This window comes from Balaenoptera physalus (assembly GCF_965194825.1).
Source record: "Balaenoptera physalus genome assembly, chromosome: 21".
In the NCBI taxonomy this organism is placed as follows: Eukaryota; Metazoa; Chordata; class Mammalia; order Artiodactyla; family Balaenopteridae; genus Balaenoptera; species Balaenoptera physalus.
This window is the reverse complement of record NC_138902.1, coordinates 12,054,924-12,199,102: the sequence shown is the minus strand read 5'-3', so window position 1 is coordinate 12,199,102 and position 144,179 is coordinate 12,054,924. Positions and strand designations below refer to the sequence as shown.

General features: G+C 43.4%; 2 protein-coding genes and 2 long non-coding RNA genes across 10 annotated transcripts; 2 read left to right on the top strand and 2 right to left on the bottom strand.

The window, feature by feature from the left end:
• Nucleotides 1-77,132: 77,132 nt before the first annotated feature.
• Nucleotides 77,133-94,291, bottom strand: LOC309651536. The gene is made up of 3 exons (XR_014258214.1): nucleotides 85,476-94,291; nucleotides 79,143-85,437; nucleotides 77,133-79,096 (listed from the first exon to the last, which is right to left on the bottom strand). It is a non-coding gene; the product is annotated as an uncharacterized lncRNA (long non-coding RNA).
• A 145-nt stretch (nucleotides 94,292-94,436) lies between these two features.
• Nucleotides 94,437-111,319, top strand: GOLGA7 (golgin A7). Of its 6 annotated transcripts, none has more exons than XM_082444382.1 (6): nucleotides 94,437-94,543; nucleotides 94,808-94,940; nucleotides 99,627-99,779; nucleotides 106,342-106,443; nucleotides 107,585-107,647; nucleotides 109,941-111,319. In XM_082444382.1, the coding sequence occupies exons 2-5, from the start codon at nucleotides 94,830-94,832 to the stop codon at nucleotides 107,630-107,632; spliced, it is 414 nt and encodes a 137-aa protein (XP_082300508.1). In that variant the 5' UTR covers nucleotides 94,437-94,543; nucleotides 94,808-94,829; the 3' UTR covers nucleotides 107,633-107,647; nucleotides 109,941-111,319. The 6 variants fall into 6 exon arrangements, with proteins under 6 accessions (XP_082300508.1, XP_082300509.1, XP_082300505.1 ...); XM_082444383.1 differs by having other exon boundaries at nucleotides 94,519-94,594; XM_082444379.1 differs by having other exon boundaries at nucleotides 94,540-94,650.
• LOC309651538 lies at nucleotides 110,990-125,125 on the bottom strand. Its single transcript, XR_014258217.1, has 2 exons — nucleotides 123,184-125,125; nucleotides 110,990-115,405 (listed from the first exon to the last, which is right to left on the bottom strand). It is a non-coding gene; the product is annotated as an uncharacterized lncRNA (long non-coding RNA).
• A 70-nt stretch (nucleotides 125,126-125,195) lies between these two features.
• On the top strand, nucleotides 125,196-139,140 carry GINS4 (GINS complex subunit 4). 2 transcript variants are annotated; one of them, XM_082444370.1, is made up of 8 exons: nucleotides 125,196-125,388; nucleotides 126,054-126,168; nucleotides 131,133-131,219; nucleotides 132,047-132,160; nucleotides 135,131-135,228; nucleotides 135,393-135,481; nucleotides 137,862-137,952; nucleotides 138,043-139,140. In XM_082444370.1, exons 2-8 carry the CDS (start codon nucleotides 126,073-126,075, stop codon nucleotides 138,137-138,139), a joined length of 672 nt encoding a protein of 223 aa, XP_082300496.1. In that variant the 5' UTR covers nucleotides 125,196-125,388; nucleotides 126,054-126,072; the 3' UTR covers nucleotides 138,140-139,140. The 2 variants fall into 2 exon arrangements, with proteins under 2 accessions (XP_082300496.1, XP_082300497.1); XM_082444371.1 differs by lacking the exon at nucleotides 125,196-125,388 and adding an exon at nucleotides 125,499-125,807.
• The last annotated feature ends 5,039 nt before the right edge of the window (nucleotides 139,141-144,179 follow it).

Below are 144,179 nucleotides of genomic sequence, written 5' to 3'. Positions count from 1 at the left end.
GGATACTCCATGTGGTAGTGGATTAGAGCTGGAGACATCAGTACAAAGTCTTTTAGCTTAATAAGGATCACCTGGTTACATACAGAAGTATTTACAGATACATGTATTTAAAGGACTAGTGTACACATGTATATCTCCTTGCTCTGTCAACTGAGAGGGTCTAGAAATAACAATACCACAGTAGTAATGAACACATCTAGTGCCCAGATCGTAGTGTCTAATTCCATTTTCTGATAAAGAAACCAGGACTACTTGGAAAAATGGTTGATTCTAGGACTGAGGCAGGAAATATACAGGATGAGTCTACAGTATCTTTTAGTGCCAAAAAGTCAAGAAGTGCTCAGGAAAACATGCACACACACAGAGACACAGACAAAGACACAGACACACACACACACACACAGACTGACAGGAGTGTGTCAAAGTGACACAGTAGCCAACCGAAAGAGCTCCCAATGGCCACAGTTGGAACAAGCTGAGCAGTAAAATAAATAAAGTGGCATTGAATTATAACCTAAAGCATAAAAGAAATATCCATGAATCCATACAGATCTAAATACATGACTAAATAAGTAAATGAGACAAATTTCCCATGCACAAGAATTCAAAACTAAAAATTATGTAAATACTCCACGTGGCCTCAAGGAGAAAGACTATAACTCCCCACTCCTGAAGGGTGGTCCGTGCATAGTGACTTCTTTCCAAAGAGTACAGTATAGAAAGGGGAAAATAAAAGCTTAACTTCAGAGTGGAGAAATCTGACAAACACCATCTCGAGCTGGGTGATCAAGGTCATCATCAATGGCAACAGATCATTTTGATAATATATACCCACGATCAGATGTGATGACAATAGATTCTACCTCTGTGGTCTCCCTCCCCAAAACCATACCCATGGTCTAATCACAAGAAAAACACTAGACAAAATCTAATAGAAAGGCATCCTACAACATATCTGATCAGTACTCCTCAATTATATTCCAATAAAGCTGAAATAAAATAAAATACCTTTAAAAAAAAAAAAAAAGGAGTCTCCAATGACAGAAAACCAGCAGTGAACAACGTCATGAAACCCAAGAGGAGGGATAAATCATGTTACATGATGAGAGGGCTTGTGAGATGAGACCAAAGAAGTGTCCACATATTTGGCTACAAAGCAGTGGTGGTGACTTTGATGGCAACGGTTTCAGTGCAATAGGGAGGATAGAAACCAAATAGTATACACTCTTTACTTTTGTTGAAACTTTGAAAAATCACAGGGTCTTTCACTGATGGAAGAGAATTCATTCATTTATTTATTCATCCATCCATCCATCTGCCCTTGCCAAGCCCCAGAGTCACAGCTAGCGATTCACAGATGAATATAGCCTCTTTCTGTAGGTGCTCCCAGGCTAACAGTAGCCATCATAGGTATACACATAATTGCAGTGAGATGCAGCGGCAGCAGAAAAGAGGGACTAATCAGTGTAGCTTGGGTCATCAGGCTGGCTCTGAGGCTTGCATTTGAGGTACTTTGGAGACCTCTAGAGGTCTCCAAATGCCAAGAAGGCATTTGAATATATGGGTCTGAAGGTCCAAAGAGATGTCTGGGTTGGGAATATTAATCTGCCTGCAGAAAGTATTTGTGTGGAGGAGATTGTCTAGTGAAGGAGTATACGTCAAGAAGGGGAGAAAGCCTAAAGGAATAGCTTTGAGGATCTGACACTTAAGGACAACGTCGGACTGTAGGCCTGCAGGGAGGAAGGAGTCAATAATTCCCATCGCTGCTAAGAAGTCAAGTCAAAAGGAAATTTGAAAATGTTCAGTGGATTTGGCAAGTGGAGATCATTCTGAAAACGGCAGTCGTCCCTTTCTTTCCACACTACATCCCCCAACCTACCTACATCTTCCTCCACCTTATCATTGAGAGTACATTTTGAGCCTCTATTGAAACCTAAAAATTATAGAAGAATTTCCTGTTAGGCTACGCTTTAAAACAAATTCCTGCAAGACTAAAAACAGAGTTGTTTTAAGTGAGTGAAGGACAAACTAGAATGAAAAAAACTTAGTTATGCTTGAAAATTAAAGAAAATTGCATAAATTTAATTGGGTTCTAGAACTCCTCTGAATCCATAGCCCTTCATACATAGCAGGTGATAAATAAATAAAATATGGATTCAAATAAAATTTCTTCCACATCGCTTGTTAAATGAAGAAAACCAATCTAAACATTTACTTAAATGTTTAAGAGTCTACAATAATCAGGGCATTAGGCAAGCTCTCCACTCACCACAAAGGTGAATAGGAATGGTCCTCAACACTCTGGGACCTTGTGTAATTGATTATCCTCTTACAGAGCCTCAGTCTCTGTCTCTCTCTCTATCTCTCTGTCTCTCTGACTCTGTCTCTCTGTGTGTGTGTGTGTGTGTGTGTGTGTGTGTGTGTGTGTGTGTGTGTGTGTGTCTCCCCTTCTCTCTGCCTTCCAACACACTCAAAGTTTTCTCCATGTTAAGAAGAAATGCTTAGGACTTCCCTGGTGGCGCAGTGATTAAGAATATGCCCGCCAATGCAGGGGACACGGGTTTGAGCCCTGGTCTAGGAAGATCTCACATGCTGCAGAGCAACTAAGCCTGTGCGCCACAACTACTGAGCCTGCGCACCACAACTAATGAAGCCCATGCACCTAGAGCCTGTGCTCTGCAACAAGAGAAGCCACTGCAATGAGCAGCCCGCACACCGCAACGAAGAGTAGCCCCCGCTTGCCCCAACTAGAGAAAGCCCACGCGTAGCAACGAAGACCCAACACAGCCAAAAATAATAAATAGATAGATAAATAAATTAAAAAAAAAAAAAGAAATGCTTGACCTTGCCTTCACCTCATCCCTCGGGCCTCCTTCTCTTTCCTTTGAGAAAGGCTGCAACAGTGAAAGTTCTCAGTCTAATCAATCTCAAATATCCATCACTCTTCTGAGCTTGCAACCCAGTCTCTGCTATCAATTTCTGGACTAAAAGAGCCCCATCTCCCATCCCATCCATAAATGATAACTCTTTTATCTCACTGAGAAAATGAAAGCGATCAGAAGAGACCTTCCACATGTTCCCGCTATCAAATTTACCCTAAGGCTACACCCCCCCTCCCCCAAGCCATACACAGGATCTCACTACCTCTTGTCTAATCATTTTTTTCTACCTATTGGCTAATTCTCATCAATGTGTAAATATTCTGTAATATCTCTTCCTCTTTAAAAATAAATCCTTTCTTGACCCCACATCTCCCCACAGCTACTGATCCATTTCTCTATGTACCTTTACAGCAAAATTCCTTCAAAGAGTGGTCTCCACACCCTGGCTTCCCTTCTCCTCCTTCCATTATCTCTCGAGCCTCCTCTAATAAGGCTTTGCTCCTGCCGCTTCACAAAAACTGCTACTGCCCAGGTGCAAAGGTTAATTTTATGTTCCAACTTAGCTGTGCCAAGGTGCCCAGAGGTTTGGTCAAACATTATTCTGGATATACCATGTTCTTGGATTGGAAGAATCAACATTGTGAAAATGACTATACTACCCAAAGCAATCTACAGATTCAATGCAATCCCTATCAAACTACCAATGGCATTTTTCACAGAACTAGAACAAAATATTTCACTATTTGTATGGAAACACAAAAGATCCTGAATAGCCAAAGCAGTCTTGAGAAAGAAAAATGGAGCTGGAGGAATCAGGCTCCCTGGCTTCAGACTATACTACAAAGCTGCAGTAATCAAGACAGTATGGTTCTGGCACAAAAACAGAAATATAGATCAATGGAACAAGATAGAAAGCCCAGAGATAAACCCACGCACATATGGTCACCTTATTTGTGATAAAGGAGGCAAGAATATACAATGGAGAAAAGACAGCCTCTTCAATAAATGGTGCTGGGAAAACTGGACAGCTACATGTAAAAGAATGAAATTAGAACACTCCCTAACACCATACACAAATATAAACTCAAAATGGATTAAAGACCTAAATGTAAGGCCAGGCACTATAAAACTCTTAGAGGAAAACATAGGCAGAACACTCTATGACATAAATCACAGCAAGATCCTTTTTGACCCACCTCGTAGAGAAATGGAAATAAAAACAAAAATAAACAAATGGGACCTAATGAAACTTAAAAGCTTTTGCACAGCAAAGGAAACCATAAACAAGACAAAAAGACAGCCCTCAGAATGGGAGAAAATATTTGCAAATGAAGCAACTGACAAAGGATTAATCTCCAAAATTTACAAGCATCTCATGCAGCTCAATATCAAAAAAACAAAAAACCCAATCCAAAAATGGGCAGAAGACCTAAATAGACATTTCTCCAAAGAAGATATACAGATTGCCAACAGACATATGAAAGAATGCTCAACATCACTAATCATTAGAGAAATGCAAGTCAAAACTACAATGAGGTATCACCTCACACAGGTCAGAATGGCCATCATCAAAAAATCTACAAACAATAAATGCTGGAGAGGGTGTGGAGAAAAGGGAACCCTCTTGCACTGTTGGTGGGAATGTAAATTGATACAGCCACTATAGAGAACAGTATGGAGGTTCCTTAAAAAACTAAAAATAGAACTACAATACGACCTAGCAATCCCACTACTGGGCATATACCCTGAGAAAACCATAATTCAAAAAGAGTCATGTACCACAATGTCCATTGTAGCTCTATTTACAACAGTTAGGACATGGAAGCAACCTAAGTGTCCATTGACAAATGAATGGATAAAGAAGATGTGGCACATATATACAATGGAATATTACTCAGCCATAAAAAGAAACGAAGTTGAGTTATTTGTAGTAAGGTGGATGAACCTAGAGTCTGTCATACAGAGTGAAGTAAGTCTGAAAGAGAAAAAGAAATACTACATGCTAACACATATACATAGAATCTTAAAAAAAAAAAAAAAGGTCTGAAGAAACTAGGGGCAAGACAGGAATAAAGACGCAGACGTAGAGAATGGACTTGAGGACACGGGGAGGGGGAAGGGTAAGCTGGGACAAAATGAGAGGTGGCATGGACATATATACACTGCCAAGTGTAAAACAGATAGCTAGTGGGAAGCAGCTGCATAGCACAGGGAAATCAGCTCGGTGCTTTTTGACCACCTAGAGGGGTGGGACAGGGAGGATGGAAGGGAGATGCAAGAGGGAAGAGATATGGGAACATATGTATATGTATAGCTGATTCACTTTGTTACAAAGCAGAAACTAACACACCATTGTAAAACAATTATACTCCAATAAAGATGTTAAAAAAAACCAAACATTATTCTGGATGTTTCTGTGAGGGTGTTTTCAGATGAAATTAGCATTTAATACTGTGGACTCTGAGTAAAGCAGATTGCCCTCTATAAGTGCATGGGCCTCATCCAATCAGTTGAAGGCCTGAAGAGAACAAAAGACTGACCTCTCCTGAGCAAGAAGGAATTCTCCAGCAGACGACCACAGAATCAGGTTGGACCACAGAATCATCTCTTCCTGGGTCTCCAGCCCACTGACCCATCTTGCAGATTTGTACTTGCCAGCCTCCATAATCACGTGAGCCAATTCCTTAAAATATATCTCTTTATACATACCCACACGTATCCTATTGCTTCTGCTTCTCTGAAGAACCCTGATTAATACACAAGGTCACCAGTGACTTCACCAAATCGGGAGGTCAATTCTCTTACTTTAACTTTCACCAGCATTTGACACAATTAAATCATAGCCTGTTTCTTTAAACATGTCCTGTGCTTCTGCTATCTGGTATATTTGAAAACTGCTAAGAGAGTAGATCCTAAAAGTTCTCATCACAAGAAAAAAAAATCATTTTTTGGTGTCTATATGAGGTGATGAATGTTAACTAAACTTATGGTGGTAATCATTTCTCAATATATGTAGGTCAAGTCATTACGCTGTATACCTTAAACTTACACAGTGCTGTACATCAGTTATATCTCAATAAAACTAGAAGAGAAAACTGAATGTTCTGTGTTTGTGTCCAGGTATTCATCTCTCCTGGTTTTCCCCTATGTCACCAGCTACTCCTAAGTCTCTTTGTGGGGTCCCCTCACCTGCCCCAGAGCTCAGCTCCCAGACTCTTCTCTACTTTACCTACACTCCATTTCTCTTTGTACCTCCAGGACCTGGTGCTGGTCCTTCTCCCACCGTTGCAATTGGAGAAAAGATCAATAGGGGAAATAAAACACTAAAATAAAACATTTGCGAGGGCAAATGTCATCCAGTGCCTGTAAACTCAATTCTAAGGGGCTTCGAAGGAGTTCGAGGTGAGAGGCCTTCAGAATTCCAAAGGAAGGTTCTAGTGGTGGGATTTAAAGTTCAGCATGGTCACACACTCCAAATCATTTCAGTTAACATCGCATACCATCCCAGGAAAAGAAGGTTTGCTCAGCAATTGGGATATGGAAACAACTCATGGGTTAATATCTAAACAGAAAAACTCATTCTCATTTTTTTTTTCCTTTTAAGTATCATCATTCCTGAGCTTAACGGTCATACAGTGATGCCCAGAGGCATCTTAACTGGGCTAGAAAATCCAGTGTGAGCACAAGTTGTGTTTAAGAGCATCCTTCCTGGCGAGAAGTGAATGCAGGGACCTGTCTCTCCTTCCAGAAAGGATCTTCTGTGGAAGGTGGTGGTCCTTTCTTTCAGCTGTTCTATGAACAGGGTCCAGCACAGTAAGACATGGGAGGAAAGAAAAAGGAGCAGAAGTGTCTGGCTTGTTCCCTGGGAAAGGCCTCCTTGTTCAAAGAAGTGACTTTTAGCCAGTGATGTTTCAATAACAGTCTTTCATGGAGTCTCAAACAGCAAAAAAGAATTCTGCTTATAATAGTTTTCTATGGAGCTCTGGGGACAGGCAGCTGGGATTCCTAGCAGTCTGAGTTTCTAGGATTAGATCCAGCAGAAGAAAATAGAATGTGAACAGGGACATCAAGGCTAGACTCACCATCATTACTGCTGCAAAAAACTTTCCATTAGGTAGAACAGTCACCAAACACTCGGTATAAATCTCCATCCCATGCTTCTATCTGTTTTGTACCAGCGGGCTGCTGGAGCTGGCCCATACTGGCTCATAAGTGTTGACCACTAAATATTTAGGGATTTTGTGATCTCATTGTTAAGGTCAACCATCATTAAAAATTAAGTTATATAAACTTAGTTATATAAATGATACAAATGATATCAAAAGTAAAGGTAATAAATGCTCAAAATCCACTATTTCCTAATTATTTTAAAGCATTTTTTCATATCATGATTTGCATCTATTTGACCTGTATCGCAAAAATGCTACTGAATGGTCTACTACTATGTATCTCTTCCTGACTCCTTGTTCAGTGATTTAGTGACTTCACATTAGAGTCTTGAAATTGACCATGAAATTAGCCATGGTGGGTGTATTTACACCGGGGAAATCGGCCAACACTATAAATTAGATCTTTGGTGGGGTAGGAGGGGAACTAGTTGCTGAATTTTACCAACACCGCTCCCACATTTTCCATGTCCCTTCATTATGAACATTGGGCCCCTCCTTTGGCCCTTAGCTCAACACTGCCTCCTCCAGGAAGGCTTCTCGAATCACCCCCAGCCTACTATGACTCCTTGCGCTGAACTCCCATTGCCTTGGCTGCCTGTAAGCTTCAATGGGCTCTTGGCTAATAGTTCAAGGAAATATAACAAAGATTTTTACATGGCTATATACTTTTCTTCTACCCCTTTGTGTGCTCTTTGAGGGCAGAAACTGAGTACATAGTAGATGTTTAACAAATACTTGCTGAGTGGAAATTTCCGTATAGAACTTCCTAGATAACATGACTGGGTCCCAGTTCACAAGGAACGTCCATCCGAATGAGGAAAAGATGGATACTGACCGACTTAAACACAAAAAGTTCTTTTCATGTGACAATTTAAATATTACCAGTTTGAAATGCAGTTGTTTCTAAACACTCATAAAGTCACTCTGACGCTCCTTCCGATGAGAGTGTGTGTTTTTTTGCTTGTTTTTTTTGTTTGTTTTTTGGCTGCATTGGGTCTTCGTTGCTGCGCACAGGCTTTCTCTAGTTGCGGCGAGCGGGGGCTACTGTTCATTGCGGTGCACGGGCTTCTCATTGCGGTGGCTTCTCTTGTGGAGCACAGGCTCTAGGCGTGCAGGCTTCAGTAGTTGCAGCACGCAGACTCAGTAGTTGTGGCGCACGGGCTTAGTTGCTCCGCGACATGTGGGATCTTCCCGGACCAGGGCTCAAACCCGTGTCCCCTGCATTGGCAGGCGGATTCTTAACCACTGTGCCACAAGGGAAGTGCTGAGAGTGTGTGTGTGTGTGTGTGTGTGTGTGTGTGTGTGTGTGTGTGTGTGTTTTCTTCCCAAAGTGATTCTCGGTTCAGAACTTCATGGAGATAGACGTCAAGTTGATTTCTAAAAGATGGAGGGGAAAGGAAGACTCTGGGGAGGGGCTAGTCTACTCCAGTCTAGTACCCTCACCCCAGCTAAGCAGCTTCCAAGAGGCTCTGTGACTCTGTGGCTGGAGCCTTCTCTCTGGGGCCGGGCTGCCTTGGGGGGTGCCCCGCACGCTGACACCTTGCCGGGGAGCAGCTGGAAGGAAGAGGCACAGGAGGAAAGCTGGCTGCACGAAGGGCGAACAAGTCTCTGGGAAAAAAAGTGGCTCCAACCACAAGGGACATTTGGCATTTGCCAAGGAAGCCGCCATAGACAGGAGATCACAGCTGGTTTGACTTACAGATAACAAATCCAGTCCTGTTTCTTGCAGCTTCTTCTATCTGTAAACACAGACGAAGCTATCCACAGAGGCAGGTTCAAATTACCCTGGCGTTCCAGAGCTCAGCGTGGCGGCCTCGGGGCTGGGCTGCGGAGGAGTTACTGGATGGTCCCTCTCCCAGCCATCCCCCCACCAACTGCGGGTGATGCACTGGGGGGAGGGGACACGGCGATGGAGGAGGGAGACCCAGCTGGGGGACATGGTTGGCGGCATGAGGGCCTGAATCTGATCAAGAGAGTAAGAGAGGCTCGGGAGTTAGAGAGCTTCCCTCTCCCGGGACCTTTTGGGAAAAAGAATTCTGGTGAGTTGCTCCGGCCCCAGCAGCATCCGAGCTGTTCCATAAAGACGCTTGCTTTGACAGCTTCTTGAGATTCTGGTCAGTGCCAAATGCATTCTGTAAATCCACTTACTGCCTTTGTTTGGTTTTTTCTTTTTTCCTCTCTCTTTTCCTCTCTTTTTTTCCCCCCTCGTTTCTTTCTCTCTCTCTCCCCCCTCCCCGCCCCCTCCCTTTTTTTTTTTTTTTTTTTTAGTGGGGTGCAAGGAGGGATGGATATGACTTGACCTTTAGCCATAATGACCCATTCTAGACAGGAGAAGCCAATCAACGGAGTGAGCGTCACAAGTGGCCAGAACTTGTTTCCTAAAATTACAAGCATGGGCTCCCCATGCCTGCTTCTAGAGAGCGGATCCCAATTCTCATCAAGTTCTGCTCCTAAGACAGTGGTGGATTTGGGGGCTGCACCAGTCCAGCTTCAGAGAGAGGAACTCTCTCCATTTCCCCCTTTCCCACTGGCCTCATCGTTCTCCAGGCCACAGACTTTTAGGAAATGGTGTCACTTCGTTGGAAACTCACTTTGGGAACTCCTGCGTTCCTAATGTGGAACCTGGGAATTGTTTCAGGGTCCTGAAGGGGCTCATCAGATTTCCCGCCCAGGTCAGTCCCGGTGGACTCCTGCACTCCCCCCAGGCTGGTACAGACCTTCCTCCTTGTGTGTGTCCCTCCTCCGGGTCTCTACAGGTGGCTTTACCCACTTGCACCCTCTCCGAGGCCACAGGCTGGCCTTGCTAATGCCCTAACAGCCTGGGACGCAGAGGGAGGCTGGGCTGAAGCCCAGGGATCCTCCCCTGTTGTCTGGAGCTCCATCTGGTTGGGAGGTTTATCGCCCGCTGTTATCTCAGCGCTCCTCAAGGCAGCTTAAAGCTATTAATTCCTTATCTTGTCATCACAGGCTAAATGAAAGCATCCTCCGCTAGGCTGCCTCCCTTTGGAATAAAAATCTCTTACCCCCTCTTGCTCACCCCCACGTACTTGGCCTCTGTGTGTTTCCAAGAACTCCTCCTCTAGCTTGGTCTAAAGACCCCCGGGGAATCTGGCTGGGAGAGGAAAACGCCTGGAGAAAACGCAGACGGGCTGGCTCCCTGAATGGGATGTCCCCTGGGCGGAGGCCCCAGCTCCTAAATGAGTCTCCTGGGGCCTTGGAGGCCTGAGCATCGTCCATTCCAGTCTCAATATTGCAGCCAGGAGGACTTTTTCCAACATCAGGAGCTCCCCCCTCACCCCCCCGCCTTTTTTTTTTTTTTGGCCACGCCCAGCGGCATGTGGGATCTTAATTCCCAGACCAGGGATGCGACCCGCGCCCCCTGCAGTGGAAGTGCGGAGTCTTAGCCACTGGACCGCCGGGGAAGTCCCGGAGCTCCCTTTTTAAACTGCAGAAAGATTGCGGGCCCCTCCCCCCACATAGTGGCCGGAAGTGCCAGATGAAGAAGGATGCGAGCGGGGCGGGTACCGGAGCTGGGAGGAGACAGGAGGGCTGAGACACGCATGACTGCGTTGTGATCGGGGTTCCCGCGCAGTGATGCCCCGAACCCGGGAGGCCAGACGGGCAGGCCCGTCATCTCCTTCTCTTGCCTCCTTCCTCAGAGCAGGTTGGAAGGTAAGGGGAGACAGCATGGTCTACCTCTCCGTGCTCAGAAGGAACAGAACCCCTCTGCGGGGCTGCATTGGGCGCCCCTATGCGTCAAGTTCAGAGACCAAAGGAAGAAGAAGAGCTTTCCTCTCCCAGATTCCTTTCTGGGCACGAGGACACGTTTTCTCCGAATCCCCTCAGCCGACTTCCCCTCGGGTCTCACCCCCGAGGCTGCCACTGGCTGGTGGCGTGAAACAGCTGACCGGAGACCACGAAGGACCTACCTTTGGAGTGGGAGGGGGCGGATCCATCACGGCTCTTTTCCACGTGACCCAGAGTTCCTACAGGGCAGTCATTCAGTCATGCTTTTATCCTCACACCCTCTCTCGTCAAGGCCACCAGGGATGTCCACTGTCCTAAGGCCTCGTCCTTTTTGACCTACCAGCCAATCTCCTCACACTTGATCCCTCCCTCCATTCCGAAACCTTCCTCCACCCTCTCTTTCTCTCTCTTCCTCTCTCACCAGCCACTGCATCTCAGTTTCCTTTGCCGGACCCCCCTCATCTTTCCAGCCCCTAAATGATGCAGAGTCCGGGACACGGTCCTCAGACCTCTTTTTCCTTTATCTTCGTTCTAATACTCAGGTGAGCTCATCTGGTAACATGGCTTTAAATACCCTCTAACTGCTGGGACTTCCAAATATTTATCTCTAACGTGTGCCTTTCGCCTTAATTCCAGATTTAGATGTCCGACTGCTTCATCAACATCCCCATTGGGTGTCTAACAGGCATCTCAAACCTTAATGGCCAAAACTCCACTCTACCTTCAAAATTTGCTCAGAATCTGATCACACCCTCCCTTTCCACCACTTCTGACTCCAAGCATCTTTCCCCTAATCTACTACAAAAGCCACATCACTCTCTCTGCTTTTTCCCTCCCCTTCTACAGCCAAGTTTCCTACAGCAACCAGAGTGAGTCCTATAAGACAGAAGTCAGATCATTTGGCTCTTTTGCTCAAAATCCTCCAAGGGCTTCTCATCTCACATAGAATTAAAGCCAAAATTGTTACCAAAATTGTTAGAAAATTGCCTAAATTGTGGGGCTTCTAAGACCCCGCATAAGCAAGAAGGCTTAAAGGAAGTGAGGGTGGTGATGAGTTGAAGGAAGGAAGGAGGCCTGCCTCACAGACGTCTGGGTGGAGACATCTAGGGCAAGAGCTGTGAGGAGAGGATGCACTTGGCACGTTTCAGGAAGAGACAGGACCCTGCTCTTCTCTCTGCCTTCCTTTCCTACCTCTCACCTGCAGTGGGTCGAACAGTGTTCCCCCAAATTCATATCCACCCAGAACCTCAGAACGTGCCCTTATTTGGAAATAGGCAGATGTAATTAGCTAAGGATCAACATGGGATCATACTGGGTTGGAATGATCCTTAAACCCAATGACTGGTGTCCTTCTAAGAGGAGAAGACTCCCAGTGAGACAGAGAAGGTCATGTGAAAACAGAGCAGAGCAGAGGTTGGGTTACGCAGCCACAAGCCAAGGAATGCACGGGCCCACACTTGCTGGAGGAAGAAACAAGGAAGGATCCTTCCTTACAGCCTTCGGAGGAAGCGTGGCCCTGCTGATACTTTGATTTCAGTCTTGTAGCCTCCAGAACTGTAAGAGAACCAATTTCTATTATTTTAAGCCACCAAGTTTCTGGTAATTTGTTATAGCAGCCCTCAGAAACTCACACAACTATTCCTCCTTCATTTGGTTCCAGCCACATGGCTTTCCTCCAACTCTGCATCTGGATACAGAAGACGCCAGCAGGATTATATCAAAATGGCAGGAGTCCTGACCCGAGAGACTGTGACTTTGCCCACATCTCTTGACCTCTTATTTTCCTGGTGTATCAGACAAGACAATCTCTACACTTCGTCCAGTTCTGAGAGCTGGGAATTCTCCTAATCAATGGTCCAGACCCAAATCCACGCAGTGAGAGCAATTCTCCCTAGACAACCTTGGGTTTGTCCAGAGCTGGGGGACCTGCCCCACATGTGTGCAACGGAAAAATTTCACCCTCGTCAAGCACCTGAACACCACAGGGAAGCTGCTGGAGCTGGACCAGCCCCTGGAAAGAAATCTGGTCCACGTTTCCTTAACAAAACTGTTCTGTACAATCCTGGGCACATTCTCACTCTGGTTTCAAGAGCTACTCCTAATCAACATCTCTGAATGCAAATGGCTGGTCATGTTATGAACACTTACACATGGCACCAGAAAATCCAGCAGCAAGCAAATGGACTCAGACACATGCTTGTTATCAACTTTATTTTCCAAGAACGAAGCCTTCTGATTGAGGATGGGTTTTGGACATCCTTTAATTCTATGTACACCTCCTCCAGACATGCCGCTAATGGTCGTCTCGTGTACTCCAACAGCTTGTAGTTAGTTTAGGGCAGGAGGTGGGGGAGGTGATCACAGCATTTTAGAGGTAGCAGAGAGATCCTCAAATCCGCCCCTCTCTTTTCACCAGTGAGATGTCAAGGCTCAGACTGCTGAGGTTATGTGCCCAGGTACATGAAGATGAGACGGAGAGAGCCTGTCTCCATTCCCAGGACCACCGCTCACACCCCATCCTCAAGTGCAAGCTTCCCGCACGTTCTGCCAGCTTCAGAGTTCACGCTGGAAAGGCGTCTTCTGATCTGTGCTTTTTGCTATGGAGCCTTTTCTTCTCCCCACTAATGGGGAAGCTGCCTGATTTTATTCTGCACGGAGCCACCTTATAGCTTTTAAACCACAGAAGTCAAGTTCACAAGATTCCTTTCCCTTTATTTATTTATTTTTTTTTATGGCTCTTCAAAGACAGAAAACAACAACCATTTCCAATCTGATCCAAGACCACAGGATTGTTTTTAATTCCATTCATCAGTATCTCATTCACCCCAAGAGACTATGGGATGTTTCCATATTTACATAATGGGCTCATCATTTTAAACTCCATAGGGCCCTTTCTGACATGGTGGCAATTATGTTTCCCTGCAAGCTTCCAAGTTTACTGTAAAGGCCAAAAGGGTCTCAGACACCCAGAAAACATACTTTTTATGTTTTTATAAACTCTATAAAATTGTAATTGGATCAAACTTTGCATTCAAAAGCACATTCTTCAGGAATATTTTATATGCACATAAAACATTGAGAAAATGTTAACATTATGATCTTAACTGTTTGCACATTGGAACCAGCTAAAAGTTAGGAAAATGCAATCCATCTGTTCTCTCCTTTGAAACTCGATTATTCTGAGAGCACAAAAGAGGGCCTCGGGGGAGTTTGACACGGCCCTCTCCTGTTATCAGGTGACATAGGGGTGGGCGGGGGAAGTGGTCTCACTGAGGGCAGCTGCTCCTTGACCTTCTCTCCAAACTAAGGCTTGGCCAATCTAGGAGCCTTGGCTATAATGCTGCATCCTCCAGCAGGCCGGGCAAAGAAAGGGATGTTCGTGTGGTCCCCATGGCCTTGGATGCCTGAGGAGCTTCTGAGAATCATTTTACCTGTCCTGGCTAGTTCCCCAGGGCCACAGGGGTAGGGAAACCCAGGTTCTGCTCTAGCCCTTAAGGCCTATTTGTTCCAGACTCTCCGTTAGGTGTTTATTAGCCTTCGTTACAAAGCGCTAGCGGCCTAATTAGTTGAACCTGAGTGGGGGGTAGCAGAGGTGAGGGAAGGGGTTGTTGGGGGATGAGGAAACCCTAAGAGCAACAGCTGACGTTTCTTTCCCGGGGAGCCCTGCCCCCCAGCTCCCCTGGCTTATCTGTTAGCCAGAAAACTGGGCCCCTCATTATCATGTTTACAGACTGCCTGACACACAAAGGAGAAATTACATGGGGAGGGAGGGTCAATGTTAGGAGAGAGGCTGGCTTCCACCGGGAGGCCCTCTCCCTGGAAGAACAAAGCCCATTCCTCCAGGGTCACACCCATACGTGATTGGGACTGGTCCACCAGGACAATGCAGGCCAAAGGCAAGAGGATTTCTTCCTGGAGGATGGGGGTCTCAGGTGGGAAGGATCAGGCAGCATGAAGAAACTGCCGTGGAAGGGCCACCAGATCCAATTTGCCCTCGGCTAAAGGGGACCCACAGTCTGAGAGCTTACTGGACAGGGGTTTTGACTGTACTGGTGGAGACGATGTTCCTCCATCACTGATAAAACCTGAGCGGTAGTTCTCAACTTTCCACATGGCTAAGAATCACCTGGAAATCTGTTAAAATGCAGACTCCTGGGCCCCAGTGCAGATCTACCAGGGTCTCTGAGAGTAATGCCCAGGGATCTGCATTATAACAAAGCCTGCAGGTATTTCATGAATGACACATTCCGAGACTGCTAAAGAACTATGTTTAATAAAGATTTCACTCACCAAACCATCTCTGTTGAGTTCCTACCATGTAGAAGGTACAGGAGCCAGCGGGGGACGTACGTGGGAGTGAGTGGCTGAAAGCCGGGGGGCGCTGGGGTGGAGGAGATAAAAAACCAGGAGACCAGAGGGTGGGAGGACCACCGAGCTTGCGGTCAGGGGGGCGAGGTCGGTGAGGGAAACACACCATCGCCACCCCCTACCCCGCCCCGCGCGCGCCCAGGTGCCGGCCCCAAGCAAGGCGGGGCGAGTGGGAACGCGCGGGAAGGGCCCGTGATGCCATCTGCGGGGACAGGGAAGGCCTCCCGGACAATATAGCATCTGAACAGGAGCTGAAGAGAGAGAAGTCAGCCCAGCAAAGGGCGGCGTCTAGGGGAAAGGGCGCCAGGCCAGGAAGGTGACCTGCGCGGAGCTCCGGAAGCAGAGCCGGACCGGGGACCTGAGTCCTGAACACGGCTCGGAATTGTCATCCATAGCATGCGCAGATGGGGGCCGTGAGAAGTGGGGCCGGGCGTGTTTGTAAAGAGCTCTTCTGGCTCGGATATTATGTAAGGGAACGTGGGAAGTCCCTGAAAAGACTAAGATCTCTCTAGCTTTGGTTTGGAGAGCGAGTTGGAGGAGATCAAGCATGGAGACAGAGCCCAGGGGGCTGTCGTAGTCATTTCTCTCCTCAAAGCCCAGTGAGATCCGTGCCCAAGGCCAGGTCACGTTGCTGATCTTCAGGAAAGGAGCCCCGTGTTCATGAGGTACCTCCTCTGGTTCACCAGGCATGTGGCCCACCGGCAAGAGCGCCCCCTACTGGTCTGGAGCTTCACACACGATGCAACTGGAAAGAAGTGGGGAAAGGAGACGCGTTTCCCTGGTGGAGGGATTCTTGGTGAAGGGTAAGGAAAATCCTGTGCAAAATGAGAATAAATATGTCGTTTCCCAGATGCAAGTTGCCTCTGAGAAGTTTCCAGAGGTCCCTAATCCATGGGAAGATCCTCAGACCTGCTACTTGTTGGGTTTCTGTGATTATCTGTGAATCAGAGGTTGACCTGGATCCCGCGTCCCTGCCCCTGCTCCATCCCATGACTGCTCAGACTCCCCTGGAATCATCTCACTAAGTTTCTCCCTCAGGGCTCCCACTCTAGAACTATGGACACCCCACCATTATTAGCGTCCAAAATAGAAAATAAAAGGGCATTGAGGAATATTCCAGAGCTCACCCATCACGCATCACCCCAGATGCACACACTTGGGTCTGCTCGCCCCCATGCAGTAAAGCCAATCTACTGACACCCGGCTGTGGTGAAGGGAAGTGCAGCATGTGTTGTAAGGTCAAAAAAGAGTCCAGGCAGCTAGGGCTCAAAAGATCCAAACTCCCGGATGGCTTTCAGGGAAAAGTTTTTAAAGACAGGGTGAGGGAGAGGGTTGCAGGGTGTGTGATCAGCTCGTGGACACTCTTCTGATTGGTTGGTGGTGAGATAATAGGGAGTTAAAGTCATCAACCTGCTGGTTTCAACCACAAGGTCTGGGGTCTCTGTGCTTGTGGGCAGCTTGCAATTAACTTCTTCCACCTGGTGGGAGTTTCAGTATCTGCAAAACAGCTCAAAGGACACGACTCAGGTATTATCTATAGCCCTTGAGGAGGAACTAAAGGTCCTTAACTTTGTTTAATGACTAAACTGTTATTATTTTGTCTTGCTTGACTGTTTTCCTTTGTTTCTGCATTTTCTCCCTTTTCTGATTAAATTTGTTCACTGGAACTCAGGGAAGGCCTGGGAGGCTGAAGTTTTTCTACAAACAAGAAGCAGGTGGAGGACATGGGGAGGGGGTGTCTGCCCTGGGAAGGCCCCATAGGGTCCTGCTCAGTTACACACCTAAGTAGCCAAGCTGACTGTTTACCCCCTGCCCTTAGAAACCATCTCCAGCTTGAGGCAGTGGACACTGCACACTGCTGCCCCCTGCCCACAGGCTGGCTGAACAGGCAAAGGTGTTTCTTGCTAGGGGTTGGCATGGCCAGGCTGGGTTTCCTACCCCTCCATTCACCACCCATCTTACTGCTCCCCATCCGCCCCAGCTCCCCACAGCCCCAGAACCACACACGCACCTTCTGATCTGTCTGGGAGTCAAAGGGAGCAGGAGTCAGAGCTTACCTCTTCCTGCTCCTCCAGCTGCACTTCCCAAGGCTTCAGCAAACACCAGGCAGATGGTGGAAGACCAGCCCTTGGGCTCTGGAGTCAGATAAACGCGGGTCCAAATCCTCCTCTCCACCTGCAGCTCTGTGACCTCAAGCAAGGTGCTTCATCTCTCTGGCCTCAGTTTCTCCATCTGTAGCATGAGGATAATAGCTGTAACCACCTTTGGCCTGTTATGACAATGAAATTAGATTAAATTAGAAAAAATAATGTGAGTGAGAATTTCCATAAGTCATTAACTCTGTAAACCTATGCTTCCTCATTCAAGAAACAGAGAAATAGGACTTCCCTGGTGGTGCAGTGGTTAAGCATCTGCCTGCCAATGCAGGGGACATGGGTTCGATCCCTGGTCTGGGAAGATCCCACATGCCACGGAGCAACTAAGCCCATGTGCCACGACTACTGAGCCTGAGCTCTAGAGCCCATGCGCCACAACTACTGAGCCCACGTGCAACAACAACTGAAGCCTGCGTGCCCCAGAGCCCACGCACCGCAACTACTGAGTCCATGTGCCACAACTACTGAAGGCTGCACACTCTAGGGCCCATGTGCCACAACTACTGAGCCCGTGTGCTGCAACTACAGAAGATTGCACGCTGCAACTACAGAAGACTGCACGCCTAGAGCCCATGCTCTACGGCAAGAGAAGCCACCGCGATGAGAAGCCCACGTGCCACAAAAAAGAGTAGCCCCCGCTCGCCACAACTAGAGAAAGCCTGTGTGCAGCAACGAAGACCCAATGCAACCAAAAATAAATAAATAAATTATTAAAAAAAAGAAGAAACAGAGAAGTATATTCAGCTATTCTATTTCATTGGTTTGTGGAGAACAAACAGATAATATATGTAGAAGTACACTCTATATGATTATATATATGTAACTGTTATTTATCATATTCCTGTCTGTACATTACAGGTATTGTAATGTACATTACATTGTAATACATCTATATTACAGTGCTGTGTAATACAAAGAAAATGAGTCTCTAAATTATAGGAGTATTTAATCCAAAATAAAACTCACTGAGAGCAAAAACAGGCTTTAAAACGGTAATACTAAATAGCACTTTATAGCTCTCAAAGGAATTTTCCTGTACATTTCATCAATTAAAAGATAGCAGGACACAGTGGCATAAAGTCACAGAGACCTGAATTTAAATTATTGTTTTACTGCGTATTTGTTTTATAACCTTGGGCAAGTTATCTAATCTCCCTGAACTGAAATTTCTTTTTCTATAACATGATTAGGATAATACCTACCTCACAGGGTTATTAGCAGAGCTAAGACCGGAGTGAGGTGAGCAACACACTTGTCTCAGGCACAAAATTTAAAGGGGCACCAAAAAGCTCAATAATCAGATAAATAATATTTTAATGCAATATTTTTAAAAATCAAAATTAATGCAAAGGGATGCACAACGAAAAAATAGGGGCAGGATTACTGATGTTTCCTTTTGCTTTACATTCCAGCACAGTTCAGCACAACCCTGGGTGTAAGTAAATTCACAACAAACTGAATGAGGTACTAAATGTAAACACCTAGAATAAGGCATGTCACCTAGTAAGGACTCCATGAATTTTTGATGCAGGAAGAAATGAATGAACGAATGATTATGTCATGTCTCTGAGCTTCAGAATTGCTACAAGAGCAAGAGCGATGAACATAAAACTCACGTTATAGAGTGAGAGATTTAATAATGTAGAGAGTTTTGTTTTATCTGTGAAACACTTCCACATGCTCCCGTCTTTCCAGCCTCGTAATGAGGTGCCAATGAGGTACCTCGTAATGTACCTCACGTGTACATTTCACACATGAGGAATTGAGTAGGTTAAGTGAAGGCCAGTGATGAGCTAGAACGCACATCCTCTTACTCCTAATGACGTGCTCCTTCCAACACGCCCCACTTTGCCTGTTTAGATCTCACAGCCTCTGTAAAATTGTGGCTCTGGTTGACAAGACTGAGGATGCTGAGTTTGACCTCTGGCCTCCCATTGTCCACTGCTCAGTGTCTGGACAGGCAATTCCACAGGCCTTCTTCCTGTGTCCTCACTTGATTCCAGTTGGGGCATCCTGCCTGGGCTGAAAAAACGTATGGAGAATGTGAGGTGTGGGACAAGGTTGCAGTTACTCTTTCTGGGGAAGGAGTAAGAACTGGTTGTAGATTAAACAAATAGGGGGCTCCTGGGGAGAGGGGCTGTCACCTTGTGAGAAGATGCTGTGACTTGTGGACCCTGGAGGGAAGCTGACACTGACAGGATAACAAGAACACCGACTACTTCAGTGGGATTGCCAAGCTCAGGTTTACTGTGAACCGCCTATGATGAAACAGAGTGAGGACTCTTTTTCTTATCAAAATATGTGCTCATGGGTAACACAGTAAATAGCATGGAAAAGCTTATGACCAGAAGTCACACTGGCTCTTTCCACCCCACGCCACCCATTGTGCCTCTTCCTGGGACAATCACTTTTAAAGTTCCTGGTTTCTTCTGTTTTTTTCTTATAAAGCTAAAGAGAATGCTTCATTAAGACCATGATATCTCACTGTATCAACTGTTAACTATTGAAGACCCATTGGAACCATGTGAATGAGGAGGCTTTAACTCTTGTACTCAATGTGGGATATTTACACTATGATTTTTATTCTTATTGGTTTCCTTTGTGTCTGTAAATAATATAAACATCTGTTTCTTATTCCATCAGCTCTCACAGTGTCCCTTGCCTTGATGCTTGTGCAGCGAGGGCATGGGTACCCACCCTCCCCAGGCTCATCCACGTCTCACCTTCGGTCAGGTAACTCTGTCTCGAATTGGGCAGGGCTGCCCCATCTGCCCAGAAGCCACACCCTCATCTACCATACTTCGTTAACTCTAAAATCTGAAAACCAACAACATTTACATCAATATTGCTAGGTACGTAGTGTACAATCATGGACCAATAAATATGCCACCTGCGGAGGAATATAAAGATGAAAAAGACAAGGTCCCTGTTCTCCAGGTGATCACAATCTGGTGATGAGGACAGAGCCTTTCTGCTACATCATATGGTCCCCAGCTGCAAGAAAAATATGTTGCAGTGTCCACTTAAGACACTCAGGAAGCTGTCTTGATTTTTAGCTAAATTTGTTGCCCCTCCCTAGATGCATGTCAGAATTTGGAATCGTATTCACGTGTGTAACAAATATTAGTTGAGTACATATTATGGGTCAGGCACTCAACCAGGTGCTGGGGCTGCAGAGCCTACAGAAGGAAAACAAAAACAAACATGTCTCTGTTCTTACTTAGTGCAGGAAATGTATATAAACAAATAATCACACAACAAATCTATAAATATAATACATAGTACATCGTACAGAATGATATAGTATAGTATGTGGACATCTTAAATAAAGTTATAAATCGTGATAAAAGGTCATGAAGGAAAGGAACAGACCTTATAAGAAAGTCTTGCTGAATAGGAGTTTCATAAAACTAGTGGATAAATTTTTCTAAGCTCTGGGGACTAAGTATCATGGGAATTTTCTGTTCCTTGAAAGTTTGCAAGAACTCACCCTTCTGAAGCATTAACGGATTTATCCTTCTACCAGCCCGTCTCCATGCACTACCCCAACTCTGAATATTGTGATTTTTAATCATTACCAACTAGGGGGCAAAAATAATGGTAATCACAATTTTATTTTTTATTTTATTTGACAACATTCATTCAACAAATATAGAATGCTACAGAGGCATTATGCTACATTTTGGGGGATAAAATGATCATCAAAATTGGTCTGGTACCTGCTGTTATGGATCATACCATCTGGTGGCCTTTGTATGTTTTTAAAAGTTATAACATTTTCTTCATAAGTTTCTAGGCTATTCATTGCATTTTGTTTCTTGGAGGAGCATTTCCATTTTTTTTTTTACATACATAAACATAGGAAACTCATGCATATAAGAACCGTGTTCTCACTTCGATATGTTGCCATGGAACCTTAGATGATTTTACAAAATTAGGAAAATAATATACACCAGTTTTCCTTGACCTTTCCCTGGCTCCCTCCCCCACCTTCTTAGCATCTTGTGTACCATTCTCTATATGCCCCAGATAAGCCAAGTTCAAAAACTTACAGGTATTCTTCCATATTTTTCTCTATAATCAGATAATCCTACACACACACACACACACCCACAAGCACATACATACATGCATGACTTTTATCTGGTATCATTTGTTTATATGCACTTTTCTCCATCTTGCATTACTCACTCAGAAATTTCCTCAGGGAAATCACTCCAACTCATCTGGTGTGGCTCTCTCTCTCTTTTTTTTTAATGGTTGCACAATATTTCATGGTGTGGGTATATCATTATTTATTCAACCATTTTCCTATTGACAAGGAATTCACATTTTTTTCCAATTCTTGGCCACTACAAACAATGCTGCAATAAACATGTATGTGCTCATAAATTGTGTCCATTTGTTTTCATGCAATAAATTCCTGGAAGCATAATGCTGGTTCTCAAAGGGTATAAGATATTTTAAATTTTAATAGTTGTTCCCAGTTGCTTTCCAAAAAAGATGTAACACTTTGCATTTTATAAGCATGAGTGTCTTTCACACACACCCCTGAGAACAAGAAGTTTGAGTTCGTTTTAATTTTGCTAGTCTAATAGGTGTTAACTGATACTTTATTGCTGCTTTACTTTGCATTTCCCTGATTAGTAATGAATCAAAGCATCTTTTCATACAGGCTTTTACTATTTGTTTTGTAAATTGTCTATTCAAATATACTGCCTGGTTTTCTCTTGTTTGGTATGTCTCTCATCAATTTGTCAGAGTTCTTTGTAGGTTATAGAAACTAACTCTTTGACATCTGCATTACAAATATTATTAACCTATGGACTTTGTATAGGGAAGTGTGTTCTATACAAAAAACTTTAAATTATTATGTAGCCAAATAAGTCTTATTTTATTACTTCTGGGTTTCCAATCTTGGTTGGTAGAATCTCCCTAAATCCTGTAGTCTATGGGTTTTTTGCAAAATTTAAATTTGTTCTTTTACATTTGTCTTACGTTTGTTTTTAATCCATCTGGAATTATTTTTGTGTTTGATACAAGAACGGGGTCCATTTTTTTCTTCCAAATGGATATCCAGTTATGCCAGCACCATCTATTAAAGAGCCCATTATTTTCCCTCTGAATTGAAACAGCACCAAACTTATCTTATGTTAAATTGTCATTTATTCTGACGTCTAATTCTGGATTGTTAATTCTGTTCCAATGACCCACTTGTCTATCCCTACATATACACCATATTGGTTTATTACAGAGGTTTTATTTTGTATGTTGCATATGAAGCAAGTTCTCATTGGTCTCCTTTCTTGTAATATTCTTAGTTATTCTTGAACATTCTACCATGTGAAATTTAAGATCTTTTCATCCAGTTCTAAAAAAAAAAAACCAAAATTGAAATTGAAATTGCAATAATTAACATATCAATTTGGGAGGATTATCATTTTCATTATAGTATCCTCACATCCAAGAACATAATGTGCTTATTCAGATCTAATGTCTTTTAGTAAGAAATTTTTGCATAGACTCTGGGTCTTACTGTTAAATAAATTTGTCACTATTTTAAAGTACATAATCTTTCTACTTTCATTACTTTGTGCTTATTGTTAAGTAATGAAAAATCTAGTTCTTCATAAAGTTATTTTTCACCCATATTTACTTATTAAATCCAGTAGGTTTTTACTCAATATTCCTTGGATTTTCACAGTATAAACTTTTATTAGTAGCAAGAAGAGATGGTTTTATCTCTTCTTTTCTAATACTTGTGTCTGTCATTTAATTTTCTTGCATTATTACATTTGCTAAGATCTCCAAAATAACATTAAATAATAATACTGATTGCAGGCATCCTTCTCTCTAGTTTTTTATTGTTCTTGAAATTGTCTTAGTGTCTTCACTTTAGGGTAATATTTGCTGCTGGATTTTAGTAGTCTTAAGATTTAAGAGTTTCCTCTTAAATAGGAATACTATTTTTATTAATAATGACTGATAAATTTAATCCAATACCTTTTTGGCATTTACTGATATATTCAGATGGTTTTTGTCTTTTAATTTGATATGAGTTAATTTGCTGTTCTGCCTTTTTTGTTGTTAGTTTTCTGTTTTAGTAATTCTCCTTTTCTTTGTTTCTAGATAGTAATTTCTTTTTAAATTTTCTCTTGGATCCTGGTGTTATCTAGGACTGTTTCTTGTTTCCAAATAGTTAACATTTGTTAGTCTCCTTTAACTTGTTTGTTTCTAATTTTATTGGCTTGTGACTAGAAAATAAAAGTGTCCTATAGGGGAGCACCGTTCTACTTGCTAGGTGGGATTCTACCCTACTCATGAATTGTTAGTAAAGCAATTAGATCTTCAAAAAAAAAAATAGTCCTATAAAAGTTCTACTGTTTTTATTTTGGTCAATTTTTATGTAGGTTTTATGACATGTAAAAAGTAATGTATGGGAAACAACATGTGTCCATTGATGGATGAATGGATAAAGAATAAATATATATATATAATAGAATATTATTCAGCCATAAAAATGGAAATCCTGCCATGTGCCACAATATGAATGGACCTTGAAGGCATTATGGTAAGTGGAATAAGCCAGATAGATAAAGATAAATACTGTATGACCTCACTTATAGAATCTAAAAAAGAAAAATCAAACTCATAGATACAAAGAACAGATTGGTGCTTGCCAGGTATGAGTGGTGAGGAATGCGCAAAATGGGTGAAGGAGGTCAAAAGATACAAACATCCAGTTATAAGAGAAATAAGTCCTGGGGATACAATGTACAGCATACTTACTATAGTTAATACTGTATTGTATATTTGAAACTTACTAAGAGAGTAAATCTTAAAGTTCTCATCACAGGAAAAAGAATGTAACTGTGTGTGTTGATGGATACTAACTAGACTTACTGTAGTGATCTTTCACGGTATATATGTATATCAAATCATTACGTGTACACCTGAAACTGTTGTATGTCATTACATCTGAGTAAAAAATATTGCAGCAACATGATGGACCAAGAGATTACTATATTAAGTGAAGTAAGTCATACAGAGAAAGATAAATATCATATAATATACTTATATGTGGAATCTAAAAAAAAATTATTTACAAAATAGAAACAGACTCACAGACATAGAAAACAAACTTAGGTTACCAAAGCGAAAAAGAGGGGGGAGGGTTAAATCAGGAGTTAAGGATTAACGGATACACACTACTATGTATAAAATAGGTAAGCAACAGGACCTACTGTATAGCACAGGGAACTATATTCAATATCTTGTAATAACCTATAATAGAAAAGAATCTGAAAAAGAATATATATATATATATATATATATATATATATATATATATATATACATGAATTACTTTTCTGTACACCTGAAACTAACACAACATTGTAAATCTACTATACTTCAATTTAAAATATATATATATATAATGTATGTTCTTTATTTTAAAAATTCAAGGTTCTGTGTTGATCGTATCAAGGTGATTGATGTTATTATTCAGTTCCTCTATGTTCTTTTAAAATCTGCTACTTAGATTTGAATTCATAAGAGACAAATATGGATGCCCTGGAGGCTCATTTTCTTCTCCCTCAAAAGGGCTGCCTCAGCTGGGCTGAGCCAGTCTGCTGAGAGACAGGTGGCTGTCATCATTCCTGGCAGGAGAGACTGTGCCCAGAGCCCTCCCTGTGTAGACCCCTAACACTGATCTCCGTCCCAGAAGATCGCTAGATGCAGTTCTAGTTACTTGGAGAAACCAGGTTCCCTAGCCTCTCTTCGGCTGACCCATAAATATATAATGTGGCATGAAGGTGTGCCTGTTCTTTCCTGGAGTGCTCTGGGATGGCCCACTGACGATGCTGCACCAGATATCTGCACCCAGCCTATGCTGTGGAATAATGAGAATTCAGGGCAGCCCTCTCTCTGCTACTTTCCAGCTTGTAAGTTTTCTCCCAGTTAACCCTACGTTATCTGCAGCATGCGGCACTGGTGATGTGGGCTCACGTCTTGAGCTGGTCCAGCTGCACTGTTGCAATGGCTCTCTAAAGCATAGACCTGACTATGGTCAAGGGGCCAGAGGTGCTGGGACTGCCTTGGCAGAATATTGAGGATGGAGCCAGAAGGCCCGTGGAGATGGGCATGTTAGGATGGATTTCTTACGTGACACCAAAGAACTTACCTCTTGACTGCACTCCTTGGGAAGACCCAGAGGATACTCTCTTTCTAAGAAAACGTTCAATTAAATAACATTTCTTCAGTTAAAAAAAATAAATAAATCACTGGTGAGGGCTTCCCTGGTGTCGCAGTGGTTAAGAATCCTCCTGCCAATGCAAGGGACACGGGTTCAAGCCCTGGTCCAGGAAAATCCCACATGCCGCGGAGCAACTAAGCCCGTGTGCCACAACTACAGAGAATGTGCTCTAGAGCCCACAAGCCACAACTACTGAGCTCACGCGCCACATCACTGAAGCCCCTGCGCTCTAGAGCCCGTGCCCCGAGGCAAGAGAAGCCACCACGGTGAGAAGCCCACGCACCGCAATGAAGACCCAACACAGCCAAAAATAATAAATAAATAAAAATTAAATTAAATTTAAAAAAAATCACTGGTGAAAGAACAATGGCCTCTTTTGTAGACCTAGATCCACAGTAGATAATGCCACCATGGAACTAGGGTCCCTGGTAAAAATAGAAATGGTGGGATCCTGGAATGACAGAGGTCAGATGGTGGACATGATGGTCAACAAGGCTGGAGTGGCAACCAGGTGGCTTGACCCAAAGGAATCTATGGCAAAAGCAAAGAGACCATGGTATTCCTGGGGTAAGAAATATGAGTAGTCAATGTGAGTGTTACTTGACTTGTATAAGCAAGCAAACAAACAAACAATCAAACAGACAGACAAACAAAAACCCAGGAGTTGACACCAGCTGCCACAGTGTAAAAATTCAATCCCATACCAGTTCTCATATCCAAGCCAGTTAATTGACACAGAGACCATCGAGTCAAGGAAGTACCTGCCGTGGCATCCCAAGCATATATGATATGCATTTCCCCAATCTCTACTCCCAAGGACCTGTGGCCACTTATGAGAGTATCTGGATATTGAGGAAAGGAGGATAACCAAATCTTTAGAGGGCAAGTAAACACAGCATCTGAGCCAACTCGGACACCAGGGACCCAAAATACCGTCACGGCCTCCTGTTTAGAATGTGAGCTTCTGAAGGTCGGATGATAAAGGGAACCCTGCCCCGGGTTCATATCACAGGGACTCATGGTTATTTCCTCAGCCGCTGAGTGCATAAATGGGAAGAGTTTATTCAAAGCTGGCAAGGCCCTCACTCTCCTTATGTCTCCAGTGGTGTAAGAGCCATTTTGGTAAGAAGGGCCAAGGAGAAGTTCTTGAAACTGCTCCCATTCCCACCAAGAATGTAAATCAGAGGCAAAAGTTCATGTCAGGAGGAATTGCAGGGATTGGCATCACCACCAAAGACTTCTGCAGAAAGGTGGTTGTCATCCTGCTCTGTTTCATTTATTCATATGGCTTCTAAGGAAATCAGATGAGGACTTCCCTGGTGGCGCAGTGGTTAAGAATCCACCTACCAATTCAGGGGACACAGGTTCGATCCCTGGTCCAGGAAGATCCCACACGCCGCAGAGCAACTAAGCCCGTGAGCCACAACTACTGAGCCCGTGTGCCACAACTACTGAAGCCCACGCTCCTAGAGCCCGTGCTCTGCAACAATAGAAGCCACCACAATGAGAAGCCCGCACACCGCAACGAAGAGTAGCCCCCGCTCGATGCAACTAGAGAAAGCCCGTGTGCAGCAACAAAGTCACAATGTAGCCAAAAAAAAGGAGAGAGATCAGATGGATTAAGGCAGGTGACATAGCACTGCTGTAAACTTAAGTAATAGACTCAACTAAACCTTCTGGTGTGATATCTTTATTGGAACAGATTAATACAACCTCTGGCACTTGACTTAGCAAATGCAATGTTTTAAACCCTAGCCGTAAAACAGATCAAAAGCGATTTGCTTTCACATCGAGACGATGGCAACATACACGCGCTATCATTGCCCAAAGCATCATTAACTCTGTGGCTTTCTGTCATAGTAATGTTGCAGAGCAAGCCAGAAGGAGCTTCCATAGGAGGCAACATTTTGTCCTAAAGCATCCCTCAGGAAATAGGAGGTTGCCTTACATTCAGCTCCTTACAAATTCCCAAACATTACCTGGTGTGTCTCAGCGACTTTATTTTGAATAACAAAATACTGCTTAGGGACAGCACGTGAGCCAGAAGAGACCCATTAAGGCTGGGTTTGGATGTCTAGAGGTCAACTGATAGCATCAGTTAAAAAGAAACAAACAAACAAAAAATTAGCACCCTTTTAGTAATTATAATTACATTATAATAATTATATACATGTGTGTGTTTGTTCTGTCATTCTTCACTAAAATATAAGCTCCAAGAAGACAGGACATTTGATCACCTGCATATCCCTGCACTTAGAACAGTGCCTGGCACATAGAAAATTAAAAATATTTGTGGAATAAATAAATAAATTCCTGGGACATGAACTCACAGTTGTAAATGTTGGAAGTTGATGGGCTTCTAAAGATCAGCTTTAAAGCGAGAGAAATAGAAACTTTTTTTAGGCAAAAACTGTTCATGGATGTTCACAGGAGATTTATTTATAAAAGCCAAAAATGAGAAACCCACATGTCCTACAACACGTGAATGGCTAAATGAATTGTGATTAATCCATACTACAGAATACAGCTCAACAGTAAAAAGGAATAAACTATGGATACAGACAATAATTTGGATGAATCGCAAAGGAATTATGCTGAGTGACAAAAAAGCCAATCCCAAAAGCTTACCTACTGTATGATTCCATTTGTATAATATTCTTGGAATGACCAAATTATAGAAATAGAGACCAGGTGAATGGTTGCCAAAGTTAGGGACAGGCGATGGTGGGATGGGTGGTGGATGTGGTTCTGAAAGAGCGACAGAAGGGACACGTGTGTGATGCAACTGTTCTGTAGCTTGACTGTGATGGTGGACACACAAACCTACATATGTAATAAAATTGCACAGAGCTAAACACACACATACACGTAAGAGTACATGCAAAACTGTGGAGGTCAGAATAATATCAGTAGATGTATTAGTGTCGATTTTCTGATTGTAATATTGTTGTACTTTTGCAAAATGCTACCCTTGGAGGAAACTGGGTAAAGGGACATAGGATCCCTATCACTTCTTAAAACTTCATGTGACTGTACAATTATCTCAAATTTTAAAAATTTAATACAAAAAAGTATAACGAATAGTTAGGCGGTGGTGATCACAAATATATGTGTCAAGGACATCTGCTATACAACTTTTTTTTAACATCTTTATCGGAGTATAACTGCTTTACAATGGTGTGTTAGTTTCTGCTTTATAACAAAGTGAATCAGCTATACATATACATATATCCCCCTATCTCCTCCCTCTTGCATCTCCCTCCCATCCTCCCTATCTCACCCCTCTAGGTGGTCACAAAGCACCGAGCTGATCTCCCTGTGCTATGTGGCTGCTTCCCACTAGATAGCTATTTTACATTTGGTAGTGTATATATGTCCATGCTACTCTCTCACTTCGTCCCAGCTTACCCTTCCCTCTCCCTGTGTTCCTCAGGTCCATTCTCTACATCTGCATCTTTATTCCCGTCCTGCCCCTAGGTTCTTCAGAACCTTTTCTTTTTTTTTTTTAGATTCCATATATATGTGTTAGCATAAGGTATTTGTTTTTCTCTTTCTGACTTACTTCACTCTGTATGACAGTCTCTAGGTCCATCCACCTCACTACAAATAACTCAATTTCGTTTCTTTTTATGGCTGAGTAATATTCCATTGTATATATGTACCACATCTTCTTTATCCATTCATCTGTCAATGGGCACTTAGGTTGCTTCCATGTCCTAGCTATTGTAAACAGAGCTTCAATGAACATTGTGGTACACATCTGCTATACTATTATGTGAAAGGGAAACTGTAGCCTGGATAAAATTTCCAGGAACAGCTTCAAACAAAGGTACAATATCTCAAACAACATAATGAAAGTAGGGTGATGTGCTCCTAAAAACTGTGTTATATAACACAGAAAATCACTCTGGTTGATGACAATGCCATTAAATATACTTGTAAAACTTTATAAAATTATTTCTTACAATGTGCAAATTGAATAAAGTATTACTTTTGAATAAGTGTGTTATCTAATATGTAAGATTGAAAATGTGTAAAACTAAATAAACTGTTACAGGTAGACATGTGACTATTTCATTTACTTCCTAACATATTCAAGTGTTTTGAGATCTTTTTATTGGTCAAGTGAGAATATTGCCTTCTGTTCCAGATGGCCTATATATTTAAATATATAGAATCCTATTGCTGTGAAAAATTAGGTTCAGAGGAATTGTGTTTAATACCACAAGGGACTGGAACCCAGATCAGCTTGACTCTAGACATGGAAGGATTCTTATGGGCCTTTAAGTTCTAAACCTCCAAAACCTGATCATGACACTCCCTCAATGACATTATCCCTCAGTGACATCATCCCTCAGTGACATCATCCCTCAGACCTCATCCCTCAGTGACAACCCAGACTCGCTCCCTCCTCTTCATTTATTGGCCAACAATACAGTCAGATTTCAATTTTCTTAGTGTATTATGTGGGGTTGTGAGCTGCTTTTCCATAGTGTCAAACATAACTCTTTCATGTTTCCCATGCATACTTCATAGTAGGCTACAGGACCTTTGAATATAGGTAGACGTTTCCAAATATATGTGAATTGTATATATATCAACCACATACAAGAATCTGAACAGAGTCATTAGTGTCTGGCTGGACTCAAAGCCAAACCAAATCCTAACTGAAGGCCCTCCCCAGAGTCTCCCCCTAGAGGCTCAATGAAGAATTTGAAGTTTTGGCGTCTCTGAGCAAAGATAACGCGTGACATAGGAAAAGAGTCCACAACGTCTCTGTACCTGGTCAGATAATAAATATCTTAGGATCTTTGGGCCATACGATCTCTGTCATGATTACTCAGCTGTGCCACAGCAGCACAAAAGCAGCCGTAGACAACACATAAGTGAACAAGTGTAGCTGTGTCCCAATAAGACTTTATTTATGGATGCTGAAATTTAAATTCCATATACTTTTGACTTGTCATGAAATATTATTCTGATTCTGATTTTTTTCTGATCATTTAAAAATGTAAAAACCATTTTTAGCTCACAGGCCATACAAAGACAAGTGGCAAAGCAAATTGGCCTCTAACCATAGTTTATTGACCCTTAATATAGGAAAAAGAACACTGGGTTTAGAGTCAGAGGCCCTGAGTTGGGGAACTGCTGCTTTCACTTGCATGGTGTGAGACATCAGGCAAATCAAATGAGTTCAAATAAACTCTCAGGAGCTTGACTGACTAATCTATAAAATAAAAGCACTGGATTAGATTAAACTCAAGAGTCTTTTCAACTCTAAAAACCCTATAGTGGCTTCTGTTTCTGCTGTATGGTAGACTAGATAAACTAAAAATGCCTCCTAATGCAAAAATACATAAAAATACTGGATAAAATAAAATATTTTTTAAAATTATGGTTCGGCTAGAAAGAGCATAATAGAATTCCTTAGAGGCCAAAAATGACCCAAAAGAGCAAAAATCCAAAGAGTCTTCAAAAAATGCTCAAACTCAATGTTTTCCTAGGGACACCTGTCAATCTCTGCATCGCTAGAAGTTCGAATGCAATAGGCCTTACATGAAGGCAGGAATCAGCGTCTGTACTATATGGCAAGTTAAACATGAGACCTTCATACAAAGCAAGAAACCCAAAGTTCAGCTTTGAGCACCAATGAGCAGGGAAAAGAACCCAACCATTAGAAAACTGGGTGGGAATGGAAGGGAACTTCCTCAAACTTATAAAGGACACACATGGAAAACCTACAGCTAACATTATGCCTAATGAGAGGACATTAGATGTTTTGTCCCTAAGATCAGATATGAGACGAGGACACTCATTCTTGCCACCTTTATTTGACATTGTACCTGAGGTCCTGGCCAGTACAGTAAGCCAAGGAAAAGGAGGTGGTGACATTAGCAAGATGGTGGAGGAATAGGAAGTCCCAGCCCTTGTCCCCCCACAGAAACACTGATATAACAACACATAAAAAATACAAAGACCTTTATAAGAAGTCCAGAATCCAGTTAAGAAGTTGAGGCACCCAGATGTGCAAAAATCGAAATTAGCCATGCTGAAGCTGGTAAGCAGAGCAATTTCACTGCACCTAGGTCAGCCCCTCTCCCAAGCCAGTACAGCTTGGCACCAAGAGAGAGCACATTCCTCCCTGGGAAGGGCTAAGAGAGAGCAGGGTGAACGTCCAAGGACCCCAGCCTTCCAATGTACTCCCTGACTTTCAGCGCACTCCCCAAGAGCCAGTCTCTATCTCACCTCACATGAGAGCTGAAAGAACTGTCATAGTGCAGACACCTGGGGCTGATAGGACCAGATGGCTTCACTGGTGAGTTCTATCAAACACTTAAAGAAGGGTTAATGCTAATATTTCTTCAACTCTTCCAAAATTTGAAGAGGAAACACTTTCAAATTAATTTTACAAGGTCAGCATCACCCTAACATGAAAGTCAGACAGACGCTCCAAGAAAAGAAAACTATAGGCCAATATCTCTGATAAATATAGATGCAAAAATTTTCAACAAAATACTAGCAGACCAAAATCAGCCACATATTAAAAGGATCATAAACCACGACAAAGTTAGATTTATCTCTGGTCTGCAAGAATGGTTGAACATACAAAACTCAGTTACATTTCTATACACTAACAATGAACTATCTAAAAAGGAAATGAAGGAAACAATGCCATTTTCAGTAGTATCAAAAAGAATAAAATATTTAGGAATAAACTTAACCAAGGAAGTGAAAGACTTGTACAATAAAACTACAAGACGTTAATGAAAGGAATTAAAGAGACACAAATGAAAAGACATCTCATGTTTGTGGTTTAGAAGACTTTATATTGAAGGTGATCTACAGATTTAATACTATCCCCATCAAAATCCCAGTGGTATTTTTTACAGAAATAGGAAAAACAATCCTAAAGTTCATATGAACGTACAAATGGTAGAGAATAGCCAAAGTGATCTTGAGAAAAAAGAACAAATCTGGAGACTTCCTGATCTCAAAATATATTACAAAGCTACAGTATTTAAAATAGTATGGTACTCATATAAAGATGGACACATAGACTGATGGAACAGAACAGAGACCCCAGATAAACCCACACATATACAGTCAACTGATCTTCAACAAGGGTGCTAAGAATACTCAATGGGGAAAAGATAGTCCTTTCAACAAATGGTTTTGGGAAAACTGAATATCTACAGGCAAAGAAAATGAAATTGGACCCCTATCTTATAGCATACACAAAAATAAACTTAAAATGGATTAAAGGCTTAAATGTAAAAGCCTATACTGTAAAACTCCTAGAAGAAAACAGGGAAAAATCTTCTTGACATTGTTCTTGGCACTGATGTATTGGATATGACACCAAAAACACAAAAATAGACAAAAGCAAAAATAAACAAGTAGGACTACATCAAATGCAAAGGAAGCACTCAACAGAATGAAAAGGCAAATTATGGAACAGGAGAAAACATTTTCAAACCATATATCTGATAAAGGGTTAAAATCCAAAATATATATGGAACTCCTACAACTCAATAGCAAACAACCAAATAACCTGATTTTAAAATACACAAAGGATTTGAATAGGCATTTCTCCAAAGATGGCGTACAAATGGCCAACCTTATATGAAAAGATGCTCTAAAGCACTAATGATCAGGGAAATTCAAATCAAAACTGGTGCAAGATATCACCTCACACCAGTTAGGAAGGCTACTATCAAAAAACTGAAAGATAACAAATGTTGGCCAGGATGTGGAGAAATTGGAACACTTCTTTTTTTTTTTTTTTTAATGTTGAGTTTCTTTAGGAGTTTTTGTTTAAATTCCTCTACTTTTTAAAAAAAATTTGTTTATTTATTATTTATGGCTGTGTTGGGTCTTCGTTTCTGTGCGAGGGCTTTCTCTAGTTGCGGCAAGTGGGGGCCACTCTTCATCACGGTGCACGGGCCTCTCATTATCGCGGCCTCTCTTGTTGCGGAGCCCAGGCTCCAGACGCGCAGGCTCAGTAATTGTGGCTCACGGACCTAGTTGCTCCGCGGCATGTGGGATCTTCCCAGACCAGGGCTCGAACCTGTGTTCCCTGCATTGGCAGGCAGATTCTCAACCACTGCACCACCAGGGAAGCCCGGAACACTTCTAACTGTTGGTGAGAATGTAAAACTATGCAGCCACTATGGAAAACAGCATGGAGGTTCCTCAAGAAATTAAAAATGGAGTTACCATATAATCCAGCAAGTTCACTTCTGGGTATATACATACACACACATATACACCGGACACAAGGAAACCTTTGTAGGTGATGGAGCTCTGTTACCTTGATTATGGTGATGGGTGTATGCTTATGTCCAAACTCATCAAACTGTATACATTAAATATGTACAGTTTTTTGTACATCAATTCTACCTCAATAAAGCTGTTTAACAAAAACATACAGATTGGAAAGGAAGAAGTAAAATTGTCTTTATTTGCAGATGAAATGATTGTTTATGTAGAAAATCCTAAGGAATCTATAAAAGAAAAACTACTAGAACTAATAAGTGAATTTAATAATATCATAGTGTGCCTATTATCAATTTATTGCCTCTGAGCTCCAAATATATCCTTTTAGCCTGCTCTGCGAAAATAGATCTGGGCCTCTTAAAATATTTTTTTCCTGCAACAATTGGTACTGAAGTTTTGTCAGTAGAGGGCGCTAGAGAGACATTACAAGAGAAGCTTTTGCTTCCTGCTTCCAGCATGCTTGCTCCTTGGGCTCCTGGCTGGAGGGCAGCTTCTCCAGAGTCAGGCTTCTGATGCACTCGCACCTTGTCTGGTGCCTTCCCCCTGCAGTGCACAGCAGCCAGCAGCTTCCTCTGCAACTCCATTCCCACCCCGTTCTGACAGTTTGTAGCAAAATGCCTTTAGCTCCTGCAGTGCTCACAGCTTCTCCAGAGCCCCTGGTGGTTTCTGGTGTTTTGCGTGGTTTCTGGTGTTTCGCGGACAGCTTTCCTGTCTCCCTAGACAGTGGATTTCCAGCAAGTCTTTCCAGCACTACACCTCAGCAACTTCTCTGCCCTCCAATGAGCTGCAGCTGTGCCCTATCCCGCAAGTTCTGTAACTCTGCCTGGAGTGGGAGTGTCTCTTCTATGGGCACTTTGTATCCAACTGAGGATCAGTGACTGCATCTTATAACTTTTTTTTTTAATAAATTTATTTATTTATTTTTGGCTGCATTGGGTCTTCGTTGCTGAATGTGGGCTTTCTCTAGTTGCGGCAAACGGGGCCTACTCTACTCTTCATGGCGGTGCGCGGGCTTCTCATTGCAGTGGCTTCTCTTTTTGTGGAGCACGGGCTCTAGGCGAACGGGCTCAGTAGTTGTGGCTCGTGGGCTCTAGAGCGCAGGCTCAGTAGTTGTGGCGCACGGGCTTAGTTGCTCCGCGGCATGTGGGATCTTCCCGGACCAGGGCTCGAACCCATGTCCCCTGCATTGGCAGGCAGATTCCCAACCACTGCACCACCAGGGAAATTCCATCTTATAACTCTTATTTCTATATTCTTCAGAACTCTTTTCACTTCTTACTAGCCAATCCCTCATCATTCAAACCCCTTGTTAATAATTCTTAATATTAAACTTTTCCTTATTCAAATTAGTGTGTGGTTACTTTCTCCTGTTTGGACCCAGACTTATATACTCTGGATATACTTTTATATTCTGCTGACTAACAATTATATTATTTTACTAGCATCAGTCAGTGGGAAGCTTTTTAAATTTTAAATTCCATTCACAACCACACCAAGAAACATAAAATATTCAGGAATAAATTTAACAAAAGATGGGCAAGACCTCTTCATTGAAAACTATACATTGCTGAGAGAAATTAAAGAAGACTTAAATAAATGAAGAAATATGCTGCATTTATAGATTAGAAAACCCAATACTTTGAGATGTCAATTTTCCCTAAATGTATCCAGATATTTAATGCAAGTCTAATCATAATTCCAGCAGGATTTTTTTAAAGAAATTAACAAGATAATACATAAATTTATATGGAAATACAGATGTCTAGAATAGCCAGAGCAATCTTAAAAAAAAAAAAGATCTTACACAACCTGACTTCAAGACTTTAACTACAGAGTTACAATAATCAAGACAGGGTAGGGACTTCCCTGGTGGCACAGTGGTTAAGAACCCACCTGCCAATGCAGGTTCAGCCTGTTCCACCCCTGCCACGTGCCCGAGAAGCCACCTCTTTCCCCCCTGCCCTGAGGTCTGCCCAGCGAGCTCCTGTCTGTCCAGCCCAGCAAGGTAGCATTCCCTTCCCCGGGAGCACTATTTCCATGAGACCCTGGAAGGACCCAGCAGTCTCTGCAACCCAGGGAATCTCCAGGGACTCTCTCTCCCACCTCCAGGCATCTCTCTGAGTTCTCTCCTCCGTGATGGGAGCCAGCTGGTCCCCACTTTCTCTCCCGCACGGCCCCTGCCACTCACACCATCGCTGGACGCTGCCTCCCCCCCACTGCTTCTGGGTGGGACACAGTCTCTCCCCTTCCTCGCCATCTGTGAATGTGAGCACTTAAGGACCATATGCTGGTCATTCCTGGGGAACAGAGAATAGCAAAAGTAATGATGGGGAGATGGGGTCCTAAACATTTCAGAGCTGTACCGCTGTTCTCACACCTGCAGCCCCTGATCTTCGTTTTTCCATCACAAAGTGAAGACGGATGAACTGTTCCTGGCCTGAAGCTTGATTTGTTTTGTTTCCCTCATCTATAATAAGTTTCTTTAAGTAGTTGCCAGGATCTAGAAAGTGAGAGATTGCACATTAAAAAAATCTGAATTTCAAGCTTCTCTTGAAAAACTGTAAACTCTGGCCAGGCTACGCCCACATTTCCACGCAGCAGTGATTAGCAGGGGAAGCAGCTCTCCCCTTTGGAAATGGAAGTGTCACTCTGAGACAGGTTGGGATCTGGGACCTGGGACCCTTTGCTGCAGGGCTTGCACCTGGACAAACATCTCCTTGAGCAACAAAATACAAAGAAACTATAAGGGACTAAAAATAGCGGTGTACATGGGCAGCTGGGGCAAATTATGGACAACAAGATACAAAAAGACCAAAAACCCAGCTGCTACTTCTGAGGAGCCTGGAGCAAAAGCAGGATGTCGGGAGCAAAAGCAGGATGTCGGAAGCAAAAGCAGGGTACTGCGCATGCCCCCTGCACTCAACCCCACCAAAGGGTGGGCAAAACACCTAAGCCACCCCTCCGGCCCGACCCTTGGACACACACCTACTCTCACCCCATGTAAAGAACAAGCTCTCCCCAGCTAGGGGAGTGAGCAAGGGAAACTGTTATTTGTTCTTGCACCCCTTTGCTGCATCAGGGGCCCCAATAAACCCTTGCCTGAGTTTCTTGTCTGGCCTCTGATCAATTCCTATTGATTAAGGAGGCCAAGCACCCTGGTTGGTGACTGAGTGACAGATTAACTGAGGTTCTCCCGCCGTCAGGGCAGAGCCCAGAGCCTGGGAGCAGGACAGACCTCAACCCAACCTGAGGAAGAGGATTTTGATGATCACGGAGGCCTGCAGGAAAGTGAATTCTTTTCTCAGCAGAGATCTCCAGGCTCAGGGCGGGTGTTACTAAGTCCCTTCTGACTTTGAAGTGTCCATTGCCATCAGACAAATGCTCCAGGAGATAGAGACATCACCAAGGGCTGGAAGACCCCACAGCGTGGGGAGAACCCCTTCTGGGTCTACAATAGCCGGTGATAGTTTCTATTTGATTGTGGAATCGACTAAGGAAGGGTTTGGTTTAACTGAATTTTCACAGCCAGCGTGCTCCCCTAATTCACTCTGCTGATGCCAAGTCAGCGCGGCCCGGGGAGGGGGGACCCAACTCTCTCAGTGCCCCCAACTGCCCCCATCCTCCTCGGAGCAGTAAATCTAGAGTTAACTCCCTTCCTCCCCCCTACTACAACCGAAGAGCTGGAGGTGCCCTTTGCAAACAGCAGAATCAAAGTGGAAAAAATTACAAGGCAACTTTCCTGGTTTCAACTTGTCCCCTACAGAAAGGAAATAGATTTTAATATAAGATCTGAGAGGCAACATGTTTAATAAACGGCAAAAAAATGTACTCTTGGCTGGATGCTAGCATGATGAGCTTTGGGATAAAAGGAGACTTTTTTTCTTTAAAAAACAAAAAAGTTAGACATGGATCCAAAAGGGGGCTGGAATCCACCTCCCACTGTCCCACCAAAATGCTCTCTCAGCAGTTGGGAGCAGTGACCCCAGCCCCATCCCAGATACCACGTAAAAGGCAAGATTAAAGGCTTTTCCTGCTCCCTTTTCACCCAAATGGAAAAGTTTATTGCAAAAACCCTTTGTGCAAGCCAAGCTGTCTCTAGTCTCCTTGTGATGGGCCATCACTGAGACACTGACAAATCCCATTTCCCCATGTTGTGGGACCTCTAGCTGACTGTGAGGTCCCCAGAGGTCAGGAACAGGGATATTTCATCATGCCCACCCCACCCCCAAGTGAAGAAATATTTCATTCTCATTTGCCTCAGCCCAGTTGGAATCTACAGTCTAGACAGTTTTCAGATAACAACCATTAGAGACAGCAGAGGAGAGTGCATATGATAAGGGATTCTGGGCTTCTCCCATAAGTTTTCTGGAAAGCTCTGTCTGATGAGCAAGTGAGGGAAGAGTGTCTGGTAATACATTCTCAGATGCTGGGACACATTTTACTCATCCCTGGAACCCTCACCCGGTTCCCAGAGACATGGCAGAAAGAGGTCATCCTCTCCCCAAAGCTTGTTCAGAAATGACTGCAAAGGCAGGGGAGTGTACACCTGTGTCCACTTCAGTCTCTCTCCAATTCCTTCACGGAGCAAATATTTATCAAGTGTCTGCCGCTTCTCAGGCATTTCACTGGACACAAAAGACATACCTGCGAATAAGCCCAATAAAGATCTTCTTCTCCTGAAATTGAAATTCCTGCTAGAAAGTCTGGCAAACCTTCGTTCAGAGACAGGACCATGTCTAGGATGTGCCAACTTAGAATAAAACTTAGAATATTGTGGATCTCATTTTACTGCTTGTGTTACCGTACACAAGTCATGTGCTCAACACACAGCGAGGCCAAACAAACCAAAACATCAGAGTTGGAGCAGAGAAAGGTTTATTGCAGGGCCATGCAAGGAGATGGGTGGCTTGTGCCCCCAAACCCCAAACTCCCTGAAAGGCTTCAGCAAAGCATTTTTAAAGGCAAAATGAGGGAAGAGCCTGGTTAGTTGTTACAAACTTCTTCGTGTCAGAATCCTTTGTTCTCAGCTGCCCTCCACCTAGGTCAGGTCACAGTGTTCCTGTAAACCTCCAAGAAGACAAATATTATTCTCTGTTCTGCAACTTTTTATCTCTACATGAATGGAAAAGTGTTACACCCTTAAAGATCAGAGCCTTGAGAATGGGCTATTCTGTGTGTTTCAGGCTATAGGCAACATTCTTAACTTGTAGCAAAAGCAATAGAATACAAAGGTTAAAATAAAAGGAACAGATCTACTATGGAGTCAGATTTGTTCTTCCCTTATTACACTGGTACCCTCAAGCAATCAAATCCCCTCCCTTCTTTCCCACATCCACAGTGGTCTGGGGTTCACAGTCTCTGAGTGTCTCCTTCCAGACAGCAGAGACGTTCCATTCCACTAAACCATGGGACCTCTGACAGCAGAGGTCATATCCCGCACCTTTCTCCAGTCTTCCTTAGTACCAAGCATGGTCCCAGGCACAAAACGGGTGCCCAGTAACTGCATGTACAGTTATTGATTAAGCAAAGGGGCTTACACACGATGAAAGGGGTACCCGTGCCTGTCAGCTCCAGAGCTGTTGTAATGCAGACTGTATCTCTCTGCGTTTGGGGAGAGGAGAATTCATGCTGGTCTAGCTCTGTTCCCTTTACCATGGACCGCTTTGGGCTGAGGCACTCACCGTCTTTGTGTCACATCAGCTCCTGGAAAAGTCACAGCAGGGCCCCCAGTCTAGGTCAGACTCCGAGGCAGCTTTTTTTTGGTGTTTTTTTTTTTTTTTTAATTGAAGTGTAGTTGATTTACAATATTGTGTTAGTTTCAGGGGTACAGCAAGTGATTCAATTATACATACATATATATTCTTTTTTTATTCTTTTCCATTATAGTTTATTACAAAATATTGAATATAGTTCTCTGTGCAGTAAGTCCTTGTTAGTTACCTGTTTTGTTTTTTTTTTCTTTTTAAAGCCTGATTTCCTTTTTTTTTTTAAATTAATTTATTTATTTATTTATTTTTGGCTGTGTTGGGTCTTCGTTTCTGCGCGAGGGCTTTCTCTAGTTGCGGCAAGCGGGGGCCACTCCTCATCACGGTGCGCGGACCTCTCACTGTCGCGGCCTCTCTTGTTGCGGAGCACAGGCTCCAGACGCGCAGGCTCAGCAGTTGTGGCTCACGGGCCCAGTTGCTCCGTGGCATGTGGGATCCTCCCAGACCAGGGCTCGAACCCGTGTCCCCTGCATTGGCAGGCAGACTCTCAACCACTGCGCCACCAGGGAAGCCCTGTTACCTGTTTTATGTATGGGAGTGTGCATCTGTTAATCCCATACTCCTAATTTATCCCTCCCCCCCCCTTCCCCTTTGGTAACCATAAATTTGTTTTCTATGTCTGTGAGTCTGTTTCTGTTTTATAAATAAGTTCACTTGTACTGTTTTTTAGATTCCACATATAAGCCGTATCATACGGTATTTGTCTGTCTCTGTCTGACTTCACTTAGTAGGATCATTTCTAGGTCCATCCGTGTTGCTCTCCCACAGCTTTTAAATGGTTGCATCGATGCCACTTTTCTCACAGGAGGAGCTGGAAGCTCTATCAAGCCTCTGATCTGATACCGGAGTCTAGTTCTACAGCTTCCCTGGGTCAGCAGCCAGGGCATACATGAGCCCTGGGAAAAGGAAAGAACAGCTATTATCGCTGCCTCATTCTTCCCCAAAGCTGGAAAGAATTATATGCCTTGACCCCAGGGCTTCTGTGCCTCTGATGAAAAGACTCGACCCCAAATCCCAGAGTGATCGCCTGCAGCACAAGCTCCAGTAGGATTTCACCTCTCCTCATGCCAGGGTGTGGCCTCTAGAGCCTGGGCTGCTGACAAAATGTCAACAATGTTGACATGAAGAGGGGAAGGCTCGCTCCACCCGCCCAGAGCGTGGACATCCTGATACAACATCGGTGGTCACTGGGCAGAGAAAGGACACTCTTCCCTTTCCCGACCTAGAGGTCCGGTGCAGTGACTAAGTGTGCCTGCTCTGAGGGCTGCCTGAGGAGTGGAACCGGAGGCCGGTGTGCCCTCCGCCTCCTACAGGGGTCCGTACAGGGGGCAGCTGGTCTCCATCCCATGTTCCAACAGCTGGTCTCTGTTCCATGTTCCAAGTCTCTCCTGCAGCAACGGACACTTGAGATCCAGGTTTGGAATCTGACCCCCTTCCAAGATCTCCACAAGCACTTGCAAAGTGAACTTAGTTCCAAAGGGCAACAACTGGACCAATCCCAGATGCCAAAGATCCAAATGATGGCAGAATTCACTAGAGGGAGGTTCACGTCCCCGTGGGTCTAGCTCACTCTAAGCCCAAGACTCACACATTAAAATATGAAAGAATGATTTGGAGCTAAAGGACCTGGTTGCCAGGTCTTGATTAAGAATGAGCTCACAAGACTGGGTTACGGAAGGTGATGGAATAGCCGAGGGAGGACGGGACTTGTTTGTCTCAACTAAGGTGTCCACTCGCTTATAAACATTGCTACCAAAGGAGGAAAAAAAAGTGTTAAAAAGTGTCGGTGATGCAATAACTGGCTTTGCGGTGACTCCAAAAAAGGAGCAGACATTTGTTACAGACTTAGCTGTTCTTCTACAGAATTGTAGAATTCTCCAGTTGAGGGGTTTCCAAACCATTGTGAGGAGGAGAAAGAATTCCTGAGAACTCTCCAGCTCCACCTACCAGCCCTGCTTTACTGATGTAGCCCCTCATGAATACCATTCAGTTCTGAGTAAGATTTTGTTTGGCGAAGTGGTTTTGCTGTTTCTATTGATATGACTCTTCTAATTGAAAAGATAGAGACCCTGATTTATAGAAAAATAGGTATAGGCCAGAATAGTGATGCATGTAACCAAAAAGTTAAGGGCTATGGGTTTCAGGCACAGCGATACAGTGGTTTAGACAGTGTCGGCAGGACACTGCATTCTGTTTCTTACCCTGCTTTCTTCTATGTTGGCTTCACTCAGGCAACCCTTCCCATGCAGTGGCAAGTTTCTATCATCTCACAAGTCCAGTGTTCTTTTCCCTGATAGCTCTCTGTCAGTTAGGATCAGGTTAGTCTGCCAAGTAAAAGAAAATTCAAAATGACAATGGTTTGAACAAGAAGTTCATTCTCTCTTTTATAAAGAAAGTCCAGAGCTAAGCAGTCCAGGAATGAAGAGTTACTCCACAATCATCAGGAATCCAGGTTTCTTTTTTGTTGCTTTGCTGTCGCAGGTGGCTTCCAATTCATAGTCCAATATGGCTGCATGGGTTCCGGCCATCTTGTCTGTATTCCAACCAGCATGAAAGAGGAAGGGAAGAAAAAGGGTTTGCCCCCCTTCCTTTAAGGAAACTTTGGAAGAGTAATATATAATACTTCCTCTTATATCCCATCAGCCAAATTTAATCATACGCCCACAACTAACTCTAAGAAAGGCTGGAAATGTCATCTTTATTCCTTGCACTTATAAGCCCAGCTAAAAACTAGGAATTCTACCATTAAAGAAGGTGGAAAAAATGAATATTGGATGAAAACTAACAATATCTGCCTCGGTGGGACTAATAGTTCCAACAAAATGAGTCTTACAGGTTGGGCTTTAGTCCTGTGTCCATACCTGAACCAATCTCTTTGGCAGGATAGAGGGAATACACTGATGGACCAGGACTGATTCTCATGGCCATGGCTGATCCTAGAGACAAAGGAAGCAGGAGAAGATGCTGGGCCGACAGAGATGACAGTACACATCACGCTGCCAAAATAAATGCTGACAACAGCAGAACCCCAGCACTCTAGCACAATCTCTCAATCTTTTTATTCCTCAGGTGCGGAAACTGAGGTCCTGAGTGGTGAGATGACTTGCAATGGTGTATAGGTATTATTACTTAAGTGCAAGTGAAGACTCTCTGCCCAGTGCTCTTCCTACTTCTGTTTGATTGCTCTCTGCTATCAGTCAGATATATTTCAGAGAAATGTGAAGTTTGAAATGAAGGGTCCATATCTGTCTGAACACAATGAGTTTCAATAAATTACCCCTCAATTTTCTCAGCCTTTGTGACCAAGATTGGAGGATTAGTGACCCCATGGACATAATGACATAAATTCAGAAGAACTTTTTTTTGGCTTTCCCCTCTGATGCCTTCTAGGAGCAAATACTTAGTGGTTTTCCACCACCATGAGACAGATTTGTCTTCTAATCATCTGAGAATGCTGTCTCCCTCCTTCATCTGTCTATCCATCCATCCATCCTCTCTTGAAGCTGCTTGCCAAGCACAAGTAAGCAAAGATGCAAAAGGGTCCTTTCCCCCAAGTCTTATGGGGAAAACAAACAGGTAGATGGATAAATGAGATAAAATGGGAGAAATAGGTTTGTATGCTTCGGGTGTCAAGGGAAACAGAAGGAGAAGGGCCTCACTGTCCAACTTCACAGGGAGAAGCCAGCCAGGCAGGAAAGTGCTCAGGTGCACAGAGCAGGGTGTGCAAATAGACATTTGTCTAAGAGGACACGTCACAGATTTCCGCAGGGCTGGAGCCCCATTGTGAAGGGCCTGGAGGAAGACAAGGCAAGACAGGTGACAGTGTCAGATCTCATCTCAAAGGTCCTCCTTTGCCTTGTAAGTAGGCAGCTGGACGGCATTGTCGCTTACCTAGACCCGAGGCCAGAGAATCGTTTAAATCATTCATCAATTCAAAATTATAATTAAACTTGAGGCAGGGACTTCCCTGGTGGCACAATGGTTAAGAATCTGCCTGCAAATGCAGGAGACACGGGTTCAATCCCTGGTGCTGGAAGATCCTACATGCTGCAGAGCAACTAAGCCCGTGCACCACAACTACTGAAGCCAGAGCGCCTAGAGCCCGTGCTCCACAACAAGAGAAGCCACCTCAATGAGAAGCCCACACACCGCAACGAAGAGTAGCCCCCGCTCACCACAACTAGAGAAAGCCCACGCACAGCAACGAAGACCCAACGAAGCCAACAATTAATTAATTAATTAATTAAAAAAAAAAACTTGAGGCAAATAAGTGCTAAGTCACCAACCAAGTTCCAAAGTGAAAGAATCCTATTTTGTGACTATCTTTCATAAAACCTGGGCTCTGCGAGAAGCATTGGGAGGTGTCGAGGAGAGGTAAGGTGGAAGCAGGAAAGTACAGCTGATCCTCATTATTCAGATTCCACGTTTGCAAATTTGCTTACTCACTAAAATTGATTCATAACCCCCAAATCAGTAGCGCTGTGCTTTCATGATCATTAGAGGACACATGCGCAGGGGTGAAAAATCTGAGCACAAGGGCCCAGATGATGTCGAACAAGACGATGCCCTGCCTTCTTGCTACATATTGTAAACAAATGTCCTTTGTGTGGTCTTTCTGGTGCCACGTTTTTGTGCCTTTTGTTGGTGATTTCACCATGGCCCCCAACCGTAGTGCCATCCCATGTTCCTAAGTGCAAGACGGCTGCGATGTGACTTATGCAAGAAAGGATGTGTGTGAGATATGCTTCTTTCAAGTGTGAGTTACAGCTCTGTGGATTGTGAGTTCAGTGCTACTGAATCAACCATGTAGAATAAGTAAGGTGTCTTTGAACAGAAACACACAGAAAAATTTAAAATAGATAGCCATCAAGGACCCACTGTATAGCACAGGGATCTCTGCTCAGTATTCTGTAATAACCTAAATGGGAAAAGAATTTGAAAAAGAATAGACGTATGTATATGTATAATTGAATGACTTTGCTGTACACCTGAAACTAACACAACATTGTAAATCAACTATAGTCCAATATAAAATAAAAATGAAAAAAAAAAAGAAAATTCATTGGATGCACTGAGAAAAGGTTATCTAATCTTTAGTGCAGATAAAAGACAAAAGCTTATTTTAAGAAATCTTTTCTTAAAATAAATCTCCTTTGTTTTGTTTAAAAAAAAAAAAGAAGCACACATAATACAAGATGCTGTAATGATTGGTTGATGAAAATGCGTTTACCAGAGGCTTGAATGAACCTAGCCCTGTATTTCTCCACCACCATCCCATTGACCTCCTCCACCCGACCCCACCCGACCCGGGCAATGTGGATCCCACTCACAAAGAGACACGCTAGTACCTGCCACTTCCCTGTTCTCAGCTGGCGTGACGCCGGCTTGTCTGAAGAGCCCCCCTCCGTGTCCCTACACCATAGGACACTACAGGCATCCCTTCGTTGTGCTTCAGAGCGACACACAGCAGCAGAGATTATGCTGTCACCTGAGCCCACCTGGTCCTCCATCACAGCCTCTGCAACTCCCTCGCCCAGAGGCCCACGTCTGGCCCTGTAGACAAGAGAAACAAGCAGAAATTCTGTCTTGGCAGCCTTGCCAATGGGCACCCCCATTTCGGGAACAGCCGCCAGGCGGCACTGACCTGCAGGAGCAGACAGCAGGCAGGAAGCAGACAGAAGCAGGACGGGAGAACAGCCTTCGCACGATGCCAGGGCCCTCAGTGTGTCAGATGTCACGTAATCCCTACCTGGGGATAATCCCTGCCGTACAGAGCAGGAAATTGAGACGTAGAAGAGTAAACAACTTACCCAAGGTCACGGCTATTCAATCTAGGAGGAAGACTCAAACCCATGTCCGTTTCATGCCAATCCCTGGGCTATTTCCGCCTCTTCGTGTTGCCTCTGCTTTGTTCCCACAGAAAAGTCAAGGGATAAGGACTGAGAAAGTGCTCTGTGAATTAAGTTCTGCACAAACATAAAAGGACATTCCTGTGAGAAACCCCAAGGGATGGTCCATATTTTCTCAGCGTTCTGGCATCTGGTTGTAGCAAATGCTGCTGCCTGCTGGCTTGACCGTGTTCTTGGTGTTCCAAGGATCCAACTCCTAGGTGTAACTTCATTTGGAGGCAGAATGTGTGAAAAGCCCTGGAGACCAGCACCTTCCTTTCCATCTGTGCTTAGTACAGGTTCACAGGACTCGCAAAAAGGAGGCTCAACCCCCAGGCACCAACTGCATTCTAACCAAGACCTCGGTGGGCTCCCAGCCGCCAAGGACCAGGCCTGGTGCCTGGTCCTGGTGTGAGTGCTGGGCACCTGTGCTCCTCTGGAAGAAGGGCCTTTTCCTAACCTCCACTGTGCATCCAGAGACTGCAACAAAGTTTTAGCCTGGCTTTCCTGCTTTGGCTCCCAATTCCCCTCACCCAAACAAAATTCTTGCTTTAATTCCTTCAGTCAGGAAGGTTAGAATTTAGCCCGGTATACAGAACAGATTCACGGATCCACAGATCCCCGCAAGAGCAACTTTCCCAAAGCTAAAAGGAGGAGCCTTGTTTGGAATGAAATGTAATTATCAGAGTGACCAGCAGGCTGTCTGCAAACCAAGACCAGAGTCCTCAAGCTTTAGAAGGCAATCTTGGGTTAGGATTCCGAGCTTCACTGTTCAATAGCTGTGTGACCCTGTAGCACTTTGTCAGTTCCTCATTTCCATCCTTTATCGCGTCCTGGTCTGTATTTGTGTTATCTATATAATTACTTAATAATGAAGTGATCACTCGTTGTACCCCTATATCATATACACATACATTACTTTTTATTTCCTAATATCTAGTTGAAGACACAGATCAGAGAAGTTAAGGGGTAAGTTAAGTTGCCCTAAGACACAAAGCTTGTAAGTAGGCGCTTGACTGAGACTCAAGTATTCTGACTCCAAAGCTTGTGGTTTTTCCATTAGCTGTGCTGTGGTCTCTTTTCCTTGCTTTTATTTATTTATTTATTTATTTATTTATTTATTTATTTATTTATTTATTAATTAATTAAACATCTTTATTGGAGTATAACTGCTTTACAATGGTGTGTTAGTTTCTGCTTTATAACAAAGTGAATCAGTTATACATATACATATGTCCCCATATCTCTTCCCTCTTGCGTCTCCCTCCCTCCCACCCTCCCTATCCCACCCCTCTAGGTGGTCACAAAGCACCGAACTGATCTCCCTGTGCTATGTGGCTGCTTTTAGAACAGGAGTTCCTTAAGGACAGGGTACGTGTTCTTTGTTTTGCACCCAAAGCCAGTGTAAGCTTTTGAGGGAGGAGAGAAAGGAGGGAGGGAAGCCTTCCTAGGAAGACCGCACTTCCTGGGTGCACCGTAGCTCCACTGGCCCTTCTTACTAAGGGCCCCCAAGCAGAAGATGCACCCAGACGAGGTCTGGCAGTTGGGAGACGTGGGAAAGGAACCACAGGTTCCCTCCTTCCGGCAACCTCCACCGGCCTCCTTCTATTCCTCCCCGCATCCTTCCTTCATCCCCCAACGCCTGGTATCTCTGTTGTACATATTTAATGAGCTTGCTGCAAACTTTGATGTTCAGAGCTGTGGCGACAGCTCTAGGGCTAAAGCAGGTTTTCTATAAGAGTTTTGACTGATTTGCCAGGGGGTCTTAGACCCCTTCACTCCCTCTCTGCTGCTGCCTACCTACCCAGCTCTTCCCTTGGAGACTAGCACCCAGTTGACTCTTACCAGGTGGCACTGTGGAAACAGGGCTCCAATTAGTCTGGGTCTTTGCGGGTAAGATGAGATGAATCTCCTCACTCAGATGTCTGGGCTAGGAAAAGCACCCCTGAAGGAGATGGGTGACCCCATCTGGACCAAGGAATATGTCCAGAGCCCTGGATGCAGTCCAGGTACTCGGGGAGACAAGCCATTAGTCCCACCGTCTGATCTTTGTCTCTCTGCCTGGCCCTGGTGTCGGGAGAGATGGATTGAGCCCATGCCCTGAGGATGGGGCAGAGGCATGGGAGCAGGGAGGGAAGGGTGAGTCAGACAGATGGGGCGTCTTGGGACTGGCCGACTTGCCTTCACCGAGAGGGAATATGGAGGGGGAGGGAGCCGAGGAGAAGGAAGTTGCTCTGCTGACTGCTCCCACAGCCATCACCAGAGGGGGCACCATCCCTCTGATCCCCATGCAGTTAAACAGATGCTACTGTGGCCGGCACGCTGGACCACTCTCTTCTGCCAGTGATCTCACGGGCCCTAATTGGATCCCAGCTTTTCAGCTGCCAAAGGGAGGCATCCGCCAGTATCTCAGGCTGTCCCAAGACAGAGAGAGGAGAATGAAAAATGGGGATATTTTGGAGTGATCTCCACGTTTCTGAAGCAAACCAGAAAGAAAAAGGCAAAGTTCATAACCAGAAAGCTATCAAAGAAAGTTTTGGAGGCACACACGCTGCAAAAGAATATAAGCACACAGGCTCAACATGCTGGCAATCAATTAATCAACAGCCCCCCTACTGAGCACTTCCTTTGGGCCCAGAGAAGAACTAGATTAGTAGTTCTCAGCCAGGAGAGGGATTTTTTTTTTTTTTTTAAATTCTGGAAAGTAGGAGGTAGCTTGAAAACACTCCTGCTCATCCTCCCATACTCAACTGCAATTGAAAACTACTGTTAGGGACTTCCCTGGTGGTCCAGTGGTTAAGACTCCCCGCTTCCACTGCAGGTGTCACGGGTTCGATCCCTGGTCCGGGAACTAAGATCCCACAAGCCGCGTGACTCAGCCAAAAAAAAAAAAAAAAAGAAAAGAAAACTACTGTTAGATTTTGTAGAAGGGGAAATTCTTAACAAATAATTTAGTAGCTCTAACCCTGAAGGAGCTCACACGCTTAGAGACCAGACTGTCTCATCCTAAATCACGACCATGGAGGGTAGAAAAAACCCCAGAGGTCTCCACTCCCTTGTTTTAAAGGCAAAAAATTTGAAGTCCAGAGAAGGGAAGAGACTTGCTGGTGAACCAGAGTCCGTCTTTGCTTATGAGAAAAAATACAGGTTTAATATAAAACAGAAGAGAACCTAGCCCCGAACTGGTGGCCTCTACAGGGCGTGCACATGTGTGTGTGTTCCGTGCAGCACAGAGGTTCCAGGGCAGTAGTCGATGACACGGTGGTGTGTGGCCAACTTTCGGGCCATTTTGGATCAACACGGAAACGTATTTTTGCAGCACTGTTCCCCACTGGATGGGACATGGAGCTGAGAATGTGGTGAAACATGGCCTGGAGCCAAGGACAGCCTGCTGTTGAGAAAGAGTCTGCTGACTGAACCTTCCCAGAGCTTCATCTCATCCAAGGGCACAATCCAGGCAGGAAACAGTTCTGTTCAAACAGCAACATGGTACCAAAGGCTGTCCGAAAGGATATGGCAGTAAGAGTGAATGCAATTTAATCCCTCCAAGAGGGCTGCAAAAATTCTAGAATTCACAAGTGAGCCAAAGACATGAAAAACGTACTGACCAACAAGGTATTCTCAAGACAGACTGAGACACTGGACTTCATTCCAAAGGTCATGAGAACTGGCCAGAGCAGAGGCTGAGAGTGGAGATTAGCCTGAGGGCCAACCCTAGCTAAGTTGTGGGGCCTGTCTGGCCTCCTTTGTCAGCCGCCCTTCCACCCAGCTCCCTGGCACACCCCCGGCTGTCATCTGCCCTGGCAGGCTCCCTCCCAGCTATCTTCTCCTTCCCTGTCCAAACACGCGCTCCCCAGCTGTCAATCAGAAAGAGCTCACGTTCGGATTTACACTAAGATGTTTATTAGACTACTTACATTTCATGTTTACAATCTAAAGAAAAAACTCCTGATACTGGCATGTAATAACGGAATTTCAGACCTAAGTTCTAGGTCTCCCCAAGTGCCCCTCAAATCATCACTTTGGAGGTTGCTTTCTCCGACCCGTGTGTGGACACGGATCCCCAGCTGTAGAGTAGTTGTGATGTCATGTGATTTTGTAACCACCTCCCACCCTCCCGACATCATTCACTTAATTTGTGGACTGAGTTTATGCCCTTAGTGTCTGCCTAAATTGGAACCATATTCCAAGATCTGGCTTTCTGTCCTCCTTTTGTAAAAATAACAGCTTGGGGAGGGATAAATTAGGAGTATGAGATTAACAGATACACACTACTATGCATAAAACAGATAAGCAACAAGGATTTACTGTAGAACACAGGGAAAAATATTCAATATCTTGTAATAACCTATCATAGAAAATAATCCGAAAATATATATGTATATATATTTATATAACTGAATCACTTTGTTGTACAGCTGAAACTAACACAGTATTCTAAATCAACTATACTTAAATTAAAAATATTAAAATAACAGCTTTATTGAGATATAATTCACATACTATAAAGATCACTCATTTAAAGTACAAAATTCAATAGATTTTAGTGTATTCACAGAGTTGTGCAACCATCACCACAATCACTTTTAGAACATTTTCTTTACCATGAAAAAAAAGTCCTATAACCATTAGCAGACATCACCCATTTCTCTCCAATATCCTCAACCATCAATTTACTTTCTGTCTCCAAGAATTTGCCTATTCTGGACATTTCATTTAATGAAATCATATGATACATGATCCTTCATGACTGGCTTCTTTCACTTAGCCCAGTGTCTGCAAGGTTCATGCATGTTGTAGCACGTGTCAGTATTTAATTTCTTTTTACTGTCCAATAATGTTTCATTGTATGGCTATGACACATTTTATTTGCTCATTCATCAGTTAATGGGCATTTGGATTATTTCTACTTTTTGGCTATTATGAACAATGCTGCTATGAACATTCTCATACAAGGTTTTGTGTGGACATATGTTTTCATTTCTCTTGGGTTTATACCTAGGAGTGGAATCGCTGGGTCATGTGGTAAGCCTATGGTTAACTTTTAAAGGAACTGCCAGATTGTTTTCCAAAGTAACAGCACCATTTTACACTCCCGCCAGCAGTGTGTAAGTATTCCAAGTTCACTACATCCTCTCCAACACTTGTTATTATCTGTCTTTTTGACTCCTACCTGCCCTAATGGATGTGAATTGATATCTCACTGTGGATTTGCTGTGCATTTCCCTGATGGCTAGCGATGGTGAGAATCTTCCCATGTTCTTATTGGTCATTTGTGTATCTCCTTTGGATAAATGTCTTTTCAGATCCTTTGCGTCTGACTTTCTTTTTAGAAAATATTTAGAAGTAGCAGGAAATATGTTTCTGGCTTGAATCCATTTCACATGGCATGAAAACCAAGAGATTCCTCTGGAGATGGATAACACACTTACTGGCTTATTCAATTCCGTTCCACAAACCCTTGTTGAACTCCCACGATGTATGGTCTTTTCAACCCTGTGGCAAAAAAGAAGGAACAGTCACAGATTCTGCAAAGAACAAGCCTAGGCTTTCATGAGACAACCATTGGTTTTCCTGGTTTGAAGTAAAGTTTAACTACTTTCAGTATCTATACATCAGACTTTTCATTAGTTCAGATGCGCTACCTCTGAATCAATGCAGGTAGTGGCGGTTTTTCCTACTGCATATTGTTTTAATTTCTTCAAAGCCCTTCTCTTTCCCCTACACTCAATGTTTTAATTTTCTTTCCTAAATTATAATTTAGGTAGCTGATGACTCATGTAAAAATAAAATACGTTTCTCATAGATACTTCTCTAACATAGTGAAGAATATCTATATCAAGCCAAGACTGATGACATAACAGCAAAACACTAGAAACATTCTAATTTAATTAGAATCAAACCTCACTCCCTTCAGTATAGGCTGGACTTAGTGACTTGCTTCCCAAGAAAAAGCAACGAAAGGGAATAAAAGTAACTTTGCAAGATAGAAATCCAGCAAACACAACCTTGGCCAGGGGTCACATTTCTCATTGCCAGTGATGTCGTGTTGATAACATGTACCCATCCCCAACATGATGTGATGAGAAGGAAATGCCCCCTCTATAGTCTTCTTCCCCAAAAACAATCATCACAGTCTAATATGAGAAAACATCAGACAGATCCAAACTGAGGAGCATTCAAGACAACACTTGATTAATACGCCATCAAAAACAAGGAAAGACTAAGAAACTGTCACAGATCAAGTTGAGACTAATGAGACATGACAACTAAATGCAACGTGCTATCCTGGACTGGATGCTGAAATAGAAAAGGGATATTAGTGGAAAACAGAGTGAAATTCAAATAAAGTCTAGAGTTTAGTCAATGTTCATGTGCCAGTGTTGGTTTCTTGGTTTTGGCGGTTGTGTGAGACGTTAACAACAGAGGAGACTGGGTGTAGGGTATACAGGAACTCTCTGTACTATCTTTGCCGCTTCTGTAAATCGAACATTATTCCAAACTAAAAAGTTCTTTTTTTTTCAGAAAATGCAGCTTTATGGAACAATCCAGTGTTTTTCATGTCCCCAACTGGGAAAAAAAATAGAATCACAACAAATATGCCCATTTACCCACTATTATTTCAGATTGTTCCAGAGTTTTAATCTTTGTAATAAAAAAAGGAAAAGAAATAAGTAATAAAACCATTGTTATTTCTGTGTAGGAGGTACGTTACTATTTGTTATAACTTGTATTTTCCACATAAAAATAATATCAATATAGCTATCAGAAAGGAAAACAATAATTTATACAGATCATATGATTTTATAAAACACAAGAGAAATAGCTAAAATTCTTATAATTACAAATAGAATTGAGTAATGTGGCTAACCATGAAATAAATATACAAAAAAGTAGTGGTTTACCTATTTGCCAAAGATAACTAGTTAGAAAATATAACAGGAAATAATACCGTTCTAAAATCTAATAAAAGATGAAATAAAACCCCAAGGAATAAATTTAAGAAAATTGTGAAAGCTCTATTTGAAAAGACTTATAAAATTTTACTGAGGTACATAAAAAATATTCACATAAATGGAAGGATGTGGTTTGTTCCTGGATGGACAGATTCAAAAATAATACAGATGGCAGTCCTACAAAGTATTTTATAAATGTAATGCAATTCCAATTTTTTAAACAGGAAAAATGATCTAAAGTTCAGCAGGAAATAAATGAACAATTATTTGTGCTAATAAAAAACTGAAAGTGATCTAAATAGCCTTCAAACAAGGACTCGCCAAACTAATTATATTATATCCACTCGATGGATTGTCATAAAGCAGTTAAAATGAATGATTTAGAACTTTATGTACTGATATGGAAAGATGTTCAGATGTATTTTTCAGTGAAAAAGCTCTGCATAACATGAGTCCACATATGTAGATATCCATATACACATGTAATTTTTAATACATACTTTCAAAAGACACAATGAACTATTAACAGTTTTTGCCTGTTGGGAGTGGAACTGGAGAGCTGAAAAGAAAGGGAAAGAGGGCTTTCACTTTTCATTTTATACACGGCATTATTGAAGCTATTGAACACAAGCCATGTATGGCTTTTTTTTATTATGAAATATTTATGTATTGGCTTTTAGATTAAAAACTACTTAAGATATACAAAATTAAGAAAAATTAAAACAATATTGGCATATCAGTTATTAAAATATGTCATGAAATTAAAATCATCAAAAAGTTATAATAATTAGCACATTAATGTGATACACTATGTATACACTATACATAACAGGTCAATGTTACAGACTAGAGAGACCCAAACAAATCCAAATACATGTAAGTGTTTGGTATAAGATAAAGGTAGCATCTGGGAAAGTAATAGATGACCAATAATATCAGGATGGATGAATAAATCATGATGGAAAAAAAATAAAGTTAGAGCTCTGCCCCATAACTTATCCAAAATTCCAAGTATATTAAAAAGTTAAATGTAAAAGTGACTGAAAGAAAATAGACTTAGGTAATCTATTATAAGATAGATTTACATGATCTTAAGATAAAGGGAGATTTTTCTAAGCTTAACACCAAAAGCAAAAAGCACAAAGAAGACCTATAGATTTGACTAAATAAAATGTTTACACTTCTGCTTCTAAAAAGCCAAGAAATAAAATTGAAAGGTAAACAAATAAATGCAAATAACATTTGCAACATGTATAACAATAAAGAACACTTAGAAATCAACATCAAAATATTAACGTTCCAACACAAAAATGAGCAAAGGAGGTAAGCTGTCAACTCACAAAACACTTTCAAGGATCCACAAATATATGATTAGATTTTCAACTTCCTTAGTAATTAATAAAATGCAAATGAGAACTACAATAGAGTGAGTAGTATTTTATATCTATCCTACTGTAGAAAAAAATTTAAAGATAAAAAACACCCAGTGTTTTTACACTGAACACAAGAAAGAGGCACTCATACATTTCAGGTGGCCAGTGTGACAATTTGTAGGAAAATCGTTTAAAATATGCTTAGTCATTTTTTTAAACTTTTTAAATTTTATATTTAAATTTTGCTAGCATTTTAAGCATAAAACAATTTGAAACCTTCAATTAAAAAGTCAGTGACGGGGCTTCCCTGGTGGCGCAGTGGTTGAGAATCTGCCTGCTAATGCAGCGGACACAGGTTCGAGCCCTGGTCTGGGAAGATCCCACATGCCGCGGAGCAACTAGGCCCGTGAGCCACAACTACTGAGCCTGCGCGTCTGGAGCCTGTGCTCCGCAACAAGAGAGGCCGCGATAGTGAGAGGCCCACGCACCGCGATGAAGAGTGGCCCCTGCTTGCCGCAACTAGAGAAAGCCCTAGCACAGAAACGAAGACCCAACATAGCAATCAATCAATCAATCAATAAAATAAACAAATATTTAAAAAAAAAAAAAACCTGTCAAAATGGAGAGAACTCTCTTTTAAAAAAAAACAAAACAAAAAACGTCCGTGACTATAACGCCAAAACAACTTAAGTTTTAAAGTTTTAGAAAATTACAATCAAGCTTGAAAACAAAGCTTGTAAACAGAAACTTTGAAAGTTATCCCTATAAATGCTGGAGGATCTTTAAAAATCAATCGAGAGTTTTAACTGATATTTTCTAATTGTGAGAAGAATTTCTTTTTAATCGTGGTAAAATACATGTAACATAATATTTACCATCTTAACCATTTTAAAATATACAGTTCAGTAATGTTAAGTATATTCACATTGTTTTGAAAAGAATCCTCAGAATTTTTTATCTTGCAAAACTGAAACTCTATATCCATAAACAATTGCCCACTTTCTCCCTACTCCTAACCCCTGGAAAATATGCTTAATCAGGGACTCAGCAAGCCATTTCTTAGCATTTTATACTAAGAAAGAAAATAAGAATGTGCTTAAATATTTATGTACAAAATATTTTCAAAGCATGATTCACAATAGTGAAATATTGAGGAAAATGTCCAAAAACGGAGGTTAGCTTTGCAAGTCATAGGACAACTTTATTCTATAATTTATATGTAAATGAAAGTGCCTAGAATAGTCGAGACAGTCAAGAACAGCAGTCATATTTAGAACTCTTTATTTCTCTTTTTAAAGAGATTTCTAGAACAAATACAACATTAACATTTGGTAAATACACGTGGTAGGACATGGGTGTCACATTATTTTCTGCATTTTAGTACGTTTGAAATAGTTCACAATTTTTCAAATCTCTGAGGAAAGTAGACTTTTGCTCTCAGAGTAACCACTTGAAGGACCAAAAATGGCACCAGCCACCTCATCAGGTGATAGACATCCAGCCATTCGACCATCACCAGCTGGTTGCTGCAGAAGGAATGAGGGCCTGGTGACAACCAAGGTCCCTTTCAACGCTAACAATCCTGATTTCTGTGCCTGTAAAACTGGAATTCCTGAAGTTGGAAAAAGATTTAAGGTAACAAATCTAAGGGACTCCCATCCAAGTGCTAACCAGGCCTCACACTGGGCAGCTTCCAAGATCAGACAACATCAGATGTGTTCAGGGTGGTATGACCATAGACAATAGTGAACCTCTGTTCGTGTGTCTTACAAACACTGCAAGTGATACCCGAGCTCCATCTAGAAAGACAAGAAGGATTGAGGAGGGGGAGGGCAAGGGGGAGACTAGAGCCAGAAAAACATGAGCAAAGCCACCCTGGACTCTCCGGATCCAAAGCAGATATGGGGAAGAAGTGAGCGTTAACCAAGGGATAGGTCCAGGCTATGAGGAGCTCCACTGTAAAACACGTTGTTTCCCTTGTTGTTTTGCTTTGATCGAAATATTCTCAGCAACCAAAGTTCTATAGATCAATTGGCCTTGCTTAACTGAAGTGTCCCCAAGACAACCTCACACACTGTTGATGGGAAGTTAAATCTGTTCGATCCGTCTGGAAGGCAATGTAGCAATATGTGTAAGAAACTTCTAAATTGTACACAGCCTTTGACCCAGTTATTCCGTCGACAAATTTTCTTCCTGAAGAAATGATCAAAAATGTCCTCAAGGATTTATGTAGCAGGATGTTCATCGCCGAGAACAATGACCATTTAGAAAAATCAGAGAAAACAAATACTCAGTAATAGATTGACTGATTGGATTAGGATATATCCAAATAACAGACTATTAAGCAGTCATTTAAAAAAATCACCTTCTTGAAGAATATTTAAGAATGTGAATAAAACAATGAGAGACTGTGTCACATGAATAAGGCAGGTTATTAAACAGTACATACACTCATACAGTACATACACTTTCTTTCTTTGTAAAAAAGAAAGACAAGCAAGAGAAAGGAAGTAAGAAAAGAAAGAAGGGAGGGAGGGAGAAAAAGAGTCCCCACTCACCCCATAACCTTGGGCAAGTGGATTCACTTCTCTAAATCTAATAAAAATTAAATGAAGAATGTGTAGGTGAGGGCTCCTAGTAAATTTCAGTGATAGGCTAAAGGTGGCCCGCGATGGTAAAAAAAGAAAAGTGGTTAGAAACAATTAGAAGGTACATGTCCTCTGCCTGGAGGAGTCTTCTTGGGAAAGAGTGAATGCAAACACTTTGAAAGACATCGAGGCGATTACAAACGAGCGGACACCAAATACCCCACGTGGCCCCGGCGCCTCGCCGCTCCTCCCTTTTCCAGACTCCGGCACAGGCTGCTCCCTCGACCTGGAACGTTCTCCCCCAACTTCTTGTCCTAGTCAATTTCAACGTCCAGAACTCTGTTCAGACATCACTGCGTCAAGGACGCCCTCTTAGACTGGGTTGGTTCCCATAATACGTAGCATCCTGTACTTCACCTTTATAGATCTTGATCACAAGGGAAATTTATAAATCCATAGCTTGTTGTTTTCCACCTGCCCTCCCAGCTAGGACAGAAGCCCTCTTGCTCTCTGTCAAATCCCCTGAGTTGAGCAAAGGGCCTCACATACGGTAAGGGCTATAAACACGTGCCCAGTAAGTTAGATAGCCTTCTACCACCTGGGTATCCAGACAACCTACGAAGCATCCCTAGGACACACTGAAATCATCTGAGCAGATTCGAAACATACCCCTGCCCAAGACTCACCCCGGAAAAACGGTTCTTAACGGGCCTGGCGAGTGTCTGGGCGTGAGTACCACCTGACTCCCCAGGTGATTCTAACACGGTGCCACTGTAGGTGAGAATGACTGCTGAGAATCCAGGGCACATCCCAGAGCAGGTGAGCGCCTGGCAGGTGTGACCGTGGACTCAGGGCAGAGCAGAAAGCCTTGGACCTTGCATGCATCTCTCCTTCCGTCCCCACCTGCTCTGTGTGAGCTGTGTAAATGCTTAGTGATGAATCTGACACAGCCCGGGCCCCAGGGGGTTGTTGCGACAGTACCAGCACTTGACAGATTAAAATCTGACTTCCCTGGTGGTGCAGTGGTTAAGAATCCACCTGCAAATGCAGGGGACATGGGTTCGAGCCCTGGTCCAGGAAGATCCCACATGCTGCGGAGCAACTAAGCCCATGCACCACAACTACTGATCCTGCGCTCTGGAGCCCGCGAGCCACAACTACTGAGCCTGCTGCACTCTAGAGCCCACGAGTCACAACTTCTGAGCCCACGCACCGCGACTACTGAAGACCGCGTGCTCTAGAGCCCACGCTCTGCAACAAGAGAAGCCACCACAACGAGAACCCCGCACCCCGCAACGAAGAGTAGCCCCCGCTCGCCGCAACTAGAGAAAGCCCGTGCACAGTAACAAAGACCCAACACAGCCAAAAATAAATATAAAAAAATAATAATAATAAATTTTTTTTTTTAATTTTTTAAATAAAATAAAAAATAAAATCTGATGGAGACTCTTTACATCCTTCCTGCTGTTGTTCTGGCATGTTGTTTGCTGATGGGGCACTATCCCTTTCAGAGGTCTCCAGGAGGCCACAGTAATGCTTGTCACACGACACAGAAGCGTTCCAAGACCCAGGAGCACACCCAGGGCTGGCTGCTCACTTGCATTTAGCTAAACTGTTTCTAAATAATGTCATTTGAGTCAGAGCCCATTTATCTGCAGCAGATGGATTTTCCCAATATAGAAACCACCTCCGAACTGAACCATCTCTCAGCAAAAGCTGCTTCCTGCTCCAGATGTAGCGTCCACCTCGCTCCATAGCAGAGTGGAAACCCTCCGCAGCAGGAAGGTGACTGGGATTGCGTAAGCGCTTGGGAGGGTGCTGTGAGGTCATGCAGCGTCGTCCTCGCACAGGCAGGATCAGCCTCACCTGGGAGCTAGTTAGAAATGCAGAGTCTCAGGCCTGCCGACCTGCTGAATGGAATCTGCATTTTCACAACATCCTCCTCCCACGCCCCAAGATTTTCCGCCAACCCCCAGCCCCGTGATCCATTTGCATGTTTAAAGCTGAGAAGCACTGGTCTCAAACTCACTGTGCATCGGAATCACTGAAGAACTTGTTTGTTTGTTTGTTTGTTTGCTTATTGAGTTGATTTACAATATTATATTAGTTTCAGGGGTACACAAGTTTTAGATTGTATAGATTTTTAGCTATTATAAAATATTGGCTATATTCCCTGTGCTCGTGTTTTTTTAATATGAATGACTAAGCCCCACCCCAAGAGATTCTGGTTTAATTGATATGAGATGCAGCCTGAGCAATGAGATTTTTAAGTTCTAATGTGAACCAAAATGTGAGAATCTAGATCAAGCATCTGTTTCTGCTGGACAAACTGAAGAGACAAATGACTCATCCAAGGCCTCACAGTCAAGACTCAGATTACGTATGAGTACAAGGCAGCCAGAGATCGTAGGTCCATGGCAGAGACACAAGCACTAAATTGTGCAGTATTTTTTTAGTGCTTAGAGTGGTTAAATAGTGTCCCCCCAAAAGATATGCCCAAGTCCCAACTGCTGGTACATGCAAATGTGATCTTATTTGGAGGTAAGGTCTTTGCGGATCCTGAAATGAGGTCATCCTGGGTTTAAAGTGGGCCCTAAATCCACTGACAAATGTCCTTATAAGAAGGGGAGAAGACAGAGACGTAGGCTATGTGGAGATGGAGGCTGAGATGGAGTAATACGTCTACAAGCCAAGGACCGCCTAGGATGGCCGGCGCCCACCAGCAGCTCCGGAGAGAAGCGTGGGACGGTTTCTCCCTCAGTGCCTCCAGCGGGTACCAACCCTGAGACAGCTTGATTTCAGGGTCCTGGCCTCCTGAACTGTGAGAATAAAGCTCTATCGCTTTAAAGCCACTCTGTTTACGGTGATTTTTTTCCAACAGCCCCCCTAAAGCTTGCCAACACACCTGCTACCAATCTGGGCGCTCCAAAACGTTGTGTCTGCATCCAGCCACCAACCAAACAGTTCTAGACAAGCACGGCAACCCGAGAAGCCCCACTGCTCAAAAACATCCCAGGGCCCCATGCACAGCGAGGCGAATGAAGGCTGAGCTTCCCGGCCTGTCATTGGCACAGACGCCTGCAAGGAGCCCCAGCAAGTTTGTTTTCATAATTGTGGATTCTTTTCCTTCGACTGAGACCTCCAAATTTCATACACTTCGAAACACACAAAACCTGACTCTGCCCCTGCCTTTAGGGTAAAATGGAAAGTTCTTAGCCGGCCAATCAAAGCATTCTGCTCCGTCCCCACTCCGCCCCCGCCTCAACCCCTCTCTCCAAACTCATCTCCCAGCAGTCACCCACCCAAACCCTCCCCTCAGCTCCGCCAGACCGTCTCTGTGATGCTTGCCTTCCATCGCCAGTTGGCAGCTCAGACTAGCCCTCTGCTTCTCAGCTTATCTAAATTAGATACTCGTGCTTTCCGCAAGACCTGGTTCAGCCCAGGTCTGCTTGACTAGCACTTCCTGACTCCCTAGCGGATGGAAATTGGCTTTCTCCTGCAAAACTCTCTGCTATGTATTGCTCTTACCTTCTTCGGTATTCACCTCCCACCAGACTGGCCGGTTTGCTTCTCCAAATCTCCAAGCCTCTGGGAAAAGAAAGGGCCTCGTAAGCCCATCCCTCTCCACACCTCCCTCCACTTCTCTTTTCTGCCTTGCCTGAATCTGTGTGATTCCAAAATCTCATCCCAAACACAATCCTCAGCCCCCCACGTAAGTCAGGCCAGTCAATTTCTTATTCTCTCCACCATTGCTTTCTCGGTAAAGTTTCCATTCTGGGCTGCGGGGAAACCTCCCTATCCGTCCGCGTATCCCAGGGCTACCTAGAACCTCCCCAAAGCATGGGGTCTAGGCGTCCCAAATGGGAGCTTACATGGAGTCTGCGCCTCTCCCTCCTATGAGGCAAGAGATTGGGCTCCACCACGGCCGGCTCTGTGTCTCCAAACCAGACGGGGGACATCTGGACCCTGTAAAGGACATGCCATCTCTGCATACTTTCAAAAGGAAAGTTAGCCTGGACAGCTTCCCAAAAGACATTTGCTTAAGTAGCACCTTTGTTCTATAGGAACCTAAGAAGTTCTTGTTGGCCACATTACTTTATTTGGATAGTAAAGGAAAAGATGACCCTGGGATGACCTAGGCAGAGATTCGTTTGCGGTCCCCTGTGAGCTAGAGTATAAAGGCAGAGAAAATAGGATAGAGATAGCTGGCTTACATTTTGTATCTCTTGTGGTTATTCCCTTAATGATTTGGATTACAAGGGCTTCTTTAGCCCATATTTATCAAGATGGCAGTTCGCTTTTTTCCCCCATGTCAAACTCTTCACAGATATTCATATCGGGTTTTTGCTAATTCTCCTCTTCTCTGTTGGAGTGATCTTGAAACGTTACAGTTCTTCTCGGTGGATAAATATGAATGCCCCCTCAGGGATAAGTGTGAGGGATTACCACCATTCATTTGTGCCCCCAGACTGTGACAGCAGAAGGAGGCATTGGGAGAGAACGCAGGCCAAAAAAGAGGATATGAACTGAAACAGCGCTGGACCGTAATTCCTGTGTGCTGTCCAACCCCAAAGACAATTTTAACTAGAAGTACAAAGTACTAGGCTACAAATGATTGTGCTGGAGAGTGTGAGTTTTTATGCAGAGTTTAACATTAAAAATTCTTTATTCGGTTATGATGTTCACTAATAATTATCCAAAATCCTCTCTCGTATATTCCGTAGTACATTTTGCTTTAATTTTGACACACAAACCACTTGAAGAGGAAACAAACAGATACTAGCTAAAGAGTGGCAAAAGGCTTGAAGAAGGGAAGTTGAGGCTCCTAGGAATCTACCCTGAAGATACAGCTCAGCCAACACCTGTATGACATATGCACACACACACTCACACTCATGAAATTATTTGCACTGGCCAAAGACTGGAAAAATACAAATGTCCATCAAGCAGAGACTGGTTAAATAAACTATGGTACACCTACCTAGTGTAGTTTTATGCAACCTTAAAGAAATGAAGTTCTCTAGTGAATGGATATGGAATTATTTCCAAGATCTTTATTAAGGAAAAAGTCAAGAATAATGTAAATGTTACCTAAAGTATACTTCCTTTTGTGAAGAAAAAAGTGGAAGTAAAACATACTTTTTTTGTGTGAAATAAAGAAAGAAAGAGGAAAAATACGCATTGTTGTTCTTATTGTTGCTTCAAAAAGAAACATAGGAAATATAAACCATCAACAAATGAAAATGGCAATCTCTGAGGTCAGCAGGTGGGATGCAGAATGAGCAGGTAGAGATGGGACCAAGAATTTTCCAAGTAGTATAATTTTTATATTATTTTGACCTTTAAACTTTATAAATATTTAACATATTCAAAACCTAAAATTAAATCAAAAAGAGAAAAAAACCTAAAACCTTAAACAGATCAGAAACAGAAACAAATCAGCCTAACTGGCTATCAAAATAACAACATGACAGTACTATTTCGAGTAACTTTTGAATACCGCACTCTGTACGTCCCCAATGGCTCTGTTCTCTCTGTATGACTGTATTCTAAGGACAAAAAGCCCTGCAAGGAAATATTAAACTTCATTTGGTAAATTTATTGTTAATAGCAATATTGTGATTGTAAACATGAAACTATTTTATTTATACGACAAGATAAAGAAAATAAGTTAAACAAGTTATTCTGTAAACCAAGATCTCAGAATGAGAGCAGAGATACCTGTATAAAATAAAAGAAGGGAAGAAAAAAAAACCTCCAATGTTAGATTAGATTTGGAAATATCAACATAAACTCCTTTTTTAAAGTATTCTTTCCTAGCTCTGTCCACTGAAAGGACCTGGAAACTGACAGGAGCAATGATCTTGGTTGTTGCTTTTTTAAAAAAAATTGTGATAAAATACACATAACATTTATCATCTTAACCATTTTTAAGTGTACAGTTTAGTAATCTTAAGTCATATCTTGGTTTTTCATGCCTTTCCTGTTAAAAGAAATCAGGGCTTTCTGAGGGATGGCTGATTTCAGATCTGGGGAGAGAGAAGAAGAGACACAGAGACATCATGGGCCAGAAAGCAAGGAAAACACGTGAGGAGCATCTGGGTGAGACCAGAAGGACACAGGGTCCAACTCGAAGGCACAGCCGCTGTCTAAGTTTGGGGAAATTTAAGCATCACAAGTGACTGTAACTTATTGTAACATATTAAATACATAAAATGCATGAGTCCGCACTGATCCTTAAAGAAGGAGAGAGTAGGCGGGTGGCGGTGGCCGCAGAGGAAAGCTCTTCTTCAGAGAAGGCCAGGTAATGTGAAAAAGATGTTGCACTGAGAAAAATAGCACTTTGCAACCCACAGAGTAGTCAATGAATCAGCTAAGGGTCCTCCAAAGATGCTAAAACCATTTGGTGAGATGTTGTTGGAAGCAGGAGAGTTACCGAGTGTCAAAGTGTCACCCCTCAGATGGCCGGGGTGCAAGTGTGCCTTACAACTGCACGATGCATCGGTCGCCACTGTAACCAGCGATCACGCACAACATCAGGGTCTCCTGATGAGGCGCCAGGCGAGGAGAGCAGCATCACCTGTGATTTATTCTCGCAAAAACGTTTGACCTAAATCTAACCAAGCCTTGGTCCTAATTTTCATTTTCCAAAAAAGCAGGAGAGAGGGGAACAGGCTCAAAACACCATGAAAGGACAGACAAATCCAGAAGGTAGGATATTCTAAAAAACTCCTGATGTGGACTCTGAAAACGTCAATGTTGTGGAAAAAAAGAGTAAGTGATAGGACTCTTCTGGATTAACCCGGATTGAAGAGACATAAAAACCAGAAGCAATGCGTATGTCTCAATCAAACCCCAGTTCAAAATGATCAACAAAAGACATTGTTGGGGAAAATATATGTTTGTATAAAATTTGTATTTATGTATGTATGCGTGTATATCTACACACACACACGTACACGAAAAAAAGAGAGAAGGAAAGAATAAACTAAAACAGAAAAACCGACTACTTCAACCCATCTCTCTGACTGATTTCAAGCCACCTGAGAGATGAGTAAGGGACTCTCTGATATGCCAGGGAGTCATGAGTTTGTGCAGTCTGAGCTGAAATAATCAGTTTTCTAGAATCCGGCCTCCCTACTAACAGGAGCCTGGAGGAAGTCCCATCATTTCTCAATTGCTCTCTTCGTAAAATTGAAATTAGAATCACCAGCCTCACAGAGGGACTCTCTGAGGGTTTACTAGTTAACATCTGTAAACTGTGAGGTTGAAAATCAGATGTGCAAATATCCACACATCTTCCACAAATCAGGGCATGGGTAGTAAAGAGACTTGATAAAAGATGGCTACGGTGGCTCTTGTGAGGTCCTCTTGGGAACTTGCCCTTCCAAGGGTGGGACTGGGGAGTGAGACCCCTGCCAGGAGCACGACATTTACACTCAGAGAATCACGATGGGACAGGGAAGGAGCATCCAATTCTGAGGTCAGAAGACCCGGATGTACATATATTCTGACCCTGCCAATGTGTTTGGCCTGGAGCCTTGGAACCAGTATCTGGCATAGTAACCCATTTTCCCTGTGTTGGATTCAGAGTCATTTCATTGTATGACAAGTCGTGGCTCGGCATTAACCAAAGCTGCACAGCTCAATTAGGCATATGTCAGAAAATGTGGTTAAAGCTAAGGGGCTCATCGTTCTAGCTTTCGAAAGACCTGCGCTTGAGCCCCATCAACCCTAGTTCATTACTATCACCATAACCTAATGATAGAACCCGAGACCAGTGAAAAGCGTTTCTATTTTTCAAGGCACTTTGATAAGCTTCATCTCAGTGGATCGTCACATGAGACAGGCAGAGCAGAAAATAAATGAGTTTTGCAAGTGAGTAAACTGAAGTTCCAACTAAGCTGTCCAAGGCCACGTAACTAGAACATTACAAAGCCTGGAACGGAATTCAGTCCAGCAATATATGTGCCATACAGCCCGGAGCCTTCCTTCCAGCATCGGGCCCAGCCTCTGACCCCTTTACCTAAACCCCAAACCAGCCCCGTGCTGTGCGCCAGCAACAGCCTGCCACCAGGGACCAGCCCGTCTCCCACCAGCCCCCCTCATGACCCAGACTGTCCTGTGATGCTTCAGAACATCTGGAGATGGGCAGGGAAATGTGCAGGCCATAAAATGGGGCCATAATTAGTGTGTGATGGAGACAACAAGATCCCATCAACCATTTGCTTCCAGCTTCCCACCCCTTTGGTGGAGATCGGGAATCAAAATCTTTTGCACAGAAGCACAGAATGCTGGCTCAGGCACAAAGCTTGCAGATGACCCAATCCAGCGGTTCCCAACCCTGCCTTCCCACCGGAATCTGCTAGGAAGTTTGTTAAAAAATAGAGATTCCTGTGCATCACTTGCGAGGATTTTTTGGATCAGAATATCTGCAGGTGGGCCTGGGAATCTGTATTTTTACCCAGCTCCCTGGGGGCCCAGCTGGAGGGGGTGCACTGAGCAGCAGCGTGGAGCCACCATCAGAATGTCGAGGGACCCCCAGGACCGGAGGCTGATGAGAAGAGTCGAAGGACACTTGCCCAAGGTCGCATGGCCAGACAGTGATTCACGGTTTCTAATCAAATTCACACGCATTATCACACTGCAGCCTCTCACCAGCCCTGTAAGGTAAGCGAGGAGCCGCCTGTCCCAGTCTTTCTGGGAGAGAAAGAAGGGCCTTTCTCTCCAAGAACCCCCTTCCTGTTAGTTTGCTAGGGCTGCCGTACCACAGACCAGGCGGCTTAAACAAAGAAATGTATTTTCTCACCATCCTGGAGGCTAGAAGTCTGAGATCAAGGTGTTGGCAGGGCTGGTTTCTCCTGAGGCCTCCCTCCTGGGCTTGTAGGTGGTGATCTTCTCCCCATGTCTTCACATGGTCCTTCCTCTGTGTGCAACCGTGTCCTGTTCTCTTCTTATAAGAACACCAGTCACATTGGATTAGGGCCCACCCATATGACCCATTTTAACTTAATTACCTTTAAAGATCCTATCTCCAAAGACAGTCACATCTAAGGTACTGGCGGTTAAGACTTCAACACGTGAATTTGGGGTGGAACACAATTCCGCCCATAATGTAATGGGGAAGAACAAATCTGCCTCCACATTAGATCTGTTCCTTTTTCTTTAACCTTTGAGCCCTGAGGCCTGTGCTTAGTCATGCTGACTCTGCACCTTTTGTAGAAGAAAGTTGCCTGTAGCCTGAAATATACAGGAGAGCCCCGTTCTCAAGGCTCTGACCTTTAAGGGTATAACACTTTTCCATTCATATAGAGATAAAGAGTTGCAGAACAGAGAATAACCTTTGTCTTGTTGGAGGTTTACAGGAACATCAGTGACCTGACCTATGTGGACAGCTGCGAGAACAAAGGATTCTGACACCAAGAAGTTTGTGACAACCAGCCACACCTCCTCCCCTTTCAGCACAAAAGAAGCCTGAATTCTATCTTGGGTAAGATGGTTCTTTGGGACACTAGTCTGCCATCTTCTCGGTCTGCTGGCTTTCTGAATAAAGTCGTATTCTCTGCCCCAACACCTCATCTCCCGATTTATTGGCCTGTCATGTAGTGAGCACAACGAGCTTGGACTTGGTAACAATAATGTTCTCCCTGCTCTGAAGTGCTGAAATTGCCACTTGATTTAGACTAAAATCAAGGTAATTGGGAAATAAAAACTAAGCTTTGAAGTTTAATACCAATTAAGCATTTTTAATGCTTTTTAAAGTTGAAAATATCTTTGGGGTTATTAATGCAGAGAAGTTTCTAAGAAATGCTATTTTTAAGGCTAAGGCCTTAAAATCTGTGCTCAAATTTATTATCAGAGAATGCTAGAATTCACGAATAATTAATATTGCCTCTATAAAAATCTGAAGGGCTTTGATTTTAAAAAGGAAACCTCTGAAAATAGATATAAGAAGTGGAATAAAGCATCACATTTTGGAGCAGCTGAGTTGGTGGAATAACAACCATCCTAATGTTTCATTGAACAAAATAACCTTTGACCTTGCTTGTGTCAAGAAGGCAGGATTCTGGAGGTCAAAGGTTAATTGGTCTGGAAATGATAATATGTTTATCAGCAAATAAACTGAGAAATAATGTGTGAGTAAAGGCCAATCTGTTCCCACTCTCTCAAATTCCTAGGAAAACACAATGAAATTAACAATCCTTGTGGTTCTTTGCACCAAAAAGAGGACATTTTTCCTTTTTTGTGGACTGAAGGAGACTGTGCCAGTACAAACTTCTGCTTTTCATCTTCTGAGCAGTTCAGAGCAACAGTGGTATCTCTGATCCAGGGACATGTTTTTAGAAGTATTGGATCCCCTTCACACGAAATTAATTAATGGTGCACTTTCAAATCCTTCCTAAGAGACCCCCTCAGTGACGCTCCCAGCCCTACGTCACCCGCAGCTTGCTAAACAAAGCTGTTCTGCAGATCAGGCTGTGTTAGGAGGCTGTGGTGGGGACTTTCCACTAGAAGTCTGCAGAGTGGACTTATAATCTCAGATTTACCATTTCTCTGTGGTGGAGCAAGTTAACTCAAGTTAATTCAACCCTCTGGGCCTCAGTTTTCTCATCTGTAAAATGACAGGGCAAGAGTCAGTGACCTCTGAAGTCTTTGCAATAATCCTTTTTTTTCAAGTATAGTTGATTTACAGTGTTTTGTTAGTCTCAGATGTACAGAAAAGTGATTCTGTTTTACATATATATGTATATGTGCATATATATTATATACATGCTTTTTCAGATTCTTTTCCATTTTAGGTTATTACAAGATATTGACTATAGTTCCCTGTGTCATACAGTAGGTCCTTGTTGTTTATCTATTTTATATATAGTAATGTCTATCTGTTAATCCCAAACTCCTAATTTATCCCTCTCCCCATCTTTTCCCCTTTGGTAACCATAACTTTGTTTTTTATGTCTGTGAGTCTGTTTCTGTATTGTAAGTAAGTTCATTTGTATCATGAATGATCTTTTTTTTATTTTTTGTTAAGGAAAAGGTGTGAGATCGTGAAAAATGTATTTCCATTTTATCTGACAGAAGAAGGGGGAAGAGGTGAAGGAGGAGGAAGAAAGAGGAGAAAGCCAGCAGAAGTGAATGAACTTTCCTCCATGCAGTGGCTGCAGCATTTGACCGTGGGGACCCCGCAAACACACATCACCAGCGGGGAGCGGTCTAAGCTGAATGAAGCTGAACTGAACTAGAACTCAGGGCTTCCAACTCAAAGCACAGTGTTGTCACTCCCTAGCTGTGTGACCTTTGGAAAGTCACATCTCAGGCCCCCGGTTTCTTCATCTATGAAAGGAAAGAGTTAGATTAGATGGTTTCTCTCTTCTCCAGGGTTGCATTAGTGAGACAGCTGGTATTGTTAATTGATAAGGAAGCGGTTCAAAGAGAATCCATCTGTTTTTAATTAAATTCCATTTGCAACATCTTTATAAATGCTCCGGATCTAGGAGATAACATATTAAGAGATACTGAAAGCATACATATTGAAGCCATATGGCGATGTATAAAGGACAGATCCAATTAAGTAGAATTAAACCAGTGACTGGTGAGAACTGGGAAGCCTGTGCTTTGAGAGATTTGGGGAGGGAGGTAAAATTTATTGGGCATCAGAAAAATAAGAGAGTATTTCTGATGGAAATTGGATGTTAGCGGAAACATCGTTATAGGAAACTGACGTTCTGTGGACTCTGACAGAGTAAAAGGAAGGAAGCAAAATAAGAAAACAGGAGCCAGAGGTGAAATCAGAGAAATGGTTGGGAATGTCACCCATGGGGATGTGGAGTGGGAGAAAGAGGCACAAAACTGGAGAGATGACAAGTCCTACCCACAACTCTAATTGACCCATGAGTTTTGGTTTCTGGTTTTTAAATGCAATAAACTTTATTTTTAGAGCAATTTTAGGTCCACAGCAAAACTGAGTGGAAAATACAGAGTTCCCATATGCCCTCTGTCCCCACACATGTACCCTCCCCCTTACCGACAATCCCGCATCACAGTTGTGCATTTGTTACAATGGCTGAACCTACACTGACACATCATCATAACCCAGAGTCCAGAGTTTACATTACGGCTCACTCTTGGTGCTGTACATTCTATGCATTTCTGACAAATGTATAGTGACATGTATCCACCATTGTAGTATCATACAGAACAGTTTCACTGCCCTAAAAATCCTCTGTTCTCTGTCAGTTCATCCCTCCCTACCCCCTCACCCCTGGCAACCACTGGTCTTTTTATTGTCACCATATTTTTGTCTTTTCCAGAATGTTATATAGTTGGAATCATACAGTATGTAGCATTTACAGATGCGCTTCTTTAACTTAGGAACATGCATTTAAGTTTCTTCCATGTCTTTTCATGGCTTGATAGCTCTTTTCTTTTTAGTGCTAACATTCCATTGTCCGGATGTAACACAGTTTATTATCCATTCACCTACTGAACGACATCTTCGTTGCTTCCAAATTTTGGCAGTTTTGCTATAAATACCCATAGGCAGGTTTTTGTATGGACACAGGGTCTGAATTCACTTGGGTAAATATCAAGAAGTATGATTGCTGGACCATATGATAAAAGTTTTTAGTTTTGTAAGAAACTTCCAAACTGTCTTCCAAAGTGGCTGTACCATTTTGCATTCCCACCAGCAATGAATGAGAGTTCATGTTGATCCACATCTTCATCAGCATTTGGTGTTGTCAGTGCTCTGGATTTTGGTCACTCTAATAAGGTGAATAGCGGAACTCATTGTTTTAATTTGCATGCCCCTGATGACATGTGACATGCTTGCTTTTAATAAGCTTATTGCCATCTGTATATCTTCTTTGGCAAGGTGTCTGTTCAGGTCTTTTGCACGTTTCTAAATCAAGTTGTTCATTTTCTTATTACTGATTTTTAAAAGTTCTTGCTATATTTTGGATAACATTCCTTTAATCAGACATGTCTTTTGCATATATTTTCTCCCAGTCTGTAGCTTGTTTTCTCATTCTCTTTACCATGTTTTAAAAATAGTCTGTATCTGGTTAAAATGAACAAGGTCAAGTTTGAAGGGGAAAAGAAACCACAAAGCATACCCTTGAAAGGAACATAATGGAAGGGTGGCCAGCAGGAGGAGAAGGGGAGGGTAGTTTGTCTCCACAAGAGCACAGGTTCCATGAGGCAGGAGCCACCTGCCTTATTTCCAGCTCTATCCCAAGAACTAGCACAGTCCCTGGAAATGATCAGCTCTCAGCAAATATTGGCTGCATGAATAAATGAAGTAAACCCTGGAAGTTGAGACAGACTCTCATTCTATTAGTTTGCTTGGGGTGCCATAACAAAGCATCACAAGCTGGGTGGCTCAAACAACAGAATGTATTGTCTCAGATTCTGGAGGCTGGAAGTTCAAGATCAAGGTGGCAGTAGGACCGTGCTTTCTCTGAAGGTGCTAGGGGAGGATTCATCCCAAGGCCAATCTCCTAGCTGTTGCTGGTTCCTTGGCTCATGGCAGCATTCACATGACATTCTCCCTCTGTGCCTGTCTGTCTCTGTATCCAATTTCCCCTTTTATAAGGACACCAGCCATAGTGGATTAGGACCTACCCTAATGACCTCATTTTAACTTGATCCCCCGTTAAGGGGACCCTATCTCCAAACAATGTCACTATCTGAGTTACTAGAGATTAGAACTCCAACATATCTTTTTGGGGGCTGGGATGCAGTTTAACCCATCTAGGGACTTGGAAATTTATCATGTAGGCAGATGGGACCTCTAAACAAGAGTGTGACACAGTCAAATTTTCATTTTGGAGAGATCATCCTGGTAGAGGTGTGAAAGGTGGTATAGAAGAATGCAAGGCTGATCAGGAATGAGCCCCAGACAAAGGCAAGAGCAGTGGGGATGGAGAGAGAACAGTTTCAGAGATATCTGCGTGTAGACAGGCAAAGATGCAATGACTAATTGATGGTGACTAATTAGGGAGGGGACGCCAGTTACTCAGTAAGAGAATTACCGAAAGGGGAGCAGGTAAAAAAGAGAATTAGCTCAATTTTGGAATTGCAGAGTTTGAGGGGTCTTGCACCGCAATATCTGTCTCCCTGAATCTCTACCCAGTCAATGAAACCCAGGATAATTTACAATGCTCTCATCAAGCCTCACCTAATGACACAGAGATAAATACACATGGATTGCTACTTAACAGAGAGACCCAATACTTCTTACAATTTTTAAACTTTTTGTTTTGAAATAATTACATAAAAAGTTGTGTAAAAAAAGTCTTATATATCTTTCACCTAGCTTCCACAAATGCTACCCTCTTATAAAACCATAGTCTAATAACCCATCATACTATTAATTGTATGATGATCAATTATACTAATTAATATGATTAGTAATTGTATTATTAGTTGGCTGTATGATTAACATTGACATGTAACATTAACTAATCTACAGGCAAGCCAGTACTTTAGTTTTTTTCAAAGCAATCATTATTTTAAAAAATTCAAAACAGTACCTGGCACATAGTAGACATTCAATAAATACTTATGGAAGAATGAATAAACGAATGAAGGAAAAGTAATCTTAGAAGGGAACGAAAACCAACATCCAGGGAGTTACGAGAAGCTGAGTTAGGAACTTAACTGAGTTATCTCATTTCACCTTTGTTACAACCTGTGGGACCAGCAATCAATTACCTCTGATTTCATACAAAGAAATCAAGGGTATAGAGTTTTTGCCCATTAAAATACACTGGATGGATTGAAAAATAAAAGAAAGACAAATGTCAAGGAATAAGTATGGCCCAGAGACAGACCACAGGAAGGACCCTCCCCATCCTCAGAAGCATGAGATGAAGGGCACATTTTCCACAGGGACACACCTTACCTGGCAGGATATACAACTTACCAGAGGACACCTGGTTTGGACACATGGTTTTAACACCTGCAAACCTGGTCATCCCTCCTCAACTGCACTAAATCCTGAAACAGCTGGTTCTAAAGGTTAGCTCATTTTTGAAATGGTCTTATCGGTCGAAGCAGAACCATGCCAGTACAACTGCTAAGTAGGAGAAGTTCGTCTTCCCCTATTTTCCCCTCCCAATCCTTCCCCCACCTGCCCATTAGAGATCATCACACTAGAGCCTGCCCTGCTTCAGACCTCGTGCTTCTTCCTCTGCCTGGTCCAGGCTCACCCGGCCTTTGCCCTGTCCTCTGTGGCCCTGTCCTCTGTGGCCCTGTCTGGTGACTGACTAATCTGACAGCTACTAAGGGGCAGTGGAGAAAGGAAACTTCTCTGCAGATTGGACATAATAGAGGGCTAACGTCTTGTCCTGGACTAGCTCTTAGCAAAATTGTAAATGTCTGATGACATCCGAGGTAAACACCCACTACCATCTAGCTATGCCCTTTCCCAGGCACCTTATGCCCTTGGGCAGCCCCCAGACCCTCGGGTAACCCTCTGGGGGCTGGCTCACTTGGGCTATTCCCTGTGCCCCAACTACTTCTTTCCACACTTCTCCATGGAAATAAAACTCCTTTACATCCTCCAAGGCCCTCCAGGCTTCTAGGAAAAAGAGAAATCGGTCTAGGCTAACACATTCGTGAATATCAACATGCCGCCAGTAAGAAATTGCCACTTCAGTGCCTGTAGCCAGGAGTTAGGAAAGGCTCCCACCACGGCCGGATCTCTTACGCCCGAGGCCACCAGCCTTCCCGAGTGCCTCGTCACTGACAGGGCCAGATCTCTAGCTGCAGCCGAATGCCCAGCGCACCTGTCACAGCCAGGGCTCCCGAGACCCCGGCAGCTGTGCCACCTCCATGCCCTGTCCTCACTGAGGCAGACCCAATGCTCCAGGGCAGCCTTGGGAGCAGACCCCTGTTCACCTGTGGGTGGCCCATACACAGAGGTGGGGCTGAAACCACAGCTGAGCCCCAGGGGCTGTGCAACTGAGGAAGAAAAGCAGAAACCTCTCCTTGCAGCTGAGCAAACCACAAGTTGACACCTCCACAAGTGGCTTGGTAAAAACTCAGCGCCTACGGAACATCTGAACCGACAAGCGCTCCCGCAGCCAAGACGGGTGTAGCTTTAGCAGCTGTAGGCTTTGTGGACACATACACATGGGGGTTGGGCCGGGCTAGTGTCTGAGCTGCCCTCACAACACCCACAACAGCTCCAGATCCATGATTACTGCAGTCCTGGGGCCTGACTTCAGTGGATCTACTCTGGTGGCCTGGTGAAAACAACGTCCAAGAGACAGCAGGGCCAACTGCCGGCACACCCACAGGTAAGGTGTGGCCGAGAGCAGCGCCAACAACAGTGTAACTTGTGAGCTCGCACAGCGGGTGAAAGGTGACACAACAGATCACACCCACAGGTGAACAGCTCCAGAGGAGGAATACGCAGCGGCTGACCTCCCAGCGGGAGTGCTCCAAACGCGCCTACCTCACACTGCAGATCAGAAACACAGCTAAGAAGCAGATCTGGGGGCCTCTACTCCAACAGCTAGGGATCAGACCCTGCCCCTGACAGGGCAGTGACAACCACAGAGCAAAGGGGAGGCCCTGCTCAATATCCACGGCAAGCTCTGCTCACCACAACGCCAGTCACACCCCCTATCACGGGTCTGGCTTTAGCAGCCGGGGCTCTGTGGGCACGTACACATTGGGGTAGGGCCAGACCAGAGTTCAAGCTGCCTACATAGCTCCTATGGTGGGTCCAGGTGCACGACTACTGCAGTACTGGCACCTAACCTCAGTGGACCTGTGCTGGTGGCCAGGTGAAAAAAAACACCTGAGAGTCACCAGGGCCAGTTGCCAGCATACTCACAGTTAAGGTGGGACTGAGAGCAGTTCCAACAACAGTATACTTTGTGAGCCCACACAATGGGAGAAAGGGGACAAAATGGAGCACAATTATAGGTGAACATCTCCAGAGGAGGAAAACTCAGTGGCAGCTCTCCCACTGGGAACACTCTAATCCCACCTACCTCACACTGCAGATCAGAATCACAGCTAAGGAGCAGATCTGAGGACCTCCACTCCAACACACAGGGAGCAGAGCCCAACCCTGACAGGGCAGTGACAACCACAGAGCAAAGAGGAGGTCCTGCTCAATGTCTAGGGCAGGCTCTGATCAACATAACACCAATCAAACCCCCTATCAGGGGGAGAACAGCACAAGCCTCTGGACCAACTTCACCCACCAGGGGGCAGAAGCAAGAGGAGCTACGATCCTGCAGCCTGTGGAAAGGAGACCACAAACACAGCAAGTATGACAAAATGAGATGACAAAGAAATATGTTGCAGACAAAGGAACAACATAAAAACCTACAAGAACAACTAAATGAAGAGGAGATAAGCAATGTATCTGAAAAAGAATTCAGAGTAATACTAGTAAAGATGATCCAAGATCCCGGAAAAAAATGGAGGCACGGATCGAGAAGATAAAAGAAAAGTTTAACAAAGACCTAGAAGAACTAAAGAACAAACAAACAGAGATGAAAAAGACAATAACTGAAATGAAAAATATACTAGAAGGAATCAATGGGAGAATAACTGAGGCAGATGAACAGATAAGTGACCTGGAAGACAGAATGGTGGAAATATCTGCTGCAGAACAGAATAAAGAAAAAAGAATTAAAAGAAATGAGGACAGTCTCAGAGACCTCTGGGACAACATTAAATGCACAGACATTCAAATTATAAGGCTCCCAGAAGAAGAAGAAAAAGGGAAAGGGCCTGAGAAAATATTTGAAGAAAGCATAGTCAAAAACTTCCCTAACATTGAAAGGGAAATAGTCACCCAAATCCAGGAAGAACAGAGAGTTCCATACCAGATAAACCCAAGGAGAGACAGGCCGAGACACATATTCATCAAACTAACGAAAATTAAATACAAAGTAAAAAATATTAAAAGCAACAAGGGGAAAGCAACAAATAACATATAAGGGAAACCCCATAAGGTTATCAGCTGTTTTTTCAGCAGAAACTCTGCAGGCCAGAAGGGAGTGGCATGATATATTTAAAGTGATGAAAGGGAAAAATATACAACCAAGATTACTCTACCCAGCAAGGCTCTTATTCAAATTCAATGGAGAAACCAAAAGCTTTACAGTCAAGCAAAAGCTAAGAGAATTCAGCACCACCAAACCAGCTTACAACAATTGCTGAAGGAACTTCTCTAGGCAAAAGACACAAGAGAAAAGAACAAAAGAGGAAGGGAAGAAAAAAAAATAAACCCAAAACAATTAAGAAAATGGCAATAGGAACATATATATCAATAATTACCTTAAAATGTAAATGGACTAAATGCTCCAACCAAAAGACACAGACGGGTTGAATGGATACAAGAACAAGACCCATATATATGCTGTCTACAAGAGACCCACTTCAGACCTAGGGACACATACAGACTGAAAATGAGGGGATGGAAACAGGTATTCCATGCAAATGGAAATCAAAAGAAAGCTGGAGTAGCAATTCTCATATCAGACAAAATAGACTTTAAAATAAAGATTGTTATAAGAGACAAAGAAGGACACTACATAATGATTAAGGGATCAATCCAAGAAGATATAACAATAGTAAATATTTATGCACCAACATAGGAGGACCTCAATACATAAGGCAAATGTTAACAGCTATAAAAGGGGAAATTGACAGTAACACAGTAACAGTGAGGGACTTTAACACCCCACTTACACCAATGGACAGATCTTCCAGACAGAAAATTAATAAGTAAATACAAGCCTTAAGTGACACATTAGACAGCAGAATACACTTTCTTCTCAAGTGCACACGGAACATTCTCCAGGATAGATCACATTTTGAGTCACCAATCAAGCCTTGGTGAATTTAAGAAAATTGAAATCATATCAAGGATCTTTTCCAACCACAAGGTTATGAGATTAGAAATCAATTACAGGAAAAAAAACCGTAAAAAACCCAACACATGGAGGCTAAATAATATGCTACTAAATAACCAATGGATCACTGAAGAAATCAAAGAGAAAATCAAAAACTACCTAGAAACAGATGACAACAAAAACACAATGCCCCAAAACCTATGGGATGCAGCAAAAGCAGTTCTAAGAGGGAAATTTATAGCAATACAATCTCACCTCAAGAAACAAGAAAAATCTCAAATAAACAACCTAACCTTACACCTAAAGCAACTAGAGAAAGGAGAACAAACAAAACCCACAGTTAGTAGAAGAGAAGAAATCATAAAGATCAGAGCAGAAATAAATGAAATAGAAATGAAGAAAACAATAGCAAAGTTCAATGAAACTAAAGGCTGGTTCTTTGAGCAGATAAACAAAATTGATAAACCACTAGCCAGACTCATCAAGAAAAAAGGCGGAGGACTCAAATCAATAAAATTAGAAATGAAAAAGGAGAAGTTACAACTGACACCTCAGAAATACAAAGGATCAAAAGAGACTACTACAAGCAACTATATGCCAATAAAATGGACAACCTGAAAGATATGGACAAATTCTTAGAAAGGTACAACCTTCCATGACTGAACCATGAAGAAATAGAAAATATGAACAGACCAATCACAAGTAATGAAATTGACACTGTGATTAAAAATTTTCCAACAAACAAAAGCCCAGGACCAGATGGCTTCATGGGTGAATTTTATCAAGCATTTAGAGAAAAGCTAACACCTATCCTTCTCAAACTCTTCCAAAAAATTGCAGAGGGAGGAACACTCCCAAACTCGTTCTACAAGGCCACCATCACCCTGATACCAAAACCAGACAAGGATATCACAAAAAAAGAAAATTACAGGCCGATATCACTGATGTACATAGATGCAAAAATCCTCAACAAAATACTAGCAAACAGAATCCAATAACACATTAAAAGGGTAATACACTATGATCAAGTGGGATTTATCCCAGGGATGCAAGGATTCTTCAATATACACAAATCAATCAATGTGATACACCATATAACAAACTGAAGAATAAAAACCATATGATCATCTCAATAGATGCAGAAAATGTTTCCAACTAAATTCAACACCGATTTACAACAAAAACTCTCTCAAAAGTGGGCATAAAGGGAACCTACCTCAACATACTACAGGTCATATATGACAAATCCACAGCAAACATCACTCCCAATGGTGAAAGACTGAAAGCATTTCCTCTAAGATCAGGAACAAGAAAAGGATGTCCACTCTTGCCACTATTATTCAACATAGTTTTGGAAGTCCTATCCATGGCAATCAGAGAAGAAAAAGAAATAAAAGGAATCTAAACTGGAAAAGAAGAAGTAAAACTGTCACTCTTTGCAGATGACATGATACTATACATAGAAAATCCTAAAGAAGCCACCAGGAAATTACTAGAGCTAATCAATGAATTTGGTAAAGTTGCAGGATACAAAATTAATACACAGAAATCTCTTGTATTTCTATACACTAACAATGAAAAATCAGAAAGAGAAATTTAGGAAACAATCCCATTTACCATCGCAACAAAAAGAAGAAAATACCTAGGAATAAACCTACCTAAGAAGACAAAAGATCTGTACTCAGAAAACTATAAAACACTGATGAAAGAAATCAAAGGTGACGCAAACGGATGGAGAGATATACCATGTTCTTGGATTGAAAGACTCAATATTATGAAAATGACTATACTACCCAAAGCAATCTACAGATTCAGTGCAATCCCTATCAAATTACCAATGGCATTTTTCACAGAATTAGAACAAAAATTTTTACAATTTGTATGGAAACACAAAAGACCATGAATAGCCAAAGCAATCTTGAGAAAGAAAAACGGAGCTGGTTAAATGCAGGAGATTCACTAAACCAGGAAGGGCATGAATAAGACTGATTTTCAAGGGCAAGATGGAGTTTACTAGGGACATTATACAAGTCTTACATGAAAGAACTAAAAACATACCCAAACAATATGGAGACCACATGGTTCAGCATCACCCAGCACGGCAGGTGTGAGGGGTTCAGGTGCACAGAGTGTGCCATGCTTTATACAGGGCAGGGTTTAATAACATGTATGGACGCATGGTTTAGAAAGTGGAGAGGATTCTAGAACATACTGAATCAATGGCCAGTAATGTAGCCGTCCCAAACAACAGCCTCCCCAAGCCCTCCATCTTCTCTTCCTTTTGCCGGTGGCGAGGGGATCCTTCATTCATTCATTCCTCTCAGTTATCTTCTAGCCCTGAGTGCTCCAACTCCTCCCCTCTGTAAAGGAGTCTCCATGGCCAAATGTCAAGAGGGGAGTAATTTTACTACCCCACTTCCAAAGCAAAGATCTAAGTATGCATCCTTCTTCAACAGCGCTAGTTCTCAGGGGGAAAAAAAATTCTTAAATTTACTGACAGCCTCAATTCTCATTTTTCCAATGTCCTGGGATGCATATTACTATGAAGATACTATAGGTATTAATCCTTCATGTCTGACAGGTATTTGTCCTTTATGAGAAAACTGGGTATAGCCTGCAGTGGACTTGAAAGGACCTCTAGGGGAGATGTGAAGTCTTCATCCCTACAAGTCACAAAGATGGTTTAACGGTGCTCCACTCTAAGAAGGATACCTGGAGCAGAACTTACCAGGCCCTTCTAACTCTAGGAAGATTCAATTCTAAGAGAGATTCTTTTTCTTTTCCACTTCTGTCAAAATTCACATTAAATCAGGTTCCATGGAGAGACGGCAGCTTAATCATCTGTGGACAAAAAAAAAATCACCTGCCATTCTGATAAACAACGCCATCAAGCCACCAGCCACGGTAGCCACCCCTGATGTTGCGCCCTGAGGGGAATTCAGGGTGGAGAAAAACAGGATACTGGCCCTAGATAGTTAGGGAATAGTTTCAATGAGTCCAGGCTCTTGCATCTTCCCATACATATAAAAGCACTAAAATCATTAACTTGTGTTGTCTGTTTTCGTGATTAGCGATAATGTTTTGATGTTCTACTACATGGGTTTTTTGAACAAAAACTCCTATGTATCCTGGCTCCTCCCTTTCTTCTTCAGAACAATTGCTCAGCGCTGAGAGGCTGTCTCCTGGGCTATAGTCCTCAGTAAGGTCCTCGAATAAAACATAACTTGCAACTTGTAGGTTATGCGTTTTTCTTCAGTCGACACATCTACCCAAGATAGTGATGGTGTGATGCTCTCTTATTCTTCCCAGCCATGACTAGATGAAAATTGGGACCCACCCCCCCCATGTTCAAAACTGAAGAATGTCAAGATGCAACAGCATCCTGGGGTCCGTGCAAGCACTGAGCCAGGTGCAACCACACAGCTGCACGTCCATGAAGCCACATTGCTTCCAGCTCTATGAATCTGCGCTGTGCTGGTGAAGAGAGTCTGAAATATCCAAACCTGCGCCCACCACCCACTTCAGAGATGAGAGATCTACATGATTAGCCCAAACAATAAAGGCAAAGGACCCCTGTTAATGACATAGTTGAATCCATCTTCTCCTTCACAATGAAAGAAGCAAAAGTGCAGGCGAGTACAGCTCTTTCATGGGGAAAATGTTCAGGATGACTGTTAGGCATCTGTTCAGCCTGCTTTCTGAAACTGGGGAACGTGTGGCTTTGGATGGTGGGATTTAATTGGGAAGGAACAGATGCTGTTAACTCAGATATGCTAATAATGCTATCTCAAAATGCAATAAAGACATGCAAGCTTCTGAAACTGAAGCTAACTTGAAAATGCAATAAAGACAGGCAAGCTTCCAAAATAGGAGCTAACTTGTGTTCAAATGCATGAACACAAAGAGACAATGATCCTTGTAGTTCTGTCCATCATATGAGTGCATTCTGGAAACAAGAAATGAAAACTAAGAAAATGGGTCTGGGGACTTCCCTGGTGGGACAGTGGTTAAGAATCTGCCTGCCAATGCAGGGGACACGGGTTCGAGCCCTGGCCCAGGAAGATCCCACATGGCGTGGAGCAACTAAGCCTGCGAGCCACAACTACTGAGCCTGTGCTCTAGAGCCCGCGAGCCACAACTACTGAGCCTGTGCGCCACAACTACTGAAGCCCGCGCGCCTAGAACCCAGGCTCCACAACAAGAGAAGCCACCAAATGAAAAGCCTGTGCACCGCAACGAAGAGTAGCCCCCACTCGCCACAACTAGAGAAAGCCCGTGCGCAGCAACAAAGACCCAATGCAGCCAAAAATTAATTAATTAATTAATTTTAAAAAACGGGTGTGATCTTCCCATCCAGTTCTGCCTCGACGCTTTAGAAGGAAACAACCAAAAAACAATGCTGGATGAAATGGCAAGCTTGGTTAGCAACACGAGCATGGCCAGGGAGCATAGTCTCAAATTTCTTCAGTGTAAGTACATCTTTCAATTCAAATCTTGGTGAAGGACCTCAGAGAAAGTGGTCAGGCACAAACAGAACAAAACCCGGGAAGGATGGTAGCTGAAGAGGGAAATAAACTGCAGCACAGAAAGCTGTTTGTAAGCAAGGCTGAAAATGATCTCTGGGTCAAAAGTTGAACATGAATCAGTGATACAGAATAGGGTCCCATATTGAAAAGCTTGCTTTGTTCTGATCAGAAAAAAATAGAGTTTACAATGAAAAGACTAAAGGCCATTCTCTGATCATCTTCAGCACAGATGAATGCTCTTACTGGAGTCCTGCCTCTAGTTCTAAACACCAGAAAGGTCCGAGAGTCGTACAAAAAGACTGAAGCTTTGGAAAAGAGATCCTACCTTACAAGAAAAAGGGAACTGGTCCACTTACCTTGAAGAAGAATAGACAATAGAGGGGCATGTAAAAGGATGTAAGATTTTTACCACTATCTCTCCTCTCTGTTGAAGATCTTTTACCCTGACTCCCACCTTGCCCTACCCGGGCAGACATCAAAGTCTATCACTCCAGGTGTATTAGCCAGGGTTCTCCAGAGAAGCAAAGCATGCATACATATATATAGACAGAGACAGACACAGAGAGAGAGACAGAGAGAGAAGGAGAGAGACAGAAAGACAGACAGACAGACCGATTTATGTATAAAGAGACTCATGCAATTATGGAGGCTGAGAAGTTCCACAATCTGCTCTCTGCACACTGGAGACCCAGGAAAACTGCTGATGCAGTTTGAAGACCCAAGAGCTGGGAAGCTGATGCTGTAGATTCCAGCCTGGATCTGAGGTCCTGAGAACAACCAGTACTGAGAGCGCGACAAGATCAACGTCCCAGCTCAGTCAGTCAGGTGGAGAGCAAATTCAACCTTCCTCCACCTTTTTGTTCCATTCAGGCCCTTGGTGGATTGGGTGACACCCACCCACGCTGAGGAGGACCACCTGCTGTGCTCTGTCCACCAGTTCAAATGCTAGTCTTTTCTGGAAACACCGTCACAGACACACTCAGCTATCTGGGCAGCCCTTGGCCGAGTCAAGGTGAGATGTAAAATTTACCTTGCCCCCAGGTATACTCATCATTCCCTGGACACAGGGCTGGAATATCCTATTACCTCTCCATTTGTTAAACCCCATCTCCTCCTTCAAGTTTATCTACCTGCTATAACCTCCCCACTCCCACCCTCTGGCGCCCACAAAAATGTGAGCTTTGCTAGGACTTACTCCATGTTTGCTCACCCCTTCATCTTCATATGAGTAAGTGCTCAATAAATATTTGTTGGATGAATTCGTTGTCAAATCATTTCTTGAGAATTTATCATGGACAGAGTAATAAAATAAACATGTAGGTTTCAAAGAAACTAGACACAGACGGTGGACTCAAGCTTCAAAAGAGAAAAGAATAAAGTTTTAAGGCTAGAGACCAGTAGCTTGGCTTCAGCCAGTTAAAATACTAAAGGATTTTCAAAAACATATAAAAGATCTTTTGGAGCTAGCATAGAGTCATGGATCATAGACTGTGTCTGATTCTTATTATAGTATTATAGTAGCCCCCTTTATCTGCAGGTGATACGTTCCAAGACCCCCAGTGGATGCCTAAAAGCTCAGATAGTACCGAACTCTATACAGACTATATGTTTTCCTGTACATACACACCTATAATAAAGTTTAATTTATAAATTAGGCACAGTAAGAGATTAGCTACAATAACTAAAAATAAAAATAGAACAATTATAACAATATACTGTAATAAAAGTTCTGTGAATGTGGTCTCTCTCTCCTCTCAAAATATCTTACTGTACACATTTAATATCTTTTCCATCTTAAGTAAACACTGTGCGCTGTACACACTGTGACTGTAACTTTTGTCGTTTGAAGTGTGACAGCAAAACTAGCACAAATTTCTTTTTCCTTCACAATTTCACGGACAGAAGATTGGCTCTTACCATAGATCTCCGCAGCCGCGGCATACGATTTTTTTTTCCTTAGGAAGTGGAGAACTTTTACCTTTTCACTTAAAGGAAGCCTTTTACAGCTTCTCTTTGGCATATCCGAATTTCTAGCATCAATACCCTTGGCCAGTATTAAGTAAAATAAGGGTCACTTGAATACAAGCCCTGCAATACCGCAACAGTCAATCTGATAACCAAAAAGACTACTAAGGGACTAATGGGTGGGACACATGGGACAAAGGATGATTCAGGTCCAGGGAGGGACAACACTTCATCACACTACTCAGAATGGTGTGCAATTTAAAAATTACGAATTGTTTATTTCTAGAATTTTCCATTTAATATTTTCAGACCATGGTTGACTGGAGGTAACTGAAACCATGGGAAGCAAAACTGTGGATAAGGGGGAACTACTGTATTATCATGTTTGGCTAGGGTTCCTAGATTATAGATGTAGTAGGGTTTATATGAGATGATACATAGACTACCCAGCCTAGTCCTGACACTAATCGCTCAATAAATGATAGCTGTTGATCTCAGCAAAGCATTTGACTATCTCTAATGAGATAATAGTAATAATAATAAAAACAATGATTACCTCAAAAAATGGGCAGAAGACCTAAACAGACTTTTTTTCCAAAGACATACAGATGGCCAACAGTCACTTGAAAAGATGCTCAACATCACTAATAAACTCGAGAAATGCAAATCAAAACCACAATGAGGTATCATCTCACACCGGTCAGAATGGCCATCATTAAAAAAGTCTACAAACAGTAAATGTTGGAAAGGGTGTGGAGAAAATGGAACCCCCCTACACTGTTGGTGGGAATGTAAATTAGTGCATCCACTATGGAGAACAGCAAGGAGGCGCCTTAAAAAACTAAAATTAGAGTTCCCATATGATCTAGCGATCCCGCTCCTGGATATGTATCTGGAGAAAACTCGAATTCAAAAAGATACATGCACCCCAATGTTCATAGCAGCACTATTGACAATAGCCAAGATATGGAAATAACCCAAGTGCCCATCAACAGACAATTGGTTGAAGAAGACATGACATATATCATGGAATATTACTCAGCCATAAAAAAGAATGAAATATTGCCATTTACAGTAACATGGATGGACCTAGTGAATATCATACTTAGTGAAGTAAGTCAGACAGAGAAAGAAATATTATATGATATCACATATATGTGGAATCTAAAAAATACTACAAATAAACAGACTCTCAGACATAGAATACAAACTTATGGTTACCAAAGGGGAGAGGGAGGGAAGGAAGGATAATTAGGAGTATGGGATTAACAGACACAAACTACATAAAATAGATGAGCAATAAGGATTTCCTATATAACACAGGGAATTATATTCAATATCTTGCAATAACCTATAATGGAAAATAATTTTTAAATCTATTTATTTATTCATTTATTTTTGCCCATATTGGGTCTTCGTTGCTGCTTGCAGCTTTCTCTAGTTGCGGTGAGTGGGGGCTACTCTTCATTGTGGAGGGCGGGCTTCTCATTGCGGTGGCTTCTCTTGTTGTGGAGCACAGGTTCTAGGCACACAGGCTTCAGTAGTTGTGGCACACAGGCTTAGTTGCTCCGCGGCATGTGAGATCTTCCCAGACCAGGGCTCGAACCCGTGTCCCCTGCATTGGCAGGTGGATTCTTAACCACTGCGCCACCACGGAAGTCCTGGAAAAATAATTTGAAAAAAAAAAAAATATATATATATATATATATATATCTGAATCATTTTGCAATACACCTGAAATTAACACAATGTTGTAAATCAACTATACTTCAATTAAAAACAGAAGAGAAAAAAAACAATGATCGCCATGTTTTGAATATTTAATGTGCCAAACAGATACTCAGTACTTTACATACAATATCACACTGAAACCCCACAAGGCAGGTGCACTGGGTTGAATAGTGTTCCTAAAAAACTATGTCCATCAGGAAGCTCAGAATGTGGCCATCTCTGCAGATGTAATCTAGTTAAGAGGAGGTCATACTAGGTTAAGGTGGGCCCTAAATCCAGTGACCAGTGTCCGATAAGGAGAGAGAGATTTGAAGACATGGAGGAGACACAGGGAAGAAGGCTGTGTGAGGATGGAGATTGGAGTCTTGCTGTCACACAAGGAATGCCAAGGATTGCCAGCGATCACTGCATCTGGGAGATGCAAGGAAGGAATCTCCCCTGGAGCCTTCAGAGGGAGCAGGGCCCTGCCAACACCTTGATTTTGGACTTCTAGCCTCCAGAACTATGAGAGAATCAAGTTTTGTTGTTTGTGGTTACTTGTTATGCTAACCCTAGGAAACTAACACAGTAGGTATTTCACATTCATTGACAATGAGAAAATGGAGCTATAGAGAGGTGACCCATCTTGTCCAACGACACAAAGCTAGGAAATGGATGAACCCAGGTTCCAGCTCATGTCTGTCTGACTCTAGCCCCCATGCTCTTAACATGTAAACTGGTCCACAGATTTACAGCTGACTTATCTTCTGCCATCCAGTTATCCTAATCAATATATTGACGCCAACCTCAAGAACTCTCTAACGATAGTCACTCATTCATGCATTCATTTTTATAGAAGTGAGGACGTTCCAGATCCTGTTCACCTATTAGTGAATATTATCAATAACAGCTAATATTTATGGAGCACTTCCTATGTGCCAGGTACCATTTAAGCACCTTATGTATATTAACACATTTACTTCTCAAACAATCGCATATGAGGCAATGTGAAGACTGAATTAAAAAATGGCCCAGTTCTCCATCTCTCCCTATACCCACACTCCTGCAGTGACCTTGCAGCTCCTCCCAAGAAGATGTGACGGAGCATCCTTCCCTCCCCCCGTTGAGTCTGAGCCAGCCTTGTGACTTGCCTTGGCCCAGAGAGCAGTGGAAGGGACAGTGTGCCAGATGTGAGCCTTGGCCTCAAAGGGGTCCTACCTGCTTTCCCTCTCCACACCAGGAAAACGAGCCCAGGGTAGCCACCTGGAGAATGAGCTGAGGCATTTCAGCTAAAGGCCAGCCTCCCTTCAGAAGCAGAGCTGCTACTTACCTGCAGCTGACCACAGACAAATGAAGGAACCTACCTGAGACCAGAAAAACTGACAAGCAGAGCCCGGCTCAAACTGCCAACCTGAAAATTATAAACTAAATAAATGATAGTTGTCTTAAGCCATTAAGTTTCAAGATGTTTTGTTAGCTAAAGGACACAGGGAGTACCATAATAATAGTGTATTTTTATCAGTTTCTCATTTTACATGTGATGAAATGGAGGCACAGAGGGGTTAATGATACGCCAAGGTTAGAGAGCTAAAAAGTGTCAAGGCCAGATATGTCCGGACAAAACTCTAATTCAAAAAGTTACATGCACCCCTATGTTCATAACAGCACTATTCACAATAGCCAAGACATGGAAACAACATAAAAGTCCATGGACAGATGAATGGATAAAGATGTGGTACATATATACAATGGAATACTACTCAGACATAAAAAAGAACAAAATAATGTCATTTGCAGCAACATGGATGCAACTAGAGATTATCATACTAAGTGAAGTAAGTCAGAAAGAGAAAGACAAATACCATATGATATCACTTATACATGGAATCTAATGAACATATACAAACTTATCTACGAAATAGAAATCTACTTATCATAAATGAACTTATCTACGAAATAGAAACAGACTCACAGGCATAGAAAACAGACTTGTGGTTGCCAAGGGGGAGGGAGAGTGGGGGAGGGAAGGACTGGGAGTTTGGTATTAGCAGATGCAAACTATCATATATAGGATGGCTAAACAACAAGGTCCTACTGCATAGCACAGGGAACTATATTCAATGTCCTGTGATAAACCATAATGGAAAAGAAAATAAAAAAGAATGTATATATATGTATAACTGAATCACTTTGCTGTACAGCAGAAATTAACACAACATTGTAAATCAACTATACTTCGATTTAAAAAAAAGTGTCAAGGCCTGAACTTCAGCTCATGACCTCCGCAACATCCTGCCTGCAGGCATTTCCATGAAGTCGTAGAAGCCTTGCTTATAAGACTGATCAATGACACCAAGCAAGGAAGGAGGATGGCGACCATAGATTCAGAATACTCTCAACAGGCATGACCCAAAATCCACTGATCTGTAAAATAAAACTTCACAGGAAAAAAAAATATAAAGTCCTGCATCTGAGTTTTTAAAAAATACACAAATGTAAAATAGGGGTGTCTTGACTTAAAAGCAGCTCGTGTGAAAAATTAAGAGGGGTTTTACAGAAATGAAACTGAGTAAGGATCAACCATGTGATGCCTGGCATTAGTGAGCGTCTGGTGTCCAGGCCCCAGGAAGCAATAGTGCTGGTGCACATGGTATATTTACAGGGATGTTGATAAACTAGAGTATAACAATGTCAACCAAAAATTCTATTACCTGAGAAAGTAAAGATATTTAATGTGACTGGAGTGGGGAGTGGCATGTGTCCATGAGCTCTTAAAATATCTGAAGGTTTGTCAAAATGTTGGAGAGGAAGTAGACTGACCCTGTGATACTTTAGAGAGAAGATGGAGCTCGGTGGTTGGAAGGGTAACAGTTTTATTGGGTACTAGCAGGGATACTTTCATTCTCTCCCCCATTGCCCCTCCCAGTCTGCTCCCTGGACTTGCTCTTTCCCATCCTTGGATGAAATCCCCAGCAGATCCCACAGCTTTTCTGGGCCCTTTGAATAAGTTGGACAATTTCATTTCAGTAAGTAAAATATCCCTCTAGTGTAACATCAACACTCCAAACTCATTTAAACTTGAGGCTTCCCTCCTCTCCCAGCTTGGAGGCCAATAGAGGGGAGGTTTGGGGAAGGAGGCTTGGTTGACTCAGTCTCTCTTCCTATCTCCACCTCCTTCCCCAGACTGTCAGCCACCTCGATTGATGCCTTTAGGGTCAAACCCAAGGGGAGGGGAGATTAGGGGAAAAGGGCAAAGAGGTAGGTATGGTTGTAATCTGATGGTTTCACCCTCTTGGGGTGCAGAAGGAAAAGTATGTTCCTTTTGTAAGCACTTGGGGATTCCTCCAGAGTCAGGCTGTGTTCCCCTGACTGAGGCAATGCCTCTCCTCCCAAGAGCAGACTACAGCTTTCCCCCAGCCACTTACCCATCTGTTGGGATCTCTTTGCCTCTCCAGAAGCTCCTGGGATCCCTTCTGAGAAGACCCAGACCAGCTCCCTTCTGCATGATCATCTGATCCCTGGAAAACCTGCACCTTCGCTGCACCATCAGAGAAGGTGCAGCTCCCTTCCCAGGCAGTCTCTTCGCTACATCCCTGGATGGGAGCAGCTACAGGCACAGCCTCCAGCCTTTAAACATTTCAGGCATGAGTTCTTCAGACTCTGAGGGACACACTGGAAACTCTCAGAACAGTCTTTCTTGAATCCCTTCTAACTTGGTTTGACGGGAAATGCCAAGAACTCCAATAATCCTTCAAAAAAAGAAGGTTCTCCAGGCCAGCAGAGAGATGGGTGGTGCCCTGATGCTGATAGGACAGGTGTCACAATCTCCCTAATCTGTCCACATAGGTAGTCAAGCACCAGCTTCACCTACTATTCTCAGCATGTAGAGCCTTTGCAGAGTTCTGAGAAAGAGTGAGATCCATTCTGACACAGCATTATAGAAGTTACAGGGAGGCAGATTTCCAGCCAGTAAAAGGTTACCTGTCTAACAGAGAAAATGGATCCAGATGATAAAGTTATAGTCTACCAACCTTTAAAATTAGTGTTCAAGGAAGGCTGTAGAAAGGAATTTCTGCAGAGTGGGAGGTGGGCAGGTAACATATAACATCTTTCTCACTCTAGAATTCTAGATTCTGTGTTATTTCTATAACAGTGCCCATCCCTACACTTGAGAAATGTATATATTTTAAGAGAAAGTACAGACATAGACAGTCCCTGACTTAACAATAACTCGATTTACGATTTTTCGACTTTATGATGGTGCCAAAGCTCTACGCATTCATTCATCCTTAGAAATGTACTTAGGATTTTGAATTTTGATCTTTTCCATGATAGCAATATGTGGTCCAAGACTCTCTTGTGATGCTGGGCAGGGCAGCCACAGCTCCCAGTCAGCCATGCGATCATGAAGGTAAAAAACCGATACACTTATAACGATTCTGCACCCAGACAACCATTCTGTTTTTCACTTTCAGAACAGTATTCAATAAATTACATGAGATATTCCACACTTTATTATCAAATAGACTTTGTGTTAAATGATTTTTCCCAACTGTAGGCTAATGTACATGTTCTGAGCACATTTAAGATAGGCTAGGCTAAGCTATATTTGATGTTAAGTGTACTAAGGGCATTTTCAAAATATTTTCAACTTACGTTGAAATATTTTCAACTTACGTTGGGTTTATCAGGACATAACCCCATCATAAGTTGGGGAAGATCTGTAATCCCAAGGGGTCATGAAAGTGAGTGCATGATTATGTAGCACACATGGCATTCAGAAGAGCTCAGGGGAATTAAAAGGAAGGGAAGCTCTTGATAGGGTAGGAGCATTTCTCTGTTATTGTATTGCTTATCCCATACTTGAAAATAAATTTGTTTCTGGTGTCCACTGCTAGGCTGCAAGCAGCTCAAGAGTGTGCCTTATCCATAATTTTACCCCAAGGCTTGACGCAGTACCCAATATGGCATAGGTGTCAAAAAGATCTGGTGAGTGAGGCTGGCTGAAGCCTTAAAGTGAAGGCTGCGATTGTCCAGTCCTGCACCAGGACTAGCAACCAAGGGCACAGGCAGTGACAGCTAGGACATGAGATGGTGACTGCAAGATACTGTGGAGTATAAGATGTACTGCAGTTCCAGAGATGACGCAACAATTTCCAGCTGGAGACGATCTTAGACTAGAAAGGAGACTCTAATAAATCCTTATTCCCTCCACAGCTCCATTTTTCTGATCAGAGGGCACATTCCATCAGAACACGATTGCTTGGCAGGAATTTCCTGGCGGTCCAGTGGTTAGGACTCCAAGCTTTCACTGCCGGGGACCGGGGTTCCATCCCTGGTCAGGGAACTAAGATCCCACAAGCCTCGCAGCGCTGCCAAAAACAAACAAACCAACAAAAAAGCGATTGCTTCTCATTTGAAGTATCGCCAAGCCTTCAGTCTTATAGAAGCATTTGGGTGGCTCCAGGCATGTGCTGTGGTTGCCCAGGAGGATGGTGCTGTACACACTCATCTAACTAGAGCCCAGCTCTCAGGAAGTGCACAGACCTACTGTAACATTTTAAGTTTAAAGACTACAGGGCCCAGGCAATAACCACAGCTGGGTCTTAAATGGCTTCACAGGCTGAATTTTGAGTCGCTCTAAAATACCTATGGGAGAGAAGTGACGTCAGAGAAATAGAGGAATAAGAGTTTTCTACCAGATATCTTTCCTACGAAGAACACCAGTTTGGACAATTTCCCATGGACAAGAGAGTTTGGGGGAAGTCCAGGAGTTCAGCAGAGAAGTTCCAGCACACTGCTGGAGGGAAAACATCCAATACTGGATGCATTGAGAAGGACAGGAGAACCTCTTCCTTCATCCACGTCACCCCTCCCCCAAGGTGGCTCAGAAAAGTGCCAAGAGAAACCTTCTTGGCCTGTGATTTCTCCCACAGGAAAAAGTGAAACCGAGTAAGCGCCTGGCTTCCCCAGCTGTGTGGAAGGAACCCCATCCGGAAGACTGACGTGTGCCACACGATGGGAGGATGGGGGCAGCCAGCGCCCTCAGAGGGCATTAAAAGGGTGCAGACTCCACCAGGAAGCCTGTTTATGAGCCACTGTGGGTTTCCCCAACTGGCCCATGTGCTCCACACACCTCACCCACTCAAGCCCCACACGTGGCTGGCTCCCTGCATACCGCGGAGGGCACAGCGTGCAAGCCTTTGCATATGGCTGTTGAGAAGGCACAGAAAGCCAGCCTGAACCAGCAGGATTCCATCTTAAAAGGCGACTATGTGAAAGTTTGTGAAATACTTCCTAGAGTCCTTAGGAATCTACCATTGGGGTTTGTGCTACAAGGCAAGGGCATTGTTTAGATAAATTTTTTCTTTTCTTTCTTTCTTTCTTTACTGGCGGCACCACGCAGCTTGTTGCGGGATCTTAGTTCCCAGACCAGGGATGGAACCCAGGCCCATGGCAGTGAAAGCGTCTAGTCCTAATCACTGGACCACCAGGGAAGACCCTAGATAATTTTTCAAGGGCATTTCCATGCCATGGTGATGGTTCCTTTGATAACTAAAACTGAATATGTATTAATAGTCCAGAATTCCAAAATATGCTGAATGCATAGACTAGGGTGGGATCATTCTAAACCACTCATTATCAAGAACAGTAAAACTACTGAAGAAGGAGGAAGAGAGGGAGGGAAATAAGGAGGAGGAGGAGAAGAGGAGGAGGAAAAGTAGGGGAAGGAGGAGGAGAATGAAGACTGATAGAAATGGAAATGTTTTCTCTGGACCATAGTCCTTGATCTAGGCACGTCTATGGAAGTGTTTCATCAATGCGATTGTCGTCCATCTGGTGTATCAAGGCAGAAAAACAGCTTGGGAGCCACTAAGGTAAAAGTATATCTCTGATCCTTAACCAGTCTCGCTGGGAGAAAAGCAATTCCATAGTCACACTTTCATCTCCCTCAAGAGAGTGGGCCCTCTGTATCCTCGGATTCAACAAACCTGCGGTACCCGTGGACATGGAGGGCCAACTGTACTGTACCATTTTATATAAGAGACTTGAGCATCCACAGATTTTGGTATCCGTGAGGGTCCCAGGACCAATCCCCCACGGATACCAAGGAACAAATGTAATTAGGTAGAACCTCAACCCTAATCACTGGTACCAAAACAAACTCAAGTGCAGGAGAGAGCCCACCTCTCCCATTTAACTCCTTCCTATTCATATGGACGATCAGATTTCACATCTTTGGGGATAACTTTCCAGGAGCTGGCTGTGAGAGGTAAAATTTAGAGGCTGTGATAGGTGGGCTAAAGAAATATACCTTTATTTTCTCTTTATTCTCTTTATTGCTACTTTGTAGCAGGGGAGGGGGACACTTAAAGTGGTCTATTCAAAAAAACTTCCCTTCCGAGAATTTTTTTTTAACCTGGGTTAGGTTTTAAGTGCAGTCAACTCTGACTCCTTCCTTCTCCTGGAGGAAATCCAAGTTGTAGAGGAGCTTGCATAGCATTCTGATTTGTGGGAAGGAGAGCTGGGTTCTTGTTCTGGCATCCTCCCGAGTCTAGCTTGGCCTGCTTAGTCTCTGGGCATCTTGTGCTGTTATTCACTGAGATGTAGCAGGCCACACATGGTTCTTTTGAGCATCACGCTGGCAGCAATGTAGAAGACTGCATGTCCAGCTGAAGGCCCTTGCATTCTGCAGCCTCCTCATCGCCATCTCAGGCTTCTTCCGTGTCCCCGGATCTCTGGGCATTTCCACAGAGGGTTTTCTGGTTCCCCCAGTTACAGGTACAGGCCCAAAACAGGAGATTTGGAGCACCAACTCTGGCCCACTGGTCTTGGCCATCTCTCATCCGCCACCTGTGTGGCACCTGGGCTCCTCTCGTTGCCGGTTCGATGCTGGAAGAGGGACTTTCTGCTCTAAACCTTGAGAAGCAGTGAGCAAGATGTCCTGGCATCCTGGACTTCTCCCTTAGTCCTCCTTCCCTCCCCCAGCAGTTTCCTCCTGAAAGAATACAGACATATGATTGTGTGAAGGAGGGTGGGCAAGGACATTTACTATGACTTATTGTCCCTTAATCCCTCTTTCAACCAGGTCCCTCTTCCCAAGCATCAAGAGTTGGGTTGTACTTTCCCTAGGGTAAGTACATGGAGAAATATTTCCAAAAATATTACCCTTTTACACATTGTATGAAAACTGTTTTCTTTGTTTACTCCGCTAAACTGACAGTTTGAGGGTGGAAACTGTTTTACCTGTTTCAGGGTGTTCCCAACTGCAAATATTAAGTGTGTAGGAAAACAATTCCCAAGAGATCTTACTGCGGCAGTAAGGAAGCATCAACTTCACAGACAAACACTAGTAGACATTTAATGCAAAACACGATCAGACGATGGAACAGAATAGAAAATCCAGTAGCACACACACACACACACACACAAACACACAGACTGATTTTCAACACAGGTACAAAGGCAATGCAGTGGAGAAAGGAGAGTCTTTCCAACAAATGGTGCTAGAACAATTGGATAATCGTATGGAGGGGAAAAATGAACTTCATGCCTGTGGTAGGCAGAATAATGCCTTCCTGACGATGTCCACACCCTAATTCCCCCAAACCCAGGAATGTGTTAAGACACTAAAAAGAAAAGCCACAGAATAGGGAAAAATGATTGCAAACCGTATGTCTGATATACGACTCTGCTCTAGAATATACAAATAACTCTTAAAACTCAAAATAGGAAAATAACCACAAATAAAAAATGGCAAAAGATTTGAACAGATAATTCATCAAAGAAGATATATGGATGGCAAATAAATACATGAAAAGATGTTCAGAATCATTAGGCGTAGAAAAACTAAAGTTATAACCACAAGGGGATACCACAATACAAGTATTGGCAAAGATGTGGAGCAACTGGAACTCTCATTTGCTGCTGGTGGGAACATAAAATGGTACAACCACTTTGGAAAACAGTTTGGCAGTTTCCTAAAAAGTTAAACATATACTTATCCTATGATCCAGACATTCTACTCCTAGGTATTTACCCAAGAGAAAGGAAAACATATATCTATACAAAGACTTGCAGATGAATGTATAATAGCAGCTTTACTTGTAATAGACAAAAACTGGAAGCAACTCCAATGTCTATCAACAGATGAATGAATAAACAAACTGTGGGGTGTCCCTACAATGGAATACTATCCAGCAACAAAAAGAAATGAATTCTTGACAGCACAACAGATGAATCTCAAAATAATTAGTCTATGTGAAAGAAGCCAGACAAGAAGAATACATACTGTGTGATTCATTTCATATAAAATTCAGGGAAATGCAAACTAATGTATAGCGACAGAAAGCAGATCAGTGCCTGGGGAAAGGGACTGAGGAAAGGAAGGAGGGATTACAAAGGAACACAAGGAACATTTTGAAAGTGATGAATGTTCACTATCTTGATTGAGGTGATGGTTTCATGGTTGTATACATGTTACAACTTATCAATATGTCTGCTTTAAATACATTCAGTTTATTGTATGCTATTTATACTTCCATAAAGCTGTTTTTAAAATACAATAAGAGAAAAAAAATTTAAATATATAGTAGGCAGTACCAGAGAGTGGTGCTAACAGGTTATACATTGGTCCCCCTTACCCAAGGTGGGGGGTACATTCCAAGACCCCCAGTGGATGCCTGAAACTAGTACCAAAGTCCTAGTTTGATGCCTGAAGATAGTACCAAACCCTATATATACTGTTTTTTCCTACATATACATACCTATGATAAATTTTAGTTTATAAATTAGGCTCAGTAAGAGACTAACAACAATAACTAATAACAAAATAGAACAATTATAACAATATATTGTAATGAAAGTTATGTGAATGTGGTCTCTCTCAGAATATCTTATTATACTGTACTCACCCTTCGTCTTGTGATAATGTGAGATGATAAAACGCCTACGCGATGAGATGATGTGAGGTGAATGACAGCGTTAGGCTGCTATTGACCTTCTGATAATAGGTCAGAGAGGAGCATCTGCTTCGGGAGATCCTGGATCATGATGATGTCAATGATGGGACGTCAGGAGTGGACATGGATGATTGGGGATACCAAAGGGATGGAGCCAAAAGCAAGACATTCCATCACTCTACTCAGAACAGGCACACAACTTAAAACATGAATTGTTTATTTCTGGAATTTTCCATTTAATATTTTCAGACTGAGGTTGACTGGGGGTGGGGGCGGAGGTAACTGAAACCTGGGAAAGCAAAACAAAGGTGGAATACTGTATCAGCCAGGCACACCAGATAAAGGGCTTTCGTGGCTGCCTTGCAAAGGTACGCCGAGCTGGGGGTCGCGGTTGGGGGGATAAGGGTCCTTGGCAAGCCTCTCAGGAGGGGTGGAGGCTGGACTGCTGGATGAAAATCTTTGGGGTAGAAGGAAAGACAACACCTCCAGGAAAGTTGAAGGAGGGATGCTTGACAATGAAGCCCATACAGCTTCTCCCTCCGCCCTTCCTCCCCCCGCCCCTTGCCAAACCGATCGTCCCCCGACAAGCCTGCTTTCCATTTGTAAATCTGTGTGAGCAGTTGTTTTGTAGAGGTGGGTGGTGTCCCACGTGTAAACTGAGACTTCCAATCAAGAGTGAAAATAAACCCTTACAATCGGTGATCAGAAACTATATCGCCATGATGAACGAGGAAATGACACACCAGGGTAATGATACACCGGGGAAATCCCGAGTCTCGAACCCTTTGCACCCTCAGATGAACTCGGTCTCCACCGTTCTCCCCGTCACCCCGCCCCGCAACCCCGCCCCCCTGAGTCCTGCAGCCCCGCCCGGCCTTTTCCTTCCGGATGGACTCCTCCCTGCTAGGTGGGGGACGGAGTCGGCCCTGGCCCCGCCCACGGTGCCCGCCCCCGCACCGCAGCGCGCAGCCTCGGCAGGATCGCTTTACGGCCGGAGGAGTGGGTGGGTCCTAAGCTCGAGGTAGGAGGCCGAGTTGAGGGGCGAGGAAAGAGGCCTTTTGCGGCAGGACGTAAGTGACGGCGTAGGCGGTGCGACAGCCGCTGGAGGGCAGCGGAGGCGGGTTCGTGTTTCCCGGGCCGAACCGGGCTCTGGGGGGCGCGGGGCCTGGCCCGGAAGGTAGCCGAAGGCCCGCGGTGAAAGCATGGGTGAAGGGGAGTGGGGCGGGGAGGCCTTGGGCTGCTTTGGGCGGTGGGTGGGTCTGCGGGGCTGGCGGGCTGGAGTCCTGGGTCCAGGCCGGATATCTGACCGTGGTTGGTGTCCCCCGAACCCGCAGCGCGGCCCGTCCTGTCTTCGCCATGAGGCCGCAGCAGGCGCCAGTGTCCGGGAAGGTTTTCATTCAGCGAGACTACAGCAGTGGCACCCGTTGCCAGTTCCAGACCAAGTTCCCCGCGGAGCTGGAGAACCGGGTATGCAGCCGGGCTCCCCGCACCTGCTCTGGGGCGAGCCCGGGAGCCTCCCCCGGGGCGGCAGGGAGTGCGGGTCTGGGAGGAGCAGGCACAGAAGCAGCCTGGGCCGGGGATGTGCGAAGAGGACCGCTAAGCAAGACCTGGTGTTTGGACCCGGGTCTGACGACCTGGTGGAGCTCCATGGTGCCCAGGGCCCTGATGTGTGCACCGCCGTCTTCCCCTGCCGTCCCCACCCCACCCCGGGTCATTGACCACAGTGATGAGGAACTGATTCCTCGCGCTCCAGGCCACCTACCTCAGCGTGTTGTAAGCTGCATCCTCCAACCTCACCACGCAAGGGAAATAAATATCATTATTTTCGTGACTGGCGTTTGTGGCCATAGTGCTGGCCGCACTGCTCGGCAGGAAGGGTTTATTATTAAGGGCTGTGCTAGGCAGTGCAGACAGGCCTTGAACCTGGAAAACGCAGAGCATTGGATGGGCCTGGGCAGGGAGATACCTCAGAACGAGGCCCTCAACTTGTCCCTCGCAGTTCTGATAGCTGGGAACCGCCTGTACTGTGTTGCCTTACAGGTCAGAATTGTCATCAGGATGTGGGTCCTTTGGGCAGCCTTGCATGCAAAAAGGGATGTGCTTCCCCTTTCTTCAGACTTAGGAAAAATAATGGTAATGATCATTATATCTTACTTTAAAGGTACAGCGACGTGAGCATATGTGAGTATGTGTGTTTTTTTGTGCCCACACGTGTTCACACACCCAAAGACAGACTGTTTGGTCTTGAGCTTTGTAAGATAAAGCTGTGTGTTTCCTATTCAGAGGTCAGTTTCTGGTTAGATGGGAGCAGGTTTTGTGGCTCTTTCCTCTTTGACAAGGGGTGGGTGCGGGACTGAGAGGTCATTGGGCATGGGTGTGGAGCTAAGAAGTGCTGGCTTTGGAGTAAGTAGGTGTTGATGAGTACTGGAGCACTGCGTAGCAGTCATTTAAAATTGGCTTGTGAGGAGGTGGGTTGTCCTACCTGATTGCCAAGGTTGTAAAATCAACAGTGATCAATTACAGTGTCCTTTGGCTTGATGTATAACCTTCGGCAGGTTAGTGGCCCAAGTATGTTTCTTTAAATGCAAATTAAAGATCCAACACGCCTTATAAAAATGATTTGTAGACTAGTTTGTTTGTGAAATGCCCTATAAATGCTGCAGTTTGTTGTCACCACGTTATGAGGTAACCCAGCCTGACACTAGCTGGACGTTTCCACAGTGGTTTGCGAAGATAGAAATTTGAGCGTGTTGCCTCTTGGTTAGAGCTACTGAATGTTGTTTTTTAAAAATAATTTGACATCACAATTAACATGGTTTACATTTTAGGACTTAGATGAAATGGATCAAATGTTTTACTTTTAAGCCTCTTACACGGAAACTCTGACTTAATACTATTTATGTACTTTCAAATCAGTGTAAACAACTCTTTTGCACCACACTTATTTGGATGTCACATGATGCCTTTGTTTAAAAGTTTTAAAAGTCAAACTTCCCACTCATAATTGAGCCAAATATATGTATGTAGAATCAGACATGAGCCTTCCACTCTGTGTGTGGTGGAGCCTTTATTTTATAGTCTGAGTACAGAAACAATGTAGTCACAGAACTTCACTGACTGTTACAGGAAATTGCTGTCTCTAAATTCTGGAGTCCTTTTACTTCTTTGACTTCATGTAGCCCAGAACTGCTTGTGATTCTGAGTACTATATGGAATGTTATTTGGTGCTTTTCAATTGTGCCCTTGAATTTTCTTTTTTTTTTAATGTTTGGGTTAAAACACTAGCTTATACTTTAAACTGCTTGGGAAAGCTTTGATTTTTTTTTTTTAATGTGTCGAGATTAAATTTAAATTACAGATTTAAATTTTCCTTGCTTTGTTTGATGGAAAATTGAAAGTTTCTTTCTTTGTTTTTTTACTACTTACCCTAAAAATTGTACTGATTGCTCTGCCTCTGGGGCTGATTTTCCCTTTGTGAGAACATTGCACTTGGCCACTTAATAGAGGAAGAAATAAACATGCAAATGTTTTGTATGACTTTAAAGCATTAAACACACACATTTGTACCCTTTAATTTGTGAGTGAGGACAAGTTCTGTCTGTTAGTAAGTTTACTTGCTCACTGCCTGTGAGAACTTAATACTTTGATGTGTAAGTGCTTTGTTGCCAGGACAGTTCTTTAAAGAAAGCTCGATTCTCACTTTAGCAAAAATACAGACATCTTAGGCACCCTTGGCCTGGGCAGCAGAGAAGTGAGTGAACTATAACTGAGGCATTTGTTCCCCTGCATCCCTTTAAAAATATGTCTCTATATCCGATCAGTAGAAATTACCTTTGACTTGCAGTTTCTTTAAGCTTCAGCCCCATTCTTTGACAGGTAGTTCAACAAGAAACAAAAATTCTGGGAAGACTAGCCTGATTTCCTATTTCTATTCTGGCTTCCGGTGTTTATTGGTCCAAATTTGCATTTAGCTCCAGCTTGACATATCTCCAGATGTCGATGTAGCTGCTATATTAGCGTGCAGGTACCGAGGTGTGAACATTGACAGCCATGCTTCGTGGTGCCTGAAGGGCATGAGAACAAGGCCCACACCTGCTCTGTAGAGCCCTTCGTAGTAAGTGTATCCTTGCCCTTACTGCTGCCCATCATGCTTTTTCCCTTTTTATTCTTTTTTTTTTTTTGGCCGAGGTGCGAGGCTTGCAGGATCTTCAGGGACTGAACCTGCGCCCTCGGTGGTGAAAGCGTGGAGTCCTAACTGCTGGACCACCAGGGAATTCCCCCCCGCTCCCGCCTTTTTTTCAATTAAACTTTTTTAAAAAAAATTCTTCACCTTGGATTTTTTTTTTTTTTTTATGATCTATGATTTGCCTCCAACCTATAAAGCATTGCAATCTTGGAATAACTTTTAAGAATTAGTGTTTCTGGTAGGATCAGTAATTCTGATCTGAAAGAAATAAAATGTTTCTGGGTTGATTCCCTAGTTTTGAATCATTCTGTCCAAAGAAACGTAAATAATTCAAAGAACTTTCTTTCTGAGATCATAACATCGTAGTAAATCAAATGCGAGTGTTTGAAATTATCTGGACCTTTGTGCTTTTACTGATGGACAAACTGAAGGCATTAACTTAGGCAAAACCAGGTGGAGATAACAATTTACCATTAATACTTGTACACTGAGTTGTTCTCCTAAGTCTGTTTTCTGGGAATGGTGACAGGTTGCCTGGGTGACCGTTCATAACACAGCACCTCTTCAAGTGGAGGCTCAGTGAAGGGACGCTGCCCTGGCTCTCAGCACCGTCTCCACCCAGCCAGCCCCGGTCAGAAACACTCATGTTCTGGAAAGTTAAAAGTAGCTCCTTTTAAAAAAACAGGTCGAGCCACCACCGCTTTAAAGTTTTCATGCCTTTGGCTCATTGACTCCTCACAGTTTTCCACATGAAGGACAAAACAGCTGCCTCGCACCTAAAGGGGTTCAGTAGCTTAAGGGTGATGGTCATCAATCATCAGATGTATTCTGTATGTTAACAGAGAATTATGTTCTTGGGAACGTTTTGTCTCAAACTGTATACTGAGGTTCTTTGAGTTTCTTTCTGAGTCTATTTCTATGTAAAGTCTTCATAAAAGAGAGAATTCATATGTAAGTAGTTATTAGTTTTAGGAATAAGGGAGATATTGTGTGAGAGAAAGCGGAGAATAAAGACAGATAAGTTGTGCTTTGTTACCTACCAAGAATGCTACAATTGGGTGAAATACTCAACTAACGGGACTTGAAATTCCTAGGGCAAAGTATTGAGATTTGAAATCGATGAACTGTTAAAAGAAGAAAGTCATGTGCTATTGGAAGAAGAAAGTGAAAGCAGATGATGAGAGTGAAAAGGGGATACAGTAGTAGTATTAGTGTACATGGTGTCACTGACTAGAAAAGGGTAATAGGAACCCGTGGTGTGAAGAGTTGTGTAGTAGTTTGAGATTTTGCCTGGTTCGGTGTCAGCTTTTAGTAACCAAATAGTTACTTTAAAAGAGATGGGAAATGAGGAAATAATACAGTTTGCACCTTTTGATCTGCTGAAAATGTCCTTCCCTTTTTTGCCTAAGTAGATTCCAGCATTTAGGGACTTGATTTAAGATTACCTACTCTTTCCAGTTAAAGAGAATGCACCCCTCCGTTTGTTCCCCCACCATACTTTATACATGCCTCAATTACAGTATTCTGTTGACTTACTTTGTTTTTATTGTTACATATCGGTTATGCTCGTGACTGTAAATGCCTTGAGGACTAGGAAGTGTCTTAGTCATCTCTCTCTAAGGCCTGTCATGATATCTGGTGGTAGGTGCTCCATAAATGTGAATATGAGAGAATGGAAAGATGGAAAGATTGTATAATTTAATTAAGTTACCTGTGATTCAGTATAGAGGATAAAGAGACACCATTTTGAGCCTTGATGATATCCAGTGTCCATAAGAAGGATAAAATTAAACAAACACTAACCAGTTTCAGTAACTTACGTCCAGATTTAATCACCTAAAAATTTGTTTGCGGACAGTTAGATAAGAATGTTGACAAAACAGCAACCTAAATTAGTGATAGCAAGCAGGAGTGAGGTTCTCGTCTTTTTTTCCAAAACTTATTTTTAAATTCTGTTTTCCGTACAGATTGATAGGCAACAATTTGAAGAAACAGTTCGAACCCTAAATAACCTTTATGCTGAAGCAGAGAAGCTCGGGGGCCAGTCCTATCTTGAAGGCTGCCTGGCTTGTCTAACAGCGTACACCATCTTCTTGTGCATGGAAACTCACTACGAGAAGGTAAGCCTACCTCTGTTTTCACACAATCTCTTAAAATCATAAAGAAGGTGGGTTTATTACAGGTTTATGTTTACAGGGTGACAATTGCAGTAAAACTTAAAGGGACAGTCATAATAATAATAGTTCAGATTTTATTGTTGCTTCTATGACCAGACACATAGAAAAGAATCCTGAGTCTTTCAGAAACAGGTTGCCTTGTTAATATTCAAATTGGCTTACACTTAAGGAGAATGTAGAAAATACATGTTCTCATTCTGCCTAGCCTTCTGAGAAGCCTTTTCTTTATTTCCCCAAATTTCTATCCTCCATCTTATCCTCCCCCCTGAGTTCTTGTCTTCTCTTTCAACTGTCTGCTGGGCCCAGTATTGCTGGCTTCTCAACTTATATGTCCAGAAGTCAAGCCTCACACCTCCCCATTTCGTTCAGTAGCATCCTGTCTTTTTCAGGACCATCTTTAGGTGGAGGGCTAGAGGGGGAAAATTTATCAGTTGTCAGACTGAAATAGCTTCCATTTTCCCATTCACTAACTTTATGACTTCTGCCACCACCCTGATTTGTGCCCTTATGACCTTTCTCCTAGACCAGTGCCACAGTCTCCGGAGCCTCTCTCCTTCCCTTCTTTTCCATTTCCAAACAGCTGCTGTGTCGTAAAACACAGCCGTGCCTCCCCTGCCACTCCTGCAAAGTGAGAGGCTTCCCGGGTTCCATTTCAGGCCCTTCTCGAGCCCACCTCCAACTCACCTTTCCAGCTCTGTCCCGCGCCCCTTCCTCACTTTGTCTTTCAGCCAACCACGCAAAAACTCCGAGGTTTTCCTCCACCTGAAGTGCCGTTCTTCCCGTGTCCGAATCCCACCAGTCCCTCAGTCCCACTTTCAGCTAACTTTTTATCTACCCCTGTAATCGGAATTCGTTCTCTCCTCTGTATCCCCCAATGCTTTACTCGTATCTGTTTTCTGGCACTTAGCACTCTCTACTTAGGAACGTAGCCGTTTATATTCTTGTCTTGTTTGCCCTTCAAGTATGTCTTTTTCTTGAGGTCAAGGACAGTGTATCCCTCTTCAGGCCTAGCACCATACTTTGGGTAGATGAGGCACTCATTTACTGTGTGTTAAGTGAATGAATTTACGTTAATCACAGTAAACCCCAAATAGATAATTAAATTCTGACCATGATTAGAAAACGAAAGGCTGTAAGGAGATCTATATTATACCCACCTGATAGAAGTTTCCCTGTGACTGTCTTGCACGCCACGTGGCGGAGAGCAGATACAGTTGCAGCTAAAATATTTTGAGCTGTCGGCTGAAAATGATGCTGTATTCTTCCTTAGCATCCTGACACGAATTCCCCTGGTGTTACTAAAAGGGAACACTGAAGAAGAGTAGTTTATATCCTTCTCCATGTCGCACACTCTCATTCCTGCTTAACATTCCACATCAGAAGTTACAGAGGATCAGTATCAGCTTTCAGTCTGTTCTGTCTTACCAGCTTCTCTGTAATAATACATTTGGTGAGTGAAGGGACAGGAATTTCATTCATTCGATAAATATTTATTGAACACCTACCATGTGCTAAGTACTGTGCAGGGGATATTACTGAACAGGGCAGACATGGTTGCTGATGTCACGGAGTTTATAACTCAGTGGTAAAAACTGATAATAAGGAAACAAAACCCACAGAATTGTAAGTCGTGATAAATGCCTTGAAAAAAACCAACTTCCTTAGGATAGAAAATACAGGAAGGACCTAATTGAGATCATGTGGTCAGAAAGGGCCTCTGAGATGGTAACATTAAGCTGCCGCGTGAAGGATGGGAAGCCCAGGGCCCTTCAGGCGGAGGGATGAGTGTATGCAGAACATCGGGCGTCCCCCGTGCGGAGCGGGGCGTGGGGAGAGGAGGGCGGAGGCGACTCGAGAGGTGAGGGGACCTGCATCCTCCGGGAGTGTGTGCTCCGTGGAAAGAGGCTTAGATTTTATTTCCCTGCAGGGAGGAACCACTCAAAGGTTTTAAGCAGGAGTAGTAATTGGACTAGATTTTCATTTTAAAGAGATTCCTTGGCTCTGGTGGGGAAAGGTATAAAAGTGGAAGTAAGACGCTCCCTACAAGTCCAGGCAAGAGAGGGAAGATGATAGCTTGGACGGGGAGCAGAGCAGCAGGGACGGAAGGAGGTGAACAAATTCAGGGGATGCGCTGGTGGTGGAGCCTGGACCCCCTGAGGAGCCAGTGAGCGCGGTGGGTAAAAACAGTCATCCCGGGTGGCCATTAAAGATGTGTGTAATATTGTCAATTTAAGGTAGAAATACATCCTCCAGAGTATTTTATTCATGCTTAGTGGAGTATTAGATGCTTGAATTCTCATTTCACTATAGCTTTTAAATTTGTTGATGAGATTTTAATTAACTTTTATTTATTTGTGTGCAGTTGCTACAATAGATACAGATACCTGCTTCTGACCTCAGTTGTAAAAAGAAATTGGTAATTGGGTGCCAGCCAAGTCATTTACTAATGATGAGATCATGGACAAGTTAATCTCTCCAAGTCTGAGTTCTCTCAACCATAAAATGGGTCTTAGACTGGTCTTTGCCAAGGGGGAGGGGGCTGGGGGAGGGATGGAGTGGGAGGTTGGGGTTAGCAGATGTAAGCTATTACGTAGAGAATGGATAAACAACAAGATCCTACTGTACAGCACAGGGAACTATATTCAGTATCCTGTGATAAACCATAGTGGAAAAGAATATGAAAAAGAATATATACATGTATAACTGAATCAATTTGCTGTACAGCAGTAATTAACACAACACTGTAAATCAGCTATACTTCAATTTTAAAAAAAGGTAAATCTAAAAAAAATAAATGGGTCTTAGAATTAGTAAATTGCCTTATATGTGGTAGATGCTTAATAAAGTTTTCTTAAGATAGATTTAAAAATTAAGTTAGTGTGTATATATATATATGTATGTTTTAATCAGATATTTGTGAACTTACATGTTCAGTTTTTTTATTTCAAGTGTATAAGTAATCTTTCTTAGCAGCTGCTAGTTTATTTATCTACTAAAACATTTAGCAACCCTTAGTTAAAATCTTTTTGATTATTAATCTTGGAAGGAAGTTCTCAGTGTCAGAAATATAATGGACTTGCGTTCATAGGTAACATATAAGGTACTACTTTATAAGTCTAGTTAAGGTCTCTTTCTTTTTACAGAGTAAGTATTAATAACACAAGTAAAAACCAAGTAAAATTAGTCAAGAAACCAAAATTAAAGGCATGGTCACTTTTTATAAATACATGATTTTATTTTAGAAACGACAGGAATAACTAGATCATGCAAAGTAAATAGCTGGAATGGTCATAATTAAGATACAATGTACCTGTACTTTTAAAAGAAAACATTTTAAACATGTATCTGTATTTTTGATACCCAGCCACTCCCTCTCTCCAGTTTGTCCCTTAGGAATTTCTGTGCTGTTATTTTCTACTTTATGAAAGGACAGGATTGAGTCATTTAGTAGCCTTTATTGTTTTAAACACTAAAACTTCTAGTCTACAAACAGTCAGCCAAATATAATTGTGCTTACACTAGTCACGTGGGTTAAACTTTTGAAAATTGTAAATAGGCCTTTTAAAACCCACTAGAACAATCATGCATTTTTTTTCCTATAATGTGCTATTCATTGATTTAAAATGAAGATAAAGGCTTCAGTGTTATTCCTCTCTGTTGCTGCCCATTATGATCAGGGAACAAATGGGCTTGTGGAAGGTTCTCCTCTCAGGAGCCGTCTGCTGTGTTCATCATCCAGAAGACATCCCTCCTGCCTGTGGGCTGTGATCTGAACGGAGCACAGTCAGAGGAGCTTAGATCTTTCTGAAAATACTGAAATCCTGGTGCTCTCACTCAGCCTCACGTAGGATATCTTTCTTTGAGGGTCTGGTAGGCTTTCTCCGGTTTAGTATTCTCAGGGAGGATAATAGTCTTTCCTGAGGTTTGAGTGTTTAGCTTTGTAAATATTATATAAATTGAGGTTTTATTGAGTGTTTGAAGATAACAGAGATAATTTTGTTCAGTATTATAGTTTGTTTTAACATTGATTTACCAAAAATAATAAAGTATGAGTAATATGTCAACATAAGGTTTCTTGGGGGTGAGAATGCTGCTTTGTCCTGTCTGGGATGAGGTATGAGTTGACTCATATTAATGCTTTCCTATCGCTAATGACAGTAAGAGTTTAAAAGCATCTTGGTTAGGACAATGCTGCCTTCATCACAATACCGTAAGAGGATTTGGAACTTATACAGAAAGAAAACTAATTGTTTTCTTTCTGAACTGATACCCAAGTGCCCATGAATGTTATTAAAGTTTAAATAAAAACCTTGCATGACACAGTTCTGCTTGAATCGCGTAAAGGAATGCTGTTTCTTTGCTAGTAACCTGTACCCAAGAAGACAGGGAGGAAAGCTGTTCTGAAGGAATTCTTTCTTTGAAACCAGCCATGCAGGCATTTTTCTGAGTGTCCCCCCGAGTATAAATGGACTGGGGTGAGGGGAGACTGGCTGTCCAGTTTCCACCTCTGGCAGGTGAGCTGAGAAGGAAATTGGAGAGAAGATGGAGGGTCCTGAGTTGGGCATCTTCATGGGCTACTTCCTTCCCCATGACATTTTAGCATGATTGACAAACGCTGATAGAAAGATAGCGCCCATAAAGACCGAGCACCGCTCACATTCTTTGAGAGTTGAAAATAGGAGAATGACATATGTACTTCAGATAATTAGGTGAAAAGCTCTTTTCTTTAGAAATAGTATTCTTAAATTACTTCATAACCCTGCAGATTGCTCTTTTAATAATATCACGCTGTTTTTTAAAAAGTGTAAAACGTTAGATTGTATTATTCCCCAAAGATGTAACCTGAATAAACTATTTATTTTCCTTCAATGAGAAAATTCATTATACAGACCACATAGAGTTTTAAATTCTAAATCAACTTATACCAAAGCACCTAAATTTTAACATCCTAATTTGTTAGTTTGGCCTGGTATATTATAGACCCACACATAAATCATTTCTTAATTTCCAACTTCATTTTCATACAGTTCTTTTTTCCCTTTATGTTGTGATCACATTTATCTGTGACTTTATCATATTCTGGTAGTGTGAATTTAAGAAAACATGTAGTAATTAAAGAATTGGATCAAAGCCTCTTTGAAGATTAGAGCCAGAAAAGGATTATAATGACTTTGAATCTGAAATAAAACATGTAACTCTTTGATTTTGTATATAGCTATTAAAATTTATTTTCTTCTAGGTTATCTGTTTCAGAATTGCCCTTATTAAAGCTGGAGATTTGGCAATTTCCAGAAGTTCCTTTGTATCCTATCTGGTTTTTGTCTACATTTGCTTTGACTTTTACAACCTTAATACTAAACTTACAAGGTTTAGTGAGGTTGAGGTTCCCATCTAGGGCACAAGAGCAAACTACAGAGCAGCGCTCCATGCAGGCCTGGAAATGATATAAGACACTTGTCATCAGAACCTCCATGGCAGCCAGCACGCGCATGCTTGATAAAGGGAATAAACTTTTCAGTTTTAAACTCACTGGGCTCCCTTTGTTGTAGGCCTACCTTGTGTCATTAGTTAAAATTGATGAAAATGGGGGCTTCCCTGGTGGCGCAGTGGTTGAGAATCTGCCTGCCAATGCAGGGGACACGGGGTCGAGCCCTGGTCTGGGAAGATCCCACATGCCGCGGAGCAACTAGGCCCGTGAGCCACAGTTACTGAGCCTGCGGGTCTGGAGCCTGTGCTCCGCAACAAGAGAAGCCACGATAGTGAGAGGCCCACGCACCGCGATGAAGAGTGGCCCCCGCTTGCCGCAACTAGAGAAAGCCCTCACACAGAAACGAAGACCCAACACAGCATAAATAAATAAATAAATAATAAAAAAGTCTTTCTTAAAAAAAAAAAAATTTGATGAAAATGTACAAAGGAGAGAAGAAGTTCTCTTTTTTTTCCTTTTTTCTCTCTTTTTTTTTTTTTGGTTGCGCCATGCAGCTTGTGGGATCCTAGCTCCCCAACCAGGCATTGAACCTGGGCCCTCAGCGGTGAAAGCGCCGAGTCCTAACCACTGGACTGCTAGGGAAGTCCCGAGAAGCAGTTCTTAAGTATTAAGGAGGAGGCCAAGAGCTGTCCTTGATATCAGAAGAGGTCACATGATGCGCACTTCACAAGTAGGGAAGGGGAAAGCATACTAACCCTCGTGTGTATAGTCACCTTGTATTTCTCCGCAACCAGGATGAAGGTGACCGGGAGGGGAGGGGGAGGGCGTGGCTCTTGTGCCGCCGTGAGGCCGCATCTGCGGTGGCACTTGCACCGCGTGGATGGTGCTCGGGACTGGGGGTCGGCGGTGTCGGGAGCCCCGTGGCCTTAGCCACGTAGTCAGAGCCGTCCCTCCACGTGAACACCCATTCTTGCTTTGAAAACTAATTCCACTGCCTGAATATTTTGAGGTCCAGCTGATGCTTCACAGGGAAATCTGATGAAGTTTATAAAAAGCTGTGGTGTTTCTTTTTGTCAGGTTCTGAAGAAAGTCTCCAAATACATTCAAGAGCAGAATGAGAAGATCTATGCTCCCCAAGGCCTCCTCCTGACAGATCCCATCGAGAGAGGACTTCGAGTTGTATCTTTTCAGCCTAGATCACGAGGTCTCAATATCTGTAAACAGAACCTTTTGATTGGTCCTGTGAAGCAGCGGCCGGAGAGAATTTAACTCCCTCCTGCCGTACTTGCCCTAGGACTCTTCTGTGAGAAGGCACACCCGCCATGAGCCCCCCAGCTCCAGCCCTTGACGCACGCCTCTCCTTCCTCTGTATCACGCTGGTCTCTGTGCATTGTGTAGTGCTCGGGTTGCCGTCATCTTGGTGGCTCTGTGGCGTCTTGTAGTAATAATGGGAGTGGTGTGAGTCATGCATTTCAGCTGCAGAGGCTGGACCCAAAGCCCCCTTTGAAATGCATGAACTCCTAACGTGCAGCAAGGTTGTCCAGATGAATCACAGATCCGTGGGTTCATCTGGCTCATTGAAATCAGCCACAGCTGCCAGATGTATCATTTCATTACCTTTGACAATACTGCGCCTATTTTTAGAGGCAGCAAGCTTTGAAAATCACGAAGTGAATTTCATAAATAAAATTGCAAAAAAACTAATTTAGCTTGATAATGGGAGTAAAATAAATAACTGGGTAAAATAAATTTTTTTTAAAACCTAGGTCAGATAACCCCAGGCCTTCCGGCTGATAATAATTTCAACAGTTTTATTATACTCAGCAGCAATGGTTCTTAAACTTTTAGACGTTGTGAGCCCTCTCCCAAGAAAAAGTTTGCATATAATTTCAGGGCATTTTGAACCCCTGACTTCATTACCTCCATGGATGCTCAGTTAAGAGCCCCCCCTTAGTTCTACAATAAAGCATCCTTTTTCAGATTTTTTTTTTTTAATGAATAATCAGTGTTTGGGGAGGAGCTACATGTGGTATACTACAAGCAATTACAGTTCGTAAATTTTTAGCAGGGTGTAGAAAACATCGTGTTTAACTCAAGCAGGAGAAAATTTTAATAATTCAAAATAAAGCAAATAATAATTTAATTTTTAATTATTTAAATAATTTAATTATTTTTAATTATTTAAATAAGAATTTTAAATTAAGTAATAATTTAAAATAAATAAAGACAAGTCTGCACAGGTCGTACCTATCATCTCGCCGTGGTCCCTTTTTCTGTGTTCTGTTCTCTAGTGTGTTTTCTTAACAGCCATGCTGCTTAGATTGAAATTACTATTTATGAAGACAGAGGCATGAGCAGTGGAAGATAAACCATAGGATTAAAGGTAAAAATGAAATTATATGATTTATGTGCAATTTTTGTAATTTTGTAGGATGCATGTATTTTCTTCCCTGCACCGTAAGTAGTGGCTTATTCTCTGTACTGGCTTGATATTTAAAATGTGTATTTAACCCAAATTCTATAACCCAAGTGATAGAGAATTTAATCCTGATTTTTTTTCTTTTTCCCTGCCTAAGTGACAAATGGCTTTAATAACCAAAGAAACATTTCAGAGTGGGGTAGGGAGATTCTGACTGTTTCATTTATTTAAGTGGCTTCATAGCCCTTTAGAAGAACACTTACCTCTAGTGGGTAGAACCATAAATTTTCATTCTTTTTAGAATGTTTATGTTCTTATATATCCATATAATGACCTTGAACAAGTGAGAAACAAATTGGTGAATACTGATGGGAATCTATAGGAAGTATCACGTGGAAGCCACAGTACCTTAGCCCAGCCTTCTAAGTGACAAAAACATTGTACTTCACTGTTTCTGCCAAGTTCAGTCATGTGCTCTGCCTCCCAATAGTGTTCTGCTGCTGTGCTTGCCTGATTGACTTTGTCTTCAGGCATCCATCACTAATTCATAGGCCGCGCAGAAACAGATTCTACCAAAGCAGACCAGTTCGCAGGGCAACAGTCATAATAGTAGCTACCGTTTTGAGGGTACCTGCTATGTGCCCGCTATTATACAAACGGTGTTTTCCAATTCTCACAAGATTCTGCAGAGGATTTCCCCCACTTTACAGATAAGCAAACCAAGGTACAAATATATTAAACGACGTTCTCCAAGTCACACAGCTAATGGGTATTGAGACATGAACCCAAATCTGATGGACCATAAAACTCGTATTTTTCACACCGTACTTCCTCTAAGTACGTGCAGCAGCAGAGACGTGGAGAAAGGAAAGAGTTGATCAGATTATTCTAAGTATTTATCCCCTTCTTTTCTTTTTCACTACCTTTTAAAAGTACGTTTTGTCTGCTCCTGTGCCATTTGTTGAATCCTACAAAGCTGCCTTCTTTTAGCTCTAGGGAATGTGTCACACAGATTCTTACAAGCCACAAACCTAAATAATGACGCCCTCTGCTCGGTGTTTTATTCTTTACTGAGGCTTTGTTTTGGAACACTTAGTGTTACCTATTCATGCACTTTCTCACGTGCAGTTTCCAAACTGGTAATTCTCAAACGAGCAACCAGGAGCCCTACATGTGGTATTTGTGACGTGCCGTTGGGATGAGTTTGTTTGATCGGTTGTAGCTGCACTGACTCGGCCCGATCCATTTATCATCATGGCTCACTTTGCAGCGATTATTGCTCAATACACTGGTTTTCTGAGGTGGTGAGGGGTTTGGAGCAATTACACACCAGAGACCAATCTATCAACATTCAACAACAGTGAAATTTTCAAATGAGATTTACAGTAGGAACTTGTGGTAATTTCGTGAATGCAGATATTTTTGTTCAGTGCGGTTTAGCTTTCCGAGCTATGTGTCCCTCAGACCCAGGGTCCTGTGTGGGCTGAGGTCTTGGAGGAGGGGGAAAACTATAAGAATAATGAATTCAGTTCTATAATTTTTCTTAAGTCTACATGGTGTCTGCAGGTTGAAGCATTATATGGGAATTAAATTGATGATTTAACAGAAGAGTACACAAATCATGGAGGTGGCCTTTTTTTAAAAAAAGAGCTTTGAACAAAATATTTTGCTCCTTTTAAAATATTTAAATTTTTTCAATACCTTTATTATTAAGTAGACTGATGGTGTTTTCTCTCTTTGGATTAAGATTGTCTTCTTTACTCAAAAAACAGAATATGTCATTATTCTGTCACAATAAATAAGTGATGATAAAAATAACCAACGTTTGTTGGCACTTCCATGTGCCTGTACTTTTCTAAATGCTTCATTTTAATTATCACAACACTCCTGTGAGGTAGATAATCTTATCCCTGTTTTTCAGATGAGGAAACTCAGGCACAGAGAACCTAAGTTACTTGTGCAAGGCCAAAAACAGGGCAGGCAGTCATGGAGGTGGGCAGGCCCCGGATTGGCCGCCTGCCCCGTGCTGTGCTACCTCTCCTGACAGGATTGGTCAGAGATGGAAATGCACAGCCTTGGCTCTCTAGACCGTCGAGCTGTGTGCTCACTCCAGCAGGTAGTACAGATCCAGGGATTTTATTAGCTAGCGCCTGGCTTCATGGAGTGTAGCCCACGTACGAGGAGCTCCCATCAGTCTGTGTTTGGAGGTTAGTTAGCACCCCTTTCTAAAACCTTTTCTTCTCGCCTCTAACTCTAGGCCCACCTCCAGCTGGGACCCTCGTCTGTCCACCGGCCGACCGCAGAGTGTCCCCCACCTCCTCTCCAGAGCATCATTCCTTCGTATCTGCTGCCAGAGCCACGGTGCCATTCACTCCAAGGACTGACTTTGTAAAATTCCACACCTGGAGTGACCTCTAGTCGCTCAGCATCCACTTTGTGTCTCCAAATTGTGTAGGACTCTGTAATCTTTTGATTAGTTTTTGAGAAAACGCAATGAAGCATTTCACTTTCTTTATTCAAAGCCATTAATAAAATATGCAGTTGGTGAGCCCAACGCAGGTTATTTCTCACCTGCCACCAGGGCTGGTGGTTCTCGTCATTCCTTGGGCTTCAGCAAGTCGTAAACTAGCCAGTGCTCAGTCGTACTCCCCCAAATTCATAAAACGCTTTTCTCCAGGACTTTGGTGAAGGGTGGGCTGTGTCTGGTTTTGCTAATGCATCTCCCAGATTTCAGAGAATTACCAGTTTTGCCATGACTCAGAGCTTAAAGATCAAGTTCTGCTGTTCAGTTTCTCAAACTGAAGCTCATTGGAAAAATAATGTATAATGTTACTTGTTTTATTGTAGCAATTCCTGATTAAAGCAGTATTTAATGCAATTTCCAGGTTTTTGTTTTTTGGGGTTTTTTTTTTTGAGAATTCTGTTAATACTGCATTACCTTGAACATTGGGAAGATGTGGTATGTGTTGCTTTTTCCTTATAAAAGTAAGTAAGCACAATAAAGTGGATGCTAAACCATCAAACACAAATGTCCCTGCTGTGTCCCTGAATGAGCAAGTGTTAATAAATATTTTAATTATAGTTTTGTTATAACTTAAGAGAAAAACATTTGATAGGAATAATACTATATATTGCTAATTTTTAACTATCCCTACTGGCAAACCTTATGATTCCTAGACTTTCCTCATATACAGTATTCAGTGCACAGAAATACTATGATTGGTTCAAGTTCAGTAAGTTAAGTGATTTCCAACTAAAACTCTCAAGTCTGGGTCACTGTTTCTAGTTCTTCTTTTCGGCTGTGTGTTCTTAGTATTGGGACTTCCTGTGCCCTTCATCTTCGGGGTTTGAGAGCACTGTATTTGGGAGAAAGGACATATACTAGGAGAGAATGAAACGGTTAAAAGTTTTACTTTCAGAGATATTGTAGGTGCTAATACTGGATTTAACCTTTCAGATTTAATTTCTTTTATGGGTCTGTTAGTTATTCAGTAAATCCCATAGGTCTATGTAATATTTTAATTGTATGAAACTTGTTACTTTATAGCCTATAATAGTGTGTCTGTCTGCCTTTTAAACCCGTTGCAATAACTTTGCTGAAATATTAACACATTAGTAAAACTTTTCTTAAACAAATTGTCTCTGTGTCATATTTGGTGTGACTTGGTAAAGTGATAAGTGATATGGTATTAAATTTGGCAGATAGACAATACTACAAGAATCCCTGGTTCAGTGTAGCTTAGTATTTTTAAACAAACGTCTGACATTTATACAGTTTGTCACACTTTGCAGTTTTTTACATGCTTTATCTCAAGTGCAGACATGTTAGCTAAATAGGTAAAAACCAAGAAATAGCCCCTAATAGTCAAAATGTATTCAGTTACAGAAATAAGAGATTGGAATGTCTCATTAGGAAAAAAGTATCCCAGTGCTGTGACAATCTTGGATCATCTGATGACTCCAGTTTTTTTAAATGAAATGCCTTTGCAGAGAGTAACTGCTTATAAAATAGAGACTATATTCCGACAAATTCCTTCCATATTCCACTTGGCCCTAGTTCCTGGGTCCGCGTCGTTGCTTCTCAAGAGTGACAGGCTTTGTTCCTTGTTTTGTTGTTTGTTTCAGTCTCGTATAAAGGAAGTCAGAGTATTCATGCCGCCTTTGATTTCAAAACTTCCCTCCCCTCCCCCTTGCCGCCCCACCTGGCCCCTCGAATGCCCTGAGAGCAGGGGTGATTCCTCCTTCTTCCTGCATCCATCCCTAACTCCCAGCATCCCGCACAGTGCTACATACACTGGGCACTCAGCTATTTGTGAAGTGTGTAAATGCACGAGATGTAAGTTGACAGGTCATTAACAGAGTTACTTTACTACATCTTCATTAGTAAGGTGTTTGTCTGGCTTGATAAGATAGTGGCGGGTAAACTCCCCTTATAAAGTCTTGTTCTAAGAGGCAGTATCTGTGGCTTAAACTCCATTAGAGTGGACTTGCCTAGAGGTAACTATTCTTGAGGATTTCAGTGACCTTTTTCCTCTGGATCAGGAATTCCCAGGGAAAGGAAAGGAATTGCATTCAAAACTTCTGAAGTAGATAGGTAATGAAAAAAAATAAGCCTCCTACGCATACTTTGTCCTTTTGTTATTCTGTATGTCATTGGCCTTGCCAGTGTGTTATGTTAAATCTAGCTGTGGTTAAAACCAGAAAACATTTTAAAGTATTTTTCTCCTGAATTCTTTAAACTTCTTGAACCTTCTGATAAACGTTCACTTTGAGAAAGTTTCCACTTTTCAAAGTTTTCTAGGACCTCATAAAGCGTGAATGACACTTTGTATTCATTGAAGTCCTTACTAACTAGACTTCTCTGTACAAAGTTACAAGAGACTGTATGAAGGATGTGCTTGTCGCTCATTTAGCAGCTAGAATGAATCAAACAGGCTTGCAAATACCGCTACTCAATGGTATAAATACTAATTGAAATAGGTCAAAGTGCTCCTCATCGTTTGTGCCTCACTGGAGGATAAACATCAATAAATATAACCATTACACAATGACCAACTTTAATCTGCAGATGTGTAAAATGTGAAAGATTTTATTCCTCCCACAAGAGCTGAAGTAAATGGTTTTATAGTAGTACTCTGCAGTACTGGAAACGTGGAAATGTGTAGAGGATAGCAAATGTCTGATTAACATCTTATTTGCCATGAATGGTGAATGCCAAAACGTAGGTTCTAGACCACCCAAGTTCTAGGATAGGACAGTGGTACATGTATTTTGCTGCAAAATGAGTAAACAGAATTACGTGATCAAATAAAGGTTATGGCCCTTCTGTATTGTATCCTAAGTTCTTCCCATAAACCTTAAATGGTGCAGATGTGAAGTTCTGAGAAATTCTGCCTAAAACTAGGAAACTAGGAACTTAATACCTACTTTAAAATTTTTTAAGCCTCCAACTTGACAAAGGAAATAATTTTATAAATCGGACAAAACCAAAGATCTTCAGTTAAGTATCATTGTCAAGTTAAAACAAATTTATGCCAGCAGAATTTTCAGATTTTTTAAATATCTGAGTAATAAGTATTTATGGACCTTGTTAAGAATTTATTTAACTTTGTGCTATCACTTTTTACCTTGGTAGTGAAATCTTTAATCTTCAGATTAATAAATCACTTTGAAGAATTTCTTTTTGTTTCTCATACAGAGTTTTTTTTTTTTTTTTTTAAAGGCAGTTGGGGCGGGAGGTGGCAGCTAAAAATCAGTCCATTGGCCGCTAGATCTGTTGTTCTGTTTCTTTTCAATTTATTTTTATTTAATTTTTTTTTTTTTTTTTTAGCTGCGTTGGGTCTTCGTTGCTGTGTACGGGCTTTCTCTAGTTGTGGCGAGTGGGGGCTACTCTTTGTTGCGGTGCTTGGGCTTCTCATTGCGGTGGCCTCTCCTGTTGTGGAGCACGGGCTCTAGGCATGCGGGCTCTGGAGCGCAGGCTCAGTAGTTGTGGCGCATGGGCTTAGTGGCTCCACGGCGTGTGGGATCTTCCCGGACCGGGGCTCGAACCCGTGTCCCCTGAGTTGGCAGGCGGATTCTTAACCACTGCGCCACCAGGGAAGTCCAGATCTGTTGTTCTTAATCTTAATGTTTCTGTTTATATTCTGTTACTTCATATTTTCACAGACCAGTTTATTGCCAGGAAATGAACATCATAACTTGTATTCACAATGTTTTAGCAATTAGTCTTCTTTGAACAACCAAATAAATGCCAAACAGCATAACTGTAGGAGTTCAGATTCTGTGATATGCAAGGACTCAGAAACCTAGATGTATTGTGACCTTTTCTTTCCAATTAAAGGATTGGTGTGCACAACTCTTGCACATCTTTGTGCATCTCGTACAATTTACAAATGTTTTATTTAGTCCAATTCCTAGTTTCTTAGATATTTGAAGGATTATGAAAATCAACATTATTGTAGATGTTACTGTGTAATTTTAAAATGAGGAGTGCTTCAGTTAAACAAGAAAGGAAAGGCCTAACAGGATGTTTGGGGCATTTTTAATACTGCAGAGAAAAATCCTCACTTCATATCTAATGATATGGAGGGGCTACCTGAGGATAGGAAAAATCATCTTTTTAAGTAACCAGAATTATTAACAGCAATCATATTGACAGTAGAAACTTTACCAACCCCTGCCAGCAAGAGCTATACATTAAAAATAATCAGATCCCTGATAGAAACTGAGAAAATTCTGAGGAAAAGAAAAAGTTGCTTGTGTACATTGTTTTCTATTCCCAAGTTCTATGTGGATTTTGAAGTGAATACAATTTTTCTATTTATCAAGGAAATGTGTCAGAATAAAACGCAGCTGCAGAGGCAGAAAATAAAAATGCCTCTGAAACTGGGGGCATTTAAAAGGCTCACAGGATAAAACTTAATCTAGTCAGTTCACTGAACAGACAAGCTTATTAGGAACTTAAGAACTTATTGGCCTGACAATCAAAGTGTCAATAAGGGTTTTTTGGGTTTTTTTAAATGGAACTTGACATGCTGATTCTAGGGAAAGTGAAGGGACATGCCCTGCAACTAGCCAGGCATGCCGAGTCCTAGGGCTGATATGCGTGGCTTTGGAGCAAGAATAGGCTCGCATTAGATGGGACAGAATGCAGAGCTGGACGCAGGCTCACGCGCGGTGGGCGGGACAGTCTCTTTGCCCCTCGGATCCTTTCTCCTTCGGTGTCTTCTCTACATTCTGGAAAACTGACCTGTGCACAGCGTCAACCTGGCTCCCTGGTCCAGGCTTCCTGGAGTTTCGGCCGGTGGGAGGGATGCGCAGCGCCTGATCTGAGTGTGTGCACTGATTCAGGGCGTGGCCAGCGGGTCAGCCCGCAGCCCCGGAGGAGCAGGGGAACCTGGTGAGGACCTCTCGGAGCAGGTTCAGATCTGAGCGTGACGACATCCACGCCACATGAGTGCCCATCGGAGAGCGTCCTCTGCAAAGGTTCCTTCTCACCGCGGAAGTGGAAAACCCTTTGCTGTCTGCCAGCCTCCTCCCACGCCCCTGGTGCTTGCTCCGTGGGGCCGCGTGAAATGGTCCTGGCAGCGGGGTGGGGGGCGCATGTGGCTCAACCACGTGGACTTCTCCACCGCCGATCTGCCCACGGCCACGGCTGAGTGCCCGGGAGGCCATCGGAGGCCCATGCGAAGCCCCAGTATGGCACCCTTCTCCAGGGGGGTTCTGATGATAACAAAACATTTTAATTACTGAATTGGGACTGTGATCATGGGACTTCTTTTTTCCAACAAACAGTGACAAGAGCAATCATGGACCTTCCTCAGTTTTCATCCATCGACAGGGAAGAACTATACCCAACAAATAATGTAAAGGGACAAAAACAAAGTTGCTTTATGACTACATTCCATGAGTTATCCTAACTGATTCACGTACACACACACCACACAATTTTTTTTTTTCAAATAATGGCATCCTTTTTTTTTTTAATTAATTTATTTATTTATTTTTGGCTGTGTTGGGTCTTCGTTTCTGTGCGAGGGCTTTCTCTAGTTGCGGCGAGCGGGGGCCACTCTTCATCGCGGTGCGCGGGCCTCTCACTATCGCGGCCTCTCTTTTTGCGGAGCACAGGCTCCAGACGCGCAGGCTCAGTAGTTGTGGCTCACGGGCCCAGCTGATCCGCGGCATGTGGGATCTTCCCAGACCAGGGCTCGAACCCGTGTCCCCTGCATTGGCAGGCAGACTCTCAACCACTGCGCCACCAGGGAAGCCCACAATTTTTATACTATCATATTATTTTTGATAAACTATGTAAACATGCCTGGGAGTGAGGAACACCAGTTGTTACCTCTGGAGGGGGAGACGGATGGGGTCAGAAAGAGGAGTGCAGGGCCTAGATTGAACTTGTGATGTTAAGTGGCTTACTGTTTTCCATACTTCATCAAATGCCTAAAAAATGTTTATTACTAAAACAGTTACATGTTATAAATCAACTATACTTCAATCAAAAAGAGTAATACTCAATACTCTGTAATAACCTATGTGGGAAAAGAATCTGAAAAAGAATAGATATATGTACATGTATAACTGAATCACTTTGCTGTACACCTGAAATTCACACAACATTGTAAATCAACTAGACTCTAATATAAAATAAAAATTAAATAACAAAAAAAGAAATTAAAAAAAGAAAAGGATCAAAAAAATTTTAAAAACTACATATATTTGTCAACATAAATGACCATATCCTAAATATTATGCATACCAGTTAACATCTCCAGTATCAGGTTGGGCTTTGATAATTTTACACAATACCTCTCACACTCACACACACAACCCCACTCCCCAGGACTTCATTCAGGTCTCTATTTGTAATTCCTCCAAGTGTTCAGGTCTGTTGGTCTCATTGGTCTCATTGTCAAGAGACACTAGCCTCTGAGTCTTGCTAGCTCTACTTATACCAAAAAAAAAAAAAGTGAAAAATATGGACAAATAGCTTATTCCTGCTCATAGGTATGTGAGTAGGCCTCTAAAAGAAATGAATTAAACTTGTAGCCTAGAAGCAGCCTCTAGCTAAGGGTAAAGTTCAGGGTCAAGCTGAATTTCTCTCTTAAAGTAAACATGTCTAAGACGAAACAAAGAGGGTGACTGGGAAATGTATGATCTCACTTCCCCACCAACAGGGAAAAGTCCAAAGTAATTTCATCCCTCACAGAGCTCCATGGGTCACATCCAAATCTTATTGATTCTAGTGAGTTAGCAGCTCACAGGATGACAGCTGCTCACAGCAAGATCAGCTCTGACAGACCAACTGACCCAAGGTTTCTGGTTCTTGTTTCCAAAGATACCAACAATTAACACAATTTCATGACCAAATTTCAGTATTTTCAGCTGAAAATATTTTTATAACTGAACATAGCATAAACTGAAAATATAATTTTTAAAATCACTTTTGGATACCCTAAAGGTGGAATTATTATCAATACATTATCTGTTCTAGCTAATAGTAAAATTATGGAACATAATTAATCATGCCATTCTTTAGCCGTCTGATAGAGGGTGAATATGGAGCTCAATTAAAATGTTTAGTTTTACCAGTGAGAAATCTGTAAGTGTTTAAATGAAGAAATTTAGATACAATGCCAAAAGTTTTTAAGATGTCACAAATTTTTAAATTTCACATTTTTATATTAACCCAAGCCTCTTATTCCCTATTATTTCACGTACTGACACCTCAAGAGATGTATAATTTACAGATCCTCCGTGTAGAAATGAAAACAAAATGGTAACAATTATAATACAATTCCATCTCTGTAATTCTAATTAGAAAGTTTGGAACTTAGGAAAATTTTAAAATAAATCTTACTGTATATTGTCAGCTCAGGGAAACCACTATCTATATGCAGACAAAGTTGATTGTATTCTAACAGTTGCCTATATACAGAAAAAATTATTTTAATAAACTTTAGTCTGAAGTGGAATGACCCATTTCGTTCGTTAGGTGAAGTTCTCAAAATTGTGCCATGCCTACAATCCATTAACACAAAGAAAGGTGTGGCATTAAAATGAAGAACAATGAATGGAATTTTGATACAGGGTACATTCTTTTTTTCAATTTATTTTATTGGAGTATAGTTGATTTATAACGTTGTGTTAATTTCTGCTGTACAGCAAAGTGATTCAGTTATACATTCTTTTTCATATTCTTTTCCATTATAGTTTATCCCAGGATATTGAATATAGTTCCTTGTGCTATAGAAGAAGTAGGACCTTATTGTCTATCCATTCTATATATAATAGTTTGCATCTGCTAACCCCAAACTCCCACTTCATCCCCCCATCCCCCTCCCCCTCCCCCTTGGCAACCACAGGTCTGTTCTCTATGTCTGTGAATCTGTTTCTGCTTCATAGATAGGTTCATTTGTGTCATATTTTAGATTCCACATATAAGTGATATCATATGGTACTTGTCTTTCTCTGTCTGACTTATTTCACTTAGTATGAGAATCTCTAGTTGCATCCATGTTGCTGCAAATGGCATTATTTCATTCTTTTTTATGGCTGAGTAGTATTCCTTTGTACATATGCACCACATCTTCTTTATCCATTCATCTGGACCCTTAGGTTTCTTCCATGTCTTGGCTATTGTGAATAGTGCTGCTATGAACATAGGGGTGCATGTATCTTTTTGAATTTGAGTTTTGTCCAGATATATGCCCAGGAGTGGGATTGCTAGATCATATGGCAACCCTATTTTTAGTTTTTTGAGGAACCTGCATACTGTTTTCCACAGTGGCTGCACCAGTTTACATTGCCACCAACAGTGTAGGAGGGTTCCCTTTTTCTCCACACCGTCTCCAGCATTTGTTATTTGTAGACTTTTTGATGATGGCCATTCTGACCAGTGTGAGGTGGTATCTCATTGTAGTTTTGATTTGCATTTCTCTAGTAATTAGCAATGTTGAGCATCTTTTCATGTGCCAATACAGGGTACATTCTTGAGTAATGCTACCCTTTAGCTTTTTCCTATGGCTATATATTTAAAAACAACAAAAAAAGAGCATTGCCCTAAGCTGTAAGCATTTAGAAATACTGAGTTTGCCTGGTTTTCATTTAGACCTAGAGACAATTCCCTAGAGTAATTATGTGGACCCTAAATAAACATGAGGACCTGCCCAGCACGTAGACATAGAAGCTTTTCATCAGAGGTTCATGACACAAAGGCACACATATCTCTTGATGGAAAGGTCACATTTCTCTTTGCTTGACTCTTATCCAGAAAATCGTTAAGAAAATCATTTTACTTGGCCTGATAAATGCTATTTGGCCATAGTTTTTCAGAAGATATATTTAATTTTTTTTTAAAAAAGGAAAATTCATGGTCATTGTATATTCTGCAATGAGCAAGTAACTGCACAGCCTTTGGATCTCTTCACAGTGCTGCACATTCGTCTCCTTGGAAGTGACTCATTCTTCCTGCAAGCTGTGCTCACATGTCACTTCCTTAGGGAGTCTGCTATAGGCTGAATGTTTGTGTTCCCCCAAAATTCACATGTTGAGACCCTAACCCCCGAGGTGATGGCACTAGGAGGTGGGACCTTTGGGAGGTGATTAAGTCATAAGGGTGGAGCTCTCATGAATGAGATTAGTGCCCGTATAAAAGCGGCCCAGAAAGCTCCACTGTCCCTCCCACCATGTAAGGTCATAGTGAAAAGACAGCCATTTGGAAGCCTTCACCAGACACTGACTTTGTTGGCACCATGACCTTGGACATCCCAGCCTCCAGACTGTGAGAAACAAATTTCTGTTCTTTATAAGACACCTACTCTATGCTATTTTGTTATAGCAGCCTGAATGGACAACCATCTAAAATGTCCTTCCTCTTAATGTTCTATATGTGTTACCCAGCTTTGTTTTATCACCACCTGACAAACAATTGATATTTGTTTATTGTCTGTCTCCCATCACATGGTTTGTGTTTCCTATTCACTGCTTTATCTCTAGCACCTACACAGGGCCTGGCAGTAGATACTCAAGTATCACTAGATGCTCAGAAATATTTGTTGAATATATTCAACAAATATATTGAAGAATATATGTTGAAGAAATGAATGCACGTGGGAATGAGGGGTGCTGTGCTAGATTTGGGGATACCTTCAGGGAATTCACAACCTAATAGGAGAAATGAACATGTTAACACTGCCATATAGTGTGATAAATGCTTATCAGAATAGTGTAAGGTATAGTGTAAGGTATATACACTGACCTAATTGCTAGGGATGGTTTCACAGAGGAAGAGGTACTTTGCCTGAGTCCTGAAGGATGCGTAGGAGTTCGTTAGGTGGTTACAGGGAAAGAGAGAAGCCTAGAAAGAGGGAACAGAAGGTGCAAAGAGAGGAGACAAAATCCCTCATGTCCCTGAGCAGTTCCACATGAAGGGAGCGAAGAGGGTGTAAGGGGGAAACACTGAATAACAAGAAAATCAACAGTGCTGCTTTCAGAGCGTGATTAAAATCACATAACCTCCCGACTCCTCTCAGGGGATTCCCTCCAGCCTCCAACAACCCGCTTCCTTGCAGTGGTCTCAGCCTGAGGACCATGAGGAGCTAGCCTAGAGGTGTTCTGTCCACGCCCCTCCAAGGAAAGCTTCAAGAGTGGACGAGCGAACATCATCTTACACTCTGCCTGAGGAGGTGCCAGCCTTGGCTGGTGCCGGCCTCTGCTTCCTCGTTAACAAAGCTCAGGCAAAGTGAGGAGACAGCATCTACAGCTTTGCCCAGGGTTGGGGAGCCTTCATAAGAGCTGAAGTCGAAGCCAGATCCTCTATTTCCTGGGTCAGCTTTCTTTTCAGAAGATGGGTTCCCCTCCACAGCAAACTGACTCTTTTTCTTATTCCCAAGGTTCATTCTGGGGTTGGGAGGAAAAAAAGCATCCTCCCATCAACCATAAGGCAACAAGACACAAAGGTGGAGGTCGCGTCTGTGCTGGAAACTAGAAACACATTAAGACCGAACTAAGGAAAGAGGGTCTCACCATGCTCCTACAAGGGAGTGGGTAGGAGAATAGAGCATTAAAGGTTTGTACCTGCTTTTTTTTTTTTTTTTTTGGTTAAACAATAGAACAAAGTCATATTATTCTTGAAACTGTGATCTCAAAACTTAGAAGAGATTTGAAAAGTTTATATCTTTATTGGAAACATATATAGGTTAATTCAATGTGCTTTAAAGATGGGATTTGAGTAAGGGATGAGGAGCTATAAAGTCTGAGGGGGAAAAAAGGAATTAGAAATATCATGCACTGCCCAGATTTTACATTTTTCAGGGCTCTGACCTCCTGAGTTTTCCAGCATCTCAGCCATACAAGTGCGTATGGGGTTTTACCATCGGCCAGAAAAATACTTAAAATTCACCAGTCGACAGCTTTCCTTGAGGCTAAAAGGAAATATTCTAAGAGTACTTTTCTGCTTTCCTTAAAAATGCAAATTGCCCTCTTCCTTTCCTATCCTTAGGCCAAGTCTTCATTCATTCAGAACAACTGGGGCTTAAACTCTGCTTAACGAATATACTCCCCAAGACTTAGTGCTTTGCTTCTGAGGGTATCGAGACCAAGAATGTGATGGAATTTAGAGGAAGGAAACATTGAGAAACAGCTGTTGACCAAATGAGCAAGGGCAGTGAGGATACATGAACAGTAATGAAGGTGTTACTTTGTATTTAGAAAGCATCATCTTCAAAAAGGCTCACGGCACTGTATAGATATGTATATGTTGTCTTCTATCCTTAGTGATTGAAAAAAATTAGGTCCATTCTTATTAATGCATATTTCCATACCTATCCACATATATTTTGGCTGTTTCCATTTGCCTTGTCTTTAAGTGCAATCAACTCCTTCATTGAACAGTATCTGGAAATTCCATTGACTTTCTTCAACTGTACAGGGTCCTATTTTCTGTATCCTCTTCACCGTTGGGCACTAGCTTCTTCCTTCTTTTGCTATGTTGGTAGCTTCATGTTCTACTCATCTGAATTCATGCTGGCATGTTCACTTGTCTTTTTCATCATCAGAACTTGCCTATAAATTCTGTCCTGCAATTCCATACATCACTATCAAACTTTACCCTCCTGTTATCATAACTTACGTAATTCTCTTTTTCACGTGATCATTTTCATGAAAGGCGTTCCATTTGCACGGCTATGTAATTATTTTTTAAAACTTCTTGACAATGGGCTACGTCCACCAGATGTTCCTGATTTTCCTCTCCATTCAACGTAATGTAACTTAAGCCGGGTCTTTTCTCCCACCTTCCTGAACTTCACAGGCCAACCGTCCCACCAGAAGTTTGTGCTGCTCGCCCACAGGTAGCACTGTAGATCCTCTTTGGACGTCTCCTTCAATGCTCCTTCTTTACATAGCAGAAATCGTTCTCTGCCAACTCATTTTACTCTAGAGTGATTTTATCTGATGAATATTAATTGGAACCAAAGATCTTAGAAGCGAAAGCGGGAGGTGGGGGGAGTCCAATTTTGTATCTATCCCTCTGCCTTCAGGAAGGCACATCTTGTTCTCACTGGACAGGCAGTACAACCAATCGAAGCCCAAAGAAGTGATGTGTCCCAGGTCACGGCCCTGTTTAGTAAGGAAGCAGGAGCTGGATGCCAGCTCCCCAGCTGGGGCACAGCGGGAGACCGGGGTGGCAGTTGGCACCATGGAAGGGAAGACTCTGAGTGAGCAAACTTAGCAATGGGTACTCGTAAAGGGAAGTCATCGGTGAGTAGACTCCAATCTAGAACACTTAAGGAATATTTGGAAACACCATTGCAAAGCTATGTAGGAATGAGAATTATGGAAGAATGGGATTATGTTCAGAGACTAATGTTCACGTCCTCTAATGCTGACTAAAAACCACCCAAAACAGACTTCCCTGGTGGCGCAGTGGTTAAGAATCCGCCCGCCAATGCAGGGACACGGGTTCGATCCCTGGTCTGGGAAGATCCCACATGCCGTGGAGCATCTAAGCCCGTGAGCCACAACTACTGAGCCTGCGCTCTAGAGCCCGTGCGCCACAACTACTGAGCCTGCACGCCACAACTACTGAAGCCCGAGCACCTAGAGCCCATGTTTCGCAACAAGAGAACACTGCAATGAGAAGCCCATGCGCCGCAACTAGAGAAAGCCTGTGCATAGCAACGAACACCCAATGCAGCCAAAAAAAATTTTTAAATAAATTGTAAAAAAACACCCAAAACTTAGGGCCTTAAAACACCTATATTTTGCTCACAAATCTGCAATTTGGGCAGAGCTCTGCAGAGATGGCTTGTCTCTGCTCCCTCAGGGTCAGCTGGGGTCGCTCAAAGTCTAAGAGCTAGAACCGTGTCTGAAGGCTCCTTCGACTCGGACATCTGAAGGACAGAACCTCTGGGGTTCCTTGGACATGGCTCTCCATCTCTAAGTGACCTTTCCACGTGGACCTTCTGTGGCAGCTGCAGAACAGCCAGACATCTTACCTGTCAGCTCACGGCTCCCAAAGGATGCAGCTCAAGAAAGACAGTGGGTGGAAGCTGCACCACCTTTCACGACTCAGCTCCGGAAGCCATTCAGCATCACTTCTGCCACGTTCTCTCGGTCCAGGCAGTTACAAAGATCTTCCCAGACTGAAGAGGAGAGATCACAACCAGCAATCCCATTCCTGGGCATATATCCAGACAAAACTCTAATTCAAAAAGATACATATACCCCTGTGTTCATAGCAGCACTATTTACAATAGCCAGGACATGGAAACAACCCAAGTGCCCACCGACAAACGAATGGATAAAGAAGATGTGGTATATACATACAATGGAATACTACTCAGCCATAAAAAAGAATGAAATAATGCCATTTGAAGCAACGTGGATGGACCTAGAGATGACCATACTGAGTGAAGTGAGTCAGACAGAGAAAAACAAAACCATATGCTATCACTTATGTGGAATCTAAAATATGATACAAATGAACTTCTCTATGAAACAGAAACAGACTCAGACAGGATTCGGAGTTTGGGATTAGCAGATACAAACTATTACAGAGAGAACGGATAAACAACAGGTCCTACCAGATAGCACAGGGAACTATATTCAGTATCCTGGGATAAATCATAATGGAAAAGAATATGAAAAAGAATGTGTATGTATATGTGTATATGTATATATATATATATAACTTAATCACTTTGCTGTACAGCAGAAATGAACACAATTGTAAATCAACTATACTTCAACAAAATAAGACTTTTTTAAAAAAGAGAGATCACAAACTCCACCTCTTGATGGAGAGGTGCGAGCAGAAGAGTTCAGGATAAAACTGATGTCAGAGCAGCTCTCTTGGGAAAACATAACTTGCCACAACTAAAAACCACTGGGTCACCAACCACTGCAACACAGAATTGAAATGGACCTGGAAAAGGCCATCATCTGTCACTAACAAAACTCGTTCTGCAAGCACAGCTCAAAGGGCCCTTCCCTTGGAACACCTCTTTGCTGTCCCCCACCTTCCTCAGCCCTTTGTAAATATGCCCACTCTCTCACTCAGTATATTCTATTGTAATTATTTTTATAACACTATTGTAATCAGGCAGGTACTACCCAATCGGTCAATTAGCCGAACTTCTTTTTTCTAGTCACATCACAAAGAATCTTCAGATTGGTGGGGAAGAGACACTTCTAGGTGAGCCAGAAGCGACACTTTGCACAGAAAACAAAGGAGAGCGGAAAGAAAAGCATCAGCAATTCAGAGATGAAAAACTATAATCACACACACACACAAAAATATATATATATATCTTTGCCCTACAGTAAAGGCAGAAGGCATAAACTGTAAATGTCAAACTAACCTAGAGAGCAGCTGGGATGGAAGCATTGCCTAAAGCAATGGTTCTCCAAGCTCACCTGCCTCAGAATCACCGGATGAACCTGTTGAACCTCTCCCCCCTCCTCCCCCGCCCCCCGCTAGTTCCCGATTCCGCAGGTCTCGGATGGGCCTGAGAACTTGCATTTCTCTCGGGTCCCAGTCGATTTGTTGCTGGTGGTCTGGAACCGCGTTTTAAGAACCACTCGCCTAAAGGCTTTTAGAGCTGGGAGTAGTGGCCACAGGTGCAGCCCCGGCAGATATGCGGTAACCAGAAGGGCCACAAGAGAAGTGGGTGGAGAAGACGACCCAAGAGGTGGAAGCGGCCTGATTTAACACAGCCCACCTCTCTGTCGGCCCGGTTACCGGCCAGAGCACACGCAGACGGCTGCAACCGGTGGCGGGAAGGCCCACAGCGCCGGAGGCCCCAGCCGCGGTGACCAGGCGCCTCCTGCCGACGGTCCTTGGGAGGTGTCATCCGGCACCGCACACCACAGCCGCGACGAGCTGGGCGGGGCCCAACTCGAGCCCGCCTACATGCAGGAAGTGGCCCGGAGAGCGAGCCGCGGGGACGCAATCCCCGCCCCCAGGGTGGGCGGGGCCGTCTGGCCGTGATTGGTCAGCCCCGTCCATGCGCAGTGACGTTGAGTCCGGACGGGAAGTGTCCAAGAGGAGCGCGGGAGCTGAGAAGTGGAGGGTCAGCTGCGTCCCGGGAAGGCCTCGCGCGGACCGTTCTGCGGCTGGTGCTCCTCGGGCTGCTTCCCGCGAGCGTCCAGCCCTCGCCACCCGCCAACCCGGAGTGCCTTCGCAGCCTTCCCAGGCCCGGGTGAGCGTCCGAGTGGGACCGCTGGGAGTGCGCGCGCGTCTTGCGCGCGCGCCTCGGGGAAGGCGGTGACCCTGTACTCGTGGCCCCGGGAGGCGAGCGGGAGGAATGTGCTCTTCGTGTCCCTAGGCTCCGGGGACGCGCCCTCGTCCCCACCACCCGCCTTCCTAAGCCCTTTGGGTCACCGACCGGACAAATGTTGCTGGGCCTTGTGGCTCCAGGAAACGGGCATGGATTGGTTTTCCCAGCAATTTTATTTGCTTGCTATTAGTGAAGGGCCGTGCTGAGCGCAGGGGCTGCACAGGTCACTGTGTCCCCAGTCCTTAGAGGTGCCAGGATTCATATTAAAGCTGAAGTGAACGCAGCCCCCCGAGGAGAGGACCTCCTCCTGGAAGGCAAACAGATAATTACTGCAGGGTGTGGTAGGTGCTCAATTCAGGGTGCACGTGGAAGCCCTTGTAAGGAGTGATCGCTTTGAGAAATTGATCCCTGACCTAAGATTTGAAGGAAGAGGTGAAGAATTACAAAACCAAAACCTATGAATTCCCTAGCCACTGCCAGTGAGCCTCTACAACCGCAGTAAACCTTTCCCTTTTCCAGGTACGTAGTTGCGTATTCTTGAAAAGAAATGGAACACACAGCATAGTATGGGTTCTTTTATTTATTAGATTCCTGGTTTCAGAGAAGATGACAGAGGAACTGGATCTCTCGGGACAGGACTCTGATGCGGGGAGTGAGGAGGTGGTCCTGACCCCTGCAGAGCTCATTGATAGGCTGGAACAGGTAAGCAGCCCAAACAGAATCCCCCTGCTCCAAGCTCAGCCTTTTTATTTAGTCCAGCTGTGCAGATGTCAGGAATCAGGAAATGAGATGGAACTCGAGGCTTATTTCAAGAGAAGAGAGACCTCATCTTATCATCTACACAGAAATAGGAAGTAGGGGGACAGCCGGATAGAAACCTCATAATGTCAGACACAAAATCCTCAAGTGGGGCCAGCGAGGGTCAGCTTTGGGGACATTTATGACAACAGGTCACAGAGCAAAGGATCTGCTGGTATTTGCGGGGACCGCAGAAGTGCTTGGTAGAGACTTGTAAGGTCTAGAAAGTGCTGAAACACCTTTAGGAGAAAACTGGTCTTATTCTTCCTTTTCCTCCAAATACTTCCTTTTGTCCACCGTTCTGTATGTTTCCACTGCTTACCTCAAACCACTTCTGGGTTGTTTCTCCTTTTAGTCATAATCACTGTGGTTTACTGAGTATTTCCTGTGTGCCAGGGCTCTTCACAATTGTTGTCTTAGGAGTTTTGGTAGTTTCGGAGTTCAGACTACCTGTGTTTAAATCCCTGCATGCCACTCGTTTTTTCTTTAATTTTTTAAATTTTTTTTAAAAAAATTTTTGACTGCGTCGGGTCTTCATTGCTGTGTGCGGGCTTTCTCTAGTTGCAGTGAGCGGGGGCTACTCTTCGTTGTGGTGCGCAGGCTTCTCATTGCGGTGGCTTCTCTTGTTGCAGAGCACAGGCTCTAGGCGCGCGGGCTTCAGTAGTTGCAGTACACAGGCTCAGTAGCTGTGGCACGTGGGCTTCAGTAGTTGTGGTGCACGGGCTTAGTTGCTCTGCGGCATGTGGGATCTTCCCGGACCAGGGCTCGAACCCGTGTCCCCTGCATTGGCAGGCGGATTCTTAACCACTGCGCCACCAAGGAAGTCCCCACTCATCTGTTTTACAACTTAAGCAGGTTGTATAGCTTGTCTCTAGCACTTCCCTTGACTGTCCGTTGAGATAATAATAGCGGCTGCCTCACAGAGCTGTTGTGAGGATGAAATGGGGTATTATGTGTGAAGAGCTCAGAGTGTTGTCTGACATGTGCTGAGCGCTCACTGAATGTTAGGTGTGAGTGGTCATAATCAGTACAACAACGCCCTGAGGCAAGCACTATTGTCATCTCCATTTTACAGATGAGGAAACTGAAGCTTAGCAATTAGAGGTGTAAAGTAACTTGCCAAGGTCACACTACGGCAGCAGAGCCAGGATGTGAACCAGGTCTCTTTGATTTACTACACCTGCTGCCTTATTCTTCTCCCTCTCACCGCCCCTTTCCAGAACTCTCTCATGTTTGTTACTTTAGGATTCTTCATTCTTTCCTACCATTACATGCCAGCGTGAGCAATAAAATCCAAGGAAGTTCATTTTAAAATTATGTCTCAGACCTTTTTAAGAATCTGGTAAAAACTCTGGCCCTCCCTCCCAGAATAATGCACATACACACCCATGCAGAACTTTGCATGTAATTTCAGGAGATTCACAGACACCCTGAAAATTTAAAACCCAATGAGATATCACTTATACCTATCAGAGTGGCAGAAATGAAAAAGGTGAACAGTATCAAGTGTTGGCAAGGATGTAGAGAATTTAGCACACTTGTATACCACGGTGTGTGTGTAAATTGGTACAGTCACTTTAAAAAAGTAATGTTATTTTCTGGTCAGGTTAAAGAAGGCACACATGTCTTGTGGCCGAATTATTCTACTCCCGGGTGCGTACCTAGAGTATGGCATATACACATAACGAGGGAGAAAAACAGCAGTAAAATGAGTAAAAGCTCCTGCCACAGCATGGACAGCTGTCAGGAACATCACACAGAAGAACAAAACATAAGTTGCTGAAGAAACCCTCTGTGTACCGTTCAAACCCTTGCAAAGCTGTCGTCCAGGGCAGACCTTGCCAGCTTGGTAGTGCTGCACACGCTGAGGCTCTGCAAAGGCTCAGATGCTGACCCTCGCCCTCCAGGTCAGCCGGGCCCAGACTGCTGGCATCTTCTGGGTGTCCTAAGGGCTCCCTGGAAGGCAGCCCAAGGGGGGTGGGGACTGGCGGCCTTGGCAGGGGGTGAGCAGGAGTCACACCTGCGGCCTGATGCTCTCCTGCCCCGAGGGCAGCCACCGCCTGGACAGCTGCTGTGTAGCATGGCCTCGGCGCCGGCCTGACAGGCCACTGATGAGCACAGCTCCGGGAGCATATGTAGGATACTCTTGAATGCTGGTAAAAATACGATTTAAAACTTGGTACCTAAAATGCAGAGTTTCTCATTTTAATGGTCGTATCAGTTTGCTAAGGCTGCCTAACAAAGTGCCACAGACTGGGTGGCTTTGCTGACAGAAATTTATCTTCTCAGTTCTGGAGGCTCTTCTGTCTGAGACGAGATCAAGGTGCTGACACGGTTGGTCTCCTCTGAGGCCTCTCTCCTGGACTTGGAGATGGCCGCCTTCTGTGTCCTCATGTGCTCTGTCCTCTCTGTAGATAATTTCCCATAGAGAGTGAATGTACATAAAGAAAAGAAGGTACCCGGGACTGAGCCTTGGGAAACTCCATGTCTGTGTCCTCTTCTTCTCCTCCTACAAGGACAGCAGCCGTATTGGATTAGGGCCCACCTAACGACCGCCTTTTAACCTAACTACCTCGTTAAAAGACCGCATCTCCAAATCCAGTCACATTCTGAGGTGCTAGGAGTTAGGGCTCTAACATACAAATCGGCAGGTGGAGGCGGCACAGTTTCACCCGTAACAGTGATAAACAGGTTGTCGTTAAAATTTTTTTGATGCAGTCATTTCAAACAGAGAACTTGATTATTTTTAAAAAGATTATGAACTTAAATACAAGTTTCTCACTAAAAATCTTGAAAAGATTTTATTTGAGCATTTTGTACTAATATAAACTTTCCCCTACTGTTATATGTTTTATTACCATGATTTCATACTGTAAATGAGAAATCTCCCCCAAATCTACTCCATTTTACCCAGTATATCATACAAGTGCTATCATTTCTTTGAGTGCCCTGTCATGGAAAGGTTGGTAAGCACCATGTAGAGATACAAACAGAAGTAATGAAACTACAGAAAATTAGTCACTAAATTCAGGCTAATGATCACCTCTGAGGAGGGAGGGGACGCAAGGGGACTTGTAAAATGATGATGATATTCTTTAATGAAGCTATGTGCACATAGGTGTTTATCAGTATTCTTCATGTTATTATGTATTTCATAAATATTTTTGTACCTATTCAGTATTTAATAAAGTCAGGTAAAAACAAAACCTCCTGGGCTTCCCTGGCGGCACAGTGGTTAAGAATCTGCCTGCCAATGCAGGGGACGTGGGTTCAAGCCCTGGTCCGGGAAGATCTCACATGCCACAGAGCAACTAAGCCCGTGCGCCACAACTACTGAGCCTGTGCTCTAGAGCCCATGAGCCACAACTACTGAACCCACGTGCCACAACTACTGAAGCCCGTGTGCCTAGAGCCCATGCTCCGCAACAGGAGAAGCCACCGCAATGAGAAGCCCACGCACTGCAACAAAGAGTAGCCCCCGCTCGCCGCAACTAGAGAAAGCCCATGCGCAGCAACGAAGACCCAGTGCAGCCAAAAATAAATAAAATAAAATAAATAAATTTATTTTTTAAAAAAGAAAATCTCCTGGGCGTCCCTGGTGGCGTAGTGGTTGAGAATCTGCCTGCCAATGCAGGGGACACGGGTTCGAGCCCTGGTCTGGGAAGATCCCACATGCCGCAGAGCAGCTGGGCCCATGAGCCACAATTACTGAGCTTGTGCATCTGGAGCCTGTGCTCCGCAACAAGAGAGGCCGCGATAGTGAGAGGCCCGCACACAGCAATGAAGAGTGGCCCACGCTTGCCACAACTAGAGAAAGCCCTCGCACAGAAACGAAGACCCAACACAGCCATAAGTAAATTAATTAATTAATTAATTTTAAAAAATTAAAATAAAACAAAAAAAATCCATTCATTAAAAAAAAAATTACTGTAATAGGCGTTCAAAGTCATTCCATGTTTAAAAAAAAAAAAAATCTCCTGCTTTATAAGTTCTCTGTGACAGTTTGATCTTTTCTCATTCATTATGCTACTTGAAAAGACAGATTGTCTTTCTGGTTAATTTTATATATCTGCAACACTATTCCAGAAGCTTGAGCACCTGAAAAAAAAATTTTATGGTAGTAGCAATACCAGTATTTAATAATGCGTCTGAATGGTGATAATTGGAGAAGCAGAGACTTAAGTGTGTCAAAATGAATAACTGGAACATGCTTGGCCTGTAACTCTGAGCTATGCTAGAACTCAGTTTCCTGTGATTGAAAGATAAGTACAGCTTCCTCAGTCACCAGTGGATACTTCAGTTCCCTAAGCCTTGGTAATTTCTGAAATGTACTAAGCATCTGGGCCTAAGTCATAAATTAGGGATTTAACATCTTATTCCAAAAACTGCTTAATAGATAAATCTCCATTTCCTTTGTGATCCTTTGTACTCTTGGGCAGTTAGTAAATAACGTAATCTGTGTTTTCTCATTAACAAGGTAAGGATAACTATATCCATTTCATCTCAGTTATGATAGTGATGAATGAAAAAATTATAAAGTGCTCTGAGCTGAATGGGAGGGCGCTGGTGCCCCCTGGTGGGCAATAGCAGATACAGACTCTGGTGCCCGGTGACAGGTACCGAGTGGACACCAGGTAGGGTTACTCTCAGCCACAGGTGTACTGACAACACAGCCTTTCCACTAAAGGAAATAAAAAAGCCGTCATTAAACATATATTGTCTTCAAAGCATTTCCAGTATTTCCAACCGGTAGACAATTTCTTTGCTGAGGCGGCTGTGATTTTAGGGGTGAGTACTGACTCACAGGGTTATTTTGCTCCATTGTGAGTAATGCCCCTTTGTGCGTTTTTCGGGCCTTGTTTTTTTAGGCCTGGATGAATGAAAAGTTTGCCCCTGAGCTGCTGGAAAACAAGTCGGAAATCGTAGAATGTGTCATGGAGCAGCTGCAGCACATGGTAAGAGGTGCCTCCCTCAGCATTCAGAGGAGGGCAGCTTAGAAGGTGTGTCGGCGTAGTGAGAGGCTGTAGGCTGATAGCAAATCCGTTTCGTTGGGCCCAGCCTAGTTTGGGTTTTTTTTTCTTTTTTAATGTTGCATTAATTATCTACATTTACAAAGCCTGGGCGCTCCTATGAACATGTGGATGTCAGCTTCTAAAAACCTGTCCTCAGCATTCCTGCATTTGTACATGAGAACAGCTGACCAGAGCAGGGTAGGGACCGCCCCTTCCAATGTGCTCCCCAGGCCCCCAGCTCCTGGCTGCCCACCTTTCTCAGGTAGCTTACCTGCCTGGCCCCGAAGCCTCTGAGTGTGCGGCCCTTGCCCCAGATGAGCCGGGCTTCAGTCACTGTCAGCCTCAGGGTAGCTTTGAAATGTTGGTATGTTACAGTTTCTCAACTGGTGTTTTAAGTACTTTCGAGACCCTTTAGACATTTCTTCTCTCTGCTGCTGTCCTTTACACTCAGGTTGGGGTTCTTCAGGGCCCTTCTGACCAACCAGATTCAGATTCTATTCAAATGGTCATTTTCTAAAAGTAAACGAGTGCTGTCTGCACTTTATGTCATGAGACTGTGGTCATGTATTGTTTGTGTAGTTAAGAAATTAGAAGGAAACGAGAGCCCTTAAACGATGAGTTTTTTGTTCTCCTCTGACCTAAATGTAGCCTCTGAGTCCTTAATGTTGCCAACGATGATGGGCCTTGTGGGCCGCGTGCTGATTGAACAAAAAAGGTCCTCAGTCTTTGACTCTCATGTTTTTTACAAAGTTCTTTTTCTCTGCTAACAGGAGGAAAATCTCAGGAGGGCCAAGAAGGGGGACCTGAAGGTCAGCATCCATCAGATGGAGACGGAGAGGATCCGCTTCGTCCTGAGCAGCTACCTGCGGTGTCGGCTCATGAAGGTTGGGAGGCAGGGGGCGGCTGTCGTGCGGGCTGAGGGTCCTGGGAGGAGCTGGAGGGTCCACGGCCTGCAGGTGCCGCTGAGGCCCCACGTCAGGGGAGCCAGAGTCGGGAGGGCGGGACTGTTCTGGAGAAGCATCGACGGCACGGTTGTCTCCCACCTCCAGGGACACTTTGTCTGCTGCGCGAATGGCCCCCCCGGAGTGACCGTCGGGCGGTGCTGAGCGTGGAGGTGTTGGCAGTGGATGAACAGGGAATACTGACCAGAGGGGACCTGGTTTTAAGAACTGTTTTGCATCTGTCATTAAGTCAATGTCAAATGGGCCATGCTAACGACATTCAGCTATATCTGTGTGGCCGTCTAACTTATAAAAACGAAATGGCAAAACATGCTAATTTCAATGACGTCTGCTTTAACCCTGGAAGTTCTTACCTCCTTGAAGTTTCTTCTCGTTTGGTTCCACTTCTTCTCTTAGTTACTACAAAGCAAATATGCTTGATTCTTGAACACCATGGGTGTGAACTGCGTGGGTCCACTGATACACGGAATTTTTTCAGTAAATATTTGCTGTAAAGTGATCCGAGGTTGGTTGAATCCAGATGCAGAACCAGGGATACGGAGGGCCGACTGTAAGGCGGGGGTAGGGGAGGGCTGCTGGCACACTCGACCCCGAGTTGTTCAAGGGCCAGCCGTACCCTCTACCATGTGAATGCGCTTCAGATACTGAAGACAGCTCAGAAGGCTCCGGAGAGCCCTCTCAGCTAAACATTTCAGCCGTTTATTTCCATTTACTCTCCTGGTCTCTTCCCTGAAAAGGTTTATCAGTATCCTTCTTAAATTATCCCACCTACAGGGGAACAGAGCTCCCGTTGTAGTTTGGTCACTTTTGTGAAATGCAGGATGATCACTTCCCTTCTCCTGGATATCAGACTGGTAGTAATGCCACCCAGCGTCATGCAGCGTCTGACGGACACATCACCCTGGGTTCATTCCGCACTCGCCATGAGCACCAACCTCTTTTGAAGTTTTTAAGCTGCTGTTACTATGATTACGCCATCCCGTCACTATCCTGTATTTCCATGGCTTGATTTTTGACCCTTCAGTGTAGGGCTCAATACTTGTCCCTCTTCAGCTTCTTTTTTCGGGCCCTTTCCCTGGTCTCTGGATCCCAATCTTGTCACCTAGTGTATTAGTTATTTCAGCGAGTTTCATGAGTGTGTCATCAGAGGTCTTATCTGGTTCGTTAGTAGGACTGGACCAGTGGTCCACGTCCCGCCAGAGCCTTCCCCGCTGATCGGCGTCGGTCGGTTGAATCCGTGTTCTCCTTTCACTCATTCCTGCGTCTCCTGGTCTGTGCTGTCACCCAGCACCCCCGCTACAGCTTGTCCACAAGGACGTTAAAGACATCATCACGCATTTTGAAAAACTTGAGACGCGCTATGCCTCTCCCCACCCTCCGCTGCCAGGCCGCTCAGTTTTTTGGGGTGTGTGGTGAGGTGAACGCTCTTCACGCTCACCGCTACTTTCCTTTGAGTTCACAGACCGTCTGTCTGTAAGGCCACGTACGACGTGAAGGACGCTGATGTGTGTTGGAAGAGTCCCCTCCTTTGTACTTTTGAAAATCAGGAAATGTGTCTGCCTCTAATCTTTCCCACCTCTTCTGAACTCGGTGACTCTGAGATTCTGAAATGGCATGTATTTTTAGTGCACAGAGTGATACAGTAGCAGCGGTGAGCCACATAGGACAGGAGAAGGTGCCTCGCACACTCAGACTCCGTGCAGACGAGTATTTAGTTCATCCTGGAGCACAGTCCGCCCAAGCCGGGAGACCTCTCCCCTTCAAGGATAAGTGCTGCTTTACCTCGGCCTTCAGCTCCTCCTTGCCGTCATCGTGGTCCTGCTCGCAGAGAGCGTTTCCCTGGCGGAGGTGATCGTGAGAGCTTTGACTCCAAACGAGAGACTGCCCTTCCTGGTTCCTGACCACACACCTTTCTGTAGCTTTTAGCTTTGTTGTTGTTGTGGTAGTTCTTAGCATTCTTCCCAAGCCTCACCTCATTGTGGGTTTTATCCTTGCTGCTTATATTGTTTTTTGTTGTTGTTGTTGTTAATAAATTTATAAATTTATTTATTTACTTTTGGCCGCGTTGGGTCTTCGTTGCTGCGCGCGGGCTTTCTCTAGTTGCGGCGAGCGGGTGCTACTCTTCATTGCGGTGCACGGGCTTCTCATTGCGGTGGCTTCTCTTGTTGTGGAGCACAGGCTCCAGGCGTGTGGGCTCAGTAGTTGTGGCTCGCGGGCTCTAGAGCGCAGGCTCAGTAGTTGTGGTGCATGGGCTCAGTAGTTGTGGCTCGCGGGCTCTAGAGCGCAGGCTCAGTAGTTGTGGCGCATGGGCTTAGTTGCTCCGCGGCATGTGGGATCTTCCCGGACCAGGGCTCAAACCTGTGTCCCCTGCATTGGCAGGAGGATTCTCAACCACTGCGCCACCAGGGAAGTCCCTGGTTATAGTCTTGTAACTGAGCGTCACTCTCTGTCTGCTTAAATGTTCTGTGTGTGTCTCTCCAGCCTCTGTATCTGTTTCACTTCACAGCTTGTACAGTTGTATCTGTACAATGACATAGAAGTGCTGAGTAACAGCCTCTTCCTTTCTCTTAACTTCCATTTCCAGTTGTCTCACCAGAGTTTCTTTCATGAAAGCCTCTCATCCTTTTTAAACTGTCTTCCTTTTTTGAGCCCTGGCCTTTGCTCCAAATTCTCTGAAACCTGCCTTCGTGAAGTCCAGTGTGTAAGTCTTATGATTAGAAAGAGTCTCAACCATGAAAACGTGTCATTTTAAGAGTCACTTTCCAGATTAACCTCGACCTGTTTCAGAAAACTAGCGTGTGCGCCACTGGAATCAGACGAGACCTTCGCTGACACACTTGATCAAACTTGCTGATGGCAAAAAGCGTTGACAGGTGTTTCGTGTCCCCACAGATAGAGAAGTTTTTCCCTCACGTCCTTGAAAAGGAGAAAACACGCCGTGAGGGGGAGCCTTCCAGCCTTTCTCCGGAAGAGTTTGCCTTTGCCAGAGAGTGAGTAAGCAGCGAGCGTGGGACCCGCCTTTATTTCCCTGGCTTGCCAGTGTGAGTTTGGTGGTTGTGTCCCTGAGGCCAATCGCAGGGCCACTGCTGTTGGTCTTATAGCCCTGGTGGCTCCGGGGCATGTCGTCACTGCGATGTGGGTTTGTGTGTTTTAGGTACATGGTTAACACAGAGACCTACCTAAAGAACGTTGCCTTAAAGCACATGCCTCCTAATTTACAGAAGGTGGACCTCTTGAGGGCAGGTGAGCGGAACATTCTCCTTTCGGACATCCCGAGGGGCCGTAGTTTACACCCCACGTATCTCCAGGTGCCTTAGAATAGCATCTTCATCTCCACTCTCTTCTCTCGAACTTGGGCAAATAGGTGCATAGATAGATCAGCAGAAAAGGGACAGAGGGGAAGGGTTCTGGGTTAAAAACCAAAAATCGTGAAAAGCAGGTGCCGGGGTAGCGATTTCAGCATCACTTTTGTGTTCTTCCAGTTAAGAGGAAATTCTCGTAGCTGCCACTGTAAGCGCAGACTCACCCGTGTACGCAGTCACCTCCCGAGGGTCCATTCTGGGCGAGGAAGATGCCGGGGTCTCTGGCCTCCGGGGGCAGCAGCGCCCCCCTCACAGGCTCCAGGCCATGCAGGGCATGTCTCCTCCCGGGGGGCGTTAGCTGGGAGGCTGGGACACCTCCGGGGGCAGCAGCGTCCCCCTCACAGGCTCCAGACCATGCAGGGCCTGTCTCCTCCCCGTGGGGGGGTATTAGCTGGAAGGCTGGGACACCTCCGGGGGCCCCTCAGGGCTCCTGATCTCCGCTTGTGAACAGCCTCCCGGCTGTGGGAAGGGGAGCAGGACAGATGGCGGGGAGGCGCCAGGGAGGGAAGCACGGCCATCTCCTCTGCCTCTCGCCCCCTTGCTGGGTCCCGTGAAAGTCTGCCGAGCCCAGGGGGCGGCCCTGGTGGTAACCCCTAACCTTGGATCAGCCAGCAGGGCCCCTGGCGTGTGGCCTCCAGTCACCTCCCCAGCCTTTCCCAGCTCGCCGTGCCCACGCAGGACCTCACGGGGGCCTGGAGTCCACGGGTTCCCAAGCTGAGTCCAGGACAGCCAAGCCCTGGGCGTCCCTCAGGGCCGCGCTCTGAGCCCTGCCGCTGGCGGGGGACTTAACCTCGGCTGCCACAGCTAAGTGGGGCCGACAGGACGGGGGCGCCTGACCAGCCGGCGTGGATCTTCTCTCAGATCTGGAGGCCAGAGTCCATGGTCAGGGTGCTGACGGTGTTGGTGTCCCTGAGCCCCTCTCCTTGGCTTGCAGGCGGCCGCCCCCTGCACACGCACCCTGCTGTCTGTCCCTCTCCTCATCAGGTTGCATCAGGGCCCAACCCTGACGGCTTCATTTTGCCTCTTTAGAGGCCTGGTCTCCAAATCCATTCCCGTCCTGAAGTACTGGGGTTCGGGGCTTCGGCGTGTCATCGTGGAGGGGACACCAGGAGCAAGCCCGCCACGTGCCGGGCTTGTGGAATTCTGAACTGGTCGTTTTGGTGAACCTGCCTGAGGGACACAGGAGGCCCAGTCCATGTCCAGTTCGGCTTTCGTCTGCACTCATGAGTGGGGCAGGGACCACGTCCCTGACCACTGCCCAGCGCCACCTGTCGTGTCCAGTTGAGCCGGGTCCAGGCCGTTGCCCCAGAGCTGCTTCTGCTTGATGCTGGCCGACGCCTCCTAACGCTCATGTGTCCTTTGTCCTGGGTCCCTTCCAAGGACCAGAGCCGGGCGCCTAGGGCTGGCGCCCTCATGAGATCAGAGCCTTGCTCACTTAGCCCAGATGCCCCCTGGAGCACGGAGACCACAATGGCAGGGTCGTGGGAGGGCGTTGTAGCCTAACATCCTTCGAGGGTTTCCTCAGATCAGCAGCTGCCCAGTGGGCCCAGCTGACCCTGCTGAAGTTGGAGTCTCTGGCAGGCCCAGAACCCCCGAGCAGCCCAGGGGACCCTCCCCGGACCTTTGCGGTCAGTTATCGTGACCCCCCTCCTGTAGACAGGGAACCGAGGGCAGCCCCACACCTGCGCTGGGCTCTGAACACTGAGTTGTCTGGTGGGTTCTCCGGACCCCGCAGGTGATGGGGTCCTCTTGGCACAAACGGAGCCACAGGCAGGGAAGGACTGGAGGAGCTGCCAACGCGGGGCACTTCCTGGTGAGGTGCTGGCTGGTGGTAGAGAGGGAGGGGTGCTTACAGCGTGCAGCCCGTATTCATCACCCTGATGTTCAGGGCCATCGCCGTGTGACCCAGTCTCCCTAACATCCTGTCCTCCCACCCTTTATACAGACAGACTTTCTGGCCCGATTCACACAGTCTGTCCTCCTAAGACGTCATGCGTGTTTCTCCCATGACCCTCGCTCTTCCTCCCAGGCGCCCTGCAGATCTTAAGTCCTCGTCACTTGTCAAATGAGCGGGTGCCGTGTGAAACCTTGAGGGAAGTATGCTGTTTCTAGAGGGAGCCAGATCTCTCCTCAGATCCCTGCCCCCAAGATGCTTTTACATCAGGGGTCCCTTTGTGCCTGAGGCAGTTAATCCCAGCAGCTTCTCCATCTCGATCTTGTTAGCTGAGCATTTTCTGATCACACTGTCGTCCTCCTGGCAGTTCCCAAACCAGATCTGGATTCATACGTGTTTCTGAGGGTGAAAGAGCGACAAGAAAACATACTGGTAGAACCGGAAACAGATGAGCAGAGGTGAGTGGCGTTCGCGTCGAGGACGGTGGGAAACACTCCTCCCCATGGGGCTGTAGCCGAGGTCCGCGGGGACATTGTTCTCTTTTCCAGGGACTATGTGATCGACCTGGAGGAGGGCTCACAGCACTTGATCCGATACAAAACCATCGCACCCCTGGTCGCTTCTGGAGCCGTACAGCTGATTTAAAACCGGAAGCAACTAACCAAGAGTGAGGACGTGGAACGTTAGAGAGCGTACTTGGAAACCCCTCGTGTCAGCCGGTGCCCGAGGACAGGAACTTTTCCCGGCAGTGCCATGGGTCACTGGGGCATTGAGATCCGCTCGGGGCAGATCCCTCCCTGGCCACTCCAGCCAGGATCAGCAGGTGGGGTCATCGCTCTGCCGACCCCGCGGCTGGGCAGGGACACGGAAGCGCCCTTCGTGGTGGTGTTTGAACTGAGGAAACACCGAGGCCGAGGTGGTGCGTAGAAAGGCCTCGCTGCCTGTGATGAGGGGACTGGTGGGCCCCGACCTGACAGTGGCAGGAGCGCTCCCTCAACCCTCCTGGTAGGAAGAGTGTAAATAGTTTAAACCGTGTGGCCGCCCTGTGTAGTATGTCACTGACTCGTGTAAACTCACCTCCTGGAGCCTCTGCTCTCGGACTTAAAGCCAGCTTCTGCCATGCCTCACTGAGCACCACAACCCGTGAACTAGTAACCAGGTCTCGGTGTCACGGCAGAAGGAGCCCACGGGCAGTTCCCAGCGTGTGGGCTAGTGAGGTGCATCCTCCCCGCGGCGAACTGCAGCGTCGGGCGGTCTCCCGGGCCAGCCTGCAGGCCATCTGCCGGCCTCGACCGGGGCCCCGGGGGCAGAGCAGCTGCAGCTCTCCTGCGCTGCCGCCTCCGCAGCAGCCGTTCCTTTGTAGGCTCTTCACCTTCCCAAGGGAAATGGATGAAATTAAACTCGGCGAGTGGACAGCGTCTCGGTGACGCCCGAGGAGGGATGTACACACGTGACTCGTCTTTCCTTGAAACGTGATACAGAGCAACTGCCTTCCAGTCTTTCTTGCTCGATGCAAAGGCAGCTTTTCATCTGCATGATGTTGGCTCTTGGAGTAATCAGTGTGACATTGCTGTCATTTCCAAGAGAAATCACTGAGTGAAAGCAAGGAAGGTTTTATTCGTTAATAAAAAACGTTTTATATCTCACGCAGTGCTTTATTTTCTCCAGAGCGCTTTCACACTCTTCAGCCATTCATTAAATAAATGTGCAGTGAGCACACAGTGTGCCGGGCACAAGTCCACCACACTGGGGCTCCAAGCCAGAATGAGATGGTCGCTGACCCTGCTCGGGTGGGAGAAGTGCCTTGAAGAGAATTAGAACGGGGGGCTCACGGGGGCTTCACCAGCATGACTGGGCGCTCTGAGAGGCTCTCACTCATCTCAGTGACTCTCACAGCATTAGGCTGAGGTCTGAATAACAAGACGGGGCCAGACACAGAACTCGAAAGGCTTTCCAGGCAAAAAAGGCAGCTTGTGCAAAGGCCCTGAGGCAGAAACGAATTCTACCTGCAGTCGGCGTGGCTACAAGGCAGTGGGCACAATGCAGAAGGGTGCAGGATGACGGTCTGAGAGGCAGGCTGGCCCCAGATCACTTATGGCTTTGTTAGCAAGGACCCCGTGGGTCCTCACAGCATCCTGAGAAGCAGGCAGGGCTGGTAGTAGGTAAATAGGTGGGAAACAAGGCGGGCATTTAGCAATAAGTCTGAACCCAAGTCTCCTTCCTCGGGGCCATCTTGTGGTCCCGTGTCACTGTTGCCTCTGCTGTGGAAAGGAGAGGACCGGGCTGCATCGTGTCACCCACTCCCGCCCTGTGCATGCCGGGCAGCACGGAGGAGTAAGGTCGTCACTGAAGCCACAGAGCTCATTGCTCCATTTCCTAGGTCACCTCTGCAAAGGAAGACTGGTTTAGATAAGCCATTTCGAAATAAAGGGGAAGTTGAATTTCAAAACCAAGTGAAGGGAAATGATGTGGTTTAGTGTGACGTTGTCTTTAACATTTTCAATTTGTGGGGAGTATTTTGCTTTATGGTTAAAAGCTCATCACTGGAAGCAGGATGGGACATTTACTTCAAACAATGGCATCATACCTTATTATAAGCTTGTTGCCAGCAAGATTCCTGAGAAGTGCTTGCAGGTCCATATCTGCAGGTGCAGCAAAAACATGTACCAGCTGTGACCTTGCAGCAAGACCCCAGCTGTGTTTACTCTGTGCCCAAACATTGAGGCTTCAGTGCCCCCGACCCCGTGCATATCCACCTTCCTTCTGTGATGGACTTGAGCTAACCATGAAACTCTCAGAGGGATTGTGAAGTGAGCACATCATATGCCAGTACTTCAGATGAATGTTATATGATATCACTTCTATGTGGAATAAAAACAACAACAACAAATGAACTTATTTCCAAAACAGAAATAAGTCCACAGACATAGAAAACAAACATGGTTACCAAAGGGGAAAGGGGGAGAGAAGGATAAATTAGGAGTTTGGGATTATTTATTACTATACTATATATTAGATAATCAACAAGGACCTACTGTATAGCACAGGGAACTCTACTCGGTATTTTGTAATAAACTGTAAGGGAAGACAATCTGAAGAGAGTGTACATATACATATATATAACTGAATTGCTGTGCTGTATACCTGGAACTAACACGATATTGTAAATCAACTACTGTATACTTCAGTTAAAAAAATACTTCATATAATGTTAAGTAATTTATCATGGGAGGCTAAACATTCCAAATATTTGGAATTGTTCAAAATTGGTTTTTTTCTTTTTTTGTATTATGGTAAAATACACATAACGTAACTGCCATCTTAACCATTTATAAGTGCACATTCAGTGGTGTTAAATATATTCACCTTGTTGTGCATCCATCACCACCATCCATCCCCACGACTCTTCATCTTGTGAAACTGAAACTCTATACCCGTTAAACAATAACTCCCTCCCACCGTCCCTGAAAACCACCATTCTACTTTGTCTTTACGGTTTTGGCAACTCTAAGTACCTCACTAAGTGGAATCATAGTTTGTCTTTTTGTGGCTGGCTTATTTCCCTTAGTATAATTTCCCCCAAGGTTCATCCATGTTGTAGCATGTGTCGGAAATTCTTTTTAAGGCTAAATAATATTCCCTTGTACATATAGACCACATTTTGCTTATCCATACATCTGTCAGTGGACACTTGGGTTGCTTCCACATTTCAGCTCTTGTGAATAATGCTGCTGTGAACATGGGTGTGCAGATATCTTCGAGATCCTGCTTTTAATTTTTTTGGCTATACACCCACAAGTGGAATTCCTGGATCATAATGTAATTCTGTTTTTAATTTTTTGAGGAAACACCACACTCTTCCACAGCAGTTGTACCATTTTACAAGGGCTCCAATTTCTCTACATCCTTGCCTATACCTGTTTTCTATTTTTTTATAGTAACCGTACTAATGAGTGTGAGGTTATATCTCATTATAGTTTTGATTTGCATTTCCTTAATGATTCAACATCTTTTCCTGTGCTTATTGGCTATTCCTACATCTTCTTTGGAGAAATGTATATTAAAGTGCTTTGTGCTTTTCTAATCGGGTTGTTTTTGTTGTTGATGAGTTTTAGGAGTTCTCTATACATTCTGGATATTAATCCCTTATCAGATATATGATTTGCCAATGCTTTCTCTCATTCTGTGGGTTGCCTTTTTATTCTGTGGATAGTATCTTTTATGCATAAATTTAAAAAATGTTTTCATAAAGTCCAATTTGTTGATGTTTTCTTTTGTCACCTGCACCTTTGGTGTCATATCCAAGAAATCATTACAAAATCCAATGTCATGAAGTTTTTATCATATACTTTCTTCCAAGAGTTTTATTTGCTTAGGTCTTAAATAAATTTAAGGACCTAAAGGTCCTTGATTCATTTTGAGTTAATTTTTCTATGTAGTGTTAAGTAAGGGTTCAACTTCATTTTTTTGCATGTGGGTATCCAGTTTTCCCAGCACCATTTGTTCAAAAGACTGTCCTTCCCTCATTGAATGGTCTTGGTACCCTTGTCAAAAATAATGTTACCATATATGTGAGGGTTTATTTCTGGGCTTTCTATTCTGTTCCATTGGTCTGTATGTCTGTCTTTATGCCAGTACCACACTTTTGATTACTGTAGCTTTGTAGTAAGTTTTGAAATCAGGAAGTGTGCGTGCTCCAGTTTCTTTCCTCTTTTTTCAAAATTGTTTTGGTTATTTGGGGTCTTTTGAGATTCCATATGAATTTTAGGATGGGTTTTTTCTGTTTTTTGTAAAAAAAGTCACTGGGATTTTTATAGAGATTACATTGAATCTGTAGGTCTCTTTGGGTAGAATTGACATTTTAGCAATATTAAGTCTTCTGGCCCATGAACATGCAATGTGTTTTCGTTGATTTATGTCTTCTTTAATTTCTTTCAGCAGTGTCTTACAGTTTTCATTGTATAAGTGTTTTACCTCCTTGGTTAAGTTATTTCCTAAGTATTTTTTCCTTTCTGATGCTATTTTAAATGGAACTGTTTTTGTAATTTCCTTTTCATATTGTTCATATATAGAAATGCAATTGGATTTTGTGTGTTGACTTTCTATCCTGCTACTTTGCTGAATTCATTTATTAGTTCTAACAACTTTTTTGTGGAGTCTTTAGGGTTTTCTACATATAAGATCACATCATCTGCAAACAGATAATTTTACTTAGTCCTTTCCAATTTGGATACTTTTTATTTATTTTTCTTGCCTAAGTGCTCTGGCTAGAACTTCCAGTACTATGTTGAATAGAAGTGGTAAAGCCGGGCATTCTGATCTTAGAGGAAAAGCTTTCAGTCTTTCACCATCAAATGTGGTGTTTGCTGTGGGTTTTTAAATATGGCTTTTATCATGTAGAGGTAGTTTCCTTCTCTTCCCATTTTGTTGAGTGGTTTTATTGTGAAAGTGTTGAATTTTGACAAATGCTTTTTCTGCATCAGTTGAAAAGATTTTGTGTTTTTTCCTTCATTTGCTGATATGACCTATTACGTTGATAATTTTCATATGTGAGCCATCCTTGCATTCTAAGAATAAATCTCAGTCATGTGTATAATCCTTTTAATATGCTGCTGAATTCTATTTGCTAGTATTTTTTTGAGGATTTTTGCATCAGTGTTCATAAGGGATATTGGTCTGTAGTTTTTTTTTATTTTTATTGAAGTATAGTTGATTTACAACGTTGTGTTAATTTCTGCTGTACAGCAAAGTGACTCAGTTATATACATATATATATTCTTTTTAATATATTTTTTCCATTATGGCTTATCCCAGTGTATTGAATATAGTACCCTGTGCTGTAGTTTTCTTTTCCTGTAGTGTCTTTGTCTGGCTTTAGTATAAGGTTATGCTGGCCTCATAGAATGAGTTAAGAAGTATTCTCTCCTCTTCAGTTTTTTGGAAAAGTTTAAGAATGATTGGTATTAGTTCTTTAACTGTTTGGTAGAATTCACAGTGAAGCCATCAAGTCCAGGGCTTTTTTTTTTTCCCCCGGTTGGGAGATTCTTGATTGCTGATTCAATCTGCTCACTAGGTATAAAATCTATTCATATTTTCTGTTTCTTTGTGATTTAGTCTTGGTGGGTTTTGTGTTCTTAGGAGTGTGTCCATTTCATCCAGGTTATCCAATTTTTAGCATACAATTGTTCATAGAACTCTTTTATAATCCTTTTTATTTTTGTGGAATCTGTAATAATGTCCCCACTTTCATTTCTGATTTTAGTAATTTGAGTCTTCTCCCTTTTTTTCTTAATCCATCAAGGTAAAGGTTTGTCAATTTCATTGATCTTTTTGAAGAACCAACTTTTGGTTTCATTGATTTTCTCTGTTGTTTTTCTATTCTCTATTTCATTTTTCTCTGCTCTAGTCCTAATCATTTCCTTCTTTCTGCTAGCTTTGGGTTTGGTTTATTCTTTTTTCTAGTTCCTTAAGTTATAAAGTTAGTTTGTTGATTCTCTCTTTCTTGTTTTTTAGTGTAAGCATTTATAGCTATAAATTGCCCCCTTAGCACTGCTTTCTCTATGTCACATAAGTTTTGGTGTGCTGTGTTTTTCTTTTCATTTGTATCTAAATATTTTCTAATTTTCCTTGTGATTTCTTCTTTGAGCTATTGGCTGTTTAAAAGTGTATTATTTAACTTCCATAA

Bases quoted from the DNA above. Each gene is read 5' to 3' on its own strand.
- GOLGA7 (XM_082444382.1), top strand. From the start codon at position 94,830: ATGAGGCCGCAGCAGGCGCCAGTGTCCGGGAAGGTTTTCATTCAGCGA. The intron at 99,780-106,341 runs GTAAGCCTACCT...TCTTTTTGTCAG, and splicing joins TGGAAACTCACTACGAGAAG to GTTCTGAAGAAAGTCTCCAA. The intron at 106,444-107,584 runs GTATCTTTTCAG...CATGCTGCTTAG, and splicing joins TCGAGAGAGGACTTCGAGTT to ATTGAAATTACTATTTATGA.
- GINS4 (XM_082444370.1), top strand. From the start codon at position 126,073: ATGACAGAGGAACTGGATCTCTCGGGACAGGACTCTGATGCGGGGAGT. The intron at 132,161-135,130 runs GTTGGGAGGCAG...GTGTCCCCACAG, and splicing joins TGCGGTGTCGGCTCATGAAG to ATAGAGAAGTTTTTCCCTCA. The intron at 137,953-138,042 runs GTGAGTGGCGTT...TCTCTTTTCCAG, and splicing joins CCGGAAACAGATGAGCAGAG to GGACTATGTGATCGACCTGG.